We start from the raw sequence: 121,896 nt of genomic DNA, 5'->3' as shown, positions 1-121,896 counted from the left end.
CAGCTGCCTGTTTGGGAGACATTGAAGAGGGCGAGGGGCATTGGGGGCCAGGTGGCAGCCAGCCTGGAGGGTGCTGGGCCACCGACTGGGGCGGGGTCTCCACCCACATGTGCGCCACCACCAACCTGACCCCCCACCCAGCATGAGCAGATGCGCGTGTGTGTACATGGACACACACACACGTATACCCCACCATATGCACACAGACGTGTGCACACACACAGCCATACACACTCAACCACACACACTCAACCACACAGACACAACCACACCCACACCACATTCAACCACACACACACAGCCACACACACACACACAGCCACACACACACACACACACCACACACACACACAACCACACGCACACCACACATACACACAACCACACACACACACCATACACACTCAACCACACACACACCACACACACAACCACACACACACCACACACAACCACACACACACCACACACACACACAACCACACATACACACAACCACACACACAACCACACACACAACACACTCAACCACACACACACACAGCCACACACATACACACACACAGCCACACACACACACATACAACCACACCCACACCACACTCAACCACACACATGCAGCCACACACACACACACACACCACACATAACTACACACACACACACCACACACACCACACACACAACCACACCCAAACCACACACGCACCACACCCACATAGCCACACACACACACAGCCACACACACACCACACACAACCACACACATACCACACACACACTACATACACACACAACCACACACACAACCACACCCAAACCACACACGCACCACACCCACACAGCCACACACACAACCACATCAAAACCACACGCACACCACACCCACACAGCCACACCCACACACAGCCACACATACTTAACCACACACACAACCACACACAATGAGACAACCACACACACAGCCACACATACACACCACACAACCACACACACACAACCACACACACCACACACACACAACCATATACACACCACACACACAGCCACACACACACCCACACACACACTTGCACACACATTCTCACCACTAGAGGGTACTAGAAGTCTTCCCAGCCTAGAAACTCATTTGCTGAAACTGATGAATGTACGCGTGCGCACGCGCACACACACACATGCACACACATGCACACAGTCAAAAAAAAAAAGGATAGAAAGAAAAAGAATAGAAAACGTCTGAAAAAATATAGCAGTTGATGGTAATTCAAGCCGACGATGGCTGTAAATCCGGAGGCTGATAATAACAAAGCGTGAACGAGGGCTGGGCCAGATTAGCAGGCATGCTTAATGCTTTCCTCCCAGGTCAGTGGCTTCCCTGGTGGCTCAGCGGTAAAGAATCCGCCTGCCAACCGAGGAGACGCAAGAGATGCGGGTTCAATCCCTGGGTCGGGAAGATCCCTGGAGAAAGAAGTACAACCCACTCCAGTATTGTTACCTGGGAAATCCCGTGACACAGGAGCCTGACGGGCTACAGTCCGTGGGGTCGCAAAAGAATCGGACACGACTGAGTGACTAAACAACAGCAACCCAGGTCAGTAGACCGCACTGAGATGTCTCCTGACGTGCACACCGGCTTCCTCGGCCCCTCGTCCAGGCTCGGGGCATCTGGGCACCTCCTTCTCACACCCTCCTCCACTCTCTCTGCACCACTAAGGGCTGTGTGGGGGTGGGCATCAGAAATCGTGTTTCAGACGGCAACACCCCGGGTTGAGCTGGCCACCCCGCTTCCCGCTCACGACCTGGAAGTGGTTTCTGCAGGTGTGGCCATGTGGGAACTCCCCTGTCCGGGTGGGCCCGGCCCAGCCCCTCGCCCTCGCTCCGGGAGAACCAGGGGCAGCTCGAGCTGCTCTTACTGCACCCATGCTGGCAGCCTGTCTTTCCCCCTCCCTCTCCTCTGGAGCACGCGGCCACCGGGAAGTCTGGGGAGTTGTTTGCTTGAAGTGGTCAGGGCCTCGGGGCCAGGGGGGGAGGTGGACTTCCTTGGGGTGAGTTCTGGGCCCAGCCTCCCTGGCCCAGGCTCTGTCTGAAGGTCTGCCTTCCTTCCTTCTTTGGTGCCCAGCTACGCCCAAAGTCAGACACACCCTCAAGGTCAGACGCAGCCTCAGGGCCCTCGTAAGGAGACTGCGGGGCCTCCGCCGTGAGTCTGGCCTACCCCTGCCGGGGCTCCAGGAGCAGGGCCGTGCTCTGTCCTCAGCCCCTCCCAGCACACCGGCCCTGTCTGTCTTTCCTGCACCCTGGAGGCAGGCTGGCTCCCTGGCTCCTCGCCAGCACTCCCTGCGTGACCCAGGTTTGGGGACAGAAGGATGACAGAGACCCAGGAAGGGGTCCCAGGGGTGTGGGGAGCGTCCGAGCCCCCCCCGCCCCCGACTGCAGACCCAGCAGGGAGGTAGCCTGAGTCCAGGTGGAGGTAGGCATGAGGCCTGGGGGCCTGTGCCGCCAGGGATGAAAGTGCGCCCCAACCTGGACAGAGGCTGACATCTCGGGGAATGCAGTCAGTCTTTCCGAACACTGAGCACCGAGTGCATGCCATGCGTGTGACCAGGTGACCAAGAAAGCACCCTGGCTCTGCTGGAGTTTACATCCTGGGTCTGTTTCTTGTGGCTTCTGTAACAAATGACCTTGAACCATGTGACTCAAAGCAACAGAAACATCCTCTGTCCTGGTTCTGGAGACCAGAGGTCCGCGATCAAGGTGGCCGCAGGGCTGGTCTCCCTCCAGGGCTCGAGGGGAGGGTTCTTCCCGCCTCTTCCGGCTCTGGTGGCCCCCGGTTTTCCTTGGCCTGTGGCCACATCACCCCATCCCCTGCCTCTGTCCTCACAGGGTCATGCTCTTTCTGAGTTTCTGTATCCAACTCTCCTCCTTGCTTCTCCTTTAAGGACTCCGGTCACTGGATTAGAGACACCCTTTGTCCACTATGACCTCATCGATTCTTTGTTGTGTTCAGAGGAGTTTTTTGACATATAAAATTTATAAACATCAAAGTTGCACCGCTTGATGTTTTGGTATATGCATTCATTGTGAAAAGATGCCACAATCAAGTTAACCAATCCATCCCCTTGCGTGGTTGCCAGTGTGTGTGTGTGTGTGTGTGTGCTCGCGCATGTGGTGAGTGAAAGTGAAAGTGGCTCAGTGGTGTCCGACTCTGCAGCCACGTGGACTATACAGTCCATGGAATTCTCCAGGCCAGAATACTGGAGGGGGTAGCTTTTCTCTTCTCCAGGGGAGCTTCCCAACCCAGGGAGGGAACCCAGGTCTCCCACATCGCGGGCAGACTCTACCAGCTGAGCCACCAGGGAAGCCTACTGGAGTGGGTAGCCTATCCCTTCTCCAGTGGATCTTCCCGACCCAGGAATCGAACCGGGGTCTCCTGCATTGCAGGCGGATTCTTTACCAACTGAGCTATGAGGGAAGCCCGTGTGTGGTGAGAAGTCTTCTTGTTTTAAAGGCTTTTGTGATGTGGACCATTTTTAAAGTCTTGACTGAATTTGTTACAGTTATTGCTTCTGTTTTATGCTTAGGTGACCCCAACGAGGGGTCGATGGAATCTTCACCCCCTGTATTGGAAGTGTGGAGTTTTAACCACCGGAGCTCGAGGAAGTCCCAGAACTCTCTATTTAAGATGTATCCTCACAGCAAGCTCACTCATACGATGCTGTGCTGTTACCCAGTCTCACCGCGCTGTCAGTTCCCAGAACTCCTGCGTCTCGCGTACCTGAAGCTTTGTAGCTCATCTTAACCGGATCACATCTGCAAGGACCATGTTTCCAAATCAGGTCGCCTGCCTGTGTATGGGGGTTAGGTCTTCATTGTATCTCGAGTGGGACAAGGAGGGTTAGAGAGGGCTGAGGGGACCTACCCGCAGCAGAGGAGCAGTAGCCCTGCAGCCCTCAGACGGGAAGAGTTTGGGGGAGGTGCCCCCGAGGGGCACGTCTAGCCTGGCTGGATGTGGAGAGCGGGCAGGACAAGGTTCCGGAAGGGACCAGACGGGGCTGGCTGCTAAGCCAGGGTCGGTCATTCTCATCCACCCCCTGCACCTCCCAGTGGGAAGGTCTGTGGCAGGGGAGTGAGGTGACCCAGTCGTGTTCCAGGAAGACCCCCCTCTGCCGGGGGTTCTGCCCTTGGATCCGTGCACAACATCTGGGGGGTGGGTGGGGTCTGTGAGTTTTGACTGGAAAAATTACATCTTCATTTTCTTGAACCCCTGACTGAAAGTGAGTCTCTCCTTCCGCTGTGAATGGACACGGTGGCCTCAGGGCTGTGGGCACAGCCTCTGGGACTTGCTGATGGACAGAAGCCCAGCGTCCCCGGGTCCCCTGCGGCTGTCACAGGAGACTTGAGACCCCCTGTGCTCGTCCCGCCTCTGGGATAATGACAGTGGTCGCCCCATCGCTGGGTCTTCTTGTTGAATATTGTTATTTAACACCTTTGTGGCAAAGCACATAAGTTACCAGATTATGGGCTTGCTCTTTAAATATTTTGATAACTGTATTTCAACAAAGACAGCTTCCTTTGCAAGCCTATGAATTTTATTTTATGCATCTAAAAATGTTATTTTAATGTTGGAGAGGGTGTGGAGAAAAGGGAGCCCTCCTACACTGTTGGCGGGGATGTGAGTGGGTGAAGCTACTGTGGAAAACAGTACTGGGGCTCCTTAAAAACCAAAAACAGGGTTACCATATGACCCAGCCAGCTTACTCCTGGGCGTATATCCAGACGAAACTATAATTCAAAAACATTCACACAGTCCTATGTTCACAGAAGCACTGTTCACAATAGTCAAGACGTGGGAACAAGCCGAATGCCCGTCGACAGAGGAATGGATAAGAAGATGTGGTTCATAGACCACGGAGTACTAGTCGGCCGTAAAGAAGGATGAGACACTGCCACTCGTGGCAACGTGAGAGCCTGACCTGCACGTCACCACACGAAGTGCAGCAAGTCAGACAGACAAATATCATACGATATCGCGTGTGTGTAGAATCTGAAAAATAATACAACGGAATTATTCACAAAACAGACACAGACTCACAGAGGTAGAAAATAAACTTATGGTAGCCAAAGATGAAAGGAGGAGAATAGATTAGGAGTTTAACAGATACTGCTATATATAAGCAGAGAAACAACAAGCCTTCACTGTAAGCCCAGGGAACTACATGCAGCATCTTACACGAACATATCTGAAACATGTCATAAAAGATATGAAGCATAGCACAAACGTATCTTAAAACATATCACTGGAGAAGGAAATGGCAACCCCCTCCAGGATTCTTGCCTGGAGAATCCCATGGACAGAGGAGCCTGGCGGGCTACAGTCCATGGGGTCCCAAGAGTTGGACACGACTGAGCGACTAAACCACAGTACATATCATAAAAGATATGAAGCATATAAAGAATCTGAGGAAATATTAATCCCTTTGCTGTACACCTGAGACTGACACCGTGCGGTAAATCACCTACTTCAACGTGGACACTGATGTTCTGAGGAGGGGTCCCTGGGTTTCCAGGCGTCCAGGGGGTTCATGGCACAAACACGGATGAGTCGCTGCAGGTCGGGTCGACCAGTCGGGGATGATCCGGTCGATGGGGCTGGCCCTGGTCTGGGCTGGAGAGAGACCGAGGACTGGAGGTTATGAAGTGGGGCAGAGGGTTAGGCTTCCGGCTTGAGTGATTGGTGGGGGGTGATGGCATGTACGAGGGGGGAAGGGGAAGAGGATTTGGGGGGAAATGGCACGTTTTTGGTTTGAGTATCTACTGTGGGCAAACCCCACTGGAGAAGCCAAGGGGCCCCGGTCTCACTAGACCTGAGATTAACAGCAGCTGGGCTGGAGTTGCCAATCCGGCGGGGTCCCTGTGCGTGCTCGCTTGGGCCTCACGGTTACCCCGTGAGCATGTCACCCAGGTTTTATAGCTTCATTTTACAGACGACCTTTCCTAGGGAGGTGGGTTACAGAAAGGCATCTTTTTAAAAAATAATTTTGCTCATTTATTGTTTACTTTTGGCTGTTCTGGGTCCTCGTTGCTGGCGGCGGGGAGGCTCCTCTTCCTGTGGAGCACCGGCTCTGGACGCAGGCTTCAGGGGCTGCTCTACAGCAGGCTCAGGGTTCTGGTGCACGCGGCTTAGTTGCTCCGGGGCATGGGGGATCTCCCCGGACCAGGGATCGAACCCGTGTCTCCTGCATCGGCAGGTGCATTCTTATCCACCGTACCCCCAGGAAGCCCCAGAAAGTTATCTTAGCACTTAGGTGTCCCCATGGCACCCCTGGGAGGCTGCCTGTTCAGCACACAAATGCACAAGGACCCCTTCCTGTGGGGCCCACCCGAGCACACCTGTCTCTGAGATGTCTGGTGCCCGCCCGGCGCTGGACCTCGGCTGGGGGCACCCAAGGGCAACAGCGGCCCTCGTTCTGGAGGACCTGACGGCCTTTTGGCCTCGGGCTCTGTCTCTCTGCCCGTCTGTCTCTCTGTTTCCCACCTCCCCCCGTCTGCCCCCACCCCCACCCCCACCCCGAGGCAAACACGGTTTCGCAGCCTCCCACCTACACTCAAGTCCAGAGACACAAAGGCTGGGGGAGACACGCCGCGTCGGTCAAAACAAGATCAGAACCGAGCACGACATGTGATAGGAAAGAAAGAAATTCCTGTATTACAGATTCATTTCCAGTCACCCCAGCTGGCTCGGAAACTTTCAATACAATTTTTAGCCAAGCACCTGGGGTTTCGCGGCAGCCTGGGCTGACAGCGGGTGTGAGCCCTCGGCCCCCTCACTCGCCAGCAGCTAATTTTAGAATCCAAACAAACCAGAAAGCCCAAACCCTCCTCTCCTCTTTCTCCTGCACGCCCCCTTCTCTGCTCACCCCCTTCCCGGGCAGCAGCCGTGCAGTGGTTCCCCCTACGCCTGAGAGGCCCAGACTTCCTGCCCGCACAGTTCCGCCGGGGAGGGCAAGCCCGGACCCAGGGACCCAGGCCCCCGGGTGCTCCTGGGGGCGGGGGGCTTTGTTGGTACCAGGGCCAGTGCAGGGGGTGAGGGGTGTGGGGTCAGCATGGGTGGGTGACCGGTGAGGGGACAAGACAGACGGAGGTAAACCCACCTGCATCTCGGCGACCCCTGTGACCTGGGCAGGGGAGAGGGGAGCCCTCTCTCTCTTCGGTGCTCCCCCACAAGCACTCCAGTCTTCCTGACTTTTGTCTGACCTTGACCCCTGCCCCTAAATTGGAGCCTGATGTCAGCTCCGGGTGAGTCCACAGCTGGAAGCCCCCGCCCCCCAGTGCTGAGGTTTCCCTTTCAAGTCTCAGATCCGCCCCTTCCCGAGCTGGGGGGGGTGGCGGCAAGGCCCCTCCCAGCCTCAGGTTCCCCATCTGTTAAACGGGGTGATATTTCCTGTGGGCACAGATGGATGCCAGGTTTGGAAATGACGTAGGGGAAGGTGCCCAGTACACAGTAGGCGTGCTGGTCCCAGGGAGGCGCTCATTGGCTAGTTTGGAGGGTCTTTTTTTGAGATCGGAGGTCTAGGCCCCCCAAAGTGGCTATCCCCACCAGGCTCGGAGGTGGGCGCGAGCAGATAACTAAAGGGAGGTGATGGGGCATCGATGTGGGCGAAGGCCAGCCGGCATGGCCGTGGCTCCCCAGCCCTGTTGTTGCCACTTCATCCATCAACAGAGCTCTGCTAACAAGAGGCCGGGGCTGTTGGGCTGGCCAACCACACCCCGACCCCAGCCTGTGGGGGCGGGACTTGGCCCTTTAGGAGAAGCCCACAGGGGTGGGGGCAGCTCCCTGGAGACCCCCACGAGCCTCGAGAGCAAAAGTGACCTCTGCCTTCAGTTTACATTAAAAAAAAAATGCATAAAAATTCAACAACACGATTGGATCCAGAGAAAAGTCAGCTGTGAGCCAAGGGAGGGCCACGGAGGGGATCAGCCGTGCGCCACTTACTGTCATCTCTGAGCGGCCCACGTGGTAAATGATCTCTGGTGTCTTTCTTGGATTATTGTTTTCTCCTCCAAAGCCTAAGGCCATGAGGAAAGCCGGAATTACAGAGTGGGCAGGGTCTTTGAGGGACCCCCACTTACGACCCCTCTCCAAATGGCAAGTCCCCCAACCCTGGCCTGCCGGTGCCCATGGCTGGTCAAAGCAGGGCGGACACCTGACTCAGGCTGGTCTAGACTCTGCAGGAACTTGGGAGTCACCCCGCTTGAATGATCAGAGGATGTGGCAAGCAGAGCTTGCTTCCTAGGTGGAACCAAGCAACGGGGGCTGAGTCCCAGCGGCCGCCCTTAGATGGATTGTGTTTCCCCGGTTGCCACGGTCCCCGCCGTTGCCTTACTCTGGCCCACATCACTCTTGTACATCCTTGCTTGCGTGCATGCCAAGTCGTCTCAGTCACGTCCGACTCTTTGTGACCCCCTGGACTGTAGCCCGCCAGGCTCCTCTGTCCATGGGATTCTCCAGGCAAGAATACTGGAGTGGGCTGCCGTTTTCCTTCTCCAGGGAATCTTCCTGACCCAGGGATTGAACCCAGCTCTCCCACATTGCAGGCAGATCCTTCACTTCTAGCACCACCTGAGAAGCCCATCACATCCTGGCTGGACCCTGGAAAACTCTGATGGAATGCAACGACTTGCTTTCTTGTGTGTCCAATCCTGGCAGGCTGCCAGCCCCGGGGCGTTGGAGGCGAGGAGTGAATGAGACGTGCGTGCTCCCTGCCCTTGAGCAGCTCACAGTCAAGAGGTCAAGACAGACGACAGAGTCATTCCAAAGGCGGGACGAAGAGGGTGACGGGGTGTAGAAGGGAGACACTTCTCCCCGAGGTGGTTCGGTGACACCTGATGGATGAATGGGAGCCCGTCAGGCAGAGGGCAAGGAAGTGCTCCAGAGAAGAGGAACAGTGTGTGAGGCCCCAGCATCCAGAGGAAACGCCAGAGGGCTGGCGTGGCTCGGTGTGGTATGTGTCGCGTGGGGGGGGGTGTCCTCGTCGTCCCAGGAGAGACGAGGTCCACCTGGACCAGGATGGTGGCTGTGCGACACGGGAGAGGCCAGCCGATTTGGCAGGGAGTAGAGAGTTTAATCAACAAGGTGAAGTGACTGAGAAGGTGGTGATGTGTGTGAGAGAGACAGAGACTGAAACAGAGAAGGGGAGCCAGGTGTCTGGCTGAGTGGCCGAGGCAGGGGAGGGTGGGCGAAGGGGTCGATTCGGTTTGGGGCCTATGTGGACGACTGTTTCGAGAGGATGGAGGCGGGGTCAGTGTGTGTCTCGTGGACATGGACCTGGGTCCCAGCACCGAAGGCCGCCCCTGAGCCCCTGGGAGCGCTCACAGCTCACAAAGCACACACACCCTTTTGCAGGCAAGAGCAGCACCAGACGTAAGGGTGTCGGGACTGCAGACTGTGGCCCCGGCGAGAGGGTGGTGTCGAGAGGGTCCCCCAGACGCCAGCGGCCCCTGCGGGTTGGGGGGGCTGGAATGGAATGGGTCTGGGAGCAGAGAGCAGGGCTGTCAGCAGTGGAAGCCCCCCCCACCGCCCTGGGGAGGGCGGTGTGGCCCCGGGGGAGGGAAGCCGCCCCTGCAAACCCCTCCCTGGAGAGCATGTCTTGCGGGGACTCGGGGTATCGGGGTGCAGGGCACAGCTGTTCCTGGGGTCGTTGATGTGGGAGGCCGAGGAAATGACGGGTCCAGACAGGGACACTAGAGAGCTGTGAGTGTCCCCAGACACATGCTTCAGTAAAAAGGGGGAAAAAAAATACAGCGAGCAGAGAACAGTGTGAATAATGTGTTCTGGGTCGTGGAACAGAGGGGGGCTAGGAACGGGTCCTGCCTGTCTGTGCGTGAGGACCGGGAACCTCAGACCCAAGAAGGGCGGTTTCCTGTGAGTAGGGGGGTGGGGACCGGCAGAGCTGAGAATTGTAAGAATGGCCTCTTACAATGTGTGGCTTCTGACCTCTGAATGCTTTATTAAAAACAGGTACAAAAATTCCAGACTAGAAACAAGGATGAACCACACGTCTTTCTCAAAGCCTCTCCCTTCTGAGGCTCCCAGTCCCTTGCAGGGGATGGTCCCCGTGACCCACGGCCGCTTCGGGCCGGGCTGGGAGATGTTCTGCACTTGCGGCCTCCTTGAAGCTGCTCATGGCCCCTTGAGGACGATGGAGTTTTTCTTGGGCTCTGTCTCCCCAGCAACACACAGCCTGGTGACTCCAGAAGGATCGGGCCTGGGTGAGGGGGTTGGGAGCCAAGACGGTGGGGGCGGGGCTGGGGGGCACTTCCTGTTGCTTTCGGTTTGGGTTCCTGGAGTTTGAAATTGAAACGGAAAGCTGGGGTTCAGTCTCAGCTGGAGCGGGGAAATCTGGTTTCTCTGGGGCCAGGCTTTCTCGAAGTTGCTGGAACCCCTGCAGAAGATTCTGGGTGAAAGGGGGTAGGGGCAGGGTGCCGGGAGCCGGGCCATCCCATCAGTCAAGCAGCCTCAGCATCCTGGTTGACTCGGCGGGGCTAGCAGGGACAGACCCCGGCAGGGGGCTAGGGAACCAGGGACACACGTACAGGAGGAGCGAGGCCCTCGGCGTTCAGGGCAGCGTGACGACACCGGAGCCCAGACACACGCCTCCCGCGTCCCCCTCTAGTGTCCCCAGATGGCGGCCTGGGGAGGCAGACACCCAGGCCAGCCCAGGTGGCACTGCAGGGCAGAAGGCTGCCTCGGTCCCCAAGAGGAAGCCCACGTCTTCTTGATCCAACCGCTGGCCTGGCCCCAGTCCAGATACTGCCCTGGACGCCCACCACTTCCCCAGTCGCTGGAGGAGCGGAGCAGAAGCTCATTGAGGCCACCAGGGCCCCAGATGGGACCTCTGAACTGGAAGATCCAACTAGGGCCTGCAGGCAGCCAATCAGCCAGGCTTGGGCGGGGTTCCGGCTGTCAGCCGTGTGACCTTGGTCAAGTGACTTCACCTCTCTGAACCTCAATTTTCTTCTGTATAACATGGAGAAGAGTTTGGGGACAGTAAGCAAGAGAACGTTTATAAAGTGCTTGGCACAGTGCAGGAGCTCAAAAGTAGTTGTTAATATTCGCCCAACTCAAGAGCGATGGTTCTTAATTTGGCGAGGGGCTGGGGGGAAGGAATTACAGGACCCCTTAGGAATCTGAAGAAGCCTGGAATTCTCCCTAGAAAAGTGTGGGTGTACACAAGTAACACACTTTCCGGGGCTCTGAGCTGCACGGCTGGTGCCCTTGGAGGTGGACCAAGCATTCGCACTGGTGTTACCTGCCTAGCACAGGGCCCCTCCCAGAGGCTGGGGCTCGGGCTCGCTGGGTGGGCAGCAAGCCCCACTGTGTGGTTCTGTGCGGTTCAAGGCAGCCTTCCTGACTCCTGGGATGGCTCCAAAGGGAACACTCCGTTTGCAGGTCCCGCTCTGACAATTTGAGTCGCAGCCAGGCTTCAGAGAGAGCTCAGTACAGCACCCCCACTGCCCAGACCCCCAGACCCCTCTCTCCTTCCCAGGCAGCTAGCGGAGCTGCCTTTTGCTGAGCTGTTGGCAGCTGACAAACGGGAGCCCAGAGCTTGAGCAGATGATGTCAGGGGTCTCCTTGGAAATCCTCACGGGGCCCAACTCCCCAGGGGACCAAACCCCAGCCTCGTCTGCTTTCACCCAGGGAGAGACCACAGGACTCACCCTTCTCTCCTCTCCTCCCATCCCAGCTCATTAACATACACACAACCCTGCAGCCGGCATCCTGGCGAAGATTACTTGGGGAAAAGACCCACTACAAATTCGCTCAGGTATTTCAAGCGTGGCCTGTCTTCACCCGCATTGTCCACGTGCCCCCACATCCCCAATTATATGCAAGCTGCCGCTTTGATTATTCTGCACAAGCCTGAGAATTCTGCAGTTAAATAATATAAATAAATCAGCAGGCCTTTTACTCCGGGACTCTTTTCCAGTCACGTCTGTCCCCGTTGGCTCTAAGTACTTACGAGGAGGCAATGGTTTCTAAGTGGAAACACGATTGCCCGGGCTTGGGGAAAATTTACTGTTTCTCATAGAGCTCTAACAAGATAGAAGGGGAAGACCCTCCAGCTCCCCGTCTCCTCGTGCGGCAGCTTATCTGGCCCTAGATAATCTCAGTGGGACCCCTGGAATCATGGCCTCTCCAAACCCGGCACATCCAACTTGGTTCTGGGGCTTGTTCTGGAGGAAGCATTGCCTGCTGGCTCTTGCTGTGTGGTGTGTGTGTGTGTGTGTGTGTGTGTGTGCGCGCGTGCCTGCTCAGTCATGTCCGACGTAGGGGTGTGGACAGTGAGACCTTCTAGGCAGCCCGTGAAAGAGGGGCCCGTCCCAGGTATGACGCATCGTCCAAATCAGGACACATCTTAGTCAGAGGGTGCTATTCGTTATTAACCCCAACCCAGATGTAAATCAGGTGTCCTGGGAAAACTGGGGTGCGTCGTCACCCCACCTTCACCCTGCACATGACTCGGAGCCTGAACTGAGCTTGCTGGGGGTGGTTTGCAGCTAGGAAGGCTGCAAGAGCTGAAAGTCCCTCAAAGTGGAAGTGAACGTCACTCAGCTGTGTCTGACTCTTTGGGACTCCATGGACTATACAGTCCATGGAATTCTCCAGGCCAGAATACCGGAGTGGGTAGACAGTCCCTTCTCCAGGGGTTCTTCCCAACCCAGGGATGGAACCCGGGTCTCTCGCATTGTGGATGGATTTCTTACCAGCGGAGCCACCAGGGAAGCAAACTATCAAACGGTTGAAAATAAGGACATGGAGACATTTTAATGCAAGAAAAATAACAGCATGGCACACTCCCCTTCTGCCTGGGAATGCGCCTCTCCTGTGTCCAGAGGGCTGGGGGACGCCTGGCTTTCCGGCCCCCACCCAACTGGCAGCTCTCTTGTTCCACGCGTTACATTCAACTGCTGTCCCGGCTTCCCACTGGGCTCTGTGTCCTTCCTGGGGGAGTCCTGTCTCCCCGCTCAGGCCAGCACTGGCTGGCCGACTCAGCAGGTCAGCGCCGGGTGGAGAAGACTGGCTCCTTGCTCCCTTCGGAGACACACCTGCCCCCGGCGCTCCCTGGAGGGGCTCCCTAACCCGGAGGACGGAGCACCCCCCGCCCCAGGCCGTGGAGGCGGTAGGGTGTCCCTTGCCCCTCGGGATCCGGACACTCGGCCCCGAGTCCCGCTCAGACTCGGCGGTGGCCCCGCCTCACAGCTGGTCCTCGTCCACCCAGACGGTCTTGCGCTGCTCCTCGGCGATCTTGTCTTTGATGACGCGCAGCAGCTCCTCCACGCTGCCCCACATGTCGGCCTCCACCGTGGCGTACAGGCAGGGCAGCGCCTCCAGCTCCTTCTCCTTCAGCCGGCACAGGCGCAGGAACTCGTCCTCCGTCTCGGGCCGTGGCAGCATCTTCCTGCAGATGGAGCGGGAGGGGAGAGACGCACACCGGGTGGGCCAGGCTGAGGGGCGTGGCTTGGCCGCGCCCGCCCCGCCCCGCCCCGCCCCGCCGCACCGACCCCCCGCCCCCGCCCCGCCCCGCCCCACCGCCCCACCGCCCCGCCCCCGCCCCCGCCGCCCTCCCTGGGTTTCTGCACCGTCTCTTGTGCCCTTTTATTCTCTTCATCAAGGAATTCTAAGAGGTGCGGCCTTGTTTTTTCAAAAAATAGGTCCATTTTAATTTTTAATTGTGATCCAGTTCATTGAAAACAAAATCTCTCATCTTGACTATTTTTAAGGGTATGGTTCAGCAGTGGTTAAGTGATTCACATGGATGTGCCTCCATCTCCATAACTTTTTCATGTAAAACTGAAACTCCCCACCCTCCCTGTCAGCCCCTGGCACCCACCCTTCTACTTTCTGTCTGTGTCTGACTTCCTGAGGGCCCTCAGACAAGTGAAATCATGCAGCAGTTGCCTTTCTCTGTCTGGCTTATTTCACGGAACATCATGTCCCACACGGCCTGGTGTGGTCTGGGCCTGGCCTCGCTGTGGTGCGCCTGCTCCGGAGGTGTTGGCTTCCCAGACCACCTGGGGCCCCTGGTGCTCACCCTCCCGGGAGTGTGTGCATGTGAGTGTGTGTGTGTGTGTGTTACTGTCTTCATTGTTGGGGCAAGGGCCATGTCCCCCTGGATTAGGACAGACACTAAAGGGATATTCAGGGGGTGGGGGTGTGCTGGACACAGTCAGCTGCTCTTCCTGGGAACACCAGAGCTTGGGGAGTGGGGGACCGGGGGCGGGGGTCCTGGAGCCCTACCGGAACTTCTTGATGTTCTTCTCTGACACGCGGACGAAGAGCACGATGGGGTAGATTCGGGACTTGATCAGGTCTCTGGTGCAGCTGATCCCTGCCTCCAGCAGACAGTGCTTGTTCTGCAGGTACAGCGGCTGGCGGTCACCGGGGGCCCACCGCCATGCCAGCCCACCTGGGCGCCTGAGGCAGGGCCAGGCTCTATGGGGCAGAGCTGGGGGCGAGCTCAGTGGACTGCCACAAACTGAGCGTGCCGGTGGAACCAGCCCCCAGGTCCAGCGGCAGAGATGGCCATCTCCCGGCCCCCATGCCCTTCCGGTCACCGCTCCCCTGTCTCAACAGCATAGCCACTCCTGGACTCCTAACAGCACAGATTCTTGAATGCAATCTCCTTTGCAGAGGAAACGATCTCTGTTCCAACCCTACCCACTATTTCCCATCCACCCCAGCTGTCAGAGTTCCCTGAACTTTAATACCCAACAAACTGTTCAAGGCTGGCTGACAGCTCTGCTCGAGCTCTGATCAGTGTGACAAGGCGGCAGGGCACGGGAGTGACCGTCAGCTGGATGGCACAATTTAGAGTTCCCGGCTGGATGCCTGCTCCTGCCGCCCCCAGTCACTGCCCCAGAGAGATTGAGAGCCCCGCCTTTGTTCAGACCCAGATTGAGGAAGAACTCTGTGCTCAGGGCCGGCCAGGGTCGTGAAGCCCGAGTCCAGAAGATTCCAAATTGCCTGTAGACAGCTTTCCTGCACCCCTGCCAACAACACTCCTGATGGTCCATCTCCCCGGTTTGGAGAACAGGGTCCCTGTTGCCCGCTCGCTTGCTACCCCTAGCCCCTATTATCAGAGCCAGGCGCACACACATCCCAGAACAACGTGGACCAGAGGACCAGCACCAGGAAGCCATTGGAAGGAGAAAGGGGAGGGCCTCCCTGCTGGCCCAGAGGTAAAGAATCTGCCTGCCAATGCAGAAGAGGGGGTCGCTCCCTGATCCGGGAGGATCCCACGGGAGCCTGTGCTCTAGAGCCTGGGAGCCGAAACCACGGAAGCCCAGGTGCCCTAGGGCCCGTGCTCTGCAAGAAGAGAAGCCATCACAGTGACAGGTCAGAGCACTGCAACTGGAGAAAAGCCTGCACAGGCATGAAGACCCAGCACAGCCAATAAACGAACGAAAGTACAGACATAAAATTACTAAAAAAAAAGACATAAATAGAAGGGGGTTCCAAATGTAAGTGCCTGTCAGAGCCGGGGAGCAGGGCTTGGAGAAGCCTGCACGTGGCAGAGGCAGCGAGGACGAGATTTGCCGGGCCGGGGGTGGGCGGGAGGGGAGCAGGCCTGCGGCCCCCAGCCCCGCCAGACTCCAGCCCTCCTCACCTTGGCCGCCACAGCCTCGATGTGGGCGGGGACCACGCACTCGAAGGTGTTGGGGTTCTTCTCCCGCGAGTGGATGATGGTTTCTGTCTTCTGCTTCCTGAGGAACTCGTCTCTTGTAACGACATCTGCGGGAGGAGGGGCCAGTCCTGAGGGCAGCTCGGGGGTCTCAGGCCCACTGTCCTCTCGGGGCTCTGCTCTGCTTCCTGGGCTCCACGGACCTGCCTGTCGGTCCCTTTCTGCCACATTTAGACCCTGAAGCTTCTCAACCGAGGGCAAGGTCGGGAACGCACTTTACACTCTCCACGGCAGCCCACTGTCTGCACCCTTCCAGCTGCTCTGGAGCCCTTGATGGAGGGGCAGGGGGAGAGGGGAGGAGGGACAGGAGGGACGAGGGTGGGCAGGAGGAGGGGGCGGGGCTGCCGCGGGGGCTCACCTGGTTTGCACATGGTGAACTCCATCGCGCCCCCGGAGTTGAGCAGCTTCTGAACCAGCGCCTTGGCCAGCATGGTGGGCGTGAAGAGGACGGGCCGGCGGCGCTCGCAGTAGAAGGCGCGTACCAGGCTGTAGGGGATCAGGCTGAGGTTCTTGCCCAGCTCGCTCTCTGGGTCCAGCTCTGGGAGGGGGCAGGCAAGGGCTGGTTATGGCTGGGCCGGGGCACCCGGGGGCCCTCCTGGCCCCACAGAGCCTTGAAAACCATTTGGGGGTTGGAGGAGGACATCTTAAAAGCAAGGCACACAGCGACGCACGCCCGAGGCCCGGGATGGCCTTCCACCACCAGGAGAGTTTAGGCCTGACCCGAGGGCAGGGCCGTTTTGGGAGCTGGGGCGACAGCGCTGGGCCAGGCAGACAGACGGCCCAGCCCACGGACCAGGAGGGGCGGCGGTGGCAGGAGGCGGACAGCAAGCCTGGAACACACTCCCGCTGCTCAGCTCTCCAGGGAGGGCCTTGGACTGAGGCTGGACTGCAGAGGTGCCCTGGCCCTTGGAAGCACCAGCGCCAGAGCCACCCTGGCCCCAGGAGGCGGGTGAGAGGCCTGGGCCCCACCAGCAGGGCCTGCCCCGGGGGACTGTGCACCGAGCGGCCTCTCGCCGGCTTTGGGATAAATGGCAGGAGGCGCTCAGACGGGAATCAGTAAGTCAAGGCTCCGTAGCAAACAGCTCCAATTAACATGGGCGTCTGGGCTATGCTTTATCAGTAGTCATGTCATGTACAGATGCTGGACCATAAAGAAGGCAGAGCGCCAAAGAACTGATGCTTTCGGACTGTGGTTCTGGAGAAGACTGTTGAGAGTCCCTTGCACTCAAGGAGATCAAACCAGTCAATTCTAAAGGAAATCAGTCCTGAATATTCACTGGAAGCTGAAGCTGAAACTCCAATACTTGGGCCACCTGATTCAAAGAACTGACTCACTGGAAAAGACCCTGATGCTGGGAAAGATTGAGGGCAGGAGGAGAAGGGGACGACAGAGGACGAGATGGTTGGACAGCATCACCAACTCAATGGACATGAGTTTGAGCAAAGTCTGGGAGATGGTGAAGGACCGGGAAGGCTGGAGAGCTGCAGTCCACGGGGTCACAAAGAGTCAGGACTTGGTAACTAAACAACGATTGGGCTCCAACCAGCTGCAGGGGGCATCAGTGGTGGGGGAGCTCGGCAGGACGCTGCCCAGGAGGCTGTTGGTCCTCCCGGCCGCGTCAGGGTGGCTCCTCCCCGGGCGGCACAGCCCTGCTCTCGGGGACCCCCTTGGCCCACCCAGACCCAGAGGCAGCCGGGTACGCAGCACCTTCCTGCTTCTCGGTCAGGAGCTTCGTGGCGTCCAGCGAGGACCGGGCCAGGCTGCCCCGCGGGCTCCCCGAGACGATTCGCACCCGCTCGTGGCTGTTCATCCGCTTGTACTTGTTCTCGGACCTGCTGACGAACTGGGGACAGAGGGGAGGGCGTGGGGACGGCCTGCCCCGGCTCGGGAGACCTCCGCTCAGATCCCAGCTCTGCCTCAGGGCCTGGGCCCCACCACCGAAGACAGGGGACACCCAGCCAGCAGCACAAGGTCTTCAGCGTCTGGGACGCAGTCAGCGGGCAAGTAAGTAGATACATGCCCACGCCCGCCTTCCTGGCTGGACGAGACCTGCCGGGGCGCTGGTCCCAGGCAGGCCCTCACTGGAGCCCCCTACAATCCTGACCACATCTGGGGGTCCGCAGGCACTGCGGGGCCTGGCGCGCTCCGGCTGCCCAAGGCCCGTGTCTGGGAGCCCCCACTGGCAGGATGGCTCAGACGGCCCACCTGGAGGGTGGGTGCAGGCGACGTCACCTCCCTCCCGGGGTCCCCGAGTCTTCTGGGGGGTGCCTGCGCCCGGCTACGACTCAGAATGGAGTCCCGGAGGCTGCTCTGAATCCCTTCACGCCCTCCTTCTGCAGGAAGCAAAGGCCATGGCCCTGGGCTGTCGGCCCCGCTTGGTTATTAACCAGCCTTTGAGCAGGTCACCCCAAAGCTCAGGGGTGTGGACTTGTGTAACGTGCGGCCACAATAACGCATGGCCTCACATGGCCCTGCCTCCCTGTGACTCTGACCTCACCAGGGTCCCCCTCCACCTCCGTGAGTGTCTTTCTGCTACCTATCCGCCTCTACCTGGGCTTCGGGGTCACACCGTCAACCATTTCTCTGGGTTTCCTATGTTGCAACACGAGGACGGAGCGGTGTAGTGACGTGCTGGCTCCACTGGGCCTAACTAGCACAGCGCCAACTCAGGAACGTCCTCGCGGGACGACTTCATAACAGAACTCTTGGCTTTTGCCGACCGGCGATAGAGAAAAAGGCTGCACAGATGCTTACGTTCATATGAGATCACTTCGGAACATGCCACCCACAGGCTGTTCATTGTTCCTCGTGTAATGATCCACGCACCCTCCCGAAAAAAAACCTTTTACAATCAAGTGTGAGGGAAAAATTCTTTCTGGTCACAAAGAGCTAAAACATTTTGGCGTCAGATAAGAGTTAAAGAATCTGCTGGAAATCCCCTTTCTCCTGGGCTACTGGGATGCTCAGAGATCAATTTAATGCTGAATCTGACAGACTAAACTGACCAGGATCTCTGGAAGGTCTCTCTCCTCCTGACTTTTCTATGAATATCTGAACAACTAAGGCGTCCAAGCTTCTTTTAGCCCTAAGCGTGCTCCGTCTTTTATGGACACGGGGTCTGTTTCCTACAGGCACAGAGTAGTCCCCCGACCCGTCACTGTGAGGATGAAGTGGGGCAGGGGACGTGAGGTGCGGTGGACACATAGCCTCCGCTTCTCGGCAGGAGAGAGCCGGGCAAGCGGTGCAGGTGCCGAGAAGCCTGCAGGTGTGAGCGCTTTACCTGAAGGAGCTGGCCAAACAGGAAGCTTGCTCGGGAAAGGCGGGGACTGACCCGGGGGTCCGTGGTGGGGAGCGGTTCTTCGGGCTGCAGGGTGTTCTGAAACCAGTGATAGACCGGTCAGAGCCTCCCACGGGCTGGTGAGAGCAGGAGACGGCCCCCCTCCTGCCCAGCCCCACCCTGGGCAGACGCGGGCAGGTGCTCAGCGTGGATCAAAGCGTCCCGGACGCAGGAGTGAGCTCTGGGGGTGAGAGGGGCCTGAGGACTTGTTCCAGCAGAGATCACAGCTGGGTGAGGGCACAGACGTGGGCCTCCTTCTGGGGGGCCCCCCTTTTCCTGAGGAACCCAGTCCCCTGCGGTCCATCATCCTAGCTGGACTGGTGGCTCCTGCCTGGGATCCCCTCCAGAAAGGCCCCGGGAGGCGGGGTGATGCTGGCGGGGCGCGGGTGACCTACCCGGAGGGCCCGCAGCGTGTGGTGGGCCGTGTCGGCCTCCTCCCGGCTGCCCCGGTGCATCAGGCGCTGAAGCTTGACCAGGAGGAGCTGCTGGGCCCTGGGGAGGCAACGGGAGGGCAGAGCCTCAGGGGCTGGACCCGGGGAAGCCGGCAGGGACCTGGCCGGGGCAGGGGCTGGACCCGGGAAGCCGGCAGGGACCTGGCCGGGGCAGGGGGCTCTCTGCAGGCTGTGAGCTCTGAGCCCCAGGGAGGACTGGGCACTGAACATCTGGGTCTGAACCCTCTCAGGCACGGACTCATCCTGGTGCCTGGGTAAAGGCGCTTAACTTCTCTGAGCCTCAGTTTCCTCATCTGTAAACTGGGTCTACTCTTGCTGGCCTTGCAGGGCTGGCCTGGGCAACAGAGCTGGAGTCTCTTGATAATTTACAGGTGCCTGGGACGTCTGACCAGGGGGACGATGATGCTCAGCCCTTGGCGGCTACTGCTGTATAATTACGGAATGATGTTGGGGAGGTGGGAGATGGAGAAGCATAAACTCAGGCTCTAAGTGTCCAGCAAGGATGGAAAGAGGGTGTTCTGGGAATCGGTGAAGCAGCAGGATTTAAGAAAACAACGTCCACGGAGGCAGTTGCTGTTCAGTTGCTCAGTCGTGCCTGACTCTTTGTGACTCTATAGACTGTAGCCCGTCAGGCTCCTCCATCCATGGGATTCTCCAGCCAAGAATACTGGAGTGGGTTGCCATTGCCTTCTCCAGGGGATCTTCCCAAGCCAGGGATTAAACCCACATCTCCTCCATTGGCAGGCAGATTCTTGATCACTGAGCCACCAGGGAAGCCCTTCTGGAGGCACACAGGGCTTCACAGAGGAGGAGGGAATTGCGGCGGGGGGGGGGGTCGCCGGTCAGCAGGCACAGGCTCCCCTGAGCCCCCTCGCCCCGCCGGTTCCGGCCTCACCGGCTGTAGCTGGGGATGGTGCCCATGTCCAGGTCGTGGTCCGTGAAGGGGTCGACCCGCGCACACAGCCACTCATGCTTGTCCTGGTACATGGTGTCGCGGACGTGCACCACGTCGTCGCACTTCAGGGACATGGAGCAGGCGTCCAGCTGGCTGCAGATGTTCAGGTTCAGCCGGATGTAGAAGGAGTCCCCCGACGTGATCAGGCCCTCCTCCATGTCCTTTAGCAGCTTCCGGTACCCTGCGGGAGGAGGAGGGGGTTCCAGCTGTCGGCGGAGGGCCTCCTGCTGCCAGGCCACCCCCAGAAGACGCCCCGGGGTGCGGGCCTCCTAGGCCTCACGGTCAGGGAGACGTCTGTCCTCCCCGAGGAGTGAGCAGCTGAGTCACTGGTGCGCTTCCCTCTGCCTCGGCTGCCAAGAAGCTCAGGGCAAAATTTTGTACCCAAGTTGTAACAAACCTAGGAAGCTGGTGGGCGCTGGGTGCCCTACCCGGAGGGCCCTCAGATGTGCTATGATCTCTGTTCCTCACCAGCCGTACACTGGGCTTGTGTTTTACCATATTTTCTTTAATTGAAGCGTAACTTATATGCAGAAAACCCCATCGTCCTTAAGTATTCGGCATGACGGGTTTTCACAAATCCCTACGCCTGGGTAATCACCGCTCAGAAGCCTGCGGGGTAACCACCATGCCGCCTGCCAGCGCACGGGCCAGCTCTGCCTCACGTCACATAAGCGGAAGCAGGCACGCTCTTCCGTGTCTGGCGTCCTCTGTGTGCTGTCACGCCTGTGGGATGCTTTTTTTCATCGCTGTAGAGTATTCCGTGGGCTGCTGCCTCCTCCCTTCTCTGGTGTGCACGTCTGTGCCGTTCCCAGAGTTTGGCTATCATGGACAACTCTGTGACGAGTGCTCTGATACCTCTGCGGATGGATGTATTCATTTCCCTTGACCGTATACAGAGAGGCAGAATCACTAGCTCACTGACTGTACATTTAGCTTTAGTGCACGTGTGGGCTCAGATGTGTCTGACTCTTTGTGACCCCATGGACTGTAGCCCACCAGGCTCCTCTGTCCATGGGACTTTCCAGGCAAGGACACTGGAGTGGGTTGTCATGCCCTCTTCCAGGGGAATCTTCCCAGCCCAGGGACTGAACCTACATCTCTTCCATCTCCTGCACGGCAGGTGGATTCTGTATCGTTAGGCCGCTGGGGAAGCCCACATTTAGCCTGAGTAGATGCTGCCAAATGGTTTTCCAAAGTGGTAAGACCATGGCACGTGTTTTAAACCTTAGTTAACACCTTCGTCCTTTAGTGTAAAATTTTATGAATGCTTTGGAAGGAAGCAGGACATAACGCCATGAATACAATAAATGCAGTAAACTTCCCGCGAATGTCCAAGGCATAAATCCATAATATAAATCCTGAAATTGGCCCCACACGCAGAGAGCTGGAACACAGCAGAAGCTAAAACAGTCCTAACAGCCAGACCCCAAAGGACCTCGCCAAATGCCCGCACCTCACACGCCAGGGAGACTCAGGCCAGGAGGCCTATCTGATCGCATCTCTTGGGGAGATGGGGGTCCCCACCCGGGCCCTTCCCACCGCCCTGGTAGGAGGTGACAGCAGCCCCACCAGGGAGGACAGGCCCTCCAAATGGGGTCCTGCCAGAGGGAATGCTCTCACTGCAGGGCTCTGCTGCTGCACAAGCCAGGCACGCCTCACCCCGCACCCTGTGACCCTGGGGCCGGCAGGCAGGGCCGCGCCCACAGACTTGCTGCTGGGCTGGGACGCCAGGCCTGGCAGAGCGGAGGAGCCTGCCTGCCCGCCTGCGGGAGCCGGAGGCTGGCACCGTGTTTGGGGACAGAGCATCATTACCATCTTCCGCATGGACCCGGCGCTGCCGGGAAGGAGCGCAGGCAGGCAGGCTGCAGTGGGGAACGGCTAGAGTGGCTATTTATGCTCTGTTGAAACATTCATGAGCCCTGGCGGTTAAAAATAAGATCCAGCTGCAGAGATAATCATGCAGGAGAAAAAACCCAGAGGTGAGAACAGGAACTCAGAGTTTGGGAGAGAGAAGACACTGCCCAGGAGGGCTGCGGGCCACATGAGAGGCGGGGTGAGGCTGGGCTGTCTTGGCTGCGGTGTGGCTCAGTGGACCTGCTGGTGCTGGAGTGGCCACCCCAGAGTCAGCGTCCACGTCAAGGCCGGGAGGCCCGGGAGAAGCAAACCTCAGTCTGGCAGGGAAGCGGGGGGTGTCCAGGCAGTGACGTGGCTGTCGGCCAGCAGTCTGCTTGGGGCTGGACATGCTGTCTTCCTGAGAGCTGGTCAGCAGCCCAGGGAGGTCAGGGCAGGTGTGCGCACGCGGGTCTCCATGTCCGCCCTTCCCCACCCCTGCCCCACAGCTGCCCTGCTCAGTCCTCCCGACCTCTCGCAGACCTCCTGCAGAGCAGACGAGGTGGGGGGCGCGTGCCCGGCCCTGCCCCGCCCGGGCCCTCACCTTCCTGGTTGACCTTGTAGTGCAGTGTGACCGGGCCGCTGCATCGCTGGATGGTCCAGTGCGCCTCCTCCTTCGTGCACGCGTCCAGGGGGACGCTCTGCCTCTCGCCTCTGATGCAGCCTTCCAGCTGGATGTCAGAGACACACGGTCCGACTCGGGCTCTGCAGCGAGGTGGGCAGAGCTGCGAGCGCGAGGCTGCCCCACCCACCCGAGTAGAAGTCCCCCCAGCGAAGACCTGCTCAGTGCTGCTGAGGGCAGGAAGCCCCCCACTGAAAGGGGGTTCATGTGCCTCCCATCCACTGCCTGGAGTGTGCGTGTGCATGTGCACAGGCTCTAGAAACATTCGAGCCAACAGTGGAGGAGAGACAGGCTCAGAGAGGGGGCTTCCGGCGAGGAGCTGACGGGCCTGCCCCTTCCCCGCTCCCTGCTCCAGGCCAGGCATTCTTGGCTCAGGGCAGAGGAAACAGAGCTGCCGCCTCCCCGGGCCCCCAGCCCCTCACCAGCAGCAGCTGGTGGCCCTCGCGGAGGCCGGCCTTCTCGGCCAGGGAGCCCGGCTTGACGGAGTGGACGAAGCTGCCGCTGGCGTTGCCCCCGAGCAGGCTGAGCTGGGAGATGAGGCTGTCGCCGCTGAGCGTGGTGTGCTGCACCGAAAGCCCAGGACCCCGCACGTGCCCCACGGACGTGACCGACGGCCGGAAGGGTCTGGGGCAGGAGAGAAGACGGCGGGGAGGGGTTGGGGGGGCCGGGGGGGGAAGACAGCTGTGGTCAGAATCCCCAGCCGGGACACTCAGCAGGGGCCCAGGTCGCAGGAGCAGACACCTTAGGAGAAACTGGAGAGCGGCTCCCACCGGGGTGGCACAGACCAGAAGCAGGGGCCCCGGGGACACTGCCGCCATGAGCCTGGCGCCACACGCACCCTGCTGCGTGCACATTGGGTATGACGGCTGGCCGCCCTCCTCGCACCCCAACAGGCCCAGGGCACAGCTCACCGGGTTTCAGGGAGTCACCCCAGGGCCTGGGCCCGGTGGGACATCAAGAGTCCTGTTCCTGGTCTCTACCAGGCCGTGACCCCCGGGAAGCCCCTTCCTCTCTGGGTCTGAGGAGGGGTCAGGGGAAGTGATTCCCAACTCTGGGACCCTGTGATCCCTGGACCGATTCTAGAGTCCAGTCTAGGAATTCGGAAGATCCCCGTTGTAGGGATCCAGGGGCAAGTGGCCTTCACCTCCTCCCTGCCCCCTTCTCAGCCCCCAAGCACCCCCGCCCCCAGCCTCCCCTGTCCCACGACCCCAGTACCTTTCTAGAGAGAACTTCCTAAACATGAGGTTGACCTGTTCCAGGTCATAGGCGTCCAGGCCCTCAGACTGGTGGGAGGAGGAGGAGGAGTGGATGGAGGGGGGCCCAAAGGAGCACCGCTCGTGACTGTCATCTGCGAAGGACAGATGGACCCTCAGGCCCCCGAGTGGACCCGGGGCAGGGAGATGGCCCCTGGGCTTGCTGGGATGGCTGCGGGGGTCAGGCCGGGCACTCCTGCCCCTGCTCCCCGCTGCCTGCCTGCCTCCTGGGACATCTCCCCACCCCCCACACCGATGAGGGAGCTTGGGGAGGGGGCAGCCTCAGTCAGCTGCTGCCTCAGGCCCTGGGGCATCGAGGGTCCAGTCCTGGCAGCCCCTTCAGCACAGCCATTCCCCTGCCTCCAGGCGGAGACTCTGGAAAGGGGTCTCTATCAGCAGCGCTTGTTAGACTTTTGTTATTGGCAGTCGCTTCAGTCGTGTCCGACTCTTTGAGACTCTATGGACCATAACTCGCCAGGCTCCTCTGTCCATGGATTCTCCAGGCAAGAACACTGGAGTGGGTGGCCATTTTTGCCTCCAGGGGATCTTCCTGACCCAGGGATCGAACTGGCATCTCTCGTGTCTCCTGCATCGGCCGGTGGGCTCTTTACCACTAGTGCCACCTGGGAAGCCCTTCAAATCGGGGCCCGTGTTTTCATTTGCGGTCCTCAGGTCTCACCACCAACTACAGCCCCGATGGGGTTAGGGTGGGGCTGCAAGAGCACTGTCTGGGGTAGGAAGCCCCCTCTCCTCCCAGCTCAGTGGGACCCCAACCTCCTGGGAGAGGAAGACACCCACCCCGCACAGCTCAGGCTGCCTGGATGGGAGAGCCGCAAGCCTTGCCCTGCTCCTGGCTGATAACAAAGGCCGCTCTGCAGAGGGAATTTGTCCCGACGCTGCAGAACGCTTTGGATTGCTGCCCGGAACTCTCTCCCCAGCTCTCCCCTCTGCAAACTCCTCAAGTTCTTCCCATTACCCTGCCTCGATTAGGTGCTGACCTCTCTTTAACACTTGATAGCTTCTGATGGTCCCCAATTAAGGACAGCCACTAATCTTTCACTTTATCTGCCGGCAGCCGGAGCTGGCGAGGGGATGGATGAAGGCTGGGGGAGCCCTGGAACTGAGGGGGCTGGCGGGCCACACCCAGAGGATTCTGAGCCAGGCTCCAGGCTGCCAGCTCTGGAGGGGCCGGAGAATGCGGCTGGCAGCCCAAGGCCACCACCCGAGATGCCAGACCCTGCCTGCTCCTCTCGGCCCTGTCCCTTCGGACAGAAGCTCAGGTTCTGCAAACCTGCCTTGGTCTCCCCACCGGGTCACAGCTGTGGCACTACGGTCTGTGCCACGGCAAGAGCTCAGGGACACTCGGAACAGGGCCTGGAGATGCTGGGGGCCTGGACGTGTGCTGAGCCTCCTTGCTGTACAGGGCGCAGGCTGGAGCCACAAGCAGCTTATCACTCTGTGTGACGGAGGCCTTGTGCCTGGCTCTGCGTGGCATGCGCTGGGCCACGGGAACACCCCCCCCCCCCGCCATCATACAGCTCTGCCCGGGCGCTGGTTCAGGGTGACTGCACCCCCAGGCTCCCCGGTGCTCGCCTGGCCCACGCCCCCAATTCAGGGGGTGAAAACCAGCCTTCACAGCCGCCCCACCTCCATCCTAGGGCCCCGGACCCCACACCTGCTACTCGTCTTGCTGAGGTGGGTTAACGGCTTAATTTACGCCCAGACTCTTAAGAGGCCCCCCACCTCCAGTCCACCCTCTAGCGTGCTGCTCCTGGGTCCCCCTAAGACTCTGCTTCTCCAATCGTACCATGAGAACAAAAGCAGCTGGACAAACATCTGCTGACAGACACTGGGATGGACCATGGTGCCTGGCTACAATTGCGGGAGCCATGCTTTCTTAAAAACGCAGACCTCACTGATCCTGCACTCAGCACTGGCCTGCTTCCCCCGTCCACAAAACAGAGGCTGGGCTTCCGGGGTGCATCCTGGCTCAGGGGCCTGTCCTCCGTGTGCACTCTCAGAACCTGCTCTTCACACGTCTCCTAAGGCCCTCCCGTATGTGAGGCCTTGCCCCAGGCAAGGAAATGGCCGAAGTGGCCTCCGCGCTTGGAACGCCTCTCAGATCTGCTAGGCACCTACCATCGAGGTCTAAGGCATCGAAGCCACCGCTGTCGTTGTCTTCCTCAACTGTGCTGCAAGACACAATTGGGGGGGGGGCGGGGGGCTCTCTTGATTGTGTGCAGGTGGTTAAAGGAGAGGGGAGCTTCCGGAATGTTCCGGCCGTGTGAGAGGCTCTGGTCCTGAGAGGGCAAGGTGGGCAGGAGGCGGGGCTCTGCGGGTGCGTGGAGGGCTGTGTGCCACGGGAGGCCTGCACGTGGCTGGGTGCACGGCCGGGAGGGCAGGGCAGCCCTGGAGCCTGCAGAGGCCCTGTTAGCGGGGATGAGGGTGACTCTGAAGGGCCGGGGAGTGCAGTGCCCGGCGGCCCCATCTGCCATGCCCCACTCACTTCTCTGCCTGGACGCAGAGTGCTTAGTACCATTTATACGCGGAGGGGGCTGCCTGGCGTGACGGGCCCAGAATAGCGGAGCCTCCATCAGATGGGACTGGCGGGCGTGAGGTGTGTGTTCTGGGACTCCTCACTTGCTCCCCTGGGGTTCTTGCGATGGACTAATGAGGCCCAGGCCAGGTCACCGGCCCGACCCGAGACGGAAACGCAGTCCCGCCAGCCATGCCTTGCTCTGGCCCTTCCGGGCACCACCACTAGCCTCTGACTCGGAATGTAAAATACCCGGCTGACGAGGCATGTCTGGATGCCCGGGCGCTATCCCTACTGTGGTTTCCACCCTGGGGACACTGATGGTCAGGAAGGAGGAGAGGGAGGGGGAACGGAGGGGGCGTCCCCAGGGTCTCTCCCTCTCTGGGCAGAAAAAGCCACGCTCTGGAACCACGGGAAGGAGACATCTGATTTCTGGGTAGCAGGGAGCAAAGCAGCATAGGTCTTATCATTTGCTGGCTGCAAGGATGACCCTGGGGAAGCCGTCTCCCTTCCTGGGGCCTCAGGCTGCTCATCTGTAAAACAGGCACCCTCCCGCCCGGGTTTCCAGCTTCCCCGGAGGCCCGCTGAGTCAGCCAGCACCGGGAAAAAGCCCCACCCGCTCCCTCGGCCCGTCGCCCACCTCCGATGAGGCGCGTCTTCTTTGTACCGTCTGACGATGGAGTCGTTTCCTGGGGGCTCGGCCGTGATTGACATGATGCTGGAACGGCTCCGATGGGGCTGCTTCAAACACACGCGCGCCGATGCGTTACGGATGAGCTGGGTATTCATAGGCTGTGCCTCGGCAGGCATAAATATTATATACACGGGGATTAAATCTAACTTAGAGGCTACGCAGGCAGTGTGGGCCGGCAAGCCAGGTCTCGGCGGCGACCTTGGCTAAAGAAGGCTTGTGCTCAGCCTAGGGCTGGCAGAGCCATGGGGCCCGGTGCCCATCTGCATGTCCATCTGCTCGCCGGGGTAGCGGGACAGGGGAGGCGGTGGGGATCCGAGGGGGGTGCCCTGCGTGTGACTGGCATAGGCTCAGCTCTGCCACAAGGGCTGCCCGGCCGTGGGTACCTGCAGGGGACGAGAGGGAGACCTCTGGGCCCGGTGGGGTTGGGGTGGGAGCAGGCCACGGATGCCCTTGCAGACAGCGCAGCTGCTGCTGCAGGATGACCCTGTGGGATAAGCCCTGGCGGCTCCTGGCAAGGGATGCCTGAAATAAGAGCCTTGGATTTCACCTCCCAGAGCCGCACTCAGACAGGAGTCATTCGTTATCAAATCTCTGCCTCCCCTAGGGCCTGATTTTGGAAGCTGAGCTGACAAGCTTCCCAGGGCTTCTCCTCGGGGTTAGAATTTCTAATGGCAGGCCTTCTGCTGCCTGGCCCTGAGGGGGGTGGGGGTCGGGGGTGGGTGGTGACACTGCCGTGGTGCAGGGACCCTGCCTGCCTCTCCCGGGTGGGCTGGAAGGAGGCACAGGTGTGCCCGGCTGGCCCTGCCCTGCCGTGGGCGGCTCCAGCTGCTGCAGCCCCCGCCGGCCACCCCGCTCCGGCTGCCGGAGTCGCCAGGGGCTGAGGGGCGGTGGCGGGGTCTTCAGCTGCCTGTGCAATGTGCCACAGCCCCGTGGAGGCCCGTCTCTTCCTCCTACCGAGTGTTAAATTGGGAAAGGAGGCAGTAAGAAGCTGTAAATACATCGTGAGGCCAGGAAATGTCTTTAAATAAACACAAGGAGGCCTGGGCCGCAGACCTGGCAGAGGCAAGGAGGCAGGGCTGGGCCCACGGAGCGGGTGAGGCCAGCTGGGGGGCCAAGGTGGCGGGGGCTGGGGGACTTGGGCCATGTCCTGGGCTGGAAGCAGGGCTGCGGTGGGTGGGGCCCTCGCTTACCATCTTGGAGAAGGAGTTGGTGATGGGCAGGGAGCGGGAGGAGCTGGGGCTGGCGTCCATGAGGTCTTCTTCTTGTCCCCTTCCTGTCCTCAGTGGGCCGGGCAGGGGTGCGGCGGGGAAGGGGGGAGGAAGGAGAGGAGAGACTGTGAGAGCTCTGCGCCCTGGGGGCCGTCCCGTCTGGGGAGCACGTCCTCCGGGGTGGGTGGTAGGAGGTGGCCTCCTCGCCCCTCCCCCTGGACGAAGGGCCCGCAGCCAGGTCTGGGGTGGTGTCTTCGAGCCAGGACGATGCCCTTTGTCCTGGGGACCACGGTGGGCATCCCCACGGGTGCTCGGCGTGAAGCAGCAGGACCTGGGGCGGGAACTTGCCCGCCCGGACACCCCGACACCACCCCCAACCAGGCCTATGGGGAGCCAGGCTGATGGGAGTCGGGGGGCCGCGCTCCTTTGGGGCTGTCTGAGGCCTGCCGCACACCCGTCTGGCCCCCGTCTCACAGCACGGGTGGCCCCACACCCTGTTGTGTGCGTGTGCACACGCGTGTACAGTCGCCTCACACACGCAGCCACGTCAGTGTTCCTGCCCAGGCCCCACCCCAGGCAGCCGGCAGGGCTCCGTCCCTCCTGCACCCCTTTCCCGCTTCTTGGCACGAGCGCCCTGTCTGCTTCCTGCAGGCCCCTCCTGGATGGGGTCCCTACCACAGCTGGTGCGGCCCCCAGCTCGGGGCTCCCCTTCCCCAGCTCCTGCCAGGCCCAGCCAAGCTCTAGACCCCTCGGCTCCCCTGCTCTCCTCAGGGGGTTGAAGTCCGTGAACCCGGGCCTGGCCACGAGCCTCTGCAGGCCCCTGGGCTCCTGACACCGTCGGCTCTGCTCCCGGGAGGCAGGGGGCATACAGCCCTGCGCACTGTGCTGGCTGCACGGCTGTGTGTCCGCTTCCGGCTCCGACCCGGGGGGCCGTGCCCAGTGGCCTCTCTCTCCCCCTTCCCGGCCCCTCTGTCTACATGCTCCCTTCTCGACAGGTCCTCCTCTGACTCTCCTGCAACCACTCTCGCAGCCGTCCGAACGGCATTCCACCTCCTCACAGACGGCCCTGCCCGAGGCCTTGGGCTCTGGAAGAGTCTACGCGGACCGCGGGCACCTGGCTCACCCGGGACAAACCCTCGCTGGCCGACCATCGCTCCAGGGTCACGCCAAGGGTGTGTGAGGGGGCAGTCTCAGGATGGTGTGTCTCAGAAAACCAGGGGCTTACAGGAGAGCTGGGGGCCTCCCACGCCTGGGACTGTGTGGACAGGAGCAGTCCTCTGGCTGACTGGCCAGCAGCATTGAGTGCCAAGCTCAGGGGCTCCAGGCGGACCCGCGGGGAGGGGGCCTCAGACGTGATGTTTCCGTGGTCGGGGCTCCGGCCCCCTCCACCGACAGCAAACAGTAATGACCATCTGGACACCCCGCCACCCCGGGCCCCGGGGACCCCGAGACTCCAGGGTTAACCTCGCAGGACTGATGCCCATGATGGGGAAACAGATGGACCGAGAGTCCGCGTGACAGACAGGACAGGGATCCAGGCGTCTCGCTAACCTTGAAAGTCTGATGCTCGCTTCAGGCTGATGGGGGACTTGGCTCTCTGCAGCTGAAAGAGACAGAGCGGAGGGAAAGGCAGAAGATGCAAATCAAGCAAGGCCCGGCGCGTCACCCACGCTAAGCAAAGACATAAATTGAGGCAAGGCCACGTCGCCCTCGTCACGTGGCTGCCAGGACCACGGGAGGCGCGGGACGCCCGTGTTCACGGCCATGGCTCCCCGGCCCCGAGCAGACAGCTGCCGGTTCACACACCGCCTGCGCGGGAGGCGGTGCCATGTGGCTCGGACCCTCCCACAGCTGGGAGTGCAGTGGACCAGGCGACGCTGCGAAGTGGGCCAGGACCTGGCGCTCGGCTCGGGGCACTTCTCAGGGAAGGGCGAGGTGCCGGCGGTGCCCGGCTGCCTCGGAGGCGCTGCTTGAGCCGCCCCACTCCCTGGGTATGAACTGGGCAGGGCAGAGCACAGGCGGGCCACGTGGAGATGCTCTCACTCACTCGCTCACTCATTCACTCGCTCACTCACTCACTTGCTCGCTCAGTCACTCCCTTGCTCATTCATTCACTACTCACTCGCTCACTCAGTCATTTATTCACTCATTCACTCACTCACTCGCTCACCTGCTCGCAGTCATTCACTCCCTTGCTCACTCACTCATTCTCTCACTCATTTACTTGCTCACTCACTCTCTCGCTCGCTCACTCACTCGCTCACTTATTCACTCCCTTGCTCACTCATTCACTACTCACTCGCTCACTCATTCACTTGCTCACTTGCTCGCAGTCACTCATTCACTCCCTTGCTCACTCACTCCCTTGCTCACTCACTCATTCTCTCATTCACTTGCTCGCTCAGTCACTCATTCACTCCCTTGCTCACTCATTCACTACTCGCTGGCTCACTCATTCACTCACTCATTCACTCGCTCGCTCACGCACTCATTCACTTGCTCACTCACTCATTCACTCTCTTGCTCACTCACTCCCTTGCTCACTCACTCATTCTCTCACTCATTCACTTGCTCACGCACTCATTCACTCGCTCACTTGCTCGCAGTCACTCATTCACTCTCTTGCTCACTCACTCCCTTGCTCACTCACTCATTTACTTGCTCGCACACTCACTCACATTCCTTCGTTCCTCAGCTGATGGGCTGCATTGCACACAGAGCAAGGCAGGGAGGACGAGTGCTTTGCCGCCAGCTGCCATCACAAGCCAGTTACGTCAATAAACACGCAACAGGCACTCAATACCCATTGTGGAATAAACAAGTGAACTTGGAGATCACGCTTATTTCACTCTCTCCCTTCTCTCTCTTAACTTCCACCACAATCGTAGGAGGAGAGAATTGCTGAACAACCAGCCGAAAGCACAAGCTGGTGCGACTTTGGTTCACAGGTCCAGGTGCGTCGGGGGTCTGAGACCCGCCCGCCTGCAGAGGGCCCCGGCTCCCGCCCCCGCCCGCCGCGCTGTGTGCAGGCACCTGGATGCCCTTCAGGTTCATCCTGCGCTTGGGCGGGTGGTGGGGCAGGAAGTAGCGGTTGTCCTCGGGCGAGTCCTCTGAGGTGGAAGAGTCGTCGGCCTCCTGACCGTTGGTCCTGGGGCTGGTGTCCCCGAAGTTCTGAGAGATGATGGTCACCGGCAGGTTCCTGGGCAGACTCTGGAGACGAGGAGAGGCCGCGCCCCATGAGCGCCCAGAGCGGCCACCGCATGGGGAGACGGCTCTGCTAACGGCACCATCGTTCACCTCCCCCAGCACCAAGCTTGGAGCTCCAGGCGGAGGGGAGGGGGCAGCCCCTCCTTCCTGAACCCTGTGTCCACCTCGGAGTGCCATTGCTCACCTTCCCCGGCACCAAGCTTGGAGCTCCGGGCGGAGGGGAGGGGGCGGCCCCTCCTTCCTGAACCCTGTGTCCACCTCGAGGCCAAGCTCTGTCATCCTCGCCCCTCTCTCCTCCTCTCAGGCCCTGGCGTTCTTTCCAGCAGTGAAGGGATCGCCTCCCTGCTGGCCACGGCCGCTTGCCCCTCGGCCACCACCAGATCCCCCATGTTCTACTCCTGTGCCTCAGTTACAAGCACAGAAAGTACCAATGAGCGACCGAACCACAGTAAGAGGGCTACTGTCCTAAGGGATTCGCATCCGTGATCTGAGGCTGAGCTGTCGAGTATTAAGTACCTTGAGGTTGATCCCCCATAGCCATGTAACATCCTCAAGCCACGCTGCCGCCAAACCCAAAGCTCCTGGCCTTTCCTCCCGGCCCCAGATCCTTCACGGTCCAGGAAAAACTCCCAACCAAGCTCCTTAGCAGACAGGCTCACCCTGCTCCCTGCTGCTCCCCGCTCCCGCCCACCTCCCGCCTGTCCCCGCTGGCCACTCGAGGACGACAGAACTGCTCACTGCGGCCTGCCAACCGCAGGCCATGGGTGTCACACCCCCGGGTCTCTGCTCGTGGTGTCCCTGTGGCCTGGAATACTGCCCCACCTTCTCTCTTCTAGCCCGGCGACACCACAGTGTCGGTTCGTAAATGTTTCCCAAAGGGTGCAGCCATGCCTGGCACTGTGCTACGTGCTGGACACACAGAGGGGCCTACACAGAACTTCTCCATAATTATAAACTGTGAGAAATGCTCAAAAGGGAGACCCTAACCCGGAGGCTCCTGGTTTCCACGATGGGGGCCACCGATCGCCTAGCCAAGGAAGTGACGCTTCTGCCAAACCCAAAAGGGGGACGGAACCTGGCCAGTGAAGTCCAGGGACAACATCCCCAATGGAGGCCCCGAGGCCCGCCCCTCCTGTGGGGAGTCTTTCCAGGAACCTGGACAGAAGGGGGGCCTCCTCCCCTGGGCACTCACAGCACCCCTTCAACTCATCATTTACAGCATTTGTGCTGAAAAGTCATGTTCCTGAATTCGCCTCCAGCATCAGACCTGAGTCCTCTGGGCAAACGGTGAGGGGTGGAGGGTCTTATCCTGGTTCCCACAGGTCACTGGCTAGTGATGGCCTTGGGCAAGTTAGCTGCTTGTGTTCAGTTCTACCCTTGGGGAAGGGAGACAGTGGTCTCACAGTCCTGGAAGGACAGTCCTGTGGGTTAAAGCAGATACGGCACAGAAGGCACTGGCTCAGGACCTGCAGAACCCACAGCCGTGAGAGACAGTCTCAGCTGCCTGCATGGGCGTCACTCACTTCTGAGCGCCTGGGGCCCTGCTGTGACATGCACTTGAACTTCCCATCGAGATACGTGATGCTTTCTTTACGGGCCCTAGTGACTAATGGAGCCGGGCATCTTAAACCCAGTGCCTGCCCACATGGGTTTAAGGAAACCCAGTGGGAGGCGAACTGAGAGGCAGCTGCAGTTCTAACTTGGAAGTGACTTGCCTGAGACCCCTGGCCAGCCGGCAGGTGGCCAGGCCAGGCGCCTGTCCCGCCTCTTCTAGCTTTCACACGAGCAGTCCACCCTCCCCTAGGCACCTGGGACTCTGTTCAGTGTCACGAGGCAGTGGGATGGGAGGGGAGTTGTGGGGGGAGAAGGGGCACATGGATGCGTATGGCTGAGTCCCTTCGCTGTTACCTGAAACAGCATCATTAACTGGCTAAACTCCAACACAAAATAAAAAGCTAAACAAAATAAAATGAGCGCTCTGGTCTGTTCATCACAACACAGACACCCAAGGGTTCACGGGCTCGGGCGGGCGCTCCGGGGGCGTGGTCGGGACGGCTGTCCTCTGCGGGGGCGGGGGGCGGGGCGCTGGGGGCCTGCCCGGCATCCGGCGCCGCCCCCACCCACCTGCTCCAGGGTGCCGCTGTCCTTGGAGAGGCGCCGCAGCTTGCTCTCCAGGTTGACGATGCAGGCCTCCCGCCGCACCATCTCGATGCGCATCTCGTCGTTCTTCTCCTCCAGCTCCCGGATCTGCTTCCGGTACTTGTCCTTTTCGATCAGGCACTGGGAGTACTGGGTCTGCGCTTCGTCCCGGGAGTGGAAGGCCTGCCGGGAGGCGGAGGGCAAGGTCGCTGGGTTCCTCCCCACCCCGCCCCCCGATCCCCGCCAAATCAGACCCAGGACGCCCGCCCCCCAGCCCATGTGTCAGCCACTGCGTCTCCGGCCTTTTTCCGGAATCTGACACCTGGGCGTTTCCACTGCTACCGTCCTCTGCAGCCCCTCCTGAGTTCACCCCAGCTGTGCGCCCACTGCTGGGCTAAGAGGTCCGAGGCAGAGCCCAACCGCTACCCTACGAGGCGGTGCGGTTATTTTATTCCCACTTCACAGACAAGAGCACTAAGGCTTCCAGGCAGGGACAGCGTGCAGCCACACGTCTGAAGAGGGACAGGGCCTGGACCTGGCCGTCTGACTCTGAAGCCCAGGACACTGGAGTCCCATTCTGGCCCCCGCCCTGCTTTTAAACACCAGTGACACAGCTGGGATGGGATTCATTTTTGGAAGGAAAGCAGGAAAGGTGGGCTCCTGAGTGGTTCCTGCAGAGCTGGTGGCGTTACCCTGACAATACCCCACCGGCCCCCACGGCCTGGAGCCTGGGCCAGCCGCCCGGTACCTGGTCCCGCTCCCGCTCCACCTCCTCAAGCTGCAGCATGACGGTGTTCATGCGGTGCTTGTACATCTCGCAGTCCTTCCCCAGCGTGGAGCACTTCAGCTCCAGGTCCTCCTTCTCCTCCAGGTACTGCGAGCACAGGGAGAGATCAATACTCGCATCAAGCCATTGACAAATCAGGGCCGACAGCTGGTTTCCAGCCGCGGCTTCCCAGGGCCAGCCTGCCCCTCCCCGCGGCGCCTGACCTTCTGAGAGTCAGCGCTCTGACGAGTAGGGACCGTGGTAAAAGGCCAGCCACCAGCTGCAATCTGATGCAGACCTACTGTGTGCGGGGGAAGTGGGGGACAGGGTGGGCACCGCGTGTGCCCTCCTGTGGCCTTCGACCAGGGTGGGGTGGGGGACAGGGTGGGCACTGCGTGTGCCCTCCTGTGGCCTTCGGCCAGGGTGGGGTGGGGGACAGGGTGGACACTGCGTGTGCTCTCCTGTGGCTGCAGCGTTCAGCCAGGGAGCAAGACCAGTGCCATGCGGACACTTAGAACAGTTCACAAGTAATGCCAGGTGCTGACACACAGGTAATCACACCGGGGCTCAGACCTGGTCCTGGAAGAGAGTGGGGGGCCCAGAGGTTCTGCAGACACACACGGGGGCCCGGGGCTCCCAGCCTGAGCTGCAGCCCCAGCCGTCCAAGGGCCCACCTTGTCCCTCAGCTCCTCTGCCTGGCGGACCTCCTCCTGCAGGTTGTAGATCTTGTTGACGAGCTCCTGCCGGTCCTCCAGGGCCTCCTTGCGGTCGTGCTCCAGGATGTCCAGGATGGCCTTGTCTGAGTCTGGCAGGCTGCGCTTCCCGGCCTGGGCAGGTGGGGGGTGGTATGTGTGTGGGGGGCATGCTTAATGGGCTGGGGGGCGCGGGACAGGGAGCAAGAAGGCCTGGGAAGGCAGCAGACAGAAGTGCCAGAGACAGACACACAGCGAGCGGAAGGCTTTGTGCCAGGGAAGCAGAGGCAAGAGTCGCTGTCTCTTGGGGCCCTTAAGCGGCTTATTACTTATGAATTTTATCACCTGGAAAGAAGCATAAAACCCACTTCTGCTCAGAAACATCCTGATGCCTATTGTTCTGCCCCGGCTCTTATCAGAGCCCAGAGAGGCAGTTGTGCAGTGTCTCCAAACATTTCACAGGTGATGACAAAGACGGGGCTGATCTGCCTTGCAGATGCCTCCCCTGAAACATCAATCAATCTGCTCCAATTAAACCGGGACCTAGTCTCTGCTCTGAACCAAGGCCTTCCACCCCAGGCGGCAATGATCCTGGGGGGCATCATTCTTTCTGGGGGAGGGGGCGGGTGCCTTCCTTCCTCCCCTGCACATGTATCTGGGGATGTTTATCCTCTGTACCCACAGATGACTCTGTGATGACAAAGAAAGAGAGGCCCTCAAAGCTTTAACAAATCCCTCACAGCTGAGAGCTGAGTTTCTTGGAATCTTTACGGCAAGAAGGTTTTCCCCAAAGTACTTTCCTCATAGTGCCCCGGACACTGATTTTCGTGAAATGATTCAACCAAGGAAACAACGTCACAAGTGTTACCTCACATAATGTCTGAGCAGTGGGTGGTGCGGTCACCCCTGCTGACAGAGGAGGAACTAAGGTGGCCAAGGATGATGACATGAGTTCTCTGTGGTCCTGCGGTCAGCAAGGGACGCCCCGGCAGGCGTGCTGTCCCTGTCCTTACCTGGATGATGGACTGCAGCTCCTGGATCTTGGTCTTCAGCATCTCGTTCTCCCGCTCCAGCTCCAGGACCTGCTCCTTCTTGGGCCGGTTCTCGATGTCATTCTTCAGTTTCAGTGACTGGTTCCTCTCCAGCTTGCATTCCTCCTCCATCTTGTTCAACCGATGCTTTAGCTGGTCAATCTGAAACACCCCCGGGGGGCCGAGGAGAGAACGAGGTTGCAGGGAAACATTCAGAAAAGGGACTGCCTCCCCGCAGCCTGCTGGACTTCCGGCAAGAGCCGTGTTCTGTCCCTCTCTCCTCCTCCAGCTGGTGACACAGAAGGGCTCAAAGATACTCCTTCAGTGAAACAAACCACTCTCTCCTTGTTGAGGAGAGGTCCTTGTCTGTTAGTTTAGATAGGACTAGAGCAGTTACAGTCCTCAGAAAGCCTCCTCGGGCAATCGTCATGGGTGTGGAACAGGTTACAGGTTAGGATGAGAGGTTCCCAAGCTGGTGTTTCCCTGAGGTACACTTTTCCATTTTAAAGGTCTTTTCTGACAGGTTTCAAACTCAGATCCTCAGAAGACAAGATTCCTGAAGAACCCTAGTGTTTCAGAAGGGGGCAGAGATGGGGTGAGGGGAATTCGGGCTCTATCTTGACTTCACGCCCCAGCGCAGCTCTGCCTGCACGTGATTTGGCCTTGTGGGTTTCATCCAAGATTTTATTTGAAAAAATGGCACCACTGCTAAAAGAACAGCTTGAGACTCATTGGACTGCAGGTTGGCAGGATCTCTGGCCTAAAGGATCTGCCCAGACTTAGTGTAAGAAAGACTGCCTTCCTGGAGGAGGCAGTTATTGTTCTTGGGACTTTGACAACTGGCGATGTGCGAGCTTCACACTCAAGAAGTGAGTGTCAGGAACTGGGGCCAGGAGAAGACTTCTTAAACCCCTGTGACTGTGTTTGTTTGCTTCCCCAAAGGGATCAGTGTTGGCAAAACACCTAAGAAGAAGACTGCTTTTAAGTGCTGCAAGGAAGAGACCACCTAGGGGCGTGTGTCCTTTTTCAATTCTAGGCTTTTGGGGAGAACACCTCTAGAAATCTGGCAGGTAGAGGGTGGTGGCTTTAGCCAGGAGGGGACCCCAGCTGCACCCCTGTGGCCTGAGAAATGGCCTAGGACTCAGCTGCCCAGATATTCTTTCAACCAAAGAGAAAAGTTCTTTTAAGTTCTGAGATGCTTTCTCGCTATTACTCTATAGTCAGGAAAACATAAAACAGTCCTAAGAGAGAGAAAGTTTTAAATCTCGACACCCTCAAATCCTAGACAAATACAGCATGGAAGCCTCTCCTCCTGGTCATGCAAAAAGTAAAATAAAACATCCTCACTATCTTGGAAGATGAACCTAAGTGCCCCAGGTCCATTCGAGTAGACATGAAGTGGGTACTACTGGGTCAGCCGTTTTGACAAAGACTTACATTTCAGTACTGAGCAATCCTAGGGCGTAGGTTTTATTTTCATTTTCATGTAATTGCCATTTACAAATGAGGAAACCAAGGCGAAGGACCAATCAAGTGGTAAAGCCAGAAGCAGGTCTCGCACTTGAATCCAAAGGACTTACACGTTCATGCTCTTTGCCTGCTATGCCACTGACTCAGTTCGCCCGAACTCCAGTGGGCTGTTTACTGATCTGTCTGCTTCAACTAAATTGTAAGTGACCCAGGCAGAAATCAGGTTATTTATCCCTATGTCCCCCGCAGTGCTTAGCACCGTGCCTTACACATGGCAGGTGCTTAATAAATATTCCAAGAGTCTATTTTCCGCCCAGCAGACAGAGTGATCCTTCTAGATATAAATCAGTTGTCACTCCCAGCTCTCAATCCTTCAGTGGCTTCCATCACTCCTGGAATAAATTCTAAAGTTCTTACCAAGCCCCCATGATCTGGACCCTGGCCATCTCTTCAAGCTGCTTGCTCATCTGGCTCCAGCCTTGCTGGCTCTCCTGCTGTTTCTCAAAAATACCAAGCACGCACTACCTGGGGTCTTTGCACTCACTCTCTGCTCTTCCCCCCCGAGACTTGCATGACTGATCCCCCCGTTTCCTCAGGTCTCTGCTCCTGTGTCCCCTTCTCAGGTACCCTTCCTGAGCATCCTATTTAAAACAGGATTCCCTCACTCACTTTCCCCAAATTCTTTTCTCCTTCTTTTTAATAGCACTGATTACTACCAGGTATTGATGTATTTGTTTTCTGATTAGAATGTGAGCTCCCTGACAGCAGGGCTTTGGTCGTGAGTTATGTATTCCTGGAAAAGAGCCTGGTAGCAAGGCAGTGCACAATAAATAAAAGGAATGAATGAGTTAAGCCAATTCCCTTCTCCATCTCCCTTTTGGAGGTAAACTTATTAACAACGTCCATCACTTGGCTACTGGGTTGTTCACTGATATCCACTGTGTCACGCCTAGCTATGCAGAGATACAGCTGTGAAGGGGAGAGTCCTCGCCTCAAGGACCTCACGACTCCAGAGGACAGGTGCTGTGCTCGTATCCTTGATGATTTTCCTAAGGGCCATTGAGGTGGGCAGATCCCTGCGTCCTCCACCTTCCCCTCAGTGTGATTCAGGACACGTGTGCAGCATGTCTGGTACATGCACCTGCTGGGTCTGGTCCCGGAGCAAGAGGGAAGCCCCACCGGTTCCAGGTGTGCATGTCTGCACACGTGGATGCCTGCGCATGTGCACAGTGGCTCCACGGGCTCTGGAGCAGGAAGTCCTAGTCAGCAGGTCCGTGCGCGAATGTGCAGACATGCGCCTGGTGGGTGGGTGGATGGGGCGAGGCTAAACTGCGCTGAGCCTCCCTGGGTAGGCACGCGCACGCGCACAGTGGCCTTCGGGCTCCCTCACCCGGGCAGGCGTTACACCTTGCGCTTGCCAGCCTGGTGGTCTTCGCCCCAGGGCTTCACCTGCGCTCAGTGGGGCCCCGGGGGTCCCGCCGCGCGCCCCTCACCTCGAGCTGGAGGTCTCGGCTCCGCATGACCGCCATGTTTTTCTCCTCGCTGAGCTGGGCGTAGCGCATGGCCAAGTTGTAGTTGTCGTCCTTCACCTTGACCAGCTCGTCGTTGTAGCTGTCTCGCTCCTCCTTCATCTTGTAGTACCGCTCCTGGAAGGTCAGCAGCTCCACCCGCGTCAGCGTCAGCTGCTTCTTCTCGTCCTCCAGCTGCCGGGACTTGGCCAGCAGCTCGCACCGCTGCAGGTCCTTAGCCTTCATCTGCTGCTGCAGCTTGATGACCTCGTTCATGAGGAAGTGCGTGAGGCCCTCGTGGCCTTCCTCCACTGTGGAGAGGGGGCACTCAGTCAGGCCTGAGGGCTGGGGAGGGCAAGAAGGGGTTCCAGACGTGCGGCCGCGGTCGTAAGTTCACTCATTCACTCCTAACGTTCTACCGAGCGCTTACTACCCACTGGGCACTGTGGATTCAGGGTGAGCGAGACAGCCTTGGTCCCGGGAGAGCTTATGTCTGGTAAGGAAGATAGACGTTAAAAAAAAGAGCAAATGATCACATATAAATATAACTACAGACTGAGAGGGTTTCACAAAGTATAGGGGTCCATGAGAGCATGTAACAGGGGAACCAGATCCAGCGGAGTGGACCGAAGTGTTAGAGAAGGCACTTGATGAATGAGCTGAAGTCTTGAGGAGAGAAAACACATTCTGGGAAGGCTGGACAACATTGCCAGGGTCCTAAGGGAAGGCAGGAGGGGCCTGGTACATTTCGGAAACTGAAGGAAGACCCAGGTGGCTGGAGCTTAGAGACAGAAAGGCGGAAAAGTGAGGCTGGGAGTATCATCAGGGGCTGGACCATGCAGGGTCCTTGTGGGCCGCACTTGGGTCTTCAAATGAAAACACTGGAAAGCCACCGAATGGTTTTACGTGGGGGAGGGTAACATGGGGAGTAGAGAAATCACTGGAGCAGCGCAGGAATGGACATAAAGGGTTGATGAGGTTTGTAAGGGTCTTGACTAGGGTAGTGGTGTATATGGAGAAAAGACTGACTCAAGAATATTTAGGAAGGAGAATTAAGACAACAAGATGACCATGGGCTCTGCTTCATGTGATGCTGGCAAGAAAGCAGACAAGATCCAGAGGGTTAGCTTCTGCTCTACCCACCAGCACTCCTGGGGGAAGCTCAGTGAACATCCACTTCTCTGGGCTCTTGATTCAGTTTGTACCGGTGTCACCTACCTTTCACCATCAGGCAGAAATAAGTGGTTGACAGTTCACAAGTGCCACCAGGGCACCATCCTGATATCACAGCTTCATAACCTGACAGCTGTCCCACTGCTGGACACACACACACACCCTTCCTACCACAGATGGAATGCTGATGGCAAAGCCACTTACCCACGATGGTAGAGAACCTCCGAGTAGGTTCCTTCCCAGTCACCAGTTTGTATAATTCTGGGTAGTAAAATTCCAAGCTCTCCAAGAAAACCACGTAGCCCCTTTGCCCCTTGGTATGTAGAATGTCCAACAGTCGACCTAGAGGAAAGATCAGATCACTTAGAGGGAAGAGTACACGTCTGACTGGATGCAAGTCTCCAGACCCAGTCTTACACCGGCTCATATCCATCAGTACACTGTTAAGAAGATGGTCTCCATCTTCTGTCACTTTGAGTTATATCTTACAATCCAGACAACGTAAAGCAAAGTGCCAGGCCCTCAGCAGGGGTTCAGTGTTAGTTTCCTTTCTCCAGAGCTTTCCAGGCACCAGTGGTAAAGAATCCACCTGCCAATGCAGGAGACATAAGAGACATGAGTTTGAAACCTGGGTTGGGAAGATCCCCTGGTGTGGGGAGCGAGCTCTGCCCGTGGCAAAGGTCATGAGGAAGGAGGCTTGACATACGCAAAGGCGGGATCAAGCCTCAGGAGTCTCCCTGGAAATTCTCGAGCATATACCCCCCAAACCAGAGTCTGCCTACTTTCTGCTTTGTGCTTTCACCTACACCTCTGACTTTACGGGGGGCTGTCCCCCACTACCTCTCTGAAAAAAGAGTTAGCTTATAGCTCCAGTTAATAATTCCTGGGTGTGACAGTGTTTAACCTACAAACTCCTTTGGAAATCCTCTAGCCTGCCTGAATAGGTTTTTCCAGCCACATGTGATTGTTCAGAGCCTCCCAACTGTGAGAGGCAGGAGATGTTCTAAACTGTCTAAATACAGATTCCTTTGAGCAGTTAAAAGATTGATTAGAAATTGTATTGGTGAAGGGATTTTCACTTGTTGGGCCAATGTTTGCTGCTAAGTCTCCATATCCCTTACCTGCTGTGTCCCTGGCAGTGTATTGATTAATATAATTGGTTTAAGTAGTAGCTTTAATGTTTGTAACCTGGGACCCTTGAGTTAATTCTTTTTCTTGTTATAGCCCACCACACCTTTGCACTGTAGGAATGCAACTTTATCTAATGCTTTTGGAGGGTGGCTCCTGACCAATCACCTTTAGAGAAAAATAAGTTTTAAAATGTTAACAGGCCTCCGGGCCAGAAGATGATGCAAATCACCTAAGCTTTTGCATATGATAAGTTTGCAGGAAGAAAGCCTGGCTTGCTGCCTGACTCTACCCCTTCCCCCATTATCCTCTATGCATAACTTAAGGTATAAAAACTACTTTGGAAAATAAAGTGTGGGCCTTGTTCACCGAAACTTGGTCTCACCATGTCGTTCTTTCTCTTACCTTCTGGCTGAATTATTCAGCCTCTTTTCTCCACTGAATTTCCTCACTGAGCTATCCTTATTTCAGCCTCTTTTCTTCACTGAATTTTACTGAGCTATCCTCATTCTATTACTCTTTATATCCTTAATTAACGTTTAATTAAGCAATTGTCTCCTGATCTTCGCCTACGCCGTCTCTCCTTCGAATACCCTGGATCAGCCGGGGCTGGTCCCCGGCACCCTGGAGGAGGAAATGGCAACCCACTCCAGTGTTCTTGCCTGGAGAATCCCATGGACAGAGGAGCCTGGCGGGCTATGGTCCATGGGGTCACAGAGACTCAGACATGACTGAAGCAACTTAGCATGCAAGCAGGCAGGTGCAGTATGCAAAGCAGCTAATTTTGAGCCCCCTGGTGGTTCAGACAGTAAAGAATCCGCCTGCAACGCAGGATACCCAGGTTGAATCCCTGGGTGGGGAAGATCCCCTGGAGAAGGGAATGGCAACCCACTCCAGGATTCTTGCCTGGAGAATTCCATGGAGCCTGGTGGGCTACAGTCCGTGGGGTCACAAACAGTCGGACATGAGTGAGCAACTAACACTTTCCTTTCTACAAGGAGTTGGTAGAACCAGAATAAATGGAATTGTAGCCATAGGAAACCAGCGGTTTTAAAGAGCTTCCCAACTGAATGGGGCTAAAATTAACCACACAGGTAACAGCTCATCTATGATAGAAGGAGGATGGAGGTGCAGCAGCAATTACACAGTAATCTATGGCTCTCTGGGGTTCAGACCTGGAAGACCAGTATTTGGATGGGGACCCAGGAAAAGTCATAGAAAGCAGGGCAGCTCCATGTTCTTCAATGGGATTATCACATAGTCTGGAAATATCTTTAAGTGTAATTTCCTTGGCAGTTTTCAGTGTTTATCCTACTGGGTCCACTTACTGTTTCCATTTCTTGACCCTTCCTTAAACATTTTATTTTCAGTTATTTCTTCCTTTGAGGTCCTAAAACTCTACACTTCCCCTAGGATAGACTTAATAAATAAACTTCATCTTATGTCAATTGATGTTTGTCAGAGCTACCTGGAGCACTGTGTTGAGAGGGGTTCTAAAGTTACATCCAAGCTCAGCAGGAAAGCTTGCTGTGATTAGTGATGTCTGTCATATAAGCAAAAGAGAAGCACAGCCTGCAAGCTACTCATCGCCCATCAGACTGTGGGCAAGTGAGTTTCAAGCCTCTTAAACTGGGAACCACAGAAAGAAATGTATTTTATATTGTGACCACATGCTTACACACAAAGATGTATTTTGTTACAAACATATATGTGTATACACACACATACGTATATAAAAGCAGAACAATGTTCACAGACCACACTTATTTTACCTTTAATGAATGTAATAAAGTGTCATGGACCCCTAGGCAGTCTGGAAAAGCCTATGGACTCTTTATCAAAATACTATTTTTAAACTGATAAAATATATTGGATTATAAAGGGAATCAATTATAAGAAGATACAGTTAACAAATATTAAATTTGTGGCTCCATAATAAATGTGCTTCTTTATTAATGCATTAAATAACTCAATCTCTCAGCAGGTCTAATAACTGCAATAATTTCAAGGGAGAGATGAGTATAAATGGTATTTTGGAATATCTCTAATAGCTGAAATGTGATAAGCTATCTGGAATGCTCACTGTTGACAAGGTCACAAGTACTGCTAACCACTGTGGTCTACTGCTCGGCTATGTTCATAACTGGAGGGAATGCTAAGTCTTGGTGTAGGTTAGTAAATAAAGAGGCACTGTCTCCATCCCCCTGTCCAAGTTCACAGATCTGCTCTGCACATGGACAGCTGGGTGGGGGACCAGGGGTGGCCAGAGGTGTGTAGACTCCAGTTAAGAAACCCCGGAGTGAGGGAAACTTCACATTGCTGCTGCTTGCTGGAGAGAACCCGCCAGGGTTACCTGCCCGGTTGATCTTGGACGGCAGCATGGGGGCGTTGAGCACCTCGTCTTCATCTTGCTCGTCGATGACCTTGCACTGGCGCAGGTAGGGCGTGAGCTTGGCAGGGTTGATGTAGCGACTGAGCATGTGCCTGTTGCACTCCACATTCTCCCACAGGGCGTCCTCCTCATCCTTCAGCGTCTCCATGTAGTCGTCCATCTCGGGCGCTCCTCCTTCCAGACACAAACCCCAACACCGTTAATCAAAGAGCCTCGCCGGACGAGCTCTATCACCTCTGGAGAGATCGGGATCTACCGTTAAAGAAGGTAGAGAAAAGAATATACAGAATTTTACCTTTTATTTAAGAAAGAAAGGCATGTGAATACAGACAATATAATTCTTTATGTGCTAAACATAAACAATGGATGAATAGTTCATAAAATGAAAAATTATAGAAAGGGGAAATTTTGCAGTTGGTGTATATCCTTTCCATCCAAGTTTTTATATCTTACTAAGAATTTATCTTTCGGAAAACAATATACACTATACTTTTTGTTTTACAGTTTCACATAAACGGTGTCATACTATATGCTTTCTTGTTTCCTTTTTCAACTTGTTTTTTTCCTTTATGCATTTATTGAGATTTACCTAAGTTGATACATACAGACCTAATCCATTCATTTTTAAAAACAGCTTTGCTGAGATACAATTCATGTACCATATAATTCACCTTTTTAAAAGTGTACAATTCAATGCTTTTTAGTACATTCCCAGAACACAATTCATTTTAGAAAATATTCATCACCCCCCAAAGAAACTTCCTACCAAGGGTAGCAGTCACTCTCCACTTGCCTCCAAGACCGCCCCTCCGCAGCCTTAGGCAGTCACCCACCTACTGAACCTGTAGACTTGCTTCTTCCGGCCATTTCACTTGAACGGGATCACATAGTACCTGGTCTTTTCTGACTGGCTCCCTTTCAAGGTTCATCAGTGCTGCATGCGGCGTGTTTCAGCACTGCTCTTTACTGAGGAACACTTCTTCATTGTTTGGCTATATCGCACCTTGTTTATCCATCCATCGACGAGTATTCGGGTTGTCTGCTTATTATGAATTGTGCTGCTGTGAAGATTCACATGCAAGTTTTTTTGCAGAGGCGTTTTTATTTCCCTTGGGCAGATAGGCAGAAGTAGAACTGATGAGCCATATGGTAACTCTGTTTTAACATTTTGAGGAACTGCTAAACTGTTTCTCAAAGTGGCTGCACCCTATTATATTCCTGCTCGCAACATACGAGGTTCAGATTTATCCACATTCTTGTCAACACTTGTTACTGTCCATCTTTTTTTTTTTTTTTACTGTAGCCGTCTGAGCTGGCGGGAACTGGTATTTCACTGTGGCTTTGATTTGATTTCTCTGAAGACTAACGACTGAACATCCTTTGTGTGTATCGGTCACTTGTGCCTTGAGAAACGTCTGTTCAAATCCTTTGCCCGTTTTTAAGCTGCACTGTTTTTATTATGGATTTTTTATGTGTTCTGGATACAAGTCAGATATGATTTGCAGGTATTTTCTCCTGTCAGTTATCTTTTCCTTTTCTTAAAGGTATTATTTGTAGCATAAAAGCTTTTAATTCTGATGTAGTCCAATTTCTTTTTTCACTTCTGGTTTTGGTGTGTATTTAGGAAACCACTGCTTATTTAACTCAAGTTTATAAAGATTTACTTCTACTTAGTTTTCTAACAGTTTTATACTTTTAATTCTCACATTCAGGCTTATGATGCATTTTTGAATTAATTTTTGTGTACGGTGTGAGGTAAGGCTCCAACTGTTTTTTACATGTGGATATTCAGTTGTCGTGGGACTTCCTTGATGGCTCAGTGGGTAAAGAATCTGCCTGCCAATGCTGGACACACAGGAGACATGGGTTCCATCCCTGGGTGGGGAAGATCCTCTGGAGGAGGAAATGGCAGCCCACTCCAGTGTTCTTGCCTGGAAAATCCCACAGACAGAGGAGCCTGGCGGGCTACCATCCAAAGGGTCGCAAAGATTCGGACACGACTGAGTGACTGAACGTGCACGTGCGCGCACACACACACACACACACACACTCACGCACACACACACACACACACACACACACACACACTCAGTTGTCTCAGCACAATTTGTTGGAAAGATTCTTCTTTCCCCATTGAATGGTCTTAGCACCTTTGTCAAAAATCAATTGACCATAAAAGTTTAAGTGTTTATTTCTGGACTGTCAATTCAATTCCATTGATCTGTCTTCATTACTGTAGATGGATAGCTAAGTTTTAAAATTGGGAAGTGTGAGTCTTCCAACCTTGTTCCTCCCATTTCAGACTGTTTTGTCTATTCAGGGCCCTTGGCAGTTCCATGTGAATTTTAGGAATCAGCTTGCCAATACTTGAAAAAAAAAAATCTGGGATTTTGACAGTGAATACACTGAATATGTAGATTAATTTGAACAGTAATACTCTCTACCAGTTACATGTTATGCTTCGAGAATATGGCTTTCCAGGTGGTGCTAGTGGTAAAGCACCCACCCGCTAATGCTGGAGAGGTAAGACAGGCCGCTTCAATCCCAGGTCAGGACGGTCCCCTAGAGAAGGGAACGGCGACTCACTCCAGTATTCTTGCCTGGAGAATACCACGGACAGAGGAGCCTGGTGGGCTACAGTCCATGGGGTCGCAAAGAGAATATGGACTGTGTTTCTGCTAATTCAGGTCTCTAATTTCTTTCAGCAATGCATTGTAGTTTCCAGTGTACACTTCTTTTGCTAAATTTATTCCTAAGTGTTTTATTCTTTTGGATGGCATTATAAACGTGGGCTATAGTCTTCATTTTATTTGTCTTTTCAATATGGATGCCTTTCCTTTTCTTTTTCCCCCCTCTCTAATTCCGCAGGCTAGCACTTCTAACACAGTGTTACACGGAAGGGGCAGGAATGGACATCCTTGTCTTGTTCTTGACCACAGGGGAACAGCATCGTCTCTCACCATTAAGTACAACGTCACCGGGTTCAGTGAGTGTGTTTCAGACATCCTTCATCAGGTTGAGGAAACTCCCTGAGTAATTTTGTTGCAAAAACGATGCTTGATTTTGTCAAATGCTTTCTCTGCATTCATTGAGATTACCATATAGTTTTTAGTTTTGATTCTATTAAGATATGACATTAACTGATTTTCAGCCATTAAACCTTGCATTCTTGCTGTAAATCCCAGTTTGTTACAGATTGGCTGGACTTGGTTTGCTAGTATGTTTTTGAGCCTTCTGGCATCCATAGCTATGAGAGATTAGTTGGTACTTTTCTTTCCTCAAGATGTCCAACTGGTTTTGACATCAGGATAATTTTTATCTCATAGAGCAAACTAGGAAGTGTTCCTTCCTCTACTTTTTGGTTAAGTTAATGAAGAGCAGGCATGCTTTGTCTTTGTTTGGTAGAGGCTTTTCTTGGTGGGTAGGTTTTTGATTACTAATTCTTCACTTGCTGTACCTTTGCTCATATTTCCTGTTTTTCTTGAGTCAGTTTCAATAGCTTGTGTCTTTCTAGGAATCTGTCCATCTCAGGTAAGTAACCAAATTTATTGGAAACAACATTCATATTTTTCCTTTATTTTTCTTTTGCCTCATTTCTTCAACAAGGTTAGTAGTAGTGTCCTTTCTCTTATTCCTGATCTAGTAATTTGAATCATCTCTCTTTTTTTCTTGGTCAGTCTAGCTCAGGGTTTGTTGATATTTCAAAGAACAACTTTTGGTTTCACTAATTATCTCTATTGCTTTTCTGTTCTCTAACTCATTTATTTTTGTCCTAATATGCGTTACTTCCTTCCTTCTGTTCACTTCAGGTTCACTTTGCTCTTTTTTTTCTAGTTTCACAAAGTGGAAGGTCAGGTTACTGATTTGAGATCTTTAAAAAAAATATTAACATGTATAGCTATAAATTTCCCTCTGAGTGCTGCTTTAGTGACACTGGTTAAGTTTCAATATGTTGCATCTCCATTTGCCTCAAAGTAAAATGGGAAAACCCAAACGAACATTTTGGCCAGCCCAGTACCTTTGGATATAAGGTTTTTCTCCTGTAGATGATAAGAGATCTTATTTTTTAAATCTAATCTGACAATCCCTTAATTTCTATTGGTTTATTCATTCTTAACTGCTGTATATATTATTCCATTGCCAGGATAGACCATAATTTATTTCTTCATTTCTCTAAAATGGATATTTAATTTCCCCCCAAGTTTTTATTTGAACATTTAACATTATTTGTAGTTAGAAAAAATGTAAGCAATCCAGACATTCTTCAGTAGATATTCTATGATCCTTTTGCATTATGGAATGACATTTGAAAATATGTGGTAACATAAAAAAGATTCCAAGACATTGTTTTTTAAAAAGTAAATACATGCATATATTCATACATGTTGTATAATTTAAAATGGATTTGGGGGAGGCCTGGCGTGCTGCGATTCACGGGGTTGCAAAGAGTTGGACACGACTGAGCGACTGATCTGATCTTATCTGATCTTGGTGGTCCAGTGGTTAAGAATCTCCCTGCCAAAGCAGGGGACATAGGTTTGATCCTTGGTCTGGGAAGATTCCGCATGCCGAGGGACAACTGAGCCTGTGCCCCACACTACTGAGGACCACAGCCTAGAGCCCACGCTCTGCAACAAGAGCAGTCACCGCGATGAGACGCCTGCGCGATGAGACCAGAGAGGAGCCCCTGCTCGCCGCAGCTGGAGAAAGCCCACACAGATCACGGAAGACCCAGTGCAGGCAAAATTAATAAGTAAATACAATTGGAAACATATATTTGGTCTTTGCCCCTGGTTCTGAGCAAGGAGCTCCAGGATTCCGAGAGGGATATCCCCCAGAGGGATAAGACTGTTTTTTGGATGGTGATGAGATGACTCTTGGGTAAGGGGCCCCAGGAGCTTCAGGATGGGAACTGAAAAACCAAGCAAGTGATTATAAGATTATAACTTTCAAGGGAGAGAGGCTAAAGATTGAGTCCAATCACCATTCCGATAATGAGTTAATCAATCATGGTTACGTAATAACACTTGATAAAAACCCCTGCACAACGCGACGCAAAGAGCTTCCAAGTTTCTGAACTCAAGGCCCTGCTGGCACGGGTGCCATCTCAAAGCCAGGGAACAGACGCCTCTGTGTCCGGGGGCTCCTCGCGGGTGCTTTCATTTGTGTCCTTGACAATAAACTGTCGTAATAAAGTACAGTGTTTTCCCGAGTTCTGTGAGTCATGCCAGCAAACACAGCACCTGGCCAGGAGGCTCGGGAGACCCTGACCTGCGGCTGCCGAGCCAGAGTGCAGGCGGCCCAGGGCGGGGCCAGTGTCCGAGGTGGGGCAGGGGGCGGGGCCAGTGTCCGAGGTGGGGCAGGGGGCGGGGCCAGTGTCCGAGGTGGGGCAGGCGTTAAGGGCCGAGCCCTGGGCCTGTGGTGGCCTGGCTGCCTCTGGGCAGTCAGTGTCAGAACTGAACTGAACTTGTGGAAAATATGACACGTGCTTGGTGTCGGGAAAACATCACACATTTGGTGTCGGAAAAATAACACAATGCAGTGTAAAGTCACTCATGTAAGGCAACACCTGTAATTACAGAGGTAGGGCTGTGTGTGTGTGTGTGTGCGTGTGTGCGTGTGTGCGTGTGTGTGAGAAAGAGAAGGCCAGCGAGAAACAGGGAGAGGGGAGGGGAGGGGAAGGAGGGAGGGGGAGGTTTGAGAGGCTCTGATTACACTGATTCTATCTAAGAAGCAGGATGAATTCTGAGGTTACTGGGCAGGACAACTTGGATGTTATCAGTACTATTTACAACACACACGTTTCATCGTATTACTTGCATACTTTGAAAAAAGAAAAAAAGAATCAGTAACAAAGATGACAGCCCAGTCTAGGGCAACAGAGACACCACTATCTAATATCTGCCTTCTCACTCCCGTCCTCAGATGGCCACAGGTCTGATGTCTGTGCACGCGCGCTCAGTCGTGTCTGACTCTTTGTGACCCCATGGACTGTAGCCCACCAGGCTCCTTTGTCCATGGGATTCTCCAGGCGAGAATACTGGAGAGGGTTGCCATTTCCTTCTCCAGGGGATCTTTCTGACCCAGGGATCGAACCCCCACACCTCTTATGTCTCCTGCATTGACAGGTGGGTTCTTTATCACCGCGTCACCCGTTTGTCAGCTGTTTGTTAGAATCGGACATGGAACAATGGACTGGTTCCAAATTGGGAAAGGAGTACTTCAAGGCTGTATATTGTCACTCTGCTTATTTAACTTATATGCAGAGTACATCATGCAAAATGCCAGACTGGATGACGCACAAGCTGGAACCAAGATTGCTGGGAGAAATACAATAACCCTTGGATATGCAGATGACACCACCCATATAGCAGAAAGTGAAGAGGAACTAAAGAGCCTTTTGATGAAAGTCAAAGAGGAGAGTGAAAAAGCTGGCTTAAAACTCAACATTCAGAAAACGAAGATCATGGCATCTGGTCCCATCACTTCATGGCAAATAGATGGGGAAACAGTGGAAGCAGTGAGAGACTTTATTTCTTGGGCTCCAAAATCACTGCAGATGGTGACTGCAGCCATGAAATTAAAAGACACTTACTCCTTGGAAGGAAAGCTATGACCAACCTAGATAGCGTATTAAAAAGCAGAGACATCTCTTTGCTGACAAAGGTCCATCTAGTCAAAGCAATGGTTTTTCCGGTAGTCATGTATGGATGTGAGAGTTGGACTATAAAGAAAGCTGAGCACCAAAGAATTGATGCTTTTGAACTGTGGTGTTGGAGAAGACTCTTGAGAGTCCCTTGGACTGCAAGGAGATCCAACCAGTCCCTCCTAAAGGAAATCAGTACTGAATATTCATTGGAAGGACTGATGCTGAAGCTGCAACTCCAATACTTTGGCCACCTGATGTGAAGAACTGACTCACTGGAAAAGACCCTGATGCTGGGAAAGACTGAAGGCAGGAGGAGAAGGGGATGACAGAAGATGAGATGGTTGGATGGCATCACCGACATGATGGACATGAGTTTGAGTAAACTCTAGGAGTTAGTGATGGATAGGGAGGCCTGGTGTGCTGCAGTCCGTGGGGTCGCAAAGAGTCGGACATGACTGAGTGACTGAACTGACTGAAAGAGAGAGTGGGGCGGGTGAGTGTGCTGGGGGCAATTAGCTAGAAGGTGCATCGGAGTGGCTGGGGGCTGCATGTGGCTGCAGTAACTCGCCCAGGCAGGTTGAGGCTGCGGAGGCAGAGATGGTGTAAGGCAGGTGGAGGAAGTACGTCTGCTGGTGGAGCTGCAGTGAGAGACCCCGAGGACCCTCGAGAAGCGGCTGGCATCGTCTCTCTGAGTGTACCACTCTACTTCCCAGCCCTGTGAGCCTTGGCCACTTGTAATGTCTGGTTCTTGTTCCAGACAAGAATCTCCCCATTAATCTGAGCTGTTTTAAGTGGGCTTTTGCTATGAACAACCCAAGCACCTTGAGTAAAAATATCTATGTGCTATTATGAGCAACAACCGGTTTACAGAGGTGAAAAATGGGGACGTTCCATCCAATGACCTTTGCCCTTTTGCTCATATCCTAAGCACTGGCCACCTGGGTCACGTGGGGAGAGTTCGTGGTTCAGTGCAACACAAATACATCTCCTACAAGCACTCACTCTGACAATGCGTCAGCATGATAGTTTTCCATTCACAAAGGAAAATACACTCACCTTCACTATTTTTAAAGAGTCAACATCCTAAGAAGTTGACTCAGCAAGTCATTAAGTGGGCGAACACCACTTCGTTCATCCCCCTTTCCTGCTTGTGGAATCCCTATTGTCTTCAGGAACCAGGTGGCCTCATGTTTCAGGGAGCAACTTCTGAGCAAGAGGTGGATCTTTTTTTGGTCTCTACATAACAAGGTAGTCTTGTTTGATGTCAGACTAAGTATGTGAAGTCTTTATGACCTGTAGAACCTGCAGGAAGTCTGCTGGGGGGAAATTCTGGTGCTCTTCCTTGACCTTTGATAGGAACACAAGGAAGGGATACAGTCCTTGAGCACCGGGGTGCTGGCGTGTGAAGGTGTGTGTGACTCTGGGATTGCTGCAGCCATCATGTGACCTGAGGACTCCTCTAAGGACAAAACTAACACCCTCACGATGCAGAGCAGAGAAGTGGAAAGACCCTGGGTCTCTGGTAGTGCTGCCTCCTGGGTACTCACCTACAGGCACCTGCTGTGGTTGAGAGAAACTTGCTGAAGAACATGTTCAAGGCTCCCAGGCCACGTTCTACAGGAAGGGCTATTTTGCACACCTATTTATTTTTAAAGTTCTTTATTATTATTTTTTGATCACACAGAATGTGGGATCTTAGTTCTCTCATCAGGAATTGAATCCACACCCCGTGCAGTAGAAGGGTGGAGCCTTAACCCCTGGGCCACTAGGGAAGTCCTTTGCTCACCTTTTTACAGGCCAAGGAGACTGCCGGCCAGTGGACAACCCCGTGGCAGCTGCTGGCCTCACGGCCCTTCCTCATTCACTGGAAACATGGATCGTGTGGAGCCCTCTCTGCTATGGCACAGTTTAGCATCTTTGTCTCGACCTCCAAGCTGAAGCCTCCCGCCAGCCCCGATGGTCACATCCCAGCTGACTGACCTCAATTCTCCGCCAGATGCCCGCTCGCTCAGCGCCTGCTTCCTGCGCCTCCCTCTGCCTGGAAACCACCCCTCTCTGCTCCCCTGGTGAGTCTCAGGAAACCCTCGCTTTACATTTATTTTACATAAAAGAGATGATGTGACATACCTGGCATAGGGTCGGCGCCTGGCAGGTGGACGTGCCTGCCCGTCACTGACGTCTGACTTCTTTCTACTCCTCCCAGCCGGGGCTGGGCCTGCCCTCAGCCAATCTCCTGGGTGTGGAGTCGTGCGGGCCAGGATCTGTGAGGGGGAAGATGGTCCGAGTTAGCACAGAGAACCTCTCAAACAGCGAAGGGGGGCCCTGCTCTGGAAGGAAAGAATGAAATGATCCCGGAGCCCTCATCTCTCCAGGGGATGGACACGCCGTGGACCGGGGCCTGGAGCTGCTGCAGGACAAGGGCTTTGGTTCGCACCCACAGACAGCGGGAAGGCCACCGGCCCCGGGTCCCCACACTCAGGCGTGGAGAGAAGGCCAGATGGTAACCATGGGGCTGCTTGTGGCCAAGTGCAAGCCCGTCAGAAGCCTCTGATTGAAGCATCTGCAGAGCAGAGCGGTTCTAATCAGCTGCTAACTCATCAGGTCAAAAGTAGCAAACCATGCTCCTGAGTCCAGAAGGGTTCCCTTCACTGAGAGTCACGTCTCAGGCACCTACCCCTGCGGGTTTGGGCAGGGACATGACGGTGCTTCCCCGTTCCCTGTGGTGACCGGCAAGGCCGTCTTGTCCATCAGGCCCTCCAGGGGCCCAGCTGGGGCTGTGGGTTTGGGGCGAAGGGCAGCTGGGGAGGGGGAAGGTGAGGAGGGGCAGACGCTTGTCTTGAGAGCTGCTGGGGTCCCTTGGTGGCGACTCCCACAGCTCCACTCGGAGGTGACGGGGACCCGGGACACCATCATTTAATCAGAAACTTGCTGGGTTTTGGCTTTGAGGATTAATCACAGGTGACACCAGATCTCCCAGGGCTGACAGAAGCTCTTATTGTCGGGTGTCAGCTTGGATAGGAGTGAGCTGTCACAGACCCTCAGCTCCAGGGTCGGGGTGGGGAGACGGGCTTCTCTGGAGGTCACCGTCTCCTTGGTCTGCTCAGCACCGTCCTCAGGGCAGGGCCGGCTTTGCCCCACAACCCCGCCCAGGGAAATGACACTTCTCTGTATTTGCATTAAAAAAGAAGAATGCACTTGCATTTTTCCTCTCTTATAATCAGAAGAAAAACCTTTAAGAAAATTAATTGTAAGACAGGTTTTAATTGCAGGAAAGGGAAAGCAGGTTTGTGTAGGAAATGGCAGCCCACTCAGGTATTCTTGCCTGGGAAATCCCATGGACAGAGGAGTCTGGCGCGCTGCAGTCCACAGGGTCGCAGAGTCAGAGGCGACCGAGCACACACCCACCCAACTACCAACTTGGTCCTAAGGTCGGAGAGAGGATATGTTTCCTGAGAGACTGACTCATCGGTTTAACATTCAGCTGGTGGAAACATCATCCCTGTGCTTGCAGACTATTTATTCTGCCAGGCACTTGGCTAAGCCTAACTGCTGGAGAACTCTTTGAGACAGGTGGTTTTATCACTATCAACATCACCACCACCACCACCACCATGACCATCATCACCACCATCATCACTACAGTACAGCCAAGAAAAATCAGGCCTTGGACAGGTTCAAAGTCATCATTAGTGTGGAAGGCAGGATGTGGACTTCCTTTAAATCACTACTATACAGCCCCTAGAATTGCCTTAAAAAAAAAGTTCACCTTTTAAACGACTCTCATCAGTAGGTGTGGGGCTTCCCTGATAGCTCAGTTGGTAAAGAATCCCCCTGCAATGCAGGAGACCCCAGTTTGATTCCTGGGTCGGGATGATCCCCTGGAGAAGGGAAAGGCTACCCACTCCAGTATCCTTGGGCTTCCCTGGTGGCTCAGCTGGTAAAGAATCCGCCTGCAATGCGGGAGACCTGGGTTTGATCCCTGGGTTGGGAAGATCCCCTGGAGAAGGGAAAGGCTACGCACCCCAGTGTTCTGGCCTGGAGAATCCCATGGATTATATAGTTCATGGGTTCGCAGAGAGTCGGACACGACTGAGCAACTTTCACTTTCACCCAGTAGGTGTATGTACAAAATGTCCCTGAAATATCACTTTAACAAGCAAAAGATAGAACTAAAACCAAGCTCTTAAGATAGCAGAGCAGATACTGGCTCAGGATTCAAAACAGCTCTTGCTTCTTAAAGGAGGACTCAATTGCTTGGTGAGTTATGAGCTTCCTGTCGTCGGCGTTATTCAAGCACAATCAGCCAGCGATTATTCGCCCTCCAGCGAAGCCCACGACGCAAGCAGAGCTTGGAGCACAGTTTGTGTTGCCTGTCGCTTAAGAATAAACACACAGCCAAGGATCTCTCCATGTTCGAGAAAAGTCTCCATGTGAAAGGAAGAGATCGAAAGAGGCAAACTGCCACAAGGAAGCTGCAGGAAGCTGACAACGCACACAAGAGAAAACTGAAAAAAAAAAAAAAATCCAATAATTAAAATCCATGAAGAGAGCAGGTACGATACTGCGGCCACAGAACAATGCAGGGTGCTTTGACAAGGGGATAATCAAAGAACAAGAAAAAGTTCTTAAGAGATTAAAATCAAGTAAGTGGAAGCTTAAAATCAATAGAAAAGTTAGAAGATAAAGTTGAGGAAATATCCCCAAAAGTTAATAAAAAGTTAAAGAGAATGAAAATAAGAAAGGAGGAGGGGGAATGAGGTCAATTTAGGAAGTCTAATATCCAATAACGCGAAATCTTAGAAAGAGGTTACAGAAGTATGCTTCCTTTCTTGTATGTCTTGTGGGGATACAGTATCAATTACGGGATGAAATTATCAGAGACACTAGTATTAGAGGATTCTCCACATGCAAAAACATGAGTATTTAGTTTTGAAGGGTCCTTTGAGCACTCAATACAAATTAGTGGAGAAGAACCTTCTCAGAGTATCATCCTGAAATTTTAGGGCACTGAGGAATAAAAGGAGACCCTAAAATCTTCCTGGGAGGAAACATCAGGCCATGTGCAAAGGACTAGAAGTAAGTCTGGCATCAGATCTTTCAACAGCGATGCTGGAAAGTGGGGGACAGTGAGATGACACCTTCACGTTTCCGATGGAAAATACTTCTAAACCCAGGATTCTATACCTTACCGAACTATTGTGTGCGAAAGCAGAATGATGCTATTTTCAGAGAGGCAAGGACTCTAAGCATCCAGCTTCCATGCATCCTTTCTTAGGAAGCTACTGTAGGATATACGCCAGCAAAATGAGAGAATAAAACAAAAATATTAAGGCCAGGAAACAGAGCAGCAAGGAGTGTTCCAGGATGACAGGGATGCAGCAAAGAGAAGCTGGCCAAGACTGCAGCAGGACCATGGAGGGCCAGGGGGAGTAATGAGTGGTTATCTGACATCCTTGATAACTTAGACATCATTGGGCAAATGACAGGTGTGAGAGTCAGACAGAAAAAAATTGAGGACAGGTATGATAAAAAAAAAAAAGGGCTTCCCTGGTGGCTCAGAGGTTAAAGCATCTGCCTCAAATGCGGGAAACCTGGGTTTGATCCCTGGGTCGGGAAGATCCCCTGGAGAAGGAGTGGCAGCCCACTCCAGTATTCTTGCCTGGAGAATCCCATGGATGGAGGAGCCTGGTACGCTACGGTCCACGGGCTCACAAAGCGTAGGACATGACTGAGCGACTTCACTTTCACTTTCATTTTATGATTAAAAAAGCCCCAGCCAATGAAAAGAGAGGCAATATTAACTTTGGACAAAATAAAAAGGTAAGAAGGAAACACAAAACCAGCATACAACTTGCCTCAACTTGAACAATATTTACCTGGTCATGATACAGTGACAGGTAAAACTGGTCAGAGTGTGCCAAGACGATGGTGGGGTAAGTGCATGGAGTGGGGACTAGGAAAGGGAGACAAATTATCATCTACCTAAAGGCATGTCGATAAATAATGTCTTAAAACTGACACATCACTAAATAGCAACGTAAGCACATTACTTAGAAATAAGGAGGTAAGGAGCAGAAGAAAGCAAAATGGAGAAGGGTTAGAAGTGGCTGCCCCTGGGGATCAGCACTGGGGACAGATGGATGCTTTTTTATGACAAGCCTGTTTCACTCTCTCCCCATCATGGATCACAGTCATGGTGAAGGGTCTTGCTTAACTCACTGAAGCTATGAGCCATGCCGTGCAGGGCTACGCAAGACGGACAGGTCATCGTGAGAAAGTCTGACAAAATGTGGTCCGCTGGAGGAGGAAATGGCAACCCGCTCCAGTGTTCTTGCCAGGAGAATCCCATGAACAGTACGAAAGGGCAAAAAGACACGACGCTGGAAGATAAGCGCTCGGGCTGGAAGGTGTCCTGGGGAACAGCAGAGGGCAGTTACTAACAGCTCCAGAAAGAATGAAGTGGCTGGGCCAAAGCGGAAACGATGCTCAGCTGTGGATGTGTCTGGTGGTGAAAGGGAGTTGGACCATGAAGAAGGCTAAGCACCAGAGAACTGATGCTTTCGAACTGCAGTGCTATAGAAGACTCTTGAGAGTCCCTTGGACTGCAAGGAGATCGAAGCAATCGATCTTAAAGGAAATCAACCCTGAATATTCATTGGAAGGACTGATGCTCAAAGCTCCAATACTTTGGCCCCTGATGCAAAGAGTTGACTCATCAGAAAAGACCCTGATGCTCGGAAAGACTGAAGGCAGAAGGAGAAGCGGGTGGCACAGGATGAGATAGCATCACTGACTCAGTGGACATGAATCTGAGCAAACTCCGGGAGAGTGAAGGCAGAGGACCATGGGGTCACAAAGAATTGGATACGACTCAGTGACTGAACAACAACTGCTACTTTAGTCTTTAACTCTGCTTAACGTATGTATTACCATGGTTGAAAAACAATAAAAAATAACGTATGTCAACAGTTGGAAATATGGGTCAGGCATTTAAGTATAAAGAATCAGTTACTCCATTCTCTGCACACTTACTATATTTTACTTTTTGTAAAACTTCGGACAGCTCACCCCTTCATAAATCAGATGCACTGAGCGTGTGCAGGGCACTTCACAGATGCCACCGGGCTTAACTTTTGCTGGAGCTTGCTAAGATGAGTTTTATTATCCCCATTTTATGATGAGGAAGTTGGATCAGAGTTAAATAACCTGGTGAGACCTCATACCACTAAGATTCCAACGCAACCCTCACCAACTGAGCATCATCTGATCTTAATTAAACCAGCCACGACCACAGCTAACACTTACAAAGCATAGCATCCAATCTAACCAATCAGACTCCTCGCTTCCTGGGCTCCACATCCTATTCCCTCATTTGGCTGGAGCATATCCTCCAATACCTTCCAGGAAAAGGCACACGGCAAGTTGCTATAGGCAGACGCTGCCTAAATTCACGTGTGGACTTCCCTGGGGGTCCAGTGGTTATGACTTTGCCTTTCAATGCAGGGGGTTCAAGTTCAAATCCTGCTGAGGAAGCTAAGATCCCAAATGCCTCATGGCCAAAAAAGCCCCCACATAAAACAGAAGCAGTATTGTAATAAATTCAATAAAGACTTTAAAGTGGTCCACATCAAACAAACAAAACAAAACACCAAAACTTAAAAAAAATGCTCCGGATAGCTAAGACATGGAAGCAACCTAGATGTCCACCAAAAGATGAATGGATAAAGAAGCTGTGGTATATACAGACAATGGAATACTACTCAGCCATAAACAATGCATCTGAGTCAGTTCTAACCTATCATACGGAGTGAAGTACGTCAGAAAGAGAAAAGTGAACAACGTGTATCAGTGCAGATATGGAATCTAGAAAGACGGTACTGATCAATCTATCTGCAGGGCAGCCACGGAGACGCAGCCAAGTGAACAGACCTGTGGACACAGTGAGGGAGGAGAGGGTGGGACGGATGGACAGAATAGCATGGAGACACACACATACCGTGCGTAAAACAGCCAGCCAGCGGGATTTGCTGTATGACACAGGGCGCTTAGGCCTGGGTGCTCTGTGACAGCCTGGAGGGCTGGGAGGCGGGACATACGTATACCTGTGGCTGATTTACGCTGATGTACGGCAGAAACTGAGACAATATTGTAAAGCAATTAGCCTCCAATTAAAAATAAGTAATTTAGAGAACTGGACATGGAACAACAGACTGGTTCCAAATAGGAAAAGGAGTAGGTCAAGGCTGTATATCGTCACCCTGCTTATTTAACTTATATGCAGAGTACATCATGAGAAACACTGGGCTGGAAGAAGCACAAGCTGGAATCAAGATTGCTGGGAGAAATATCAATAACCTCAGATATGCAGATGACACCACCCTTATGGCAGAAAGTGAAGAGGAACTAAAGAGCCTCTTGATGAAAGTGAAAGAGGAGAGTGAAAAGTTGGCTTAAAGCTCAACATTCAGAAAACTAAGATCATGGCATCTGGTCCTATCACATCATGGCAAATAGATGGGGAAACAGTGGAAACAGTGTCAGACTTTATGTTTTTGGGCTCCAAAGTCACTGCAGATGGTGACTGCAGCCATGAAATTAAAAGACGTTTACTCCTTGTAAGGAAAGTTATGACCAACCTAGATAGCATATTGAAAAGCAGAGACATTGCTTTGCCAATAAAGGTCCATCTATCTAGTCAAGGCTATGGTTTTTCCAGTGGTCATGTATGGAAGTGAGAGTTGGACTGTGAAGAAAGCTGAGCGCCAAAGAATTGATGCTTTTGAACTGTGGTGTTGGAGAAGACTCTTGAGAGTCCCTTGGACTGCAAGGAGATCCAACCAGTCCATTCTAAAGGAGATCAGTGCTGGGTTTTCATTGGAAGGACTGATGTTGAAGTTGAAACTCCAATACTTTGGCCATCTGATGCAAAGAGCTGACTCATTTGAAAAGACCCTGATGCTGAGAAAGATTGAAGGCAGAAGGACGACAGAGGATGAGATGGTTGGATGGCATCACTGACTCGATGGACATGAGTTTGAGTGAACTCTGAGAGTTGGTGATGGACAGGGAGGCCTGCTGTGATTGCAGTTCATGGGGTCGCAAAGAGTTGGGCACGACTGAGCGACTGAACTGAACTGAACTGAACTGAAGTTAAAGAGAAAAGTGGTGCATGTGGATGATGTCATTTGATACAGCCACCCTGTGAGGTAGCTACTACCACTGGCCCCAGTTCACAGAAGAGGAAACGGGTTCATGGGGTTCAGCTACCTGGACTGCGTCTGCTTCCCCTGTGTACCCTCCACCACAGCCCCACCTCCCTCATTCAGCCCAGGGCCTGATTCTTCAGAGGCGCTCAATATATATCTGTTGGGTGAAAAAATACAAATCAGATCCTGAGTAAAATAAACAACGAGGCTGCTACCACATCAGACGTCAAGCCCTTTGGAAAGAGGGACAGACGCCTCTCCCTCTCTGTGAGCCGCCCCAGCGCAAAAGTCTGCAACGAGAAGGGGTCAACAGTCAGCTAGATGAATGTGCCTCTGGTTAATTGATCTGCCTGGATGATTGGAACGAGAGGCTTGAAATGGAAGGTTTAATTATTCCAATGAAACCTCCACTTCATTGAAAGGACTTCTGGCAAAAAAAAGAGGAAAAAAAGGCGGTGGGGAAGATTATTGAGAAGGATAATCTATGGCCTGGGAGAACGGGCTGGAGACTTGGGGACTCACCACACTGTCTGCTGTGTTCGCAGCCTTGAAGTGAAAGCTTAATGGAAAAGTACTAGAAGCAGCCCTTCCTGGGTCTCCTGCCCTGCCAGGCCTTTCATTCCTGCAAAAAAGGGCACCGAGAGAGGCAGCTAGAAAACTCCTCCTCAGGAGTCTTCTCTGGCGTCCCAGTTAACTTTTAACCTCTGTCTGTCTCAGCTCGTTCAACTGAAATATTGGGATGATAATACTTCCCATGAATTAACATGTGTACAGCAATCAGGAGAGCTTCGCTGGTACATATTGTGAAAGCAGCAATTATCATTTTAAATTCACAGTGGAGTGGCAGACACTGCCAACAGCCAACCCAATATCCATTCTCTCTCTCTTTTTTTTAATAATAAATAGCCCTTCAGTACATGTGTGTGTGATATATAGGCTTCCCTGATGGCTGGCAGGTGAAGAATCCACCCACAACGCTGGAGACACAGGAGACACAAGTCCAATCCCTGGGTCAGGAAGATCCCCCGGAGGAGGAAATGACAACCCATTCCAGTATTCTTGCCTGAAAAATTCCACGGACAGAGGAGCCTGGCAGGTTACAAAGCCTGGTGTCGCAAAGACATGACTGAGTGACTGATGTACACAGACACACACACACAGAGACACACACACACACACACAGACACACACACACACGGTTGTGCCGGGTTTTGGCTGTGGCACGTGGAATCCAGTTCCCTGACCAGGGATCGAACCTGGGCCCCCTGCCATTGAGAGCATGGAGTCTTAGCCACTGGACCACCTGGAAGTCTCTCCATTCTCTCTCTTATTAACAGAGCCCCGGTTTTGTTTGGAGCATTACTGTGCCCACCTTTAAAAAACTGCATTTCTAGCCTCTGTTGCAGCTGGAATTGTGGGTGTGTGACACAGGTCTGGCCAATGAGCTGCATGTGGAAGTTTCCAGATGACACATCTGGAAGGGTCTGGAGAGGGGGCAGAGTCAGCTGAGGAGCACTTTTCTCTCGCCCCTGTCTTCCTGCCTGGATGCAGGTGCAACGCAAGGAAGCAGAGCAGCAGTCTCGTGAGCGTGAAGGTCACGCTCGAACATGGCCGCCCAGGACGCTGAAAGGACTCTGGGTCCAGGCTAACCTTTGAGTTCTTTGTTCATGAGACGAATAAAATTCCTGGCACGTATAAAACTCTGATTTTGTTTCTATTAAAACTTGCAGTCAGCAATTGTTGCAGGCAACAATCGTCCTAGCAGATACAAATAACAAACAAGACCCAAGCCTTTTGAGAAAATCACATAGCTTCCAGCCAGCCACAGACTTGTAAGTCTTACAGTCTGAGCAAGTTCTTTATCTATTTGTTCCTGCTCCTTTTTTCCCCCTAAATACAAAACCAGAGTAAGCACGAAATCAACAAGGACTAAGTACTGCCCGTGTACAAAGGCCTGCAGAGGACAGAAACAGCGTGACTCGGAGAGAGACCTCCTAGGAGATGGAGCACAGCCTGGGAGGCAGTAAGCAACACCCCACCGCTGTGGCGCACGGGCAGGACGACTGATCTATCCCACTCTTGGGTCCTGCCTCAAGTCCTGAGCCGTGCCCTCATCTTTCAGCCGGTCTCTGCTCACGTCTCCAGGTTCCATCGCCTCCGCTGGAGTCCATCTCTTCTCTTTACTCCACATTAGTTCATATGCAACACCCCCCACCTCGAGTTATAGCCAGACTTCTCAGCCGTCACCCCAGGCTCATCCTGCCCCACAGCCCAGGGCGCTGCCCACCACCAGCCGGCCCTCTGGCACTGTTTCCACCGCTCATCGGGGTTCTCTACCCAGGTGACCCGGGCAAGGGGCTCACGGCCTCTACAGAACAAGAAGGTCTCAGCTTGACAGCTTTGGGGACAGTGGGGAGCATCTGTGGGTAGCCAGGATTTGGGGGTGGTGGGGGGACGCGGCAAGCACGGCCTCCGCCCCGCAGGCCCCGCCTCACACCCAGACTTCTGCAGTGGCGTCTGACTGGCAGCCAGCAGGGCAGAGCACTTGGGAAGGGCGCACGCCTCCTGCATGACCGGTGGGTACGCTCTGCCCTCGCCGCCCGCCCGCTCTCATTTTTCTCCCACCGCTGCAGAGAAGCTTTTGTGAAAAGCGCAATTAGGGATGACAGATTTAAATTGTTCTGAAATGTGTATCAATTCATCACATTGGCTCTTTATGAGCATTCGCCCTGTCTGGATTCCAGAGCTTTGCACACACGGCACAGTGAGAGCTCTGAGGGTCTCCGTGAGCCGCAGCGGGACACCCCTCTGCCAAACCCTAACGGCAGCATGCGGTCGGTCCCCTCTCTCACTCCCGGGAGGCGCGGTCTTGCTCAGGGGCGGCCCCAACGGTGACGGAACAGTGTTCCCTCCTGTGGGCGCCTTCCGGGCCTGGTCAGCAAGCCCGCCTCGGCCATGGGGGGCTGTCAAGTCATGGACACTACAGGCTGGTTCCAATTCTGGAGCCCTCTGTGAGACCCCGAGCGTCATCTAAGCTAAATTCTAGCACAGGAGGGGGGGGGAACCACGAGCTCCTGTCCGGCCTAGGGTTTCGGGGAGGCCTTCTGGAAGGGACAGAACCGGACCCGGGGCAGGCCCAGTCCTCAACGCAAGCTCTGACCCGCAGAGGCCTGCTGCCGCGAGTCTCCCGGGCGGGCGGATGAGTGCGCAATGAGCCCAGAGGCCCCGAGAACCTTCTAAGCAAAAACACTAGGTCCTTGCCTTTCGCAGGAAAGGTCACCAGCATCGTCAAGCCAGAGCCCCACTCGGAGAGCAGGCAAGAATGAGAATCGGAAGATTCTGTGGGAGCCACGTGCAGACGTGAATCTTCCCCTTTCTCTTCTGCTCGCCTCGCCTGGCTGCACGGGAATCCCACGGGAGCCCGGGACAAGGTGACAAGAGGGGGCCAGGCGGGGCCCGAGGCCTCTGGACGCCTGCGGCGGGGAGCGGGGTAAGGTCTGCAGAGTTTGGTAATGAGAATACGTCAGCGTCGACCTGCGGAGCCCTAGTCACTCAGCCAGCCAGTCACCCATCCATCCATCTAGTGGATTCAACAGCATTAAGAGCCTGGGACGACGGAAGACCAAGAAAAGAGACCCTGAGAAGGTTCAGGAGAAAGGAGACAAGGACAAGTGAGGATCAGACACGAGCGACACATTTAGGGAGGTTCAGAGCACAGCAAAGGAGGCGGAGACAGAAACTTGAAGGAACGAAGGTAAGAAAACCTTGCAGATTCGTCGGAAGGAGGGGTGACAGAAAGGTGGGAGCAGAGGCTGCTGAAGGAGGAGGAGGAGGAGGAGGGGCCTGGACCGCAGCTGGCCGGCCCTCATCACAGAGCCGAGCTTCAGCTGAGAAGGCACGCCAGCCAGGCACGGGGCGGGGGGCTGCAGGTCGCCGAGCTGCTCAGACCGAGCTACCTCCAGGGCCCAGAGCCGCGTCCTCTGAGGCCTCGGTGGGCGGGCTGCACGCAGAGCGAGCGCGGGTCTCTCCTGCTGCGTTTTATCAGACACCCTGAACACCTACTTAGGATCGATGCGGCGATCAATTTAAAATGCATTTCTGGTTGTGGGGCCGGCTATTTCTTGAAATGTCATGGGGGACAGGTAAAGGCAGTAACACCCCTAAACACGTTTCCATGTGTTTGAAAATAAGCCTGCCAAAGGCTTCAATCAACCAGGTTAGTATCCAGAAAAACGCACACGTCAGGTTTTCCTATACGGGCGCAGGGCGGTGGTGTCGGGAGTGGTGGTGGGGTGTTTTTGCCTCCAGCTCTCTTAAATCCCCCATCATCACCCAGGGAGAGCACCCACCGCTGAAATCAGGGAGGACGGCCCGGCCGCGGCAGGGAGGCCGGCGGGAGGCTCGAGGCTCTGGTTTTCCCCAGCTGCACTGGGCTCCCAGCAGCTGTTTCTAGAGAGGCCTCCAGGGCTGGTCGAAAATGCTGGTGCAGGAAGCAGCAGGCCAGGCTTTCATGTAGACCTCATGAACACCCCGAGGTGTGCGAGGCTTGAGGTCAGAACTGTACTTTCTCAGACCTCAGTCCCCTGGGCAGATTTCCGGGCAGCAGAGGAAAGCAAAGTGGGAGGAGGGTTGAGGGCTGGGAGAGAGTGACTCCTTCCACTTTGGGCTCAGGAAGCTGGGGGGCTGGGGTTCCATGGGCAGGGCCCCCACAAAGAGGTGGCTCCTGCTCTCCAGAGCTTAAAATACATCGTGCTTGAGGGTAGAAAGTGTCACGGACCTCCTCCTCCCAAAGATAGAGGCTGTGGGGCGAAGGCTTGCAGGAATTTTACTCGAGTCGAACAAAAGGAGAGTCAAGCCAAGTAATCCTAGCCCCAAGAGACAACACCAGCAACTTCTGCTTCCCTATGTTCCAAAGCCGGGTCCCCAGCTCCAGGGTCTAATAATGCCTGATGAGCTGAGGTGGGGCTGATGTAATAACAACAAAGGAAAAAACACACAAGTGAAACGTACTTGAACCACCCTCCCCTCCCGGGTCTATGGGAAAACTGTCTTCCACAAATCCGGTCCCTGCCAGAAAGCTTGGAGACTGCTATTCCAGAGGAGAGGATATCGTCCTGGATTCTGCCATTTTCCACTGTGTGGCCTCAGGCACATTGCTTAACGTCTCTGAGCCCCATTTACTGTTCTGTAAAGCTGGACACAGGGCTTCCCGGGTGGCTCAGTGTAAAGAACCCGCCTGCCGATGCAGGAGATGCAGGTTCCATCCCTGGGTCAGGACGATCCCCTGGAGAAGGAAACGGCAACCCACTCCAGTACTCTTGCCTGGGAAATCCCAGGGACAGGAGCCTGGGGGGCTACAGTCCTTGGGGTCACAAAAGAGTCAGACATGACTGAGTGACTAAACAACAACAAAATTGGACACAGCAGCTACGTCTTAGGGTTGCTGCAATGCACATGGAAGGCATTATTATTATTATTATCTTCAGCTTCACTGGGCAGCACGCGGGATCTTAGCTCCCGGATCAGGCATGGAACCTGCACCCCCTGCATCTGAAGAGCAGTCTTAACCACTGGACTGCCAGGGAAGTCCCACATACGAGGCACTTAATCTCACTAGTCCACACCTTCAGAAGTCTTCAGCAGACTCCAGGTGGAGAGCCACCTCTACCCTGGCGTCCTGAATAATGACCTCCACACCAGACAGATTTTAGAGGAAACTTTAAAGACCTGTCCTCAGCCCTGCCATCTGGGTTTCTGATTTGCTTGCTCATGCCCGGTGGTGTGAGCTCCTGCGTGCCACGTCGCTTACAGCCCTCTGGGCAGGGCCATCTCCTGCTTTCCCTGTGTGCCCCCCGAGGGCTAGCAAGGATCTTTCACAAATAGGCGTTTAATATTAATCGAGTGGTCGATTTCTGATGGATACGCGCTGGCTCTCTGCTTATCCTTTCCTCCTTCCAGTGGAAAAGACCTTTCCCTCGCGGGGGTGGGGAGCTTCGCACATGACAGCCGCCTGACGGGCTCACACGGGTTTCGCTGGGCCTGCAGTTCAGATCTAAGCGCCAATCCATCTTCTAGTCCCAATCAGTCGTGGACTGGAAGTCTAGAATATACCTCCCTCCAGCTTCTGACTCTGGGGGCAGAGCCGTCTTGTCACAAACCATGAAAATGCAGAAAAGCCACAGGTCCCCCATCCTGCCCGGAGAACTCTTCAGCGGCCTCCACTCTCCCCAGCTCCTCGCATCAGTGTGACAGCAACCCCCGCTTTTTTGCAACGGGCTGCTTCCCTGGGGCCCTCCCGGAGTCTGAAGGACATGCTGCATTTTCAAGGACACCCCACTCTAGTCAGTGGGGCGGGGACTCCCCTGGTGGTCCGGTGGCTAAGACTCCACGCTCCCAATGCAGGCCGCCGGGTTCGATCCCTGGTCAGGGAACCAGATCCCACATGCCACAGCTAAGCGTTCGCAGGCCCCGCCACTCTCAATAAATAAACACTAAGAACAAACAAAAGCAGAGCCCAAGTCAGCCACTGGGGCGCTGGGGTTCCATTGCTGGAATCCTAACACTTTGAGAATGGACAACCCACCACGGGCCGGCATTTGGCGGCGGCGGGGGGGGGGTCAGCCCAACATGTCACATTCTCAGCGTGGCGGGTAACAGGAGGTTTGCGGAGACCTCCCCCCGGCTGACCCTCAGAAGGCACGTTGCTGGGCCAGCTGCGTGACAAATGCTGAGCCGCAGCGGAGACACCCAGGGGGTCGGAGGTGGCATCCAGATCCCAGGAGGGCGCAGAATGACTCAGTAACAAAACCCACAGCGAACAGCGAGGGTGGAGCAGGCAGGTCTAAGAAGAGACCGCCGTCGGGCGCAGAGCGGGGGACTCTGTCCTCCGTGAGTCCCGTGTGGTGGATCAGTACGTGATTTAGTCAACTCCAGACCCACTCCAAGAACGGAATTATCAAGGTACCAGCTCTGGAAAACCACAGGACACAGGAGCGAGTTTTAGTTTTTAACTGTGCAGGAAAAACAAGAGACGCGCCTCACTCTTCAGAGCGTCTGAACAGGACTGAGTTAAGCCAAGAACTGCAACCACCACCACCTCCCAATCCTGGGACCAACGACCGAGCCTGGGGTGGCTCCCGCTGCTGGATCTGTCCAAGTTCCCCTTCCTCCCTGGGTCTCGTGGCAGCAACCCTATTTACCAGACACATTTTTAGAAGAATATAGTGTGCGCGTTGCCACCATTATTATAACAAGGGCACTTCCATATGAGGGAAGTGAAATTCAAACCAGGTTTTCTATCCCGAGATGTTCTGCCAAAGAGATGGCGTTGAGTAAGTTAGTTACAATGCGTGCATGGAACATCCACCATGTTGGGAGTGAAATAGGCTTGTGTGTTCCATTAAGCATCAGGCTCTCGAGAGGGAGAGATGCTTAGAAAGGGTCTCTCGACTCCGAATGAACCCCCAAATAAACAGCTCTCTCATGGAACGGGGCCCCGCTCCCTGCCTCCCACCTCCCTGCCGCCTCATTTCAATTAGCTTTCTGTTATTCCAGCTTCCTTTTCCTTTGGATCATCGAGGCTGGCTGTCATTGATTGCTAGAACATCAGGAGCAGAGTCAAACGGCAGACTTCTCCCACCTGGCCCTCGAAGGGTGGCACGGAGTTGTCACGGCCATGGGACAGAACTGCCCTGGGAGTGGGCAGGGCCACGTGCCACATTCCCGTGTCTCCCACTTCCTTCTCCAGTCCTGGCAGCCTCGAACCCCCACCACCAGTGACCCTTCAAAGGAAGACATCTTACACACACAATGGAATACTATTCAGCTGTAAAAAGAAACAAAGGACCGATCCATGCCACAACACGGACAAAAACGTCGAACACATCGAACTGAGCAAAGAAACCACACTCCAAAGGCCACACGCTGTTAGGCAGTCGGTACAGAGTGCTGAACAGCGGCGGTGCACACAGACAGAAAGCAGGTTGGCGGCGGCCAGGGGCTGGGGCGGGGGCAGGAGGGGGTGGCCGCTGATGGGCACGGGGCTTTACCCGGGAGTGACGAGAACGGTTGGAACTAGAAGAAGTGGCAGCGGCCAGACGCTGCAGGACTGGTCACATTAAAACGGTGGGCTTCGTGATGCCCACGTCACCTCGAATCAAAGCAAATCAACGAAAACAGCGACAGTTTCTCGAGCACATGTGAGGTACCAGGTTGACAACCAAGATTAACCGGAACCCATTAACAGCCCTGCCGAAGGCATCACCGATTCTGATGAAGAGATAAGGGAGCTGAGGCGGGGGTGGGGGGACACCCGGGTGGGCAGGGGTGTCAGACAGCCACGTGCTCTGCTCCCCTGGCGTTTCAGCCCTCAGGCTCTGGAAGCCTGGGGATCGGAGGAGCAGACGATGAGAACCTCTGTGTCCAGGAAACGGAGAGAGAGGCAGAGGGAGGCGGGTGAGGGTATGAAGAAGAGATGGGGACAGAGAAAAGGGAACAGGAACTCGGAGCTTTATTTAGTAGCCGCAGGTGCGGGGTGAGAACAGGACAGAGAAACGAAGCAAGACGGCCGTCAAGGGAGGAGAGTGGGCGGCAGGGGCGCCGGGCCGCGGGGAGGGCTGGGGGGCACGCCAGCCTGGCCGGGATGCATGCCTGGCTCCCGACCCGGCCTCCCGGTCATCACACGCCTGCTCTGAAACCTCCCGAGACCGTGGGCACCTGGCACCCGGACCTGAGTGATTTCCTGTAATCCGGCTCACCTGTTTTAAAGCCACCCGCCAGCTCGAAACATACAAACGCCGAAGACTCACATTTTCCACGTCAGGGGAGTCAGGAAGACAAGGTCGCAAAACACCTCCAAACACGCGGACTTTCCTCCCCAGCAGCTGAAGCCCGCCTCTCAAGGGACTGCCATGTCAAGGTGTCTCTGATTGAATTTGGCAGGGCTGGAGGCTGGAGGGCGTTTCTTTTTCACTTTCTCTGCCACCAGGCACCGGCAAATATGAGCCTGTGTTTTTTTTTTTCTGACGTTTCATCCTTCCCACACAGTCATGCTAGAAATAACTTGACCAAGTGTTTGAAAGGAACAGTGATGGGAATTTGGGAATCTTGACGTTCAGAGATCATCTCCAGCTTCTCACCATGTAAGTGAAAGCTTGTGAATCAGGTGCAAACCAGAAAGATTTTTTTCTTTGCCTGTGCCACATGACATAATCAACAATAATTAAGGCAGCCATCAAATCTGCACCCAGACACTGTACATGGGTATGGACTTGAGAGACAAGTTTTTGTTTTAAATTAATTTATTCGCTGGGGCTTCCCAGGCAGCACTAGTGGTAAAGAACCTGCCTGCCAATGCAGGAAATGTAAGACATGGGTTCGATCCCTGGGTTGAGAAGGTCCCTGGAAGAGGGCACAGCAACCCATTCCAGCATTCTTGCCTAGAGAATCCCATGGACAGAAGAGCCTTGCGGGCTACAATCCAAAAGGTCGCAAAGAGTCGGACACGACTGAAGCGACTTAGCATGCATGCACACGAATCACTATTTATTTTTGGCCGGGTGTTGGCTGGGTTTTCGTTGCTGTGCATGGGCTTTGTCTAGTTGCAGCTAGCGGGGGCTACTCTGCAGTTGCATTCGGGATTCTCACTGCGGAGGCTTCCCCTGCTGGAGAGCACGGGCTCCTAGGGTGCGTGGGCTTCAGCAGCTGTGGCTCGTGGGCTTGGCTGCCCTGCAGCACGTGGAACTTCCTGGACCGGGGACTGAACTTGTGTTCCCAGCATTGGCAAGTGGATGCTTAACCACTGGGCCACCAAGGAAATCCCCAGGGACGAGTCCCATCAGCAGAGCACGGCTGCCTCTGTGATCGCTGAACGAGCCCAGCCTCGCAAGCCGGCTGGGCTTCATCCGACAGGCGGTGACATTTCTGCATCTCAGGACGTAATCTGCTGTGTGGCGGACACATCCTTCTTTCTCATTTGAAAGGACGCCTCCACGATCCAGCTGACTCCCTCAAACCAGTGGGACCCCTAAAAGTAGATTCCAATCTCTAATAAGCCAAAGACCCCCAGGGGCTGCTGCAAAGCTTTCTTCCACTCCCCCAGGACTCAGCGGATTCCTGAAGCTCTGCGTGAGGAAATGGGGAACCTTCTGAGATGCATCCGGGAAGTTCCGTGAGGGCGACACCCCCCAGGGGCCCAGTCCCCCGGCTTCCCTGGGACGCCATTCACCGCACATCACGCCCTTCCTCCCCAGATTCTGGATCAAAGGTCTCCCACCAGCTCAGCTCTGCAGTCTCCCTCTCTCATTCCATTTTGCTTGCGGGCAGGCGCTGGACCCCGGTGAGCGGTTGGCCAACGTTTAGCAACAGGCTGGCTTCTCTGCACACGGAATCTTCACACACCTCAGAGGAACTGATTGAAAGGTGCTCCCCGGGGAGGGCGGGAACCCCAGGGAGGGCAAGGCGGTGGGGCTGTGAGCCGCAGATAAAGGCGAGGCCCCAGCTTCTGGGGACAGATGTTTGCACATTTCCTCTCCACCAGCTGGGCTGCAGGCATCTCCCTCCTTCAATAGGAGCACACGCCAGGCACCCAGCCCCATGCCTTGGCCCTCCGCACGGTGCTCCCTCGGAAGAAGAGGTTTAAAAAAAAAAAAAAACGAACACCAGCACGTAAAAATGAGAGCGTTCTGGTCCCAATTGATCATCAGGCATTTATTCAAAGCCTTCCCTGGGCTCTAGTCCACGCTCTGTGCAATCAAAGCTACAGCCTAAAACAGCAGCCCGACACCTGTTGTCGAGTCTCCTGTATTGTTTAGGAAATTAAGATGAAGCCGTGCAAGCTCACGGTTCAGACGGATCGGTGAGGGGGTTAGGGGCTCCATAGTGGCCCCTGCCTGCTCCAAAGGATGCTCCCTGACCGAGGATGTGGGCTCATGAGCTGGGCGCACACCCATCGGAGTAAGAGGACCGGCCGGTTGGAAATATACTCACGGGTTTGCAAACCAGCTCAGCCCCAGGTGTGGCCGGCGGGGGTGTCTCTCCGTGGTCCTCTCCAATTCCCTCTCCTCTAGCGCAGTGACTGCCAGGCCCCCAGGAAATGCTGAGGCTGCAGAGAGCACTGCACCCCGCCCCCCCCCGGAAGCCCGCACTCAACAACCCCTCAGAGGCTGCCTCTATTTTTAGCAGGGGCAGAAGTGGGGGCTGGGGGGCTGCCACACTTCCCTTTTTATTTTTGTTCTGAGCAGCGGCTGTGGGTGACTTTCCGCAGAGGGGGAGGCTGGGAGAGGAGGAGACTGAGGCTCCTGGGGTGGGCAGGGCGCTGTGGAGCAAGAGGGCTGTGTCTGCCATGGTGGGGCGGCGGGGATGGGGGACAGGAGGGGAGGGGAAGGGGCAGCAGCTCAGCCCATCCTTCCTGGGGCCCCTGCAGCTGTATGGACCTCACCCAGGAGGCCACGGTCCTGACTGTCAGCTGCGTGGAGGCGGGAGGCTGGCTGATGGGAAGCGTGGGGCCCAGAACCTTCCTTCCCGGATGGACGATGCTTCCGGGGGCCCCATACGGGGCTGCCCAGAGCCAAGCGCCCCACTACGCTTTCTTCTCCTCCCAACATCCTCCTTGGACGCTGACTCAGCTCCTCTGACCATGGTGCCCACCTCTCTCTGCCCAGTCCCACTGGACTGCCCCCTGAGGGCTGCAGCGGGCTGGGGACCACCCAACCCCCCGGGAGGCCCTAAAAGTGGACGGGTCAGCAGACTCTTAGGGAGACTGTGAGCGAGACGGAGGTGACACGTGACGGCCTGGCCTGCTGGCCTAGGAGGATACGAAAGGCCGGCCCGCCACTTTCCTGGAAGCCAGGAGGCCCCCTAGGTCCCCCGGCCACCAGACAGGAGCTTCTCACGCCAGGCTCCTTGGCCCCACGCCACACAGAGCCCAGACCTCCAGCTCAGCCCAATTCCTCTCTTTCCCAGCCTTTCTGCTCCCTTTCCTTGTCTACACAACTGCAGGATGACCAGTCAGCTGCGTGCGTCTTAAATGAACGGTCTGAAAACAAAGCACCCGGTCGCCGAGAGCCCGACCAAGACGCAGGGCCCAGCGGCCACCCGAGCAAGGGCGCTCACGGCCCTTCCCGTGCTCCTCCCCACCCCCACCCCAGAGGCTAGCTCGGCCATGCTCACAGTCTTGCCTTTTCTCTGGACCTCAGCAAAGTACAGCAGCCTGGCCGGCTCTCCAGGGTCTGGCTTGTCCCTCCTTGGCCACTGACGTGTGGGCCATGGTTTATGCATTCACCTGCTGGCGGACATTTGGGTCGTGGCCCAGTTTGGCCCTAGGGGCATTCCTGTAGGAACCTCCACGAGGGTGTATGTTGTCACATCTTTTGAGTAAAGACTGCAGGTCACCGGGCGGGTGCACACTGAACTCTGCAAGGAGACCCCACTCCGTCTCCCAAAGTGGCCCTGTCACCCTGCCCCCGCCCCCGCCAGCGCCGGCCCTTAGATTTACTCCCGACTGGCTGAGTAAAGACCCCATCGTCTCGCTCTGCACAGCCCACTCCTCCCACCTCACACCCCTCCCGGTCTCCCTCCACCCGGGCCATTCATTCTTCTGTCTCCCAGGTGGACTGGGCTGAACAGTGACCCCAAAGCCATGTCTGCCTGGAAGCTTAAAATATGACCTTTTAGGAAACAGGGTCTTGGCAGATGTAGCTAAATGAAGACGAGGTCAGCGTGGATTAGGGGGGCTTTAAACCCAATGACGCAAACAGAGACACAGAGGGAAGACGGCCACGTGACGGTGGGATGCAGAGACAGAGCGAGGAGGCCACGAGCCACGGAACACCTGGAGCCGCCAGAAACTCCAAGGAAGGAAGGGTCCTCCCTGGAGGGAGCACGGCCCTGCCTTGATTTCACACTCCTGGCCTCTACGATTGAGAACATCGTTTCTTTCGTCTGAGGCCATCCCTACTGTGGGAATCTGTTACGGCAGCTTCAGGACACAAACACACCCAGAAGCATCTCGAATCATGTCTCCCAAACTCCTATCCGACCTCAAGGCCCTCCCTCACCAATGCCTCCTCCTACAGGAAGCTCTCCCTGATTGCCCTCACCTCACGTATCTCCTCCCTGCTAGGCACCTCCAGACAGGACTCCCACAGTGGCTACAGGCAGGATGCTGTGGCCACCACTGACCAGCTGGGTGACCCTGGGCAGGTCAGGGGCCGGCAGGACACAGATGTGGCAAAGCTGGGTCTGGGTAGAGTGTGGTTAACAGATAATCTGCAAAGCTGTGGAGGTCAGTGGCAGATTGGGAAGAGGGCAGTCTCCTGGGCTGCACCACCGCAGTTCCCGCAGGCCTGAAGGGGCGGGTGTGTGGGGGTAGTGGGTTCTGCAAACCCCAAGTCGGCCCCCAGGGAGGGGCCAGACGATGAATCACCTGACCTTTGCCCTCCCTGTGTTCTCCCACTGGTCAGATGGGAGAGGCCAAAGGTCAGGGAGCCATGGACGGGCTTCTCGGGGTCAGCCTATGGGCACAGCAGTGGGGGTGAGTCTGCAGGGCAGACGGGGGCCTTCCGGCCTCTTTCCCGAGTCCTGGGTGTCTCCTCTGTCCGTGGGGACAGTGTCAGTGCTGAGCTCACAGGGGAGCACGCGGGCGTGGAGACGCTTGGACGCTGGGAGGCTGGCCGGTGGGCGCCGGGGCCTGGGAGCCGTGTGGTCTGCGGGCGTCCACGCACGTTCCAGGTGCTGATGGCCTAACTGCTGCTTGAACTGAGGAGGACGAAGTGGGCCCTCCCCTGTCTGGGCAGGGCACCGCCTTAAAGCCTCCTAAGGAGGCTCTCTTGGAGACGCTGGCTGCTTATTCCCCCCGTTCCTGGCCCTCCTGCAGGAGCAGGCGGAGGGAAGCCCCCCTTCCCCGCACCGCCTCCCGGCCGTCCTGATGCTGTTCTTCCAGGAGACCGAGGCTCAGAGAACCCTCAGGCTTTGCCTGAGGTCACGTGGGGTCTCGGTCCGCTTAGAGGCTGAGTGCCGAAGGCGCTCAACCAGCGTCGATCCCCCCAGCTCTGGACGCTGGATGCTGCGATCAGGGTGCTGGTGGCTGAGTGTCTGGTGAGTGCCTCCCCTGGTTCACAGGCATCGCCCTCTCGCTCTGTCCTCACGGCTCCTCAGTGTAAGCTCGTGGGGGCTGGGGGCTTTGCTGTCTCTTCTTCCTCCAAGATCACTAAGCCCATCAGGAGGCCCCCACCCAGGACCCTGTCTAACCCCCATCTCACCCGAAGGCCATACCTCCCTCCATGGGTTCAGCCCGCAGCTCTGAGAAGCGCTGGACCGTGCTGGCGGTTTGGTTCCTCGCGGGGTCAGGGGGCTCCGTGTGCCTCCCGCGGGGTTGGGGGGCCCCCTCGTCACCTGCTGTGCCGTGAGCATTGCCACGACGCTGTCAGCGGAGGGACGACTCCCCGAACCAATCGATGGCAGGGAAGTACAGCGTGAAGATGCAATCTTCACGGTCAGAGCACACCGTAATGGGGTTTCGGGGCTGGCAGGGGGCCTGGGTGCCATTTCAGCCATGGGCGCGGCCACGCACCGTCAAGGGAGCACAGGGGCCTCGGTGAGCTGAAGCACTACTGAATTACAGCATCCCCGCCCGGCCCGGACCCTGCTGGGCCCTCCTCTGAGTTTCCTCCCGCCCTTCACAGCAGGTATCCCAGAGACCAGGGCCCGCGGCCCTCCGTGTTGCAGAAGAGGCTCTGTTGCAGGAGAAGGTGCTGAACGCTGGGCCCAGGACCCCCCACAGGGGTAGGGGAGAGCAGGGGCTGACCATGGTCTTCTGCCCCCGCACACTGACCTCTCATCACCCCCCGCCCTCCCCTCCCCTCAGAGAAGCGGATGCTTCCAGTTTCAGGCGACAAGCAGCAAGGACGATGCTGCCTGAAGCTGTCCCGTTCATGGGGGCGTTTCAGGGCAGAGGGCGTCTGCCCACGTTCCAGGGTGGGAAGCCCTCAAGTCCCTTCTGAATTCTGAAACACGCCCTGTCGGAGAGACCAAACACGGATAGCAGAAGTTTGTTTTTTTTCCCCCACGGCTGGGTGAAGAGATCCCCACGGGCCTTGTCAAGGGTCCACGAGGGGGATGAAGCCAACATCCCAGGAGCCGAGGAGCTGAATCCTCCCGGGAGGAGGGGCTGCTCGAGGCCAAGGGGGAAAGGGAGCTCCGAGAGCCCTAGGTGGAGCAGCATCACACGAGAGGAAGTGGTGTCGAGAGCGTCCTTTGCACACGCCCCGGGAGGCGCGCGTCTGAGCCCGCGGGGAGGACTGTTCAGCGAGGAGGAGACGGAGCAAAAACCAATGGTTCTGCGACGGGAACAGCCCCACGGGCGCTCAGTGACCTGAGAGACAAAACAGCCCACGGCCGGGTGAGGGGGGGACTGGTGGCTTCGGTACAGGAACCCCGGCCCAGGGCCCGCCTGTCCCGCTGGCCGACCCGCCGAGGTCCGGTTCCGCCCAAGGACTTGGGGTGGGCCTCCTCCCCGCGCTGTCTGCTTATTTATCTCTGCCTTGAAACCACAACTCTCAACAGCACAGGCCCTTCACTGCTGACTCAGTTGTCAGAGTCAAGACTCATAAAATTCTGCTTCAAAAAGGTCCAATGATTTTATTTTCTGATCATAAATACGAAGTTCAATTAGCAGTTTGCTGCTAATGAAGTCGCCATGGAAGCAGAGAGGGGAAGAGAGCAGCCCGTGGACAACAGAACCGGCTCCTGCTCCCTCTTGCTTCCTCCCTCGTCCCTGCAGGGTTGGAGCAGAGCGGACACCTGGGCCTGGAAAGGCCGGGACGGGAGCCACGCGCTCTCTCAGGCAGAGGCCTGGACGCAGCTCTGGCTGGGATGCCCCTGCTTGGGTTGCGAGAAGTTCCCGGGCATGCTGGCCCTGTCAGAGCCCTGGTTCTGTCTCCCGGCAGAGGGAAGGGGCTGGGAAGAAATGGGGCCTCTGTCCAGAAGCAGAAGGAGACACCACTAGAGCCTGGGAGCCCAGTTCCTCTCCTCGACTCTGGACACTGGTGGGTGAGTGCCTTTGTGGGAACCACGTTTCACAAAACACGTCAGACCCAACACCCACCCCGTTTCTCCAACTACCCCATCTCAGTTCCTCTATAAATAGGAACCCATAAATAATCTATAAACAGCTTCGTCTATAAAATAGGAATCGTAATGCCCACAGCTGGCAGAGCTTTAGTGATGACTGAACACATCTCTAAAGAGCCTGCCTGGAGCAGAGCAGATGCTCAGTTAACGGGAGCTTTCTTCATCACCCTCCATGCATGAGGTTAGTAGTTAAACCCAAAGTCCAGAACTTACTGACGTCTTAAGTCCTATTAATCAGAAATGGACCATTCCACGCATTATCTAAGAAGCCAAGGTTAAAATGTGATTGCTAATTTCCAAAACTTGACGGGGAAACAAAACCCAGACCACATGGTCGCTGGTGAAATAGAGCCAACACCGCCTTACGTGTGCTCTGCATCCGTGTCTAAATCCAAGCGTGTGTGGATGGTGTGACATGTGACCCCTACATGAGGAGAGCCCCCCTGCTATGCACACACCCCACGTGTACACAGGGGAGCAGGCGCACAGACTCCCCAAACACGAGGTCCCATTAGACGTGAGAAAAGGCCACATTCTGTCCTGACGGAGCCCGCAGCATCCAGCTTCAGACAGTCTGTGCTCCAGGCACACGCGATCATACTCAAGAAAAACGTTTATGGCAGACGGTAAGAGAGTCTGAGGGCTGCTTTCTTGCTAACTTAAAAAAAAAAACACAACTATTTATTTCTGGCTGTGCTGGGTCTTTGTTGCTGCGAGGGCTTTTCCTCCAGTTGCAGAGAGTGGGGACTACACGCTAGTTTGGGGTGTGGGGGCTTCTCTTCTTGGGAGCACAGGCTCTCAGATGCACCGGCTTTAGTAATTCCAGCTCCTGGGCTCACACTATAAAGAATCCGCCTGCAGTGCAGAAGACCTGGGTTTGATTCCTGGGTCGGAAAGATCCCCTGGAGAAGGAAATGGCAACCCACTCGAGTATTCTTGCCCGGAGAATCCCACGGACAGAGGAGCCTGGCAGGCTACAGTCCATGGGGTCGCAAAGAGTCGGACACGACTGAGTGACTAACGCTTGTAAACACTGGGCTCCAGAGGACAGGCTCAGTAGTTGTAGTACAGGCGTTCAGTTACCACGCAACACGTGGAATCTTCCCGGATCTGGGATCGAGCCCACTCTCCTGCATCGGCAGACGGGATTCTTTACCACTGAGCCACCAGGAAAGCCCTTCCTTGTTTTTTTCAAATTAAAGATTATTGCCATCCTGCTGGCCTTTGGGCTCCTGGACAAGAAGGAAGGGCAAGTGTGTCTCCTTCTGGCTCTTCGGGGAGTTCTCCTGGGGTCATGGCTGGGATTTCTGGCGTCCCTCAGGTATAACTGCCAGCCCCAACAGGTACAGGAAGCGTCAGGGTGAAATGGTACAGGTGAGCAATGTTTATGTAAGTCAGATCCTCTTCTCTCCATCTACTAGTCTAGCACTGAGGTCTCCCCTGGGCCACAAGTAACAGCTGACTCCCCAGAAGGAGCTGCTCTGGCTCACAAGGTCCTCACCAGCCGGAGGATTGTCTGTGGCCCTCAGCCTCAGCACCATCTGGAGCTGGTTGGACCTGCAGCATTTCAGGCCTCACCTTGGACCTCCTCAGGCAGAGCTTGCATTTGAACAGGCTCTCCACACACGGAGAAGTACGGCTCTAGTTCTTCGCGAGACACTGGTTGTTGACCTACCTGTCCGCCCCATCTAAACTCCTAGAACCTTCTAGACACACGCTGGACTCTCTGGCTCTTACCCTGCCTGGCGTTTTTGGCTCCAGACACACAAGATCCTTTGGGGCAACCGAGTCCCAAGTTGGATCAGGTCTTCATACGACAGCCCTCAGTGCCCTCACCTGGCTACTGCGTCCCGGGTGCCCGGACACACCGACACTTCCCTGTGCATTGACTCTGCTTCTGACTGACGGCTCCACCTGGAAGCCACTGCCAGGACTCGAGGCTCGGGGGCTCTGCTGACCATCACCTAGCTCTGCTTACAACGGTCATCTTCCAATCTCTTAAATAGGCTAAGGAAGAACACTGCTTACTTGCAGCTAGGCCTTTTTTATAAAATGAAGGCTTCTGCAAAGTAAAAATTAAGCCCCACAATTATTTCCTATAAAAATCTAATATTTCATACAACGAGAATTCAGGGTGTATGCGAAGTCTTATTTGGGGACGGAATGCCCAATGTATCCTAATTACAACAACGGATCCTTCATTGCCAGTCTTTCACGATAGCCTCTTATCTGGCCTGGTGAATTCAGATCAGTTGTGAGGTTTGTGGAAAGTAATAAGGTATGAAAAACAGTGAAAATACTGAGCAACTATAAAATGGAGAACGTGTTTGAAACAAATGTTTGTGGACATTGAACATCAGGAGGCTCAGTATAACCCTGCGGAAGGCAAACTGACCCCGGTTAGCCTCAGCTGACTGAGCGCCGAAGAATGGATGCTTTCGAACTCTGGTGTTGCAGAAGACTCTTGAGAATCCCTTGGACTGCAAGGAGATCAAACCAGTCAATCCTAAAGGAAATCAACCCTGAATATTCCTTGGAAGGACTGATGTTGAAGCTGAAGCACCAATACTTTGGCCACCTGATGGGAAGAGCTGACTCATTGGAAAAGACCCTGATGCTGAGCAGGATTGAAGGCGGGAGGAGAAGGGGACGACAGAGGATGAGATGGTTGGATGACGTCACCGACTCAATGGATATGAGTTTAAGCAAGCTCTGGGAGATAGCGGAGCGTAGAGTAGTCTGGTATGCTGTAGTCCATGGGGTCGCAAAGAGTCGGACACGACTGAGCGACTGAAGAACAACAAGCCTCATGATCGCTGGCTTTTGGTCTGGAAGCACTTTACATACCACGAGGCAGAGAGGTGGAGCCCAAACTGAGGTGACAGACAGGTACAGGGCTGCCGGGGTTTGCAGTCTGGGAGGAAGGGCACCAAGGGGAGGGAAGCCCGAGAGAACGAGTCGGCTCAGGACTACACCGCGAGGCACACGCGGGAGGCCGCGAGCGGAGCCGGGAACAAGCATTACGGGGCTGTGAACCGAGCGATTCAGGTGACACAAGGCTGGGGCTTGAACGCTGGGGCTCCCATCAGCCAGACCGGGGGACCTCACCGCGCCCCCTGCAAGTTCAGAGACCAGGACAGTCACACCTGACGAGCAGGGCTACCCCAACTCCAGAATGAGGGCCAGTCTACACGCAACGAACAAAGAAACACACACTACCGTGTATAAACAGAGAGCCAGGGGGATTTGCCGTAAGAAGACGGGAGGCCGAAGCCAGCGGGGCGGTAACCCAGAGGGGCGGGGCTGGGCGGGGCGTGCGAAGGAGGTCTGGCGCTGGGACTGGGCGGGGCGTGTACACCTGTTGCTGATTCGCACGGCTGTACAGCAGAAACCAATACACCATCGTAAAGCAATCACCCTCCAAATAAAAGTAAGTGTTAAAAAGTACAGTTCAAAAGAATCAAACCTATTCGCACATAAATTAACTATCTGCCAGATAAACACTCATCACAACTTATAAACAACAAAATCCAGAAACTTGGCATCCACAGTGACCAGAACTCAATAAAAAAATGTTTACTACACACGTGCATACGCCGACAAGGAGAAAAACCAGTCAATAGAAACAGACCCAGAAATTACAGAAATGTTGGAATTTGCATACAAACCTTTTGAAAGAGCTATTATAAGTATGCCAAAGACTTAAAGGAAATATGAGCAGGAGAAGGGAAAAGATACAAAACAAGAAATAACCAAATGAAAATCCTAGACTTAAAATTTAGAATGTACAAATTACAAATTCAATACATGGGCCTAACAACCATTTGGACACTACAGAAAAAAAAAAATTCAGTGAACTTGAAGGAAGGGCAATAGAAACTAGACAGCTAAGACACGGAGATGAAAAAAGGTAGAAAAGGCTGAACAGAAAATCAGTGGATTGTGGAAACTGGTCTAACATTCATGTGATTAGAGTCCTAGAAGGAGAGGAGAAAGAGAAAATGTGGAAGAAAAATGACTTTAATTCCCTTCCCCCAAATTTAATAAAAATATCAACCCACAGATCTAAGAAATTCCACGAACTCTAAGCAAAATAAACATGAAAACATACATAAGTATATATTAAACTGGTGAAAATCAAATATTAAAAGAAATCTTAAAAGCATTCAGCAAAAAAAAAAAAAAAGAATACACTACATAAAATGAATGTGATAAAAATAATGGTCACTCAAAAAACAATGCAAAGAAGACAGGGAACCAGACCTTTAAAGCCGTGAAACAAAAGGGCGACTCGGAATTCTTGGCCCAGGGATATCTTTCAAAAGTAAGATGACACAAAGCCTCTCTCTTTGAGAAATCAGAAGCTGAAAAAACTCCATCACCAGCAGACCTGCAGTGTAAGGAATGTTAAATGACATTTTTCAGACTGAAGAAATATGATGCCAGACAGAAACTAGGATCTGCATGAAGGACTGAAGAGTGCAACATGGCAAACGTGTGAGTTAAGATAAAATTTCTTCCATTTGCAGTTTCTTTAAAAAAATAATGAGTGTTTCACAGAAGAAGGACTTGTGGACACAGCGGGGGAAGGAGAGGGAAGAACCGAGAGGGCAGCTTTGGCGCATACACACCACCCCGTGAGGAACGCTGCAGAACACGGGAGCCCAGCTGGCGCTCTGCGAACACCTAGAGGGGTGGGGTGGTGGGTGGAGCGGGGCTCAAGAGGGAGGGGGTAATATACTGTACTATGTTACATATATTCTGATATATTATATATTGTACATACATAATTATGACTGATTCATGTTGTTGTATAGCAGAAACCAACATAACACTGTAAAGCAATTTTCCTCCCATTAAAAATTAAAAAAAAAATACAGGCAAACAGGAGGGAAAGCCTTCAAAAAACAAGTGGCTAATGTGATTAGAGTCCTAGAAGGAGAGGAGAAAGAGAAAAGTGTAAAAACTTATAAAATTTGCTTTAATGGCTTAAAGCAAAGCTCACACTATTCTATTGTGCAATTTATAATGTGCGTGTGTGTGATAAGTCGCTTCAGTAGTATCCAACTCTGCAACCCTATGGACTGTAGCCCACCAGGCTCCTCTGTCCATGAGATTCTTCAGCAAGAACACTGGAGTGGGTTGCCATTTCTTCCTCCAGGGGATCTTCCTGACCGGGGGATTGAACCCTCATCTCTTATGTCTCCTGCACTCATTGTGAAGTGAAATCGCTCAGTCCTGTCCGACTGCGATCCCATGGATTGTAGCCTACCAGGCTCCTTTGTCTGTGGAATTTTCTAGTACTCTAGGCAAGAATACTAGAATTTTCCAAATCAGGAAAGGAGTACATCAAGGCTGTATATTGTCACCCTGCTTATTTAACTTATATGCAGAGTACATCATGTGATGGATGAAGCACAAGCTGGAATCAAGATTGCCGGGAGAAATATCAATAACTTCTGATACGCAGGTGACACCACCCTTATGGCATAAGTGAAGAGGAACCAAAGAGCCTCCTGAGGAAAGTGAAAGAGGAGAGTGAAAAAGTTGGCTTAAAACTCAACATTCAGGAAACTAAGATCATGGCATCTGGGGAAACAATGGAAACAGTGAGAGACTTTATTTTTTGGGCTCCAAAATCACTGCAGATGCTGACTGCAGCCATGAAATTAAAAGATGCTTGCTTCTTGGAAGAAAAACTATGACCAATCTAGACAGCATATTAAAAAACAGAGACATTACTTTGCTGACGAAGGTCCATCTAGTCAAAGCTATGGTTTTTCCAGTAGTCATGTGTGGATATGAGAGTTGGACTATAAAGAAAGCTGAGTGCAGAAGAATTGATGCTTTTGAACTGTGGTGTTGGAGAAGACTCTTGAGAATCCCTTGGACTGCAAGGAGATCCAACCAGTCCATCCTAAAGGAAATCAGTCCTGAGTGTTCATTGGAAGGACTGATGTTGAAGCTGAAACTCCAATACGTTGGCCACCTGATGCGAAGAGCTGACTCATTTGAAAAAACCCTGATGCTGGGAAAGATTGAAGGCAGGAAGGAGAAGGGGACAACAGGATGAGATGGTTGGATGGCATCACTGACTCAATGGAGATGAGTTTGAGTAAACTCCGGGAGTTAGTGATGGACAGGGAGGCCTGGCATGCTGCAGTCCATGGGGTTGCAAAGAGTTGGGCACGACTGAGCGACTGAACTGAACTGAAGGCTCCTACGTCCGTGGTATTTTCCAGGCAAGAGTACTAGAGTGGGCTGCCAGTGGGTTCTTTCCCACTAGTGCCACCTGGGGTTCATGACCAGCCAGTCACCATGCTGTGAGGGTGGAAGCAGCCGAGAGAGGCCCTCACACCCAGGAAGGGAGGGTCCCAGGCGTCACACTCAGATCCCCGCCCATGGCCATGGAGTGAGCTATCCTGGTCCTCCAAGCTGATGGCACATGGAACAGACCCATGAGCTTAGCATCCAGCTACGCTCAGCCCAACATGCAGACTCGTGAGCGAGTGGTTTAAAGCTAGTCTGTTTTGGAGTGGTTTTTACGCAGCAGCACTTAACCAGAACACCAACTCTGTGGCCTCGGGCAGACGCTTCACTTCTCCAGACCTCAGAGTCCTCAGTGCCAAAGACAGCAGGATTCAAAGCCTTCCAACGTACCTTCCAGCTCAAACAGTCAACACACTCTTTGAACGTAAACAGTCTTTTTCTCGGTTTCATCATAAAACGGAACATCTTTTTCTGCAGTTCACTAAAAGCTCCCTTGTGTTAATATGTATCAGAACACCGTGTCAGGGCTCCTCAAGCGTTAATGTCTAACTGTCTCGCCTGGGGAATCTTATCGAAGGCAGAGCCTAAAGCAGGGGCCAGAGGTGTGCCCTGGGAATCTGCATTTTTCACGCTGCGGACCACTGACAGCGATTTGAGTGGCAAGGGCCTTGTCCCTCTGCCGCCAGCAGCCACCATCAGCCACGGCCATAAACGCGTGAAGGCGGTGTCTGACTGAATCCCCATGACAGCGCTACGAGGGAGGCGTTGGTCATCTGCACCGGAGAGACTGGAGACCTCTGGAGAGGTCAGGTGGCTGGTCTGAGGTCACAGTTAGCGAGCGGCGTGGCCAGGGTCTCAATCTAGATCAGCCCACGGGTGCACATTCCCCGGGCCGCCCTCTTTTAACCACAGGGTGACATGAGATTAACCATTTTTTGGGGGGGGTTTAATCTCCCCGCTTTGTGCCTGCAGCTAGCCAGCTGGGATGAAAATCTATCACGGAAGGGCAGGCGTGGGGACGCGGGAACACATCAAGAATAACAAAACAGAGTTAACAAAGATAGAGGTGACTTTTCAGGTTTCCTATCCCCAGCCGTGATTAATTTACAGCTTTTTACATGCTAATGTTTTCCTGCCTTCTGCCAGTAATAAATAACCAATATGCTTTAATACCTAGTTATTATTCATCCCTTTCAGATATTTGGATTTTGATTCTTCGCTGCAGTTCAATCACATTGAATTTCTTTAACCAGGACAGCTCCATTAAGAATCCTCTCCAAGGACATCCCGGCAGGGCGCTGACAGTAATGGATAAAGGGCGACAAGGGGACAGCGGGGAGCAAGGCAGGAAGTGTTAGCAGCTGTGGGGAGAAGAGGGGGAAACCGGAATAAAAAATACCACCAAACTACATTTAAGTAACATTAGGGTTATGACACAGGCCAATGAAACCAAGACACCAACAGTTAGCGGACGACGCGCCATCCGTAACGTGCCTGCCTCTGACTGTTTCTGCAACAGAAATGTGCGTTCCTTTCAGCGCCATCCTGACACGGAGACTCCCCTCTTACGCTGGAGTGAGGTATCAAGGGCTCCCCAACCCTCACTGGGGGTATTTCAGGAAGCTCCTCGGAGATATCTCCGTCTGCTGCTGCTACTGCTGCTAAGTCGCTTCAGTCGTGTCCGACTCTGTGTGACCCCATAGACGGCAGCCCACCAGGTTTCCCTGTCCCTGGGATTCTCCAGGCAAGAACACTGGAGTGGGTTGCCATATCTCCGTCTACACGGCCTCAAAGCGTTTTTCAAGCAACAAAGGCCAAACTCGACCAGTCAAGGCGGGCTAAAAGTATCATTTCCTGCTGAAGGAGCTGTGCTTTGTCTGAGGACCCCGGAACCCTCCGGCCATCCTGTCCTTTGGCAGCACACTGCAGCTCAGGTCCTTTTGGGCTCGCTCTGCCCTGGGGCCACTTTTGGAAAGTGAGCGTCACCCCTCTGGTCAGTGGTGCGGCCACCTCAGCCTTCAGCTGCCGTTCCGCTGCCTTTTAGGCCTGCCTCCTCCCTCCGTTACAGGAACCACAGGGACCCTTCCTGAACAAGGAGCCGGTCCCCCAGGGGCTGCGGCTCATAACTGTCTGGAATCCATATGGTATCTGGAGCCACTTCCAGAATAATGTTTTTAAACACATGAAATAACATACAGAGAATTACAAGCGATAGTGAAACAGAATTATCAAATGTTTTAAAAACTGTGATTTTCTAGCATGTGTGCCTTCTTATTGATGCCCTGAGTTTGAGATAGGGATAGGCCAACGATATTCTGAGGCATCTGCAAAAACCATAAAGGGATATGAAAATATCGGTTCGGCCAAAAAGTTCATTTGAGTTATCGATAACGTGTGATGGAAACACCCGAGTGAACTTTTTGGCCAGTCCAGTAATTGTGATTTCTGTTGGTGACAAGGTTAAAAGTCTTGTCTCTGATAGTGTGATGGCTTGTCCCCTGAATTCATCATTGAAGGAAATGGCAGATTTCCATTAGAGAAAATAACGATGTAAATTTGCTGGGGTGGGTGGTGGTGGCCTGGGCTCCAGGGTAAGAAGCCTCAGCCCCGGGTCCCACTCCTCCCATTGCCTTGTAAGCACTCACAGAACCCCCTGACTTCCCTGAAGGAGCCCAAAGGTCAGGAACCCTTCCTGTCTCACTTGAAGCAGCAACGTGATGCCTGGCAAAGTGCCCAGCATATTTGCAGATGCAGGAGAGATGCAGGATGAATAAGTGACTCAGGTGCAACTCCGCATCTGCAAACAGATTCCTGGATGGCCCTGCGAGAAAGGTGGTGAATCCCGGCTTTTCCCATTTGCTCCGTGAGGATTCATTTACTAACATAAAATCTATTTGTTTATATTAATTGAGCTCTCATTCATACATCATCAGCTGAGTTCAGTCACTCAGTCGTGTCTGACTCTGCGACCCCGTGGACTGCAGCACACCAGGCTTCCCTGTCCATCACCAACTCCTGGAGTTTGCTCAAACTTATGTCTATCGAGTCAGTGATGCCATCCAATCATCTCATCCTCTGTCGTCCCCTTACACCATAAAAGTCACCATTTCAAGTGTACAATTCAGTGCGTTTCCACATATTCAGGAGACTGTGTGACCATCAGTTCAGTTCAGTTGCTCAGTCGTGTTTGACTCTTTGTGACCCCATGAATTGCAGCACGCCAGGCCTCCCTGTCCATCACCAACTCCCAGAGTTCACTCAGACTCACGTCCATTCAGTCAGTGATGCCATCCAGCCATCTTATCCTCTGTCGTCCCCTTCTCCTCCTGCCCCCAATCCCTCCCAGCATCAGAGTCTTTTCCAATGAGTCAACTCTTCGCATGAGGTGACCAAAGTACTGGAGTTTCAGCTTTAGCATCATTCCTTCCAAAGAAATCCCAGGGCTGATCTCCTTCAGAATGGACTGGTTGGATCTCCTTGCAGTCCAAGGGGCTCTCAAGAGTCTTCTCCAACACCACACTTCAAAAGCATCAATTCTTTGGTGCTCAGCTTTCTTCACAGTCCAACTCTCACATTCATACATGACCACAGGAAAAACCATAGCCTTGACCAGACGGACCTTTGTTGGCAAAGTAATCTCTGCTTTTCAATATGCTATCTAGGTTGGTCATAACTTTCCTTCCAAGGAGTAAGTGTCTTTTAATTTCATGGCTGCATTCACCATCTGCAGTGATTTTGGAGCCCAGAAAAATAAAGTCTGCCACTGTTTCCACTGTTTCCCCATCTATTTCCCATGAAGTGATGGGACCGGATGCCATGATCTTCGTTTTCTGAATGTTGAGCTTTAAGCCAACTTTTTCACTCTCCACTTTCACTTTCATCAAGAGGCTTTTGAGTTCCTCTTCACTTTCTGCCATAAGGGTGGTGTCATCTGTATATCTGAGGTTATTGATATTTCTCCCGGCAATCTTGATTCCAGCTTGTGTTTCTTCCAGTCCAGTGTTTCTCATGATGTACTCTGCATATGTTAAATAAGCAGGGTGACAATATACACCCTTGACGTACTCCTTTTCCTATTTGGAACCAGTCTGTTGTTCCATGTCCAGTTCTAACTGTTGCTTTCTGACTTGCATACAGATTTCTCAAGAGGCAGGTCAGGTGGTCTGGTATTCCCATTTCTTTCAGAATTTTCCACAGTTTATTGTGACCCACACAGTCAAAGGCTTTAGCATAGTCAATAAAGCAGAAATAGATGTTTTTCTGGAACTCTCTTGCTTTTTCAATGATCTAGCAGATGTTGGCAATTTGATCTCTGGTTCCTCTGCCTTTTCTAAAATCAGCTTGAACATCAGGAAGTTCACGGTTCACGTATTGCTGAAGCCTGGCTTGGAGAATTTTGAGCATTACTTTATTAGCGTGTGAGATGAGTGCAATGGTGTGGTAGTTTGAGCATTCTTTGGCATTGCCTTTCTTTGGGATTGGAATGAAAACTGACCTTTTCCAGTCCTGTGGCCACTGCTGAGTTTTCCAAATTTGCTGGCATATTGAGTGCAGCACTTTCACAGCATCATCTTTCAGGATTTGAAAGAGCTCAACTGGTATTCCATCACCTCCACTAGCTTTGTTCATAGTGATGCTTTCTAAGGCCCACTTGACTTCACATTCCAGGATGTCTGGCTCTAGGTCAGTGATCACACCATCGTGGTTATCTGGGTCGTAAAGATCTTTTTTGTACAGTTCTTCTGTGTGTTCTTGCCACCTCTTCTTAATATCTTCTGCTTCTGTTAGGTCCATACCATTATCACCTAATTCCAGATCTTCTACATCACCCCCAAAGGAAACCCCACACCCATCAGCAGTCACTCCCCATCCCCTCTCTCCCCCAGCCCTGGCAACTACTGACTTGCTTTTTGTCTCTGTGGATTCCTTCTGTGGACATTTCACATCAGGGCAACCCAGCAATATGTGGCCTGCAGTGTGGCTTCAATAGTGGCTTCCTCTATTTGGTGTGATGTTTTCAAAATCCCTCCCCGTTGCAGCACGCATCAGCTCTGCATCCTTGTTTTGGCTGAGTAGTAGTCCCTCGTGTGAATGGACCACATTTCGCTTGTCCCTCCATCTGTCGATGAACAACTGGATAGTCAACAAATACTTATTTGGCACCAACATGTGCCAGATGGGCACTCAAGGCAAGCGAGGTCCCTGCCCTCACTGGGTCAGAATAGCAGGCTCTGAAGCCAGGCCTTTGGGTTGGGAATCCCTCTGTTTTCCCAACTGTAAAATGGGAAACTTCTTTCTCTTAGGGCAGTGGAGAGGCTTTAGCCAGTGAACACACCTGAAAGCCTGAGCACAGAGCTTGGCACACAGCGTGCGTGGGGAGCAGACAATAAACGGCACCAGCTGCACCGCGTGATTAGCACCAGGAAGAACCAGGCAGGTGCTGAGAGAGCTGCCCAGAGGGGCAGGCTCTTAGAGGAGGTCAGGGGGGCCTGCGTCAGTCTTAATTCAAGACCCAGATGATGAGGAGCCAAGTAAGCGGAGCATCAGGGGAGCAGGGATCCTGGTGCAAAGACGTGGAATAAACAGCCCTGCAGAGGACCAGGACAGAGACCCCTGATAGGAGGACGCCGGCTGGGACTGCGGGCCATAGACGTCCCCTGAGTTTTCTATCAGCCATGTTACAAGGAAAGTCTAAAGAAATACGTGAAATTAATGTTAATAATATATTGTCAAACATTTCGCCTAATATATCCAAAATATGATCTTCTGGACATCTGATTAGTGTAAAAAAAAAATGCTGATGAGATCTCCTGCATCGTTTTTCTTTTTCATCCTAAGACTTTGAAGCCCGGAGACTATTCACGCGTCCAGCACATCTTGGTTTGTTTGCAAGAGTATATTCACATGCCTGGCGCCTCACTGGGGGGGCGGGGGGCGGCCCCCATGCTGGATGGCGGAGAGGAAGACCTGTGAGTGCGTGAGTGGGGCTGGAGTGTTGGGACCACAGGGAGAGGAAGCGTGATGTGACATCACAGAGAGTGGCAGGGCCAGCTTGTGGGGGTCCTGAGGGTCTTGGGAAGGACCCCGGAGATGCTGCAGGAGGGTTTTGGGTCTGAGAGTGACAGGATGTGGTTTGCAGTGAAACAGACAGAAGAGGCTCGGATGGAGAACAGACTCTGGGAGGCAAGAGTACAGGCGAGGGGACACCCTGGGAGGTGGGGGACGGTGGTGGCCTTGGGGGTCAGGGCTGGCAGTGGGCACAGGAGGGCTGCCCGCTTCCACGGAGGAGGAGGGCCCTCACAGGGTACGGGCTGGCGTGCGCACAGGGTGTGACTGCTGCTGACACCGGGGACCATGTCAGTCTCCTCAGCCTGGGTCCCTGCGCCTGGCCCATGCCCCATGAACAGCCACCGGGTGCTGACGGAGCCCCGCCCGGGGCTGAGCCCCCGCCCAGTCACCTGGAGGCCGAGCGCGCTGAAGCAGATTGCGCGCGCTTCCCCAGGTGCTGTGCTGTTCTCCGGCCTAACTAATCATCACAGCCTGGCTGATTAATAATGAATCTTTGCCTGAAGGGGCCTCTCAGTAGCCTTAATCCACTATCACATCAACTCAGTGATGTGCCTTTGGTAAGAACCTAGAGTGAGGAAGGGCACAGGAATGGATGCCTCTGTCTACATTCGGCCCCAGAAGGTGCTGGGACCTCCTCTTGCCCACCCCCCATCACTTCCCCACCGGGGGTCCCTGTGGGGAGAGGCCACATCCAAGGGCTCCAGGTCCCAGGGCATCCTGAAGTTTCTGCAGGTTACCATGGAGATGGGATGTCGGGTCCCCTGGGGACAGGACATTCAGAGTTCCCGGGCAAATGACAGTTACAGGATGAGGGGCTGAAAGACCCGGGAACCAACCAGGGTGGGGATATCAAAGCTCCAAACGGGCTGGGAAAGAAACTGCAAGAGAGGCTGCAAGAGGAGAAGCAGCGGGGGTCACTGGCTGGGAGGGTGCAGGGCCCAGGGCAGCTCGGGCGTTTCAAGGATAACCGAGAGCCAGCCTCCAGCAAGCCAAAGAAATCAGACTCCAGCTGTGCAGCACAGCCATGTGCTGGGAGGGAGGCCAGAAGCTCCCCTGAAGCTCTCAGCCTGCCCTGGAGACCCCACAGGCCTTTCCAGGTAACAACTCCCGTCTGCTGATCTCAATGGTTGCTTCCGCAGCTGTCTACGGCATGCCCGAGCATGCCTAGCATCAGGCCGGGTCTATTTTGGCAGGAGAGTTTGACCACAGGGAGGGTAAGTGAAATCTCCACAGAGAGACCAGGAAGCTGGTGACGATTTCATGGGATCATCCTCCTCTTGGGACGTGCAGCTGTTTTGTAAGCTTGAGGAATTTCATATTTTCCCTTTCATTCTGGGTCATTTGGGCCACTGGGTTCTTATGGGGCTGATTCATAAATCAGGGAAAACAACCCTGAATATTCATTGGAAGAACTGATGCTGAAGCTCCAACACTCTGGCCACCAGATGCAAAGAGCTGACTCATTGGAGCAGACCCTGATGCCGGGAACGACTGAAGGCAAAAGGAGAAGGGGCCGGCAGAGGATGAGATGGTTGGGTGGCATCACCGACTCCATGGACATGAATCTGAGCAAACTCCAGGAGACAGTGGAGGAGAGAAGAGCCTGACGTGCTGCAGTCCATGTGGTCGCAAAGAGGTGGACACGATTTAGCAACTGAACAACAAGTGTGTTTAGCCAACAAAAGACAGGTGAGGAGTCCAGCATGGATGTGGTCAAGCTGACTGGAAGCCTGGGCCACAGCAGGACTCTTCAGAGCCTTTGCGTGTGTATCTCCCTCCTTAAGGGCGATGCAGTGTTCAGCCTTCCCCGCGCTGTCTGAGAATCTTTGTTTCATGAATCAACCCGCAGGGCTAGTCTTCTGCCGCACACATTTTGACAAACACCGTCTCAGGACACACGTCCACCAACCTGGGGAAGCCTGATGAACTCATGGCCACTCTAGGACTTTCTGCATCTGTTCAGGAGACGGGAACGTGTGAGTGGCCTCAAGCCACCGCCTGCCCAAGGCAGCTCAGGTAAAAAGCATGTGGCCAGTTCTTACTCTTAAATGAGAACACCCCACTTCTGTTGTGGGGCCATATCACTAACAGACACGCTCAGTGAGTGACATTCCCTTGCATTCGGTTACACTTTGGCATGGTGTTTGCTGATGAGGTGAGCGAAGGAACCAGTCAGCGAATGAGCCACTCCAGCAACCCAGTTCAATTCCCCTTTTCGTGGGTGAACCTCTGCTGGGTGGGCACCCCATTCATGTCGCCTCAATTCTTGTCGGGTGGGATTTCCGAGGGGGGCATTCTCTGAACCACGTCCCAAATTGTGGAACGGGCAAGGGGGGTGAGGCCATGCTTGGCAAGGATGTGTGTGCAAAGCAGAGGCCGAGGCTTGGAGACAGACAGTCAAGTCCACCATGACCAGTGGGGTAATGTGTGCAAGGTATTTCCCCATCTTGTGCATCTGTAAGACTGAAATCGCAACATTTCCCGAGCCTGGTGCGGTTATTAGTATTCATACAGCATTGACTGTGATGGCGTCCAGGCCAGAATGTCTATGTGTGCATAACAGCACCACCGCCCCCCCTGCCCCCCGCAAGGAAATGACATCCCCCTCCCCTGACAAGAAACTCACTCTCCAGCTGGGGAGGCAAACGGATACCCCAGAGCAACTAGGAAAGAGGAAGACGATTATGCGCTAATCTGCTCGGATTAACGACCAGCACATCCTGGTGGTGGCTTCTGACTAATTTTTCATGATAACCTTGAGGGTAAGATAACAGAATTTGGATCAACTGTTTTTCCTGATAGGTGAACTCACAAATCGTTGAGCCATTACATGAAGGGTACTGACCACCACTCGACTTGATAAAGGTCTGTTGGATAAATAAACAAACCCTGGGTGAGGTCTCAAGCGGCGACACCAAAGAGCTCATCTCTGGCTGTACCGTGTGCAATGCTTTTGGCAACGAAGTGAGTGGAGACATAAAGGAGGATCTCATCGGGTCCGAAGGGCACACAGAGTTGGAAGAGATAGTTAATATGATAAATGTGCTCATCAATATTCAGAGATTTGACAGGCAAGACTATATGGCCCAAATCACAAGATGGAATTCAGCAGACTTACGTGCAAAGTGTTGAATTTTGCCTCAAAAATGTGCAAGGACAGGAAAAGGGAGAGCTGGCATGGCAGAGGCTTGTGGGAAAAAAACAAAAAAACCACACAAAAAACATTTGGGCTTTTTGGATTAACTTAATGTTCAAAGTGACATAATGATGTAAAACAGGCCCTTAAAAGCTGTAAGACTAGGGGCTCCCCTGGTGGCTCAGTGGTAAAGAATCCACCCGCCCATGCAGGGGACATGGGTTTGATTCCTGGGTTGGGAAGATCTCCTGGAGAAGGAAATGTTCTCACCTGGGAAATCCCATGGGCAGAGGAGCCTGATGGGCCACAGTCCATGGGGTCACAAAGAGTCAGACATGATTTAGAGGCTAAACAACAAAAAGTGTAACCTGTACGAAGAAAGGAAATTCTGTATGTGATGCAATTTCTCCCTTTCCTCCCATGCCGAACCCAGTGGATGAGAACTTGTGAAGGATCTTTTGATAACTAGAGGCTGAAAGGGGCTTCCCAGGTGGCGCTGGCGGTGAAGAATCCACCTGCCAATGCAGGAGACCTGGGCTCCATCCCTGGGTTGAGAAGATCCCCTGGAGCAGGAAATGGCAACCCACTCCAGTATTCTTGCCTGGGAAATCTCATGGACAGAGGAGCCTGGAAGGCTACAGTCCATGAGGTCACGAAGAGTCGGACACAACTGACTGACTAAGCACAGCACAGAGACTGAAAGAGAACAGGTGAGCCCAAATGGCAGCAGAGAAGGGTCACCTCCAAGCTTGAGAGGGCCAGACACAGGAGTGGCCTAGCGTGCTGTCAGAGCCCAGCCCAGGGCAGGTGTGGCCAGGCTGGCCGACCCCCTGCAAACCCCCTCCGCCTCCCACAGCCAGGCTGCAAACTCGGGGGCCGTCTTCCCACAGGTGAGAGCTGAGACTCTGGGCTTGGTGGGCAGAGAGGCGGGAGAGCGGCTGGGAGAAGGGATGGGTTCGCAGGTGAGAGCCAGGAGGAACAGGCAGCCTCAGAGCCGAGCAAAGCATCTTTCCCCACAACACACCTGGGCTCATCCCTCTCACACTAAAAGGCTGCAGTGGACAGATGCAGCCGTGGCAGACAGGTTATGGAGAACAATCGTTGTCAGTCGGGAAGGCTCGTCCCACTCTTTGCAGCCCCATGGACTGCAGCTTGCCAGGCTTCCCTCTCCTCCACTATTTCCCAGAGTTTGCTCAAACTCATGTTTGAGTCAGTGACACACATCCAACCATCTCATCCTCTGTCGTCCCCTTCTCCTCCTGCCCTCAGCCTTTCCCAGCATCAGGGTCTTTTCCAATGAGTCACTTCTTCGCATCAGGTGGCCAATGTATTGGAGCTTCGGCTTCAGCATCAGTCCTTCCAATGAATATTCGGGGTTGATTTCCTTTAGGATGGCCTGGTTGGATCTCCTTGCTGTCCAAGGGATGCTCTGAACAATGTCCAATGTCAATACAGCCCCCACCCCAAGAGGCACCAGACCTTCAAGGAAAGCCGGCACCACTACAGAGAAACCACCACACACAACAAGCGGAAGCCGTGCCAGGGAAGCGGCCCACAGAGCCAGCAGCACAAACCTCTAGACCATGCGTAGGTAACATCCCCAGAAAGATGCATGCGATATGGGCTCAGCCAATGGAGATTTAAAAGATCACTGGAATGGAAATCAGCAGGGGGACTGTATTTGCAGACAGCCCACGACTGAATCACTGAGCTGGAAGATGGAATTGAGAAATTCTCCCAGGATCCAGGGGGGGATAAAAAAGAGAGGCCAGAGAGAATGAAAGAAAAGTTGAGAGAATGGAAGATGGGTCCAGACATTCCAATATTTCTCCTAGCGGTGATTCAGAAGGGGGAACGAAAAGAATGCAGAAGACACACTCAAAGACGTTCTAAGGAAATAATTTTCAGAATTGGAAAAGGACATGCCTCCTCAGCTTAAAAGGACACACAGGAGTGCCGGGAAGATACGAGAGAAAAGACCACATCTATTCACAACGTGATGAAGCCTCAGAACACAAGGTTCACAGGAAAAGCCCTGAAAGACGGACGAGATATACTGCCTACAGAGACACAGAATCAGACTGACTACTGGCAACACCCAATACAGATACCAGTATGGGGGTGTTATCTTTCAAGTTCCAAGGAAACCTTATTTTTAAACTAGAATCTATATTTAGCTAAACAGTGACTCAAGTGTAAACTAGGCAAAAGCTTTTCACACATGCGAGGACTCAAAACATTTACCATCCACCGACCTTTAATTAAATCACCAAATGATGCACATCAGTAAGGAGGAAAGAAATTCCAAGGGGAAAAATTAGGATATAAGAAACAGTAGTGGAATTTCCCTGGTAGTCCAGCGGTTAACAATTCACCTTCCAACGCAGGGAACAAGGGATCGCTCCCTGGTCTGGGGGACTAAGATTCCACGTGCTGCGAAGCAACGGAGCCCACACGCTCTGCACACCACGTGCCACAACTACAGAGTCCTCGCTCTGCAGGGAGAGATCCCACATCACGCCCGAAGACCCCGTGTGCCACAGCTGAGACTCGATGCAGCCAAACACACAAACAGGTACATAGATACGTAAGTATTTCTTAATTTAGAAAAAAGAAACAATGATACGTACCTGATATGATCTGAACTGCGTTCCCCAAATTTACAGGTTGACAGCCAAATGCCCTGTACCTCAGGAGTAAGTGTATTTTATTTGAATACAAGGTCTTTAAAGAGGTGATTAAGTTAAAAAGAGGTCATTAGGGTGGGGTCCTAATAAGGATGGCAAAAGACATTCCACCCAAATAGTGACCCAAGAGAGCTGGGGTAACTGTGCTGCTATCAGACAAAATAGAGTCTAAGTTAAAAATATTACAAGAGCCGAAGGATTTTATATGTTGATAAAAGGGTCAATCTATCGATTCAAATAACAATTACGCAAATATATGCCTCTTACAACAGAGCCCCCGAAATATATGAAGCAAAAATTGACAGAATTAAGGGGAGAAATATCAGTTCTACAATAATACTTGGAGACTTCAATAACCCACTTTTAATAATGAATAGAACAACCAGACAGATGGTCAGTAAAAAAATAATGATCAGCAGACCACAACAGAAAAAAAACAGAACAAAGAGATCTTGATGAATTCTGCAAAAAGGAAGATCACAATAAACCTTTGGAAAATAAAAATACAGATTAAGGTATTAAGAATAAGTCCCATGTGTCATAAATTTCCCTCCTCTAGGGGATCTTCCCGGAGAAGGCAATGGCACCCCACTCCAGTACTCTGGCCTGGAAAATCCCACGGATGGAAGAGCCTGGTAGGCTGAAGTCCATGGGGTCGCTAACAATCGGACATGACTGGGCGACTTCACTTTCACTTTTCACTTTCATGCATTGGAGGAGGAAATGGCAACCCACTCCAGTGTTCTTGCCTGGAGAATCCCAGGGACGGCGGGGCCTGGTGGGCTGCCGTTTATGGGGTCGCACAGAGTCGGACACGACTGAAGTGACTTAGCAGCAGCAGCAGCAGCAGCAGCAGGGGATCTTCCCAACCCAGGGATTGAACCCAGGTCTTCTGCATTGTAGGCCAATTCTTTACCCACTGAGTCACCAGGGAAGCCAGTCATAAATTACAACAAATATAAAAGGGTTAACAAGAAAATTGAGAGGAAAGGCATTAAAAGGGACAAAGGGGACTGTATGTTATTAAGAGGAACTGTCAGCTCCCATGAACGTTTCTGGGCCTCACAATACAGCTTTGAAGCACATAAAGCCACCCTGAGAGAAACATGAAGAAACTGGCAAAGTCACCGTCACAGCCGGAGACATCCTGAGGTTACCGAGGATTCAAAATAATTAACATGTTTGCTCTAATGGCTCTACAGAACTCTGTAGATAGGTTAGAAAAACTCTTTTCAAATACAGGTGGAAATGTTGCAAAAATTCACCATGTATTAGCCACAAGAAATTCAAGCAATAATGAAAAGCAGAAATAATATGCGGCATATTGGCTGATGGAAATATAAAATTTTTTTTAAAAATTACAAAAGAACACCATCTTCAATCTATACACCAAAGAAATATAAAAACATAAATTAAAAGTTATTTTTAAAGCAACAATAATGAGACCATAAACTGGTAGAGTATGAGCTCAGTAAGGTGGCTACAGAAGTCAACTTAAAACTCCCCAGATATTAAAACACTGAGAAGCAACAGGCTGCAGTGATACAGCAGCAGAGAAGCAGAACAACGAACAGAAGCCTGGTGAACTCACCTATGTGCAGAAAAATAATGCCTGATTAGGGTTTTGTTTCAAAGCAGCACAGAGATAAAAGGAGTATTCAATAACTGTTGGGATAACCTGCTAACAATTTGGAGAGAATGATATTCCCACTTTGCTCCTTTACAGAGATAATTTGCAGATAGATTAATGACTTAAAAATGAAATAATGAATTCCAAAGGTTTTAGAGGATACAGAGTCTAAAATATGCTTATAACCTTGGGATAAGACAGGCCTTCTTAAACAAGCCATAATATGCTAATGTCATTGGGGAAAAGATTGATGAACGCGAGTGCATCATAATTTAAAACTTCTGTGTGATGGGAAATAGTGCCACAAAGTTAAAGTGTAAGCTGTGTTCTAGGAAAACATCTGTGATTCGTGAAATAAAGATTAATGTGCAGAACGACAATACGAAAAAGGCAAGGAATATGGTAGGAGAGGAAACTAGGAAGATGGACCAGCAAGTCATAGCATTTTATGTGATCAATAAACAGGAAGCAATACTTCAGCTCGGGAATAATCGAGGGAAAACCTGAAACGGGAGACTTTGTTCTGCACCTGAGTTTTGTCAGCTGTAAAGCAGAACAGCAAGGGACGGCACCTCGTAAGATTGTTATGGGATTAAATGAGTCGATGCAACAGTGCAAACAAGTGGAGTCCCTGGGGCGGTGCCTGGAACGTAGTCAACAATCTACAGGCATCAGCTACGATCAGCTTTAGCACACTGCAATAATCTGAGCAGCAAAACATTTCAGTCTTGGTAAAAATAAAGTTTTGGCAAGGGTGTGAAGAAAAAAATACTCTCACATTGTCTTGGTGAGAATATAAACTTGTCCAGCCCATTTTTGTGGGCAATTTGGCAACATCCGTGAACACACACAATGTATGCACTCTACACCTGGCCATCGCCGACTCAATGGACGTGAGTTTGAGCAAAGTCCAGGAGACAGTGAAGGACGGGGAAGCCTGACGGGCTGCAGTCCAAGGGGCTGCAACGACTCGGCGCCTGAGCAACGGATACCTGGCAATCCCAAGTGGGCACCTAAGCTAGAGAAGCATTTCCCTCTCTGCAAAGGAGGTGTGTGCAGACAAGGAAGACCAAAGATCAGGGGGAACAACCCCTAAATGCTCATCAAATGAGGATTGATTACATTAATCATGGTGCGTTTAGATGGTGCAAGACCCTGTGGGTGCCGATAAAAATGAGCTGGAGTGAACACTGGCATGGGAGAGTCTCTAAGGCGCATTTTTAAGGGAAGAAAACAAGTTGTGGAACAGTTAAGTACTGAATGATGCTACTCAGGAAAGCAACGACGACAGAACTCAAACACGCTCCTGTACTACCTACCACGTGCCTAGAGAGAGGTCTGGAAGGTGACACACCAGACCACAGCCACAAGAGTGGACCGGCATCGATCCGTTTGTCAAGGAAAGCTTAGTAGCTTTGTCTACAGTTGTCTTCCTTGGTGGCTCAGCTGGTAAAGAATCCACCTGCAGTGCGGGAGACCTGGGTTCGATCTCTGGGTTGGGAAGATCCCTTGGAGAAGGGAAAGGCTACCCACTCCAGTATTCTGGCCTGGAGAATTCCTGGACTGACATGATTGAGTGACTTTCACTTCACTACATTACTTGAAAGATTTAAAAGAAATGTTTTCATGTATGAATTTTTAGAAATAAAAATAAATAAGATATAACCCTAACCCTACAGAGTCTTCCTGGGGCTTCCCAGGTGGCGAAGTGGTAAAGAATCTGCCTGCCAATGCAGGAGACATAGGAGATGCAGATTCAATCCCTGGGTTGGGAAGATTCCCTGGAGGAGCAAATGGAAATGCCCTCCAGGATTCTTGCCTGGAAAATTCCACAGACAGAGGAGCCTGACGGGCTATAGTTCATAGATTAGCAAAGAGCTGGACATGACTGAGCAACTGAGCATACACACACACACACACACACACACACACAACACTACAGTTTTCCTGGCATCCCTACAAGGTTGGACTGGATCAAAGTTCCTTCCAGCTCTAAGAATCCATGATTTCGTCCTTCTTACAGGAGGTCAAATTCATATAACATTAACCATTTTCAGTGTACAGCTTAGTGGCATTTAACACACTGCACAATGCTGTGCAACCGTCACCATTAGCTTAGTTCTGAACACGCTCATCGTCCCTAAAGGAGACCCCAACCCAATCACCCCAACCCAATCAGCAGTCAAGTCCTTCCCCCAGCCTGTGCCAACCACTCATCTGCTTTCTCTCGGCCTCTCTGCAGCTGTCCATTCTGGACATTTCACATCAGTGGGATCCTATAGCAAACAGTCTAATGTGTCTGGCTTCCTTCACCGAGCGCGATGGTTTCTCTTCATGGTAGCTCGTGTCATCACAACACCCCTTCCCATGGCTGAATGGCTGTCCGTGGTACGGCTCTGCCACACTTGGATTGTCCCTTCCCCTGCTGACGTGTATTGGGTTCCTTCCGCCTCTGGGCCTCTCCACTACTCTGCGAGTGGTGTTGCTGTGAACCTGTGTGTGCAGGATTTGTTTGCATGCCTGTTTTCCATTCTTTTTGGTACCGACCTAGGAGCGGGGTTGCTGGGTCACATGGTTGTTGAGTCGCTCAGCTGTGGCCAGGTCCTTAGCACCCCATGGACTGTAGCACTCCAGGCTTCCCTGTCCTTCACTATCTCCTGGAGTTTGCTCAGACTCATGTCCTTTGAGCTGATGATGGTCACAGAGTAATTCTATCTTTAACCATCTGAGGAACTGTCAAGGCTTTTTCACATCACGTGCACCATCTTACATTCCCACCACGCTTCATTTTTAAGATTCTTTTTTTATGTGGACCATTTTTAAAGCCTTTATTGAATTTGTTACAATACTGGTTCTGTTTTATGTTTGATATTTTGGCCGTAAAGTATGTGGGATCTTAGTTCCCTGACCAGGGATTGAACCTGCATGCCCTGCATTGGAAGGTGAAGTCTTAACCACTAGACCACCAGGGAAGTCCCCAAGATTTAGAAATTCAGAGAAGGCGGGCAGGAGTGCAAAGGAAAAGGCAGAACAGATTTCCTGGGCTTGAGTAGATGCAGGACGAGGAGGGTGTGCTCGGGCTGACAATGGAGCAGGCAGGGGGCACGGGGGGTGGGGGCAGGTGAGAGCAGGGGGCCCTCTGGCTGGGTGACGAACTGGGTACATCGAGTCTGGGAAGCTCACCTGACCAGCGCTCTGAGCGTCCGCTAGCAGAGGCGGCCTCGGGCATGTGGCATGGTGCCCCTTTGCCTCTGGGTAGATAATGAAAGACCGGCAGTAAGAGGCAGAGCGGACTGAGGGGGGCGGTGGGCGTCGTAATGTCATCCTTTGGTCCTGACCCCTCAGTGCAGAGGCAGGGCACCCAGAGCTCTCATCTGTCAGCTTCCAACTGTCATAAAAGAGACGTGCCAAGTGGGGAAGGTACCAAACTGGAGGCAGCATCGTCTGAATCAGGGAATTAGCCAGCTCCTGCTTCTCCTCTCTCCGACTTTAAAATGAACTCCCAGAAGCTCCCACAGATGGTCGGGCGAGCCAATTAAAAAAAAAAAATTAGCTGAGCTCCACACCCACTGAGGTGCCCTGTAGTACTGGGGAATGCCAGCGGCGGGGGTGGGGCGGGGAACAGCAGGAACCTTGACTGCTTCTCCTGCAGCTAAGCCTCCGGCTCTGCTCCGGGACCCAAGGGTTCTGCAGGTGAGAAAGGGCTCTGCTGAGCCCAGGAGTCTGTGCCGCAGCCAGGCGCAGTGTTTACCGTTGTACTGTGATTTCTGGGCTCGCGGAGGACAGGGAAGCCTTGTGTGCTGCAGTCCATGGGGTCATAAAGAGTCGGACACGACTGAGCGACTCAATAAGAACAACGTGGTCTCTGGTGCCCAGGGGGAGCTCCTGGGTCCCCGCCTTGAGTTGGCACAAAGCCTTGGGGTAGCGGGGGGAGTCACGGCAGAGAAGGGTCAGCCTCCTGGATGAGTCTGCGGGGGCTGCCGTGACCACAGACTGGAGGCTTCCACAACAGGGATTTACTGGCTCACAGTCCTGGCGGCTGGAAGTCCAAGATTCAAGGGGTCAGCAAGGTGGGCTCATTCTGAGACTTCCCTCCTTGGCTTAAAGACGGCCGCCTTCTCCCTGCGTCCTCAGGTGGCCACCCCCCTGCATCCCCTGTGTGAGTCTGTGTCCTGACCTCCTCTTCTTTTAAGGACACCAGTCCTATTGGATGGGGGCCATCCTAGAGACCTCATTTTACCTTAATCATCTCTGTAAAGACCCCAGCTCCACCCACAGCTAGAGGGACTCACAGAAAGAATCTTAACATATGAGTTTGAAGGGCGGGGAACACTACTGGGTCCACAACAGTCAACCGGTCGGGGGCCTGGGGGCCTGGGGGGCCGGGGGGCCTGGGGGGCCTGGGGGCCTGGGGGGCCTGGGGGGCCTGGGGGCCTGGGGGGCCTGGGGCATGGAGCGGCTCCCAGGCCAGGCCCTCCTCCCCAGGCTGACCAGGTCACTCGGCCTGGACGCCAATTCCAGACTCGGGTTCCAGAATGTGTCTACGGAAGTCACGCAGGGTATCGAGACCCTGCAGCTTAAAACAACAAGAGCAGGCGCTGACTCACCACAGGCTGCAACCGGAGTGTCAAACCACCCTCACAGCACCGCTAATTAGAACTCACAGCGTCTTGGTGGAACCTGAGGTGACTCATCCACTTGGCCGATGAGAAAGCAACAGTCCTGGAGAACCGAGCTCTGCACGCACGGCTTCCACTTAGCAACGTTCGGACACGTTAAGGCCCGTTTCTTAGAAACAAGTAAAACCAAGATGCAGCGGGAGAAGGAAATGAAATGTCAGGCAGCCCGTCTTGTTTCACCCACCTCACTTCACCTGGGATGGAAGGGTGGACCCCTCCACCTCTGAGATCAAATGTGGCTTCGGAGGACACGACTCGAGTGTCTGGGGAGAAAGATCGGGGGAATGGAATTCACGGCGTCACTGTCTCGTGTCTCCTCCTGTCAGCCCAGGGTCCCCCTGAGCTCCTGGACCAAGGGATGGAGCTGAGTGTGATGACATTGTCCCCTGAGGCCTAAGCTAGGCCAGAAAAACACTGGGAGCTTCACCTGAATCCAGGATCCCAACAAGTCAAAGTTCCGGGGCTTTTTCAACTAGTCCAGGCATCTGACTGTGAAACAACACAGTGCTAGGTAACACCGTGTCATCGGCATTAAACGTGCAGGAATCTACTCTTTACCCCCCAGGACCATTCCTGAGTCTCCAGGATGTCCTCTCAGACCCAGGCTGAGAGCCTCTCAAGGTCAAGGACTGTCTCTCGCCATCTCCTGGGTGCACCTTCGTGCCTCCTATGAAGGTTTTATGACCCCAAGCTCAGAGCCCTGCCCCAAATAAGGATGTAATTAGCGCTGGTGTGGCTCAGGTGTTGTTCTTTCTAAGCTGACCCGCTAACTTCCAGGCTGAGGACTTCTGCGCCTAAGATCCTGGCTTGATTATCAGGGACCCAGGTGGAGAAGGGCAGGGCGGCAGGATGAGAGGAGAGACGGAAAGTGGGAGGGCCCCGGTGAGGCCCGAGGCGCCAACCAGCGCCTTCAGTGCTCACTGCATGCGTGAGCCGCCTGCAAGACGCTTGCTCCTTGGAAGAAAGCTATGACAAATCCAGACAGCGTATTAAAAAGCAGAGACGTCACTTTGCCGACAAAGGTCTGTACAGTCAAAGCTATAGCTTTTCCAAGAGTCACGTATGGATGTGGGAGTTGGACCACAAAGAAGGCTGAGCTTCAAAGAATTGATGCTTTCGAACTGTGGTGCTGGAGAAGACTCTTGAGAGTCCGTCCCTTGGACAGCAAGATCAAACCAGACCATCCTAAAGGAAATCAACCCTGAATATTCATTGGAAGGACTGATGTTGGAGCTGAAGCTCCAATACTTTGGCCACCTGATGGGAAGAGCTGATTCATTGGAAAAGACCCTGATGCTGGGAAAGACTGAGGGCAGGAGAAGTGGGTGACAGGGGATGAGATGGTTGGATGGCATCACTGACTCAATGGACATGAGTTTGAACAAACTCTGGGAGATAGAGAAGGACAGGGAAGCCCGGTGTGCTGCCGTCCATGGGGTTGAGAACAGTCGGACATGACTGAGCAACTAACACTTTCACTTTGTTTTCTTCGACATGATGCTCTTGCACACTAAACAGGCCACAGTATAGTGTAAACATAACTTTTATATTCACTGGGAAATGAAAAAATTCATATGACTTGCTTACTGAGATGGTCTGGAACTGAACCTTCAGTATGTCTAAGGTGCGTCTGTATAGCCATTTCTGTTAAAAAAAGATGTGTAGAAAAAGCACTTGATAAAATTCGACATGTATTCCTGACAAAATATATTGGAATGGAAAGAAAATAAACATTCTTAACCTAGTTAAGTATATCCACAAAAATCCTCTAGCAAACACAATAGTTAAAGGTAAAACATTGAAAGCTTTTTCTTCAAGATTGAGGCCAAAACATAGATGCTCAAGATTACTGCTATTATTCAATGCTTTATTGGAGATGCTAGCCAGCACAGTGAAAAAAATAAATGAAGAAAAGAAAAAGAAATAAAAAGATCTAAAAAGTGGAAAGGAAGAAAAAACATTGTCATAATTTAGAAATGATAGTATCTACATAGAAAAACCCAAAAAACTAGATATTATTGAAAAATCTAGTATAGTTATGAATCCAAGGTTAAATATAAAAAAGATCAACTGTGTTTCTCTACATTAGTAACAAACGTAAATGCAAAGTTTTAAAAGATATTCTTTATAACAGCAGTAAAACCCGAAAGATATTAGGAATAAGTTGAACAAAAACCGAGCAAGACTTTTATAGAGATGTTAAAGCTTTATTGAAAGACATTATAGAAGACTTTAAAAACGAGGAGGTAAACCAAGCTTGCAGGTGAAAAAACTTATCATAAAGATGCCGGTCTCCCCCAAAACTGATCTACAGATTCAATACGACTGAAATTCCAACAGAGTGTTTAAGATCTGAAGCAAAGCCGTAAGTGGTAAGGATGGGAGCTGTTCCTGAAATTCTGGGCACAAGGACTGAGCTCTCAGTGCGATGTGCACAGAAGCACCGTGCTCTGCTTCCGGCTGGGTCTGTAGTACACCTCCCAGCGCGCACCCTTCTGTCCTCCTGCTGCCTGGATGTGCACAGCACTGAAGTCCAGGCACAGAGGGGCCCGCACGGAAAAGGCTGGGTCCCCGAAGGGCTGCCTGAAGAAAGCCACCCTGTTTACCTGCACCCACCCTGTTCTTCCATGAGAAAAAAAATGTATCACCTGCTCTTTAAGACCTTGATATTTGGGCGTCTGTTACACAGGGTAGCTGACCCTCACTAATATCACTGAGCTGGAGTATAAGTCATTACAACTTCGAAGCTGAAATGTAAGCAGAAAAAAGAATGAAAGGAAAACAGGACCGAATAAGCAACAGTTACTGGGTGATACCCAAAGTGTTGTTGTAGTTGCTCAATCGTGCCCAACTCTTTGTGACCCCATGGACTGTAGCCCGCCAGGCTCCTCTGTCCATGAGATTTCCCCGAGAATCCTGGAGTGGTTTGCCATTTCCTTCTCCAGGGGATCTTCTTGGCTCGGGGATCAAACCTTCATCTCCTGCATTGGCAGGTGGATTCTTTACCACTAAGCCACCTAGGAAGCCCATCGAAACTGTAGGATATTCATAGTTGGATGAGCAGGGGGAGAAGAAAGCAAAAGAAATAGTTGAGTTAATACTGGCCAAGAACGTTATTAGGAACCCCCTGGTGGTTCAGATGGTAAAGAATCTGCTGCAATGCAGGAGACTCGGGTTCGATCCCTGGATTGGGATGATCCCCTGGAGAAGGAAATGGCAACCCACTCCAGTATTCTTGCCTGGAGGAGAATTCCAAGGACCAAGGAGCCTGGCAGGCTATAGTCCATGAGAGTCACAAAAGCGTTGGAAGTGACTGAGCAACTAACACTTTCATTATTCAAGAATGTTAGTAATAGTTGAATTAATAACGGAACTGTGACCAAACCCCACAGATCCAGGAAGTTCAGAGAATACCAAGCAGGGCAGATAACAAGAGAAATACACCTGGGAATATCAGATCCAAACTGCAGGAATCCAAAACCAAACAGAGAATCCTGAGAGAAGCCAGAGAGGGGAGACACCTGTCCTCTGCAGAAATAATAACGGCACTGGACTCCCTACCACAGACACACATGTAAGAAGGGATGGGGTGAGACACTGCACAGATTAAGAAAGCAAACACCACCAGCCCAGACGTCAATTTCCAGCCAAACTGTCCTCAAATGTGAAGGAGAAATGAAGACTTTCTCAGAGTAAAGAAAACAGGGGGAATTTATGGCCAGCAGGCAAGATATGCTGTCAATAAAAGAGGCTCTTCAGGCAGAAGAAAAACAACATACAGAAAGGAAGGGCACTGGAGAAGGAATAATTAAAAGTAAATAAGATCGTCTTTTTTTTTTTCCTTTTCTGTGGGATCTTAGTTCCCCCGACCAGAGACTGAACCTGGGCCCTCGGCAGTGAAAGCATCGAGCCCCAACCACTGGCCACCCGGGATTTCCCTATTTTTCTTATTCCTAATTGATCTGCATGATTACCGTTTTTTTTTAAAGTCATCAAAGTAACAGCGTCTGGGGTAACTGCAGCGCACGGGTGACTGAAATGATAGACAGGAATCTCAGAAGGTTGGGAGGGATGGATGCGGATCATTCGGTCATGAGGTGTCCGCCACGTGGAGTCATTTCACTGGAGACTCGGATTTGTTAAAATGTACATTCTAAACTAAAAACAACTTAAACACTCGCTATGCTGAGAGAGGAGGTAAAAATGGGACCATGAAATGCTCTGTTAAAACCCGAGAATGCAAAAACAAAGAGGGAAAAGGCAGCCTGGTATTTTTTTGGCAAAAGACAAACAGATCTAAGGAACAGAACAGTAAGCTCAGCTTTAGTGCCAGGATATAAGGAAACAATACACGAGAAACTCGCCCCTGCAGCTCAGAGGGAAAGGGATGGGACAGCCCTTCAGGAGGAAATTCAATTTAACTTGACGTATTTAATTGGATTTCAAACCATTCACAATAATAAATTCCATAGACTGAAATATGAAGCCTTTTTGTTAGTATTCTTTTTAATATATGTATACATTCTTTTGCTTGATTTTTAAAGGAAACAACGAATAATTTTAAAATGTCTAATGAAGTGGAGTGCATGCACGCGTGCTAAGTTGCTTCAATTGTGTCCTACTCTGTGTGACCCTATGGATCACAGCCCACCAGGCTCCTCTGTCCAAGGGATTCTCCAGGCAAGAATACTGGAGTGGGTTGCCACGCCCTTCTCCAGGGGATCTTCCCAACCCAGGGAACCTCCGTCTCTTACGCCTCCTGCACTGGCAGGCAGGCTTATTTACCAGCAGTGTCACCTGGGAAGCCCAGCGATTGGAGTAGAAAAGGATAAAACCTAAGTGCTTAGTGATAGAAGAGCGGGAAAGAACAAAGCTGATGTGCTCTGTAGAACCCCAGAAACGCCCAGAAAACAGGCGTCTTGGACCACAAAGGTTGGTCGTGCAGGGTAGGTTCACACCAGGAGAATCAGCTGCAGATGAAGTTCAACCCCCTGACTCTCTCCCAGCCCTGGCAGAAGAAAGGTTTACTCACTGGAAAACTGAATTCTAGGTGCGAAGGGTGAGGGCCCATCTGAAAAGTAGATGATTGAAATATCAGAAGAGTAGGGAGGGTGGGCTGGAGAACCGATGTGTGTGTGTGTGTGTGTGTGTGTGTGTGTTTTATTGTAGGCCCCTTGGAAGTATTTGCCTTTTTAAAGCAATACAAATATAAAAAGCGGTGACAGCACTTTGCCAACAAAGATCACTCTAGTCAAAGCTATGTTTTTTTCCAGTAGTCATCTATGGACGTGAGAGTTGGACCATAAAGAAGGCTGAGTGTTGAAGAATTGATGCTTTCAAACAGTGGTGCTGGAGAAGACTCTTGAGGGTCCCTTGGACTGCAAGGAGATCCAACCAACCAATCCTAAAGGAAATCAACCCTGAAAACTCATTGGAAGGACTGATGCTGAAGCTGAAGCTGAAGCTCCAATACTTTGGCCACTTGATGCGAGCAGCTGACTCACTGGAAAACATCCTGATGCTGGGAAGACTGAAGGCAAGAGAAGAGGGCAACAGAGGCTGAGATGACTGGATGGCATCACTGACTCAGTGGACATGAATCTCAGCAAACTCCTGGAGACAGTGAAGGACAGGGAAGCCTGGCATGCTGCAGTCCATGGGTCACAGAGTTGGATATGACTTAGCAACTAAATAACAGCAAAAAATTAAGGTGTCTGTGGACTTGGTCATGAGGATTTCTTCATGCTGATCCAGGGCACAGACCAGGAAGCAGCTGGCCCGGGAACCCACAGCCCCCACAGCAGCAAATCTTATCTCTTAGCTTCACAGGACATTATGGGGTCAGGCCTCCAGAAGAGGAAGTAGTCCAGGGACTAGAGAGTGCTTCCTCAACGACTTCAAATTCCCCCCCAACCCTTTCTCTTTCATTTCCCCCCGGAACTCAATAATCTCTCATTTATCTTGCCTTGCTTCAGGCTATGCCATTAATAACAATAGAAACAGCATTTTTTGCCTGTCATCTTTCTTCAAAGGAACTCAGACTGTCTCTGAACCTTTAGTGTGCATACAAAGTAGCTGGGAATTTTGTTAAAATGCAGAGTCTAATTCAGTCAGCCTGGGGTGGGGCCTGAGAGTGTGTGTTCCTAACCGGATCTCCGGTGAGGCAGAGGCTGTTGGTCCACGGACCACACTCTGAGAAGCAAGAGGACATGAGGCAACTTTATGGGGTGATGGAAATCTTTTCTATTTTGATGGTGGTTGTGGCTACACAGACATATACTTTTATCAAAATTCATTGGCCTGTGTATCTAAATAGGTGTGTTTTATTGTACGTAAATAACCCTTTATTAAAGGAAAAATCCATTCTAGATGTATTATAGATCTAAACGTGAAAGATGAAACAGCAAAGGTTTTAGGAGTAAACACACACCGTGGGGTGAGCATCTCTCTCTCTTTTTTTGAACAACACATATAATTTTAATTTTTAAGTTGTTAGGTTGCTAAATCATGTCTGACTCTTTTGCGACCCCATGGACTGCAACACCCTGGGCTTCTGTGTCCTTCACCATCTCCTGGAGCTTGTTCGAATTCATGTCCATTGAGTTGGTGATGCCATCCAGTCATCTTATCCTCTGTCATCCCCTTCTCCTCTTGCCCTCAATCTTTCCCAGCGTCAGGGTCTTTTCCAAAGAGTCGGCTCTTTGCATCAGGTGGCCAAAGTATTGGAGTTTCAGCTTCAGTATCAGTCCTTCCAATCAATATTCAGAGTTGTTTTCCTTTCAGATTGACTGGTTTGATCTCCTCGCAGTAGCTACGTTAAGAAATGTAATAAAACTGGATAAACTACTAAGGCGTATCTTCAACAGGACTCAAAAAAGAGGGAACCATGAGGGGAAAAGCCCATGTGAATTGGACTGTAGTAAAATTTAAAGCCTCCGCTCGTCAGCAGACTCATGGTAAGAGTGGAAGGGCCAAGCTGTAAACGTAAGGAAGCTCTCTGCAAGACACACATCTGACAGAGGGCTCCTACCTGTCATACATAAAGAACCACTCCAGCTCAACAAGAGAAAGACACGCCGATAGGAAAACAGGCCAAACACTAGGACAGACGGTCCACGGAGGAGGACAGCCAAATGGCTGACCAGCATGTGAAACAGCATTCGACTCAGTCACCAATGAAACGCAAATTAAAACCGCACCAACGTGTTTTGACTGCACTCTGGTCGGAACCGCTAAAATGAAGAGGCAGACCACGCTGTGTCTGCGAGACGCTGTGAGAAGGGATGTGCACCCGCTGGAACCCCCATTCGTTACCGAGGTGGGGTGCAGTCTGCAACAACGTTCGGGGGAAACGATTTGGCGGTATTTACTATAGCTCAACATGAACAGAGTCGAAGATCCAGGAGGTCCACTCTTGGGTGGAAATAAAGGCACATGTCTCCAGAAGGTAAGTATAAGAATGCTCAGAGCAGCCTTACTCCTGACGGCCCCAAGCTGGAAGCCACCCAGGTATCCATCAGTGGCGGTCTTGATAAAACGTGAAACAGTCTTCAAACAGACTCTTACTGGCAACACAGACACGGCAGCACTAGCTGCCACTTGCAACAGCGTGGATGCAGCTGCGGCTGTCAGATAAAACAGGGCGCCCAGCTCGACTTGTGTCTTGAATAAATAGACAAATTTTGAAGAACATGAATGTCCCATGTAGTATTGGGGATATACTCCTACTTAAAACTTCTGTTCTGTGAAAAGCCATTACTATTCTTCATTAAAATACTGATTTTCAACTGGCCACACTCTGTTTTTGGTCTGGGTGCTGGAGACGGTGCGTTCATGTTGCAAAAATCCGTCGCGCTACACTTAGGATCTGTGCATGCCTCTTTGTATGAATGTTGTTACGCTTCCATGCAAAGTTTATTTACAATAAAGACACAGCTAATCCTGGCCCGCGTCCCGGCAGAGGGGCCCTCCCTGCCTCTTGCCCCGAGTCTCCCATCTGTTCTCAGCACCGCTGTTTGTGATCTTTCGAACTCGCGCATCCATCCTGGCTGCCGGCCACGGCTCCATCGCCCCAGCAGCTGGCCGGCGCCCACAGGCCAGCATCTGCCTCCTTGGCACAGCTTCCGGGGAGCTAGGGGGCCCCTCCTCCCCGTCCCCACACCTTCCCGTCTTTTTGCCAACACCGACACTCATCCCACCTCCATTTCTCTGCTCAGAGGGCCCTCCGCGCTTCTCTGCCTGCAAAAAGCCTTGCGGTTTCCCAAGTCTCATTTCGGCTTCGGTCGGCCCTGGAGGTCACTCTGTCTCCCTCGGGCAGAGCCGGGTGTCCTGCTCTCTCCCACCTGTCCTCAAAGAGGGCCTCTTTTATCTCCCAGCTGACTGCCTCCTCACCAGACCACAGGCTTGAGGGGTGGGGAGCCCCGCCTTTACCTCTTTTTATCCCTGGCACCTTGTGGAGTGCCTGAGAGTGGTGGGTGCTGGCTACCTCTTAAGGTGCATACTGGATAACGGCAGTAGTGAGTATTAATGCACAGGAGTCAGGCAAGGAATGAAAGTAAATGGCTCATGCTAGATTTTCGGTTTGGCGGGGGCCCTTCAGAGCCTGCTCCAGGGCGCCCGGCCTACGAGCAGGGCGCACGTGTATCATGAACGCACACCTGTCCCGACCGAGCCTGCCTGGACGCTGTGCCCGCCGCACGGCATTTGGTAGATGCCAATCGTCTACCTTTGGAGAAGGCGATGGCACCCCACTCCAGTACTCTTGCCTGGAAAATCCCATGGACGGAGGAGCCTGGTAGGGTGCAGTCCACGGGGTCACTAAGAGTCGGGCACGACTGAGCGACTTCACTTTCACTTTTCACTTTCATGCATTGGAGAAGGAAATGGCAACCCACTCCAGTGTTCTTCCCTGAAGAATCCCAGGGATGGGGGAGCCTGGTGGGCTGCCGTGTATGGGGTTGCACAGAGTCGGACACGACTGGAGCGACTCAGCAGCAGCAGCAGCAGCAGCAGCATCATCTGCCTTCCTGTGGGAAGGGTGCTGTCTTACTTTCATTTCACCGATGGCTTCAGTGACTTGTCCAAGGTCGCCTGCTGGGAGAGGCAGAGTTCACACTCAACTGCACCGGTGAGTCTGTGAACAACACCAGGCACTGAATCACAAACGCCTCAGGGAGCACAACAGGCAAGGGAGGAACTGTGAGTGCCCACTTGGCCCGGGGCAGCTGTGACTCAGGCAGCCCTCCTGGCCCGTCTCAAGTCAGCCTCCGTGGGTGGCCACCCCCTCTCCCGAGAAATGGCCCGTGGGGAAGGGACATCAGCCCAAACCCGAAACACAGCATTCAGCTCCGTCCAGCGACTCTCAACCCCTGCCTGAGGTTCTCAAGTTTTAAACAAAACAAAAATCTGATTCACCGTTTCCAGGCCTACCGGAAACACGAGTCCTTTATTTTTCTGCCACTAAAAAAAAAAAAAGAATCAAACCAGAAAAAAAAGAAAATCAAAACTTTATGGCTCAGAAAGTTCTGAATGCGTCTCATTTCATACCGCGCCAAACATTGTTCACGACAAAAGTTGCAGGAAGAAGCCCAAAGTAAAAGACAGAAGGAAATGAACCGCATTACAATAAAACACACTCGCCAATAAATAAGAGCCTGAGCAATGAATCCGACTCGGGATACACCACTGGCAAGAAGATATGCCCTAAAGCTTTGCTTAAACCAAATAATGTAAGAACAGATGGCTCCCCTGGGTCTCTGGGAAGCTGCAAACAGAGACTCTGTTTGGGATTCTGGCAGAAAACATGGGGCATTAACAACATTCAAGGTGAAAGAGGGGAGGCTTGTGGATTGTGGGGAAGGATGTGGTTTTCATCAGGGAACAGAAAGAGATATATCTGGATATCTCCACTGGATCCCCATGGGTTGCGGGGCACGTGCCTCCTCCAGAAATTAAGCAGAGCCATCCTCGGTGGCACTCTGGGGAGACCCCCCGCTCCTGACTGCCCAACCGGAGAATTAATTTAACTCCAGAGATTTGGATTATAAGGATGAACCCTCGAGGGAGACAAAAATTTACTCAGGGAGGGTTTTTCCACACCCGTCCTGCAGAAGCCTCACAGAGTGGTGGGGTGGTAAGATGCAGGCACCAAGCCGCTGAAAGGTTCCAGAGGCCTCTCGGTTTCACCCTCCGGGAGGCTGTGAAAGATGCCGCGGTCTCCTAAGCACAGAAAGAGCACACCCCCACACCCAGCGTTCATATTAATCCCCTTTCTCAGCATCACCAGGAAAATCCAAATGGTGCTCTCTTGCCCAAGGGGGAGCAAAAACGAAAGCAAAGCCTTTTCGCCCAGCCCGGGAAGATGGCTCCAAGGGAGGCGTGACGAACACGAAGTCGTGGCTGGGAGAGGTCAATTAATAACAATGAAACCTTGCATTTATATAGCGGTCTGTTATTTTCCAAGCCATTTTTCACGGACTATCTCATCTGCTCCTCAGAGCGATTTTGTGCGGTAGGAAGGCAGGGGTTATTTGTCTCCATCTTGCTGGTGAAGAAACAAAGTCTTGGGACAGGGAAGTGATTTGCTCAAGGTCACGGCGCGATCACAGGTTTTTAAAGCTGGCGGGTTCCTGGTCTAGGGGAGCAGGGGCAGGAATGACTAATGGGGGCACCCCTGGCTCCAGCTGTCAGTTTCACACCCACAGCAGACATGGGCAATCGATCACAGAGCTACTCTCTTCCGCAGAGCTGGGGGGCGGGGGGTGGCACTTTCTCAAGCAAGCCAGTACTAGTTGCCCGGAGCTCGCCCTCAAGGTGAAACCCATTGGTCATCCCAGGCCCTGTCTCCTCTCTCACAGGTGAGGAAACTGAGCCCGGAGGGGAGAAGGGACTTGGCCAAGATGGCCCAGTGGGTTGGTGGCCCAGGACCCAAGTCTCGCCTCCCTGTTCTGACCCCACGGGTCTCCCCAGCACACGGTGGTGTGGCCCCACTGGCTGGGGGAACAAGTAACCCCTGAGAGGTGCAGCAAGAAGGCCTGGGAATGACCATCTCAGGGACCCAACCAGATCCCCTGGGTCCTCTGTGCTGAGCAAGTGGACACACTCCTAGTCCCAATGGGGAAACCAAGGACCACCCCCAGGTTTTCAGGCCTGAGCACTCAGCTGCATGGAAGAGAGGACTTAGGGATGGAAGGCTCCGAAGTTCAGCTGTGGGTCGACTCCACGTCCGGGCAGTCAGGACCACTGGCTACCGAAGTCCAGCGTTCAGCAGGGGATGCTCGGAGGGCGGGGTAAACCTGGGGTGTGAGCACAGAGACGGCTCTCAAGCCGTGAGTCTGCCTGAGACCACCAGGGAGGGGCCCCGAGGGAGAGGCCGAGCCCTTTGACCTCAGAGGTCAGGGGACACGGAGGCATTCGGAGAGACTGGGAAAGAGCGGCCAGAAAGGCAGGAGAAAACCAAGGCAGGGAACTGATGCCACATTCCAAGGAGTGACGGAGCAGCTGAGCCAGCGGCCAGCCTGAACGAGCGTCTTAGGTCCCATGAGGACTGCGAGCGGACCTGGGCTTGCGTGACCTTGGTAAGGGGTCGTTAAACTCAGGGCTGCGGGCAAAGGCCTGACTGAAGCGGGTCCAGGACAGACAAGGGGTCAGAACTGGGGACAGTGCAGACAACACTCTCACAGAGACCTTCGGCAAAGGTGTGCAAGGCTCAGTCACGTCCCTGCACACTCGTATGGTGAAACCCCAGCCCCACCACCTGCAGCTGGAGATTCAGCCTTTGAAGAGTGAGTTAGAATGAGGCTGTCAGGGTGAGCCTGAAGCCAGCGGGGCTGGCGTCCTGCGAGAAGAGGGGAGGGGACCAGAGACACACGGGGGGGCTCGCACACAGGGAGGACCAGGTAAGGACACAGCCAGGAGGTGGCCACCTGCACGCCCAGGAGAGGCCTCGCGAGGCGCCAGCCCTGCCCACGCCTTGATCGTGGACTGTCTCTACACAAAATTGAGGGGAAAGAGACTGGCCCCTTCCTCAGGAGCAGCCCTCCGCTCGGCGCAGTCAGTGGGGGGGGTCTCCCCTACTTGGAGCGTCTGGAGGAAACCGCCCTGTCCCCGCCAGGCCCCTTTCCTTCACAATCGCAAACCTCCGCAGGCCCGGAACCCACGTGACTCCAGGACCTGTGAGAAAACCTCCCTGGAGAGAACGGAACACGGGACTGTGGAGGCTGCAGGACACTCCCGGAGGAATCGGGAATCTCCGTGCGTCTCTGCTACCTGCTACCCTCTGCTACCTCAGCACCCCCAGGCGCCATGCAGATTCACAAGCTGGTTTTGAAAAGCATCTGAGAACCGAAGCCGGGAGACTCAGAGAAAAGGGCGAAGTATCGTTATTATTCAACCGCCCGCTCCCCCCGCCCCCCAACCAACTCCTCTGGAATCCCTTTTTTAAAGGCCATTTCTTCTTAGAAAACTTCCGTAAAAGACCGAATCCTTACTCAGAAGCAAGAAACAAAGCACCAATGTCAATGCAACACGGTTTTACTTCCTATCAACATTCATCTACTGACATAACATCCAATGATGCTGGCTCAAGCTTTCTGTTTGGCCTCAGATTAAAAAAGAAAAGTGGGTCATCACCACCGAGACTCCTCCAAGAGTGTTCATAGGACCTCTCACCGTAGCCCGAAGCTGCACATGACACAAAGCGCGTCCACGGCAGGATGGACACAATCGTGGTGAACACTCACAGCATAAAACTACGCAGGGAGGAAAACCCAGCTGCTACGCACACGGATGGATCATGCTGACACACCAGAGCACTCTCTGTGCGAGGCCGTGCGTGTGACAGTCAAGGACAGGCGAGGGGCTGGGGGCTTGGCAACTGGGAAGGAGAATGAGGATGCCCCCCACCCCAGGCCTGGAAAGGACCCGAGTCTTGATCTGGGCAACCAGCTACGTGGGTGTGTGTGCGACGCCATCCACAGGGACCATGTGCGTGCTATGCCTTAATAGAAAACCAATCCTCTTTTTTTTTTTTTTTTAAACCAATCAATTTTGCCTTTCAACAGGGCCGGGGAGGCCCTCTGATTTCCCTTCCTGTGACACAACTGAATTGAGAACCGCAAGAGGTGGTTTCTTCCTGCAGTCCATCCAGGTGGGAACCAGGAGGGCTAGGATCAGCTGGACAGAGCAGAGGGGGACACCAACCCTTGCTGTCTCTTCCAAACACGGCTTTTCCTTCTATTTTCCTTAATCAGAAGGATAACAGTTGCTAAGGTAAAACAAACAAAGAAAAGGGCACAAAATGACAACTAGAACTTTCCCCTCCATCCCCCAACCCCCATTCCCCAGACGTCCCACCAGAGCAGTTTCTTTCTTTTTTCTTATGTTTTTTGTTTTGGTTTTTAGTCTAATATTTGACTTTCCAAAACCAACTCCCTGAAGTCACCGCTTCTCTGCCTTCAGCAGTGCTGACACAAGACTGATTTTACTCTTCTTTTATAGGTGACCTACTCCTGACTCTTTATAAGGTCTCTAGGGATTTTCTTCTTATCCTTGGAGGGATTGGGGGCAGGAGGAGAAGGGGACGACAGAGGATGAGATGGCTGGATGGCATCACTGACTCGATGGACGTGAGTCTCAGTGAACTCTGGGAGTTGGTGATGGACAGGGAGGCCTGGCATGCTGTGATTCATGGGGTCTCAAAGAGTCGCACACGACTGAGCGACTGATCTGATCTGACTCCTTACTCTTTATAAGGTCTCTGGGGATTTTCTTCTTATCCTTGGAGTTCTGAAATCTCACCAAGACGTGTCTAGATGCAGTTTCTTCTACGTGCTACGGTTTTGCTTTGTTTTTTTCTTCTAGAAAACCCCTTATGCCCCCATCTCATTCCTGGCCTCACAGAATTCCACCGTATGGATGGACTTTGCTTTTGAAGAGCAACTGTGTGGTTTCAAGCTTTTCCCCATTACAGACAATGGTACAACTAACATCTGCATGCAAAAAAAAGATGGACGCGTCTATTTGTGAGATAATGTTTAGAAGCGGAATTCTTGGGTTTATTCACTTACCATGTTAGTAAACACTGTCAAATCCACGGCGTATGAGACTTGCCTGCTTCCCCTTTCCAGTGTTTTAACCTCTGCCAGTCCGACAGTGAAGAAAGGCGTATCTCTGTTGTACTAGTTTGCATTTATTCATCGTAAATTGATCGGTCCATTCACGTTCTGTTTGTTCACACCCTTCAAGCATTTTTCTCTTGGGTCCAGTTCCCGAATTCTGAAGTCAGCAAACTACGATGGAGTGCCCCCACCCCCCGCACTGGCCACCCTGCCCCACTGGCCACGCTACAAGGACAGCGCTGGGCCGTTTCCACGGGGACCTTCTGGCTGTCAGAGCCTCAAATATTTACTACCTGGGCCTTTACAGAAGAAGTTTGCTGATTCCTGCATCTCCCTGATTTTTTCTGAGAGGTCTCTGTAGATTAAGGAAACAGATCCGTCCGACGAGAGTTCAGTTTTGGGTTAAATTCTTCACTCTGCTGTACCGCCCACCCGCAACTCTGTCAGAAATAGCCAAGTCACAGGTGAGCCTTTAAAAGCAGAAGCACTCTCATTCGGAAACACTCTGGTCTATGTTAATTTAGGGGTGGTACTTCCACACCCAGTCTGCACATGCGGCAACTGAGGCTCAGAGACGTTCAGTGACTTCCCCGAGGTCACGCAGCTAGTACGCGGCAGACCCGGGATGGACGCCCTTTCTGCCGGCTCCACGTCCCTAGATCTTTCCACTGAAGGATCTGGCCTCTCGCTGGAGGCCGGACCAGCACCGGGGAGGCATTGACTGTACACAGCAGTCGGACGGGTGCTGCAGGGGCACCTGCAGGCTGGGAGATGCGTGGACAGAGCTCGGGGCCCCGTCTCGCCCCTGGCGCTCCAGAGTGCGAGGACGCACGTTTCAGAGGTGGGTGTGGGGTGAGAAGGAAGGTTACGGCCTCGACACAGAAACCCCCCGGGGAGAACGGAGCCCTCGCTCTGGCTCATCCCTCATCCGTCAGCAGGGACTGGGGAGGACCAGAGGACCGTGACAGAAGAGATGAGCTTGCGGAGCTGGACTGCCGGGCTGGACCGGCAAAGAGCGCGCGCCAGAGAAGGCAGGAACAGAGAACCTTCATCACCCCTCGGCGCTTGACCATCACACCAACGTGACAGCAACCATTATAACCTCAGGGCCCTGAACAAATCGCAACCGAAGGGGCTACCCTGCTGAAAATAGTCACCCCAGTAAAACCACCGACCCACAGGCAGGAGTTGCTCAAGGAGACTTCGGGGGATGCTGCTCCGGTGTGTTCTTTGCATGTAATGCCCACAAGCTCTGTTCTTCCCGAGCACGGTGGCTGAGAATCCGCTGATGCAATTTTTCTTGAGCAGAAAAGCATTTTAAGGGGCTTCCTTGACAGCTGTCTTTTCTTTTTCTTTCTGTTTCCATATTTAAATCCATTCAAAATGTTCTAGGGCTTCTCCTGGTGGCTCAGATGGTAAAGAATCTGCCTGCAATGCAGGAGACCCAGGTTTGCTCTCTGGGCCAGGAAGGTGCCCTTGGAGAAGGGAAAGGCTACCCACTCTAGTATTCTTGCCTGGAGAATTCCACGGACAGAATGTTCTAGACTTACTGGATAGCGCAGTGTGTCCACAGGGTAGATTTCCTTCATGCTCACGGCTGTCCTGCAAGATGGGGACTGCGGGCAAGGAGACCAAGGAAGCGGGTCCACCCAGCGCGGGCGGGGAAGCCACACGCCACCCCCAGGCCCCGACCTCGGCACCCATCCTCTCTTCCCCCTTGAATCTCAGGAATAACAACGGCAAAGGTCGCTGTATGTACATCTCGTGCTTTCTCGTTTTATGGTTAATGTAGCTGACAGGCCTGAAAATAATCCCATTAATACCCTGATTTCATCGGGAAGAAATGACTCCCAGATTGCTGAAGTGATGGCGGGCCGGCACAGGTGGGCAGTCATGACTGGAAGCCACGTCTGGGCCACAGCCCGAGGCTCCTTCCCACCTGCCACTAGGCCCCCGACACAGAGAGTGGACCGTGGACCTCCTGTTGCCTCTCTACTCAATCTGATTCTTCCGGAAATTTTTGAACATTTTAATCTTTGGCCGCAGGGCATGTGGGATCTCAGTCCCTTCACCAGGTATCTAACCCGAACAAACCCCTACGGTGGAAGCGCTGGGTCTTAACCACTGGACTGCCAGCATAGTCACTGACCTGACTTCTTTTTAACACGTTTCACAGATCTGGTCACACTTGGTATTGGGGTGGTCATCTGGGCACCTGACCCACGTGGGACCTCACCATCGTCCTGACTGCCAGGGGGCACTGTCTTCAAGGCCAAGGGTAGGGCAAAGCAAGAGGGGCTGGACAGCAGCTTTAAACTGGCAGGAGGAGCTCCGTTTATCAGCCTTGGGTCCCTTTGCATCACAATCATCTGAACACTGGACTCGATGTGGCTTTTCATGCATGAAGCACCATAATCACCGAACCAGAAACAGCCTCCAGTCCCGCAAAGCAAGGCTTCCATCGGGAGGATGGAGAAACGCATGTCGGAAGGTGGAGAAGGGAGTCGGGACCCACCAGCGCTGTCTCGGCCCGAACCTTCTACTGATCCCCGGTGGGTCCCACGCTCGCCCTCTGCCATCTACCCTCCTCTCTATCCTCCCCCTCTAGTCTGAGTCTCCACCAGCCCCTGGGCACGGCAGCACAACCATACGGCCTGGACTACTTAGAGGGGGACATCTGGGTTCCACCTTGCTTCTGCTGTGTCCCGAAAGGTGCCCACTAACTGACTCAATCCAGGGCCGTCACCTTGAGAACAAGAGTCAGGTTTACAAGTCGTTTTAAAAGATCACATAAAGGATTTATGGATAAACAACACAGAGTCCATGCCTACCACGGAGTATTATTCAGCCTTAAGAAGGAAAGAAACTCTGACACCTGCTACCACCTGGAGGAACCTTGAGGACATGATGCCCAGTGAACTAAAGGGCAAAGGTGGGATCCCACCCAGATGGAGCCCCCGCCCCCCAGGAGTCAGATTCAGAGAGGCAGGAAGTAGAAGTAGCAGGGGCTGGAGGAGGGAGGTGGGGGATCAGTGTTTACAGGGACCAGAGGCTCAGCTTGGGAAGATGGAAAGTTCTGGACATGATGGTGGTGACGGTTGTACAGCATCATGAAGGCACTTATTACCCTTGAACTGTATACTTAAAAGTGGTTACGACTGCAAAGTTTTTGTCATGTGTATTTTACCACAATTAAAAAAAAAATCACACAAAGGAACAGACTCGGGGCTGGTGGGGCCACCAGACTTCCTTTTTGATCTGGGTGCTAATTAAAATGCACAGACATCCAAACCATTTTGCCCGGGATGGGGGAGGCTGAGTCCCAGGCTCCCTTTGCCCGCTGGTCAGCCAGGGCCCACAGCCCAAAATGCGACCCGCGCTTCTTTACCTGGCCTTGGGGGTTGAGGGAAGTGCAGACTCAGGGCAAAGACAGAGGGCAGCATATTAGCTAAACTCCTGCCCTGGCATTAACCCAGGGCTTGAGATTTCTGGTGCTCATTAACCACAGGGGAGGCACCCCCTAACCGTCTGGGGCTGGACCAGTGTGTCTTTCCTTCCTGGGCAGCGGCAGCAGCCTTACACCTTCAGCAGAGGCGGCAAACGTCAGGAGGGGTCTTTTCCTACTACAGATCAGAGGCTGGGCAGAGATGGGTTTGGCCCAAGACCAGGTCTGAGCCGACCGCCCTCTGTTCGCACTCTGCCCAGCAGGTGCCAGGAAGCTGGGAGCCCAGACACACGCAAGCAGGCCCCGCTCCCTGCGCCAAAACTGTCTCCCCCAGAGAACCCTTCTCCCCGCCCCGGGAGGGTTCAGGACACCCTGGCGGGCGGGGATCTGAGGGGTGAAGCGGGGCGGCTTTCCAGCCCGTTCAGCGCCCTGGGGAGGTCGGTGTCCAGGAGGCGGGTACTCCAGGCGTGAGGCCTCTAGGGACCCATCCTGGCTCTGCGGGGGCGCCCGGGCCCCACTTCGCTCCCCGCGCTCCCCTCCCCGGGGCCCCACCTTCTCAGGAGCCTGCGAGTCAGGCCTGGCTGTGGTCTGGAGACTTCCTGTCCTTTAAGGTCTTAGAAAAGGTTCTTTTCCTCCCTCTGGGGCCCCCAGGGGCGCCCGGCCAGCCCCCCTGCCCCCGACCACCGCCCCCCACCCCCTCTTTTCATCCCTTTGTTCTCGGAGGGGCGGGGGACCCGGGGGTGGGGGACGTCGCCAGGCGGGGCCAGTCAGAGACGTACTGTCCGAGAGAAACCCAGAGGTGAGATAAAGTGGAAGAAAGAAGTTTTCGGCGGGCGGAGGGAGGTGGAGATGGAGCCAGAGGGGTGAGAAACAAGCCACTCCGGACCCCCTAGGCGCCCCCAACCCACCCCGACCGCGCCCCCGACCTGGACCGGCCGCCGTCCCAGGGTGTCTCCCGCCCCCCCCCCCCCCCCCCCCCGGTCCCCAACCCGGGTCCCCACCCCCGCGTCCGCCGCGCCTACCTGGGCCGCTCATGCTCCGCCAGCCGCGGCGCCTCCTCCGCGCAGGCCTCCGGCTTCCTCCCGGGGCCCCGGCCCTCGGGCCCCGCCGCCCGGACCGTCCGAGGGGCGCAGCCGGCCCAGGGGCTGCAGGGCGGAGGGGCTGCTGCGCGCCACCCGGGCAGGAGTTCGGAGGCCAAGGGAGGCAAAAGAGAGAAAAAAGGAGAGAAAGTGTGTCATAGGCTGGAAGGGGGAGGGAAATGCAAAACCCGACAGGAAATGAGACTAAAAAAATGCAAAAGGTTAGAAAAGAGATAAGGAAGAGGGGGAGGGGCGGGGCCTGGGTGCCGCCGGGGTAGGAGGGCGCGAAGGGGTGCGCTGGGTGGGCTCTGGGCCCCCGGGGCTGCCAGGAGACCCCCGCACCCGCCCCACCGCAGGCCTGGGGCGGCCCTGCCCGCTCCACTCCGGTCTGAGAGGCTGGACCCCCGCCTGGGCCTCAGCCCCCACCCAGCTGCGACCCCAAGGCTGCCGACCCCGCCCGGAGCCCAGGAGCGGCCGTGGGAAGGGACGCCCCGTGGAGGGTGTCGGGGCTCAAGGCGAGCGGTCCAGGCGACAGGCCCCTTCCGAAGACGTCCCAGAGGCATCGCTGCGATTTGGGGTGGGGGAGGGAGGGCTGGTTCCACGCAAGAGTGGGCAGCAGGGCACCCCCGGGGCCCTTCCTCCCTCAGCCAGAGTTCTGGAAGCTTCCCGGACCGGCCGGTCAGCACACACCCACCCCGCCTGGACACTGGCTGGTGACAGAGTCCGCCCTCCGCCAACCCATCCCCCACTCGTGCTCTCAGACCCAACACCTGGAGGGGAAATTGTGACTTCTGGATGCCACCGGTTTAATCATTTACCCCCAGAGCTGTGACACAGGCCCCCTGGGTATGTTGCTCTCCCACCCAAGGGTGTTTCTGAATCGTGAACTTAAGAATCTGGGCAAACCCAGCACGGTCCGGTCCGGAGAACTCTGGGTTCTAGTCTGCCCGCTGCGGATGCTGCAGTTTCCCCAGCTCCCCCTCCGCTGCCTCAGTCTACCCCTCCCTTCTCTCCCTCCTCCCAACCACTTGATTCTCAGGGGATACAGCTGGAGAACTTTCTGTTCTGTTCTAAGTGTTGTAAGTTCTCTGAGTAAAGTTCCTTGAGTTCCCGGAGGGAAGGGCACTCAAGAAATGAAGCAACTAAGCAGAAAGACATAATGCTGCGGTGGTCCAGGCGCAGGAGAAAGCGGAGTCCCCGCGGTTTGAGGAACGCGGCTGATGGATGCACATGGACCCGGCAGGAAGGCAGACATAAGTTTGCTTTCTGCAGAGCATGTTAAACCAAGTCATCAGGAGCCGCAGAGAGAAAGTTCCTAAAATACAGAACAGTACTGCCAGCAGCCTGGTCCTCGGTCCCCAGTGACCCGCCCGCCCGGGACCAGGGTAGAATCTCTCTTGCTCTCGGTGAACCTTTGAATCAGGCTGTGTGGTTTTAAAGAGGAACACTGGTTTTCCTCATGCAGGATATCAAGGGCAGGTGGGCCTTAAATAAACAAAAACTGCAAAAATTCTGCAAAAAGCATGATGAATTTTCATGAACACACTCAAGTTAACAAAAGATAGAACTTTGTCTGCACCCCGGAACCCCTCCTTACGCACCTCCCAGTTCTCAGCCCCCTTCTGCCAAGAATAAACTACATTCTGACCTCAAGCAAATCCTTTGCCTCTGAAGTCCAAAAACTTCATATAAATGGAGCCATTCATAGCTTCTCTTCTGAATCGGGCTGCTTTTTGTCAATATCACGTGTTTCGGATTGAGTGATGGGATTACATGCAGGTGTGGCTTGTCGAAGACATGTTGTCTCTTTTTGTCTCCCAACACTTCATTAGACTTTTTAAACATTCATAAGTTAGCAGGATTGTAGACTGAACCCCATGTATCCCACCACCGAACTCTATAATGAACGTTTTGCTATATTTTCTTTATTACATGTATACCCATCTATTCCCCTAGGCATCAATCCTTTTTTTAAATGCATTTCAAAAGTTGATGACATCAACATATTTCACTTTTAAATATTTCATCAGGCATATCATTAACCAGATAGTTTTTTAGGTAAAATTTACATACAGGTTTTAACAATGTGATGCAATGAGTTTTGATAAATGTATATACCATGTAGGGCGTCCCTGGTGGCTCGGCTGTAAAAAAAAAAATCTGCCTGCGATGCAGGAGACCCGGGTTCAATCCCTGGGTGGGGAAGATCCCCTGGAGGAGGGCATGGCAACCCACTCCAGTATTCTTGCCTAGAGAATCCCATAGAGGAGCCTGGCGGGCTGCAGTCCCTGGGGTCACATGACTGAAGCGACTAAGCAGCAGCTACACCGTGTAACCCTGTAAAGACACAGAACTGTGTGACCCAGCACAGCGGCCACCACCCACACTGGGCCGTTGACATGTGGCTTGACGTGGGATTGACATGTGGCTGCTGTGAATAAGGAACCAAATTTTAAGTTCCATTGAATTTCAATTAAAATCTAAGACAAGACTCTACATGTGGACATCACCAGACGGTCAACACTGAAATCAGATGGATTATATTTTTTGCGGACAAAGATGGAGAAGCTCTATACAGTCAGCAAAAACAAGACCAGGAGCTGACTG

The 121,896-nt window shown here is 53.4% G+C and overlaps 1 protein-coding gene and 1 long non-coding RNA gene across 8 annotated transcripts; both read right to left on the bottom strand.

Moving 5' to 3' along the window:
• Positions 1-4,183: 4,183 nt before the first annotated feature.
• LOC139179627 (uncharacterized) lies at positions 4,184-7,301 on the bottom strand. Its single transcript, XR_011563950.1, has 3 exons — positions 7,149-7,301; positions 5,518-5,662; positions 4,184-5,041 (listed from the first exon to the last, which is right to left on the bottom strand). It is a non-coding gene; the product is annotated as an uncharacterized lncRNA (long non-coding RNA).
• A 5,496-nt stretch (positions 7,302-12,797) lies between these two features.
• CARD11 (caspase recruitment domain family member 11) lies at positions 12,798-119,633 on the bottom strand. Of its 7 annotated transcripts, XM_070780286.1 has the most exons (26): positions 71,036-71,130; positions 68,857-70,073; positions 52,971-53,104; positions 44,156-44,368; positions 40,879-41,016; positions 39,487-39,812; positions 36,506-36,685; positions 35,475-35,627; positions 34,783-34,908; positions 34,020-34,217; positions 31,722-31,898; positions 30,240-30,291; positions 28,671-28,753; positions 27,427-27,527; positions 26,390-26,442; positions 24,213-24,345; positions 23,420-23,621; positions 22,920-23,046; positions 20,426-20,666; positions 19,474-19,570; positions 19,022-19,117; positions 17,449-17,584; positions 16,099-16,278; positions 15,666-15,790; positions 14,297-14,412; positions 12,798-13,503 (listed from the first exon to the last, which is right to left on the bottom strand). In XM_070780286.1, exons 3-26 carry the CDS (start codon positions 52,975-52,977, stop codon positions 13,230-13,232), a joined length of 3,534 nt encoding a protein of 1,177 aa, XP_070636387.1. In that variant the 5' UTR covers positions 52,978-53,104; positions 68,857-70,073; positions 71,036-71,130; the 3' UTR covers positions 12,798-13,229. The 7 variants fall into 7 exon arrangements, with proteins under 7 accessions (XP_070636387.1, XP_070636388.1, XP_070636389.1 ...); XM_070780287.1 differs by lacking the exons at positions 68,857-70,073; positions 71,036-71,130 and adding an exon at positions 119,233-119,633 and having other exon boundaries at positions 27,427-27,524; XM_070780288.1 differs by lacking the exons at positions 68,857-70,073; positions 71,036-71,130 and adding an exon at positions 119,233-119,632 and having other exon boundaries at positions 44,156-44,446.
• Between the last annotated feature and the right edge of the window lie 2,263 nt (positions 119,634-121,896).

Source organism: Bos indicus, chromosome 25 (assembly GCF_029378745.1).
Source record: "Bos indicus isolate NIAB-ARS_2022 breed Sahiwal x Tharparkar chromosome 25, NIAB-ARS_B.indTharparkar_mat_pri_1.0, whole genome shotgun sequence".
Taxonomy (NCBI): Eukaryota; Metazoa; Chordata; class Mammalia; order Artiodactyla; family Bovidae; genus Bos; species Bos indicus.
The sequence above is the reverse complement of the archived record's forward strand: the minus strand, read 5'-3'. Positions and strand labels throughout refer to the sequence as shown.

What these genes read in the sequence shown, in the direction of transcription:
- CARD11 (XM_070780284.1), bottom strand. An exon ending in CCAACTCCTTCTCCAAGATG is followed by an intron (nt 27,528 to 28,670) that starts GTAAGCGAGGGC and finishes GTGTGTTTGAAG; the next exon opens with CAGCCCCATCGGAGCCGTTC. An exon ending in CCTGACCGAGAAGCAGGAAG is followed by an intron (nt 16,279 to 17,448) that starts GTGCTGCGTACC and finishes GCCCCCTCCCAG; the next exon opens with AGCTGGACCCAGAGAGCGAG.